Source organism: Salmo salar, chromosome 28 (genome assembly GCF_965601325.2).
Source record: "Salmo salar chromosome 28, fSalSal1, whole genome shotgun sequence".
Classification (NCBI taxonomy): Eukaryota; Metazoa; Chordata; class Actinopteri; order Salmoniformes; family Salmonidae; genus Salmo; species Salmo salar.
In genome coordinates this window covers 22,970,602-23,075,755 of record NC_138318.1, presented here as the reverse complement: position 1 = coordinate 23,075,755, position 105,154 = coordinate 22,970,602, and the positions used below count along the sequence as shown (strand labels likewise).

General features: G+C 41.8%; 5 protein-coding genes across 8 annotated transcripts in view; 4 read left to right on the top strand and 1 right to left on the bottom strand.

The window, feature by feature from the left end:
* Positions 1–21,924: 21,924 nt before the first annotated feature.
* On the top strand, positions 21,925–71,708 carry desi2 (desumoylating isopeptidase 2). 2 transcript variants are annotated; one of them, XM_014179947.3, is made up of 6 exons: positions 21,925–22,442; positions 47,887–48,038; positions 48,437–48,509; positions 50,509–50,602; positions 67,511–67,652; positions 70,696–71,708. In XM_014179947.3, the coding sequence occupies exons 2-6, from the start codon at positions 47,925–47,927 to the stop codon at positions 70,963–70,965; spliced, it is 693 nt and encodes a 230-aa protein (XP_014035422.1). In that variant the 5' UTR covers positions 21,925–22,442; positions 47,887–47,924; the 3' UTR covers positions 70,966–71,708. The 2 variants fall into 2 exon arrangements, with proteins under 2 accessions (XP_014035422.1, XP_082826647.1); XM_082970521.1 differs by lacking the exon at positions 47,887–48,038 and having other exon boundaries at positions 21,928–22,442.
* A 6,094-nt stretch (positions 71,709–77,802) lies between these two features.
* On the top strand, positions 77,803–80,387 carry LOC123731447 (G-protein coupled receptor 4). 2 transcript variants are annotated; one of them, XM_045710232.2, is made up of 3 exons: positions 77,803–78,051; positions 78,149–78,190; positions 78,656–80,387. In XM_045710232.2, exon 3 carries the CDS (start codon positions 78,745–78,747, stop codon positions 79,606–79,608), a length of 864 nt encoding a protein of 287 aa, XP_045566188.1. In that variant the 5' UTR covers positions 77,803–78,051; positions 78,149–78,190; positions 78,656–78,744; the 3' UTR covers positions 79,609–80,387. The 2 variants fall into 2 exon arrangements, with proteins under 2 accessions (XP_045566188.1, XP_045566187.1); XM_045710231.2 differs by having other exon boundaries at positions 77,900–78,051; positions 78,651–80,387.
* Positions 80,388–80,478: 91 nt separating this feature from the next.
* Positions 80,479–82,851, bottom strand: lhb (luteinizing hormone subunit beta). Its single transcript, NM_001173671.1, is given in 3 exon segments — positions 80,479–80,918; positions 81,123–81,318; positions 81,446–82,851. Coding segments are annotated over 2 exon segments (429 nt in total). The 5' UTR covers positions 81,306–81,318; positions 81,446–82,851; the 3' UTR covers positions 80,479–80,672.
* On the top strand, positions 82,172–89,494 carry LOC106589685 (cytochrome c oxidase assembly protein COX20, mitochondrial). The gene is made up of 4 exons (XM_014179946.3): positions 82,172–82,310; positions 82,668–82,782; positions 84,721–84,784; positions 85,389–89,494. The coding sequence occupies exons 1-4, from the start codon at positions 82,278–82,280 to the stop codon at positions 85,534–85,536; spliced, it is 360 nt and encodes a 119-aa protein (XP_014035421.1). The 5' UTR covers positions 82,172–82,277; the 3' UTR covers positions 85,537–89,494.
* Positions 89,495–103,973: 14,479 nt separating this feature from the next.
* Positions 103,974–105,154, top strand: part of LOC106589684 (G-protein coupled receptor 4) — a 2,498-nt gene continuing 1,317 nt past the window's right edge. Inside the window, exons 1-3 of one of the 2 annotated variants that reach the window (XM_014179945.3) lie at positions 103,974–104,117; positions 104,215–104,256; positions 104,722–105,154. The exon at positions 104,722–105,154 is cut by the window's right edge and continues 1,317 nt beyond it. In XM_014179945.3, coding sequence (XP_014035420.1) covers positions 104,811–105,154 — 344 coding nt within the window. In that variant the 5' untranslated portion in view covers positions 103,974–104,117; positions 104,215–104,256; positions 104,722–104,810. Of the gene's footprint in view, positions 104,118–104,214; positions 104,257–104,716 lie in introns of both variants that reach the window. The other variant, XM_014179944.3, reaches the window with a different exon arrangement.

The following is a 105,154-nucleotide window of genomic DNA, read 5'->3' as shown; positions in this document are numbered from 1 at the left end:
ATCAACATAGAGAATGCTGAATTCCTAAGACAACACAGAGGGAAAATCTTGCATATAGTTAAAAAGAGTCAATTCAGAGGCTGGACTGCCCTACAACAGCTTAAAATGGGGTGCCTGGACACTATATGGTACGAATATAACACTGAAAGAAATAGAGACCCACACACTGTCCAAAACTGAGGTTTGAATGCATATAAATGTGTATAAATAAATGTGTATAAATAAAAGGTGAAAACAAAACAAACGTTTCAGCCTCAGGCCATCATCAGTGTAAATGGGTGGATAGTTTTTAAATAAAACATCCACCTGCATTCTGTCTGGAGAAGACTTAATTCAAGATTACCACCCCTATGTGAATGTTTTATTTGCTGTATAGCACAGAAGGATATGGAAGAGACTGGGTGACCGGCCTTTGAGAAATTACCTGCGATAGGCGATTTAGGGTCATTTCTCCTTACAGCCCTCTTGTGTTCTATAATGCGTGTTCTTATCAGTCTACTGGTTTTGCCTACATATTGCTTATTGCATGGACAAGAAATAAGGTATTTGACGTTAGAAGAGTTGCATGTGAGGAACTGTTTGATAATGTATTGTTTGCAGTGGCGATTTTAGCATGTAAATCTTGGTGGGGCAAAAAAAGAAACTTTTTTTAGATGCGGCCAATGACCTTGAGCCTTCTTGGATGGGCACTTCTAATGTAAATTTATGGCAGCACCTAAGGGGCTTGAACTTTCTAGCTCTCCCTGTAGATTTTGCAGTGATGTAGTGTCCCCATGAATTACAGAACACTAAGCTAATCACGGCGCAACTAGAGAACATTACCAACCCCTACGCTCTGTATTTCCCGGCTAGCTGCCCCACCACCACAGAAAGCTCTGAGCTAGGCTGACACACCTGCATTTTGGAGCTGCCTTACTCAAGAAAGCAAAACAGAGACCATGTTAGTATGCGGCTTTATTAACTGAAAGATTTTTTTGAACATTGTTTGCAAAATTATATTTGACAGGAATTACTGCCAAAATAACATACAAAACAGGTGTTCGATACCCCCACCTAGTGGTGTCTCTAGCTCCCTACTCTTACAATCTTGTGTTATTTATTCTGAGAAAATGTTCACATGGTACATGTATAAGCAATAATTGATGATGTTCCTCTTGTCCGCTTTTGTATATTTTGCATATTTCATATATAATCTAGATCATGCATTCTATTGTACTAGGTACTGATTTATAGACTTTCTGATGTATTTTCTTGCCCAATCATGTGACATATGCAAGTATCATTGAAATAGATACCAGGTGTGTGCCAACAATTTACACTAATGATGGCCTGAGGCCGAAACATTTGTTATGTTTTCACCTTTTATTTATACACTTTCTTACACTATGATCTATTCTTTGGGCACGGTGATGTTTCAATAAACATCTTTATTTTGCATTCAAGCTTCAGTTTTGGATCCAATAATTTTTTTGACAGTGTGCGGGTCTCTTTCTTCCGTTATTCTTATTTTGACTCCTACGCACCTGGACAGACACTTTACAGTAGTTAGGGCCTTATAAGAATGCAGACGGTCTCTGATCATTTACAAATATAGCACTGTACAGGAAAAAATATGATTTTTGCCAATGTTCCACTCACAAGTTATTTCAGTAATTGCAGTTATTTAATTTAATCAGAATCCCAAAAGTTTTTTGTGCATTGCTCAGATTTTGTTTCTCAACAATTAATTTTACTTTTACTTTTGATTCTTATGTATATTTTAGCAAGTACATTTACTTTTGATACTTAAGTATATTAAAACCAAATACTTTTACCCTTTTACTTCAGCAGTACTTTACTGGGTGACATTCACTTTTACTTGAGTAATTTTCTACTAAGGTATCTTTACTTTTACTCAAGTATGACAATTGGGTACTTAGTTCTTAAACATTACACTTCTATATTGCATAATTGATCAATAGCACAAGTAAATAAACAAGAATCATACAATCAAAATAATGTTTGTTTTTTTATTCTATATTTTATACCAGTAGGTTATTATGTTCCTGACATTCATTTACTTAAACTCCAACCATTTCTGAATGTGCTCTACTTTATAATAATCTTCATTTTATATAAATACATAGTTTTTTTTACATTATGTTTTTATTACACACTATGCTAAACTGCAAAACATGTTGATTTCCTATTATACATATACAGTAGCGTTTTACCGCGGATGTTTATTTTGAAGGCAAAATCCGAAAACGATAGAACTACTATGCTATACGAGTCTAGTGTTGCTGCCGTGACGCTAATCTGAAAGACAGTGTATGACACATACATGCCCACTAGCGCCACAACAACTGTCAGAGTGAGGGGATTCGATGAATGCCTGGGCGAACCGGTTTAGCGTTGCATTCGTTTTGGAACGGGTGTGGTGAAACTGATGGTTTGTTGACAACTGTAGCGTTTTAACCATGCCTAACCCAGCTACGGACAGAAGTGACTTTACGTAGCAAGTTAGAATAATTAACATAGCAGGTCATGAGACTTAAGTAAAACCGATTAGGATAACTGATACATTTAGCAACTGTTGTCCCGACGCGACAACAAGATGGAACTGTGCTCCCATCTATTCTACAAGGTACAAACAACCGAGGTAAAACAGATTCAGGTTGGATATTCGCCTGAAGTTTTCCTTATGCCCACCAACAGCAGTTAGGGACCGTCAACATAGTGACAAATCTACATTTTCAAATTATAATATCTCTTTAACCATTACTCCTAAACTTTCAAAATTGGTTCTAGCTAACCCGTTGGCATAGACACACATTGCACACACTTTGTTTTTGTTGATTTACATCTTGCACTATTTTAAATTATTTATTTACATTTTAGAATTTCAATAGCTCCTTGGTCATGTGACCTACTGACTTCAAACAAAGTTCAGAATGTACACTCAGTGGGCCTACACATTGCACACCCTTTAGTTTGTCCATTTTCATCTCACACGATTTTACATGAATTTTCTATGTTTTTCAGTATTTCTAATTTCAATGGCTCTTTGGTCATGTGACCTACTGACCTCAAACAAGGTTCAGAATGTCCACTGACTACCCTTCTATATTGCACACCATTTAGTTTGTCCATTTTCATCTCACATGTTTTTACATGAATTTTTCAAACTTTCTAATTTCAGAATGTCCATGGACTGGCGGAGACGGTCGCCGCGAGGCATCCAGTGTGGTAACGCGACAGATCCCGGGGGAAGCTGGCGGGAGCCCCGGGGAGAGTTCTCTTTTCTTGTGAAGGGAAGGGTGCCCTGGAACGAGTTGGCCCCGAGAGAGGGGCCCAAGCCCTGGAAAGTGTTGCGGTTTCGGCAGCGTCCGGTGAGCTCTCCCTGGCCCTTGAAAATCCGGGGGAGAGGGTGTAAATCTCATGCCGGGCCGTACCCATATACGCATCAGGTCTCAAAGGGGAACAGCCTTGTTATAACAATGTACGTAAGGGGAGTTGGCATTCTGAACCTTGTTTGAGGTCAGTAGGTCACATGACCAAGGTGCAATTGAAATTAGAAACATTGAAAACATTGAAAATTCATGTAAAATTGTTTGAGATGAAAAGGGACAAACTAAAGGATGTGCATTATAGAAGGGTAGTCACTGGACATTCTGAACCTTGTTTAAGTCCAGTAGGTCACATGACGAAGGAGCTATTGAAATGTGAAAGTTTGAAAAATTAATGTAAAATCGTGTGAGATGAAAAGGGACAAACTAAAGGGTGTGCAATGTGTAGGCCCACTGAGTGTACATTCTGAACCTTGTTTGAGGTCAGTAGGTCACATGACCAAGGAGCTATTGAAATTCGATTGTACATTTTTTTTTTCTTTTTTACGCTCCATAACTAATTCAACTAGGAATACAAAATGCTGCTCACATTTCCACATGTTTATTAGCTTTGCAAAGCGAATGAACGTCCAAATCGTGAAAATAAGACCTGTGCAATGTTGTGCGCAATTTTTCCAACATCATGACACTTATTTGGAGTCTGTGGCTCAAGTGGTTTGAAAGCTATTGAGGTCTGAAAGCGCAAATATCTGTCAAATATCCAACCTGAAACTGTCTTTACCTCGGTGTACAAACAATCAGTCCCAACAAATCATCAGTATCATAACACAGGACAACAGTCTTGACGTTTTGGTTGGTCGTATGGGATGTGTGGGTGCTGTACTACAGATTGAGATACACTACATGACTAAAAGTATGTGGACACCTGCTCGTTGAAAACAGCTCATTCCAAGATATGGAGTTGGTCCCCCCTTTGCTGCAATAACAGCCTTCACTCTTCTGGGAAGGCTTTCCACTAGATGTTGGAACATTGCTGCAGGGACTTGCTTCCACAAGAGCATTAGTGAGGTCAGGCACTGATGTTTGGCGATTAGGCCTGGCTCTCAGTTGGTGTTCCAACTCATCCCAAAAGTGTTTGATGGGGCTGAGGTCAGGGCTCTGTGCAGGCCAGTAAAGTTCTTCCACACCGATCTCGACAAACAATTTCTGTATGGATCTCGCTTTGTGCACTGGGCATCGTCATGCTGAAACAGGAAAGGGCCTTCCCCAAACTGTTGCCACAAAGTTGGAATCACATAATTATCTAGAATGTCATTGTATACTGTAGTGTTAAGATTTCCCTTCACTGGAACTAAGGGGCCTAGCCCAAACCATGAACAACATCCCCAGACCATTATTCCTCCTTCACCAAACTTTACAGTTGGCACTATGTAGCGTTCTTCTGGCATCTGCCAAACCCAGATTTGTCCGTCGGACTGCCAGATGGTGAAGCTTGATTCCTCACTCCAGAGAGAGTGTTTCCACTGCTCCACAGAGTCCAATTGCGGTGAGATTTTATTTTTAATTTTTATTTCGCCTTTATTTAACCAGGTAGGCTAGTTGAGAACAAGTTGTCATTTGCAACTGCAACCTGGCCAAGATAAAGCAAAGCAGTTCGACACATACAACAACACGGAGTTACACATGGATTAAAAATACATACAATCAATAATACAGTAGAAAAATCTATATACAGCATGTGCAAATGAGGTAGGATAAGAGAGGTAAGGCAGGCCATGGTGGCGAAGTAATTACAATATAGCAATTAAACACTGGAATGGTAGGATGTGCAGAAGATGAATGTGCAAGTAGAGATACTGGGGTGCAAAGGAGCAAGATAAATAAATACAGTATGGGGATGAGGTAGATTGGATGGGCTATTTACAGATGAGCTATGTACAGGTGCAGTGATCTGTGAGCTGCTCTGACAGCTGGTGCTTAAAACTAGCGAGGGAGGTAAGAGTCTCCAGCTTCAGAGATTTTTGCAGTTCGTTCCAGTCATTGGCAGCAGAGAACTGGAAGGAGAGGCGGCCAAAGGAAGAATTGGCTTTGGGGGTGACCAGTGAGATATACCTGCTGGAGCACGTGCTATGGGTGGGTGCTGCTATGGTGACCAGGGAGCTGAGATAAGGTGGGGCTTTACCTAGCAGAGACTTGTAGATGACCTGGAGCCAGTGGGTTTGGTGACGAGTATGAAGTGAGGGCCAGCCAATGAGCTCATACAGGTCGCAGTGGTGGGTAGTATATGGGGCTTTGGTGACAAAACGGATGGCACTGTGATAGACTGCATCCAATTTGTTGAGTAGAGTGTTGGAGGCTATTTTGTAAATGACATCGCCGAAGTCGAGGATCGGTAGGATGGTCAGTTTTACCAGGGTATGTTTGGCAGCATGAGTGAAGGATGCTTTGTTGCAAAATAGGAAGCCGATTCTAGATTTATTTTTGGATTGGAGATGTTTAATGTGAGTCTGGAAGGAGAGTTTACGGTCTAACCAGACACCTAGGTATTTGTAGTTGTCCACATATTCTAAGTCAGAACCGTCCAGAGTAGTGATGCTGGACGGGCGGGCAGGTGCGGGCAGCGATCGGTTGAAGAGCATGCATTTAGTTTTAGTTAGTTTTGCATTTAAGAGCAGTTGGAGGCCACGGAAGGAGAGTTGTATGGCATTGAAGCTCATCTGGAGGTTAGTTAACACAGTGTCCAACAAAGGGCCAGAGGTATACAGAATGGTGTCGTCTGCGTAGAGGTGGATCAAAGAATCACCAGCAGTGAGAGCGACATCAATGATGTATACAGAGAAGAGAGTCGGCCCGAGAATTGAACCCTGTGGCACCCCCATAGAGACTGCCAGAGGTCCGGACCACAGGCCCTCCGATTTGACATACTGAACTCTATCGGAGAAGTAGTTGGTGAACCAAGCGAGGCAATCATTTCAGAAACCAAGGCTGTTGAGTCTGCCAATAAGAATGTTGTGATTGACAGAGTCGAAAGCCTTAGCCAGGTCGATAAGTAACGGCTGCACAGTAATGTCTCTTATCGATGGCGGTTATGATATTGTTTAAGACCTTGAGTGTGGCTGAGGTGTACCCATGACCAGCTCTGAAACCAGATTGCATAGCGGAGAAGGTACGGTGAGATTCGAAATGGTCGGTAATCTGTTTGTTAACTTGGCTTTCAAAGACCTTAGAAAGGCAGGGTAGAATAGATATAGGTCTGTAGCAGGTTGGGTCTATTGTGTCTCCCCCTTTGAAGAGGGGGATGACGCGGCAGCTTTCCAATCTATGGGAATCTCAGACGATACGAAAGAGAGGTTGAACAGGCTAGTAACAGGGGTTGCAACAATTTCGGCACATCATTTTAGAAAGAGAGGGTCCAGATTGTCTAGCCCGGCTGATTTGTAGGGGTCCAGATTTTTCAGCTCTTTCAGAACATCAGCTATCTGGATTTGGATGAAGGAGAAGTGGGGGAGTTTTGGGCGAGTTGCTGTGGGGAGCGCAGGGCTGTTGACCGGGGTAGGGGTAGCCAGGTGGAAAGCATGGCCAGCTGTAGAAAAATACTTATTGAAATTCTCAAATATAGTGGATATATCGGTAGTGACAGTGTTTCCTAGCCTCAGTGCAGTGGGCAGCTGGGAGTAGGTGCTCTTATTCTACATGGACTTTACAGTGTCCCAGAACTTTTTTGAGTTTGTACTACAGGATGCAAATTTCTGTTTGAAAAGCTAGCCTTAGCTTTCCTAACTGCCTGTGTATATTGGTTCCTAACTTCCCTGAAAAGTTGCATATCACGGGGGCTTTACACCACTCTAGCCAATGCGTGGCATTGCATATGGTGAGTTTAGGCTTGTGTACGGTTGCTCAGCCATGGAAACCCATTTCATGAATCTCCCAACGAACAGTTATTGTACTGACGTTGCTTCCAGAGGTAGTTTGGAACTTCAGCACTCGGCAGTCCAGTTCTGTGAGCTTGTGTGGCCTACCACTTTGCGGCTGAGCTATGGTTGCTCCTAGACATTTCCACTTCACAATAACAGCACTTACAGTTAACCGAGACAGCTCTAGCAGGGCAGAAATTTGATAAACTGTCTTGTTGAAATGGTGGCATCCTATGAAGGTACCACGTTGTAAGTCACTGAGCTCTTCAGTAAGGCCATTCTACTGTCAATATTTGTCTATGGAGATTGCATGGCTGTGTGCTCGGTTTTATACACCTGTCAGGAACTGGTGTGGCTGAAATAGCCAAATCCACAAATTTGAAGGGGTGTCCGCATACTTTTGAATATATAGTGTATGTGGGGTGTCAAAATTATTTTTACCGTCTCTGTGAGCGAGCCACAGCAGAGCTAGTTATCAAGTGGCTAAATATCAAGCTAGACACGATTAGGGGGGTAAAAAAAAAATCGGACTCTTCTTGTACTTCTGAAAACCTCATTAATTGTCCGGGTATGGAGGTAATTTAACTAACTCTCTTTTTAACTCTCACAGTTCTGGGTGACTTTAACCTCCCCACGTCTACCTTTGACTCATTCCTCTCTGCCTCCTTCTTTCCACTCCTCTCCTCTTTTGACCCCACCCTCTCACCTTCCCCCCCTACTCACAAGGCAGGCAATACGCTTGACCTCATCTTTACTAGATGCTGTTCTTCCACTAATCTCATTGCAACTCCCCTCCAAATCTCCGACCACTACCTTGTATCCTTTTCCCTCTTGCTCTCATCCAACACTTCTCACTCTGCCCCTACTCGGATGGTATTGCGCCGTCCCAACCTTCGCTCTCTCTCTCCCGCTACTCTCTCCTCTTCCATCCTATCATCTCTTCCCTCTGCTCAAACCTTCTCCAACCTATCTCCTGATTCTGCCTCCTCAACCCTCCTCTCCTCCCTTTCTGCATCCTTTGATTTTCTCTGTCCCCTATCCTCCAGGCCGACTCGGTCCTCCCCTCCTGCTCCGTGGCTCGACGACTCACTACGAGCTCACAGAACAGGGCTCCGGACAGCCGAGCGGAAATTGAGGAAAACTCGCCTCCCTGCGGACCTGGCATCCTTTCACTCCCTCCTCTCTACATTCTCCTCTTCTGTCTCTGCTGCTAAAGCCACTTTCTACCACTCTAAATTCCAAGCATCTGCCTCTAACCCTAGGAAGCTCTTTGCTACCTTCTCCTCCCTCCTGAATCCTTCTAAAAAAAAAGTTAAAAAAAAAGTAATCCTTCTAACCCCCCCCCCTTAAAAGATTTAGATGCACTATTGTAAAGTGGTTGTTCCACTGGATATCATAAGGTGAATGCACCAATTTGTAAGTCGCTCTGGATAAGAGCGTCTGCTAAATGACTTAAATGTAAATGTAAATGTAACTAGTTAGCTACCCATTCCACCCAAAATAAATTAGATATCTAGTTAGCTAACATGGGCTAACATTCTTAGCAAGCTTACTTAGCTACAGTAGGTAGCTAAGAGCGGAAGAGGCTAACGTTAGCTAGCTAAGCTTACAAAAAGGAGCAAGCTTTTAGGTAAGTAGGCAAATATTTCTTTTTTTAAATATCATCTTTGAATTTATTTTACAGATACAATAATATTTTGGAGGATGAAACTTATTTACACTACAAAATGTTGTATGTATGCTAACTTAGCTAGCTCCCTAGCTAACTATTAGCAAATACCCTAGCCAGGTAGCTAACCAAATATCTTTATAACTAACCCAAGATAGACGACAGCCGGTCGTTTCCAATGGGAACAAATTAGTCATAGTGGGCAGAACATGCAAGGAGTTGGCAGAGCCAGGTACTAGCTAGCGAGATCCTTTCGGCGTGTTCTAGTACGTACAGTATTTGCATATTTCCGTTGGGGAATGCCTACTCTGTGAGGTGCGCAGGTGCAATAGCTAAATCCACCCTTGCACTTCTAAACAATGCGATTTTTTTTCTTTGGCGAAGGGTAAAATCAAACAAAAAACTTAGTCCACTCTGTTCAAAACAGATTCAAGTTTTGGGAACAGAAAACTATTGAGAAAAATGTGCATAATGTTGGCCATAATCCATCTCGCTCCATCTTCTCCCACTGCCGGCCACTGGGCTTCTTCTCATCATCATATTTGGTAGTGACTGGAAACGCCAACCGAACGCTTCACACTTATACAGCCAGGGAAATATCTGGCTCATTGTCCTATCTGTGAGCAAACATGAGCTATATTAGCCAAAAAGATGCTACACTGAACAAAGATAATAAAACACAACATGTAAAATGATGGCCCCATGTGTCATGAGCTGAAATAAAAGATCCCAGGAATTTTCCATAAGCACAAAAAGCTTATTTCTCTCAAATGTTGGAACAAATTTGTTTACATCCCTGTTAGTGAGCATTTCTCCTTTGCCATGATAATCCATCCACCTGATTGGTGTGGCATATCAAGAAGCTGATTGAACAGCATGATCATCACACAGGTGCACCTTGTGCTGGGGACAATAAAAGGCCACTCTAAAATGTGCAGTTTTGTCACACAACACAATGCCACCGGTGTCTCACATTCTGAGGGAGTGTGCAATTGTCATGCTGACTGCAGGAATGTCCACCAGAGCTGTTGCCAAATAATTTAATGTTCATTTCTCTACCATAAGCTGCCTCCAATGTCGATTTAGAGAATTTGGCAGTATGTCCAACTGGCCTCACAACTGCAGACCACGTGTAACCACACCAGCCCACGACCTCCACGTCCGGCTTCTTCACCTGCAGGATCGTCTGTGGTAGTTTGGGTCCGGAGGTACAGAGCTCCACTTTACTCTTTATATAGTTATCTTGATCTGTTTACATTTCTAACTGCCAGAAATATATCCTGTCATTGTTCTAGACATTTATATTATTCTTATCCCATTTGTATTTTATTTGTATTTTCCAGTATAGCTAAGCCGTCTGAACAGTGACATGATTAGCCTGAAAGCCTGAGGGAATTTATTTGGAATTTGTGGAATTGTTGGTGATAACATTGAATTGGGAATTTAATTATTGGAATTTACCTAACATTGGAATTGAGAGGAATTTAACTACCTCTGAATTCAAAGACTTACCTGGAATTTGAATTGAATTAAATGGAATTTACAGAGCCAAGGAATTTATTTAAAATTGAATTTGTGGAATGAATCCCAACCCTACCACTGTCCTGTGGTTTTCTCTGGATCCCCCAGTGGTTGCAGAACAAATAACTTACTCCATCACATTTGAACCTGAAACACTATTGACCAGAGGGCAGTGGTGAAAAGTACTTAAGTAAAAATACTTTAAAGTACTACTTAAGTAGTTTTTGGGGTATCTGTACTTAACTATTTATATTTTTGACTACTTTGACTTCACTACATTCCAAAATAATTTTTACTCCATACATTTTACCTGACACCCAAAAGTACTTGTTACATTTTGAATGCTTAGCAGGTCCAATTCACGCACTTATCAAGAGAACATCCCTGGTCATCACTTTTACCTCTGATCTGGCGAACTCAATAAACACACATGCATCTTTTGTAAGTTATGTCTGGGTTGGAGTGTGCCCCTTGCTGTCCATACATTTTAAAAACAAGAAAATGGTGCCGCCTGCTTTGCTTAATAGAAGGAATTTGAAATTATTTATACTTTTACTTTTCATTTTGATACTTAAGTAAATTTAGAACCAAATACTTTTAGACTTTTACTCAAGTAGTATTTTACTGGGTTACTTTTACTTGATAAACTTTCCATGAAGGTATCTTTACTTTTACTCAAGTATGACAATTGGGTACTTTTTCCACCACTGCCAGAGCGGTATACTACAAAGCAAAAGCAATGAGTTAGTTAGCTAACTTTAATAAACAGCCAGAACTAACTATTGATTTTCTGATTCATTCAGAAAGCTAAACGTAGATATGTGTTTTTGGTTGTTGAGTCAATTAGATCAAGCTTATTTTTTTTTTTTTAATACAATGTTATTTCAGAATATTTTGACAAGTCATTGAACCTGCTTTGCAGTATACACCTCAGAAATGTTATTTAGGTGACATCGTTGAGTAGACTTGTTTGTGAGCCTTCCATAGGTTCATGCCTAACTGCCTAAAGTACAGTCATTGGTCCATGCTCATCCTTTCTTGTAGTAACAGGTGGAGGCCACAAGTCGGCAGCTGTCAACCACATTTGGAACTCATCAGTCATGTCCATCAGCCATGCCCATAGACTGTCACTGCTTTTTAGCAGGTCTTGGGAAAAACATTTCTCTATAACAGACTTTCTTGAACTGGGCCCTGGGCTTGTGAGAGGTTGGGCGCGAGTAATGAGAATACATCCATAATCACATTATTTCTTCTTAATTTGGCCGTTGGAGGACGATTTGGGTCCAGGGAGAACAAACCATTTCTCTTTTGGATCTCGAGGTGAAAACGTTTAAGATCCCCTGCTCTCTACCAAAGATTCAAATGAAATGGAATTCTGCCTTGAACCAGCTTTATCTCTTTTCTCTTCTCCGCTTCTGTGACCTTCATGTTGTGTGTGCAGTCCAGATCTACAGTTGAAGTCAGAAGTTATCATACACCTTAGCCAAATACATTTAAACTCAGTTTTTCACAATTCCTGACATTTAATCCTAGTAAAAAATTCCCTGTCTTAGGTCAGTTAGGATCACCACTTATTTTAAGAATGTGAAATGTCAGAATAATTGTAGAGAGAATGATTTATTTCAGCTTTTATTTCTTTCATTGCTTTCCCAGTGGGTCAGAAGTTGACATACACTAAATTAGTATTTGGTAGCAATGCCTTTAAATTGTTTAACTTGGGTCAAACGTTCCGGGTAGCCTTCCAAAAGCTACCCACAATAAGTTGGGTGAATTTTGGCCCATTCCTCCTGACAGAGCTGGTGTAACTGAGTTAGGTTTCTAGGCCTCCTTGCTCGCACACGCTTTTTCAGTTCTGCCCACAAATGTTCTATGGGATTGAGGTCAGGGCTTTGTGATGGCCACTCCAATACCTTGACTTTGTTGTCCTTAAGCCATTTTGCCACAACTTTGGAAGTATGCTTGTGGTTATTGTCCATTTGGAAGATCCATCCAAGCTCTAACTTCCTGACTGATGTCTTGAGATGTTGCTTCAATATATCCACATCATTTTCCGTCCTCATGATGCCATCTACTTTGTGAAATGCACCAGTCCCTCCTGCAGCAAAGCACCCCCACAACATGATGCTGCCACCCCCGTGCTTCACGTTTGGGATGGTGATCTTTGGCTTGCAAGCCTCCCCCTTTTTCCTCCAAACATAACGATGGTCATTATGGCCAAACAGTTCTATTTTTGTTTCATCAGACCAGAGGACATTTCTCCAATCTTTGTAGTACAAGTACAATCTTTGTCCCCATATGCAGTTGCAAATCATAGTCTGGCTTTTTTATGGCGGTTTTGGAGAAATGGCTTCTTCCTTGCTGAGCGGCTTTTCAGGTTGTCGATATACGACTCGTTTTACTGTGGATATAGATACTTTTGTACCTGTTTCCTCTAGCATCTTCACAAGGTCCTTTGCTGTTGTTCTGGGATTGATTTGCACTTTTCGCATCAAAGTACATTCAGCTCTAGGAGACAGAACGCGTCTCCTTCCTGAGCGGTATGAAGGCTGCGTGGTCCCATGGTGTTTATAGTTGCGTACTATTGTTTGTACAGATGAACGTGGTACCTTCAGGCGTTTGGAAATTGCTCCCAAGGATGAACCAGACTTGTGGAGCTCTACAATTGTTTTTCTGAGGTCTTGGCTGATTTCTTTTGATTTTCCCATGATGTCAAGCTAAGAGGCACTGAGTTTGAAGGTAGGCCTTAAAATACATCCACAAGTACACCTCTAGTTGACTCAAATGATGTCAATTAGTCTATCAGAAGCTTCTAAAGCCATTACATAATTTTCTGTAATTTTCCAAGCTGTTTAAAGGCATAGTCAACTTAGTGTATGTACACTTCTGACCCACTGGAATTGTCATACAGTGAATTATAAGTGAAGTAATCTGTCTGTAACATTTGTTTGAAAAATGTATTGTGTCATGCACAAAGTAAATGTCCTATAGTTTGTTAACAAGAAATTTGTGGTGTGGTCGAAAACGAGTTTTAATGACTCCAACCTAAGTACACTGCTCAAAAAAATAAAGGGAACACTTAAACAACACAATGTAACTCCCAAGTCAATCACACTTCTGTGAAATCAAACTGTCCACTTAGGAAGCAACACTGATTGACAATAAATTGCACATGCTGTTGTGCAAATGGAATAGACAACAGGTGGAAATTATAGGCAATTAGCAAGACACCCCCAATAAAGGAGTGGTTCTGCAGGTGGGGACCACAGACCACTTCTCAGTTCCTATGCTTCCTGCCTGATGTTTTGGTCACTTTTGAATGCTGGCGGTGCTTTCACTCTAGTGGTAGCATGAGACGGAGTCTACAACCCACACAAGTGGCTCAGGTAGTGCAGCTCATCCAGGATGGCACATCAATGCGAGCTGTGGCAAGAAGGTTTGCTGTGTCTGTCAGCGTAGTGTCCAGAGCATGGAGGCGCTACCAGGAGACAGGCCAGTACATCAGGAGACGTGGAGGAGGCCGTAGGAGGGCAACAACCCAGCAGCAGGACCGCTACCTCCGCCTTTGTGCAAGGAGGAGCAGGAGAAGCACTGCCAGAGCCCTGCAAAATGACCTCCAGCAGGCCACAAATGTGCATGTGTCTGCTCAAACTGTCAGAAACAGACTCCATGAGGGTGGTATGAGGGCCCGACGTCCACAGGTGGGGGTTGTGCTTACAGCCCAACACCGTGCAGGACGTTTGGCATTTGCCAGAGAACACCAAGATTGGCAAATTCGCCACTGGCGCCCTGTGCTCTTCACAGATGAAAGCAGGTTCACACTGAGCACGTGACAGAGTCTGGAGACGCCGTGGAGAACGTTCTGCTGCCTGCAACGTCCTCCAGCATGACCGGTTTGGCGGTGGGTCAGTCATGGTGTGGGGTGGCATTTCTTTGGGGGGCCGCACAGCCCTCCATGTGCTCGCCAGAGGTAGCCTGATTGCCGTTAGGTACCGAGATGAGATCCTCAGACCCCTTGTGAGACCATATGCTGGTGCGGTTGGCCCTGGGTTCCTCCTAATGCAAGACAATGCTAGACCTCATGTGGCTGGAGTGTGTCAGCAGTTCCTGCAAGAGGAAGGCATTGATGCTATGGACTGGCCCGCCCGTTCCCCAGACCTGAATCCAATTGAGCACATCTGGGACATCATGTCTCGCTCCATCCACCAACGCCACGTTGCACCACAGACTGTCCAGGAGCATGCCCAGGCGTTGTAGGGAGGTCATACAGGCACGTGGAGGCCACACACACTACTGAGACTCATTTTGACTTGTTTTAAGGACATTACATCAAAGTTGGATCAGCCTGTAATGTGGTTTTCCACTTTAATTTTGAGTGTGACTCCAAATCCAGACCTCCATGGGTTGATAGATTGGATTTCCTTGATTATTTGTGTGTGATTTTGTTGTCAGCACATTCAACTATGTAAAGAAAAAAGTATTTAATAAGATTATTTCTTTCATTCAGATCTAGGATGTGTTGTTTAAGTGTTCCCTTTATTTTTTTGAGCAGTATATATGTAAACTTCTAACTTCAACTGTATGTCATTACAATTTGGTAAGTTAATAAGGATCTAACCCTTTCTTGAAAATTTTGCCTAAAATGACATACCCAAATCTAACTGCCTGTAGCTCAGGACCTGATGCAAGGAAATGCATATTCTTGATACCATTTGAAAGGAAACACTTTGAAGTTTGTGGAAATGTTTTTTTATTTTTTATTTCACCTTTATTTAACCAGGTAGGCTAGTTGAGAACAAGTTCTCATTTGCAACTGCAACCTGGCCAAGATAAAGCAAAGCAGTTCGACACATACATCAACACAGAGTTACACATGGAATAAACAAACACACAGTCAATAATACAGTAGAAAAAAATCTATATACAGCATGTGCAAATGAGGTAGGATAAGAGGGGTAAGGCGAAGTAATTACAATATCGCAATTAAACACTGGAATGGTAGAATGTGCAGAAGATGAATGTGCAAGTAGAGATACTGGGGTGCAAAGGAGCAAGATAAATAAATAAATACAGTATGGGGATGAGGTAGATTGGATGGGCTATTTACAGATGAGCTATGTACAGGTGCAGTGATCTGTGAGCTGCTCTGACAGCTGGTGCTTAAAACTAGCGAGGGAGGTAAGAGTCTCCAGCTTCAGAGATTTTTGCAGTTCGTTCCAGTCATTGGCAGCAGAGAACTGGAAGGAGAGGCGGCCAAAGGAAGAATTGGCTTTGGGGGTGGCCAGTGAGATATACCTGCTGGAGCATGTGCTACGGGTGGGTGCTGCTATGGTGACCAGGGAGCTGAGATAAGGCGGGGCTTTAAGTCAGAACCGCTGGATGGGCGGGCAGGTGCGGGCAGCGATCGGTTTAAGAGCATGCATTTCGTTTTACGTGCATTTAAGAGCAGTTGGAGGCCACGGAAGGAGAGTTGTATGGCATGGAAGCTCATCTGGAGGTTAGTTAACACAGTGTCCAACGAAGGGCCAGAGGTATACGGAATGGTGTCGTCTGCGTAGAGGTGGATCAAAGAATCACCAGCAGCGAGAGCGACATCATTGATGTATACAGAGAAGAGAGTCGGCCCAAGAATTGAACCCTGTGGCACCCCCATAGAGACTGCCAGAGGTCCGGACCACAGGCCCTCCGATTTGACACACTGAACTCTATCAGAGAAGTAGTTGGTGAACCAAGCGAAGGAGTCATTTTAGAAACCTAGTCTGCCAATAAGAATGTTTGATTGACAGAGTCGAAAGCCTTAGCCAGGTCGATGATTAACGTCTCTTATCGATGGCGGTTATGATATCGTTTAGGACCTTGAGCGTGGCTGAGGTGCACCTATGACCAGCTCTGAAACCAGATTGCATAGCGGAGAAGGTACGGTGAGATTCGAAATGGTCGGTAATCTGTTTGTTAACTTGGCTTTCGAAGACCTTAGAAAGGTAGGGTAGAATAGATATAGGTCTGTAGCAGTTTGGGTCTAGATTGTCTCCCCCTTTGAAGAGGGGGATGACCGTGGCAGCTTTCCAATCTATGGGAATCTCAGACGATACGAAAGAGAGGTTGAACAGGCTAGTAATAGGGGTTGCAACAATTTCGGCAGATAATTTTAGAAAGAGAGGGTCCAGATTGTCTAGCCCGGCTGATTTGTAGGGGTCCAGATTTTTCAGCTCTTTCAGAACATCAGCTATCTGGATTTGGGTGAAGGAGAAGGGAGGGAGGTTTGGGCGAGTTGCTGTGGGGAGCACAGGGCTGTTGACCGGGGTAGGGGTAGCCAGGTGGAAAGCATGGCCAGCTGTAGAAAATTGCTTATTGAAATTCTCAATTATAGTGGATATATCGGTAGTGACAGTGTTTCCTAGCCTTAGTGCAGTGGGCAGCTGGGAGGAGGTGCTCTTATTCTCCATGGACTTTACAGTGTCCCAGAACCTTTTTGAGTTTGTGCTACAGGATGCACATTTCTGTTTGAAAATGCTAGCCTTAGCTTTCCTAACTGCCTGTGTATATTGGTTCCTAACTTCCCTGAAAAGTTGCATATCACGGGGACTGTTCGATGCTAATGCAGAATGCCACAGGATGTTTTTGTGCTGGTCAAGGGCAGTCAGGTCTGGAGAGAACCAAGGACTATATCTGTTCCTGGTTAAAAAACAATTGAATGGGGCATGCTTATTTAAGATGGTGAGGATGGCACTTTTAAAGAATAACCAGGCCTCCTCTCCAGCTCTGAGGTCAACATCCTTCCAGGATACCCGGGCCAGGTCGATTAGAAAGGCCTGCTCGCTGAAGTGTTTTAGGGAGCGTTTGACAGCGATGAGGGGTGGTCGTTTGACCGCTGACCCATTACGGATGCAGGCCGTGAGGCAGTGATCGCTGAGATCTTAGTTGAAAACAGCAGAGGTGTATTTTGAGGGCAAGTTGGTTAGGATGATATCTATGAGCGTGCCCGTGTTTACGGATTTGGGGTTTTACCTGGAGGGTTCATTCATCATTTGTATGAGATTGAGGGCATCAAGCTTAGATTGTAGGATGGCCGGGGTGTTAAGCATGTCACAGTTTAGGTCACCTAGCAGCACAAGCTCTGAAGATGGATGGGGGGCATTCAATTCACATATGGTGTCCAGGGCACAGCTGGGGGCAGAGGGTGTCTATAGCAAGCGGCAACAGTAAGAGACTTGTTTCTAGAAAGATGGATTTTTAAGAGTAGAAATTTGAAATGTTTGGGTACAGACCTGGATAGTAGACAGAACTCTGCAGGCTATCTCTGCAGTAGATTGCAACACCGCCCCCTTTGGCAGTTCTATCTTGTCGGAAAATGTTATAGTTAGGGATGGACATTTCAGGGTTTTTGGTGGACTTCCTAAGCCAGGATTCAGACACGGCTAGGACATCCGGGTTGGCATAGTGTGCTAAAGCAGTGAATAAAATACACTTAGGGAGGAGGCTTCTAATGTTAACATACATGAAATCAAGGCTTTTACGGTTACAGAAGTCAACAAATGAGAGCACCTGGGGAGTAGGAGTGGAGCTAGGCACTGCAGGGCCTGGATTAACCTCTACATCACCAGAGGATCAGAGGAGGAGTAGGATAAGGGTATGGCTAAAGGCTATCAGGCAAAACTGGTCGTTTAGTGCATTCAGAGCAGAGATTAAAAGGAGCAGGTTTCTGGGCGTGAGAGAATAGATTCAAGGCATAATGTACAGACAGAGGTATGGTAGGATGTTAGTACATTGGAGGTAAACCTAGGCATTGAGTAATGAGAGAGATATTGTCTCTAGAGACGTTTAAACCAGGTGATGTCACTGCTTATGTGGGAGGTGGAACTAAATGGTAGGTTAAGGCATATTGAGCAGGGCTAGAGGCTCCACAGTGAAATAAGACAAAAATCACTAACCAGGACAGTAATGGACAAGGCATATTGATATTAGGGAGAGGCATGAGTAGCCGGGTGATCAATAGGGGTGTGAAATTAATGTAGGAGAATATAACACATTAGATCTGGTAAAACATAATACAAACAAAAAACATGCTTTTACATTTTTTGTTGTTGTTCCATCATGTTTGAAATGCAAGATAAAGGCTATAATATAATATTGCAGGTTAGGTGCAATTTAGATTCTGGCCACTAGATGGCAGCAGTGTTTGTGCAAAGCTTCAGATTGATCCAGTGAAGCGTTGCAAATGTGCTGAATTGGTCAATTGATACATTTTCAAGTACATAGCTATAGAGAACATACAGTTTACACACTCCCAGGAATGTCACACAATGGATCGCTAGCTTATACACTAACTTTCACACATCTAGATGGCGGGGTGGGTGTGGCGCCATAGACAACAGGGGTTCAAACTGTAGAACCCAATTCCAACTGTAGAACCCAATTCCCGATTTTATCAAACAAAGCTATGCTACATTTCTATCTCTCGGACCCTCAGGATGACAAAGCAGAACAAGATTACTACATGTAAGTACATTATTTATCTTCAGAGGTTAATGTATCAAACCAGTTGCCGCGTTAAAAGTTTTTTATTGTTTTGCACTCTCTTCAAACAATAATAACATGGTATTTTTTTATTGTAATAGCTACTGTAAATTGGACAGTGCAGTATGATTAACAAGAATTTAAGCTTTCTGCCCATATAAGACATGTCTATGTCCTGGGAAATGTTCTTGTTACTTTCAACGTCATGCTAATCACATTAGCGCATGTTAGCTCAACCGTCCCGGTATACGGACACCGATCCCGTAGAGGTTTTAAGGGGCAGAGAAAATGACTATGATAAATAAAAACCTGACATTGCTTTTCAGCATTGTTTATACTTTGTAGGTCAATTGCTTTTATATGTTTTTGTCAAACCTGGTTCAAGCATATTTAACATATCTTTGCATCCTTTTTCATTTCTAGAAATATCAGCATCTAACTATAATGGACAAAAATATAAACGCAACATGTAAAGTGTTGGTCCCATGTTTCATGAGCTGAAGTAAAATATCCCAGAAATGTTCCATGAGCATAAAAGCTTATTTCTATCAAATTTTGTGCACAAATTTGTTTACTTCCCTGTTATTGAGTATTTCTCCTTTGCCAAGATAATCCATCCACCTGACAGGTGTGGCATATCAAGAAGCTGATTAAACAGCATGATCATTACACAGGAGCACCTTGTGCTGGGGACAATAAAAATACACTTCAAATGTGCAGTATTGTCACACAACACAATGCCACAGATGTCTCAAGTTTTGAGGGAGCGTGCAATTGCCATGCTGACTGCAGGAATGTCCACCAGAACTGTTGTCAGATAATTGAATGTTCATTTCTCTACCATAAGCCGCCTCCAACGTTGTATTAGATAATTTGGCAGTACTTCCAACCGGCTTCACAACCACAGACCATGTGTAACCACACCAGCCCATGACCTCCACATCCGGCTTCTTCACCTACAGGATCGTCTGAGACCAGCCACCCGGACAGCTGATGAAACTGAGGAATATTGGGCATCCCTAGTGGCGAAGCGGTCTAAGGCATTGCATCACAGTGCTAGAGGTGTCACTGCAGACCTGGGTTCGATCCCAGGCTGTATCACAACCGACTGTGGTCGGGAGTCCCATAGGGTGGCACACAATTGGCCCAGCTTCGTCTGGGTTAGGGGAGGGTTTGGCCGGGGGGGCTTTACTTGGCTCATGGCGCTCTGCGACTCCTTGTGGCGGGCCGGCGCCTGTAGGCTGACCTCGGTAGTCAGTTGAACGGTGTTTCCTCCGACACATTGGTGTGGCTGGCTTCTTGGTTAAGCGGGCGGGTGTTAAGAAGTGAGGTTTGGTGGGTCATGTTTCGGAGGACGCATGAATCGACCTTCGCCTCCCGACCCCGTTGGGGAGTTGCAGCGATGAGACAAGATCAAAATTGGGGAGGAAAAAAAATTAAAAAAGGGAACAGGAATATTTCTGTCTGTCATAAAGCCCTTTTGTGGGGAAAAACTCATTCTGATTGGCTGGGCCTGGCGCCCAAATGGGTGGGCCATGGCAGCGCCCCTGTCCAGTCATGTGAAATCCATAGATTAGGGCCTAATGAATTTATTTAATTGGACTGATTTCCTTATATGAACTGTAACTCAGTAAAATCGTTAATTGTTGGATGTTGCATTTATATTTTTGTTCAATATACATGCATGTATGACGTTTACCTTATTCTCACTCTGTATGCTATTCTATAGTTACTGTCTATGTGACTATTTTCAGGAATCAGCTGGCAACCAGAAGGCATTACTGTTTCTAATGATACAGTGCCTTTGGAAAGTATTCAAACACCTTTTTCCATATTTTGTTACGTTACAGCCCTTTTCTAAAATGGATTAAATAAATAAAAATCCTCATAAATCTACACATTACCCCATAACAACAAGAGAAAACAGGGTTTTAGAAATTTTTGCACATTTATAAAAAAAAAAAAAACAGTAATACCTTATTTACATAAGTATTCAGACCCCTTGCTATAAAGACTCGAAATTGAGCTCAGGTCCATCCTGTTTCCATTGATCATCCTGAGATGTTTCTACAACTTGATTGGAGTCCAGTAGTGGTAAAGTACATTTATTGGACATGATTTGGAAAGGCACACACTTGTCTATACAAGGTCCCACAGTTGACAGTGCATGTCAGAGCAAAAACCAAGCCATGTGGTTGAAGGAATTGTCCGTAGAGCTCAGAGACAGGATTATGTCGAGGCACAGATCTGGGGAAGGGTCCCAAAACATTTTGGCAGCATTGAAGGTCCCCAAGAAGGCCTTTTGGTAGGCCATCATTGTAAATAAGAATTTGTTCTTAACTGACTTGCAAAGTTAAATAAAGGTAAACAAAAATAAACAAACACAGTGGCCTCCATCATTCTTAAATGGAAGAAGTTTGGAAACACCAAGACTTTTCCTAGAGTTGGCTGCCCGGCCAAATTGAGCAATGGGGGAGAAGGGCCTTGGTCAGGGAGGTGACCAAGAACCTGATGGTTACTCTGACTGAGCTCTAGAGTTCCTCTGTAGAGATGGGAGAACCTTCCAGAAGGATAACCATCTCTGCAGCACTCCACCAATCAGGCCTTTATGGTAGAGTGGCCAGAAGGAAGCCACTCCTCAGTAAAAGGCACATGACAGCTTGCTTGGAGTTTGCCAAAAGACACCTAAAGACTGATGTTTAAGAACCAATCCTAGAAGTAATGTTGAACCTTTTGTATCTTTATTTCTTGGTATAGGAGTACTCTAAAATAATTGATAATAAACCAAGGAGAATATCAACCAAGGCTGGGTAGTTTTGGCTAACCTTCAATTTTCATGACGATTTTGCTAGATTGGCTGGATCATTTAAAGCAATAGCTATTTGATTAAATTTCTCTGAGGCTTCATTAAATGTTGTATTTATAAATGTTAGGTTGAGTAATGGATAGCCGATCCTGTCAATCTCATCAGCGATTTCCAGGTTGACTAAACGACTGTCGATGTATCGTTCGAAACAGCACAACAGTGGCCACCCGTTATCTGAGAATATAGTCGATATTTTTTCTGGGGGAAAAAGTATACTTGGAAAGTAGTATACATGATTTGGGTTTATTGGAAGAAATGTCATTTTGGTGTTTGAATGGCAATTTCACGCAGAAAATATTCACTTTCGCTAACGACTCCCTTTCATCGCGAACTGTCTCCAGTAGCTAGCCTGCCAGCTAGCCGACTGCCGTGCACAGCTGTTTGCTTATGGAGAAAATTGGACAAAGCTTTCGGATGCGGGACTCTGGTGAACTGAATGTTTAATTTGCCTGTTAGTACGATTAATTAAGTCAAGTAGTTAGCAAGCTAACTAGAGAAAAAAAGATAACTAGTTAACTAGAAGAGAGTGTGTGGATCGAAGCAAACTGGCGAAAGTGCACCAGGATCCGAAGAAATTCCCTATGCCAGTGATGGCAAACGAGCCGATAATTTTGAACGTCTATGATATGGTAAGTTGTGTGTAGGTAAATGTATAATTTTCATTAATCGCATACGGTACATTTAAGAACACACTTACCATAATACACTAACTCGCAGCTATTACTAACTCGGTAGCGTTATTTAATTGGCGAGCTAACGCGTTAGTTAGCTATAAAGCGAGCTAGGTGTCCAGCTAGCTAACAAGATTCGTGTCTGAAACTGAGGATGTATGGAGCATTGGAAGATCCCCGAACTATGGCTGCTGTATGGCTATGGAAATGTTAACCCCCAAACTAACGGTTTAGTTAGGCAGCCAGCCAGGATCAGGAAATGTTAACCCCCAAACTAACGGTTTAGTTAGGCAGCCAGCCAGGATCAGGAAATGTTAACCCCCAAACTAACGGTTTAGTTAGGCAGGCAGCCAGCCAGGATCAGGATGTTTGTCCCCGGGTCATCTGTTTTGTAAATTTGTCTAAATCAAAATCTGCCCGTCGGTGGGAAACCAGATTTTGGACTCACATCTTCCAAATTAGTTTACTAACGTTACTAAGAGTGACCAAAATGTAAAAAAAAATTATATTTGTGTACTTCACTACTTTATATAAATAATTACCTGTCTGATTGAAAACACATGTATACAAATGACAGACATTGAATAATGTATCATGAAGTTGGCTTGTTATCCTGTGAATGAACAATTTAAGTTGAATTTCCTTATTAGGAGCTGTGTGAGATGAGTGTTTTTCTCCAAATCTACTGCTGACTGACCCTGATTAGCCTGAGCCCTGTTAAGCAGACTATGGGTAAAACATTACCCACAGTGTAGCAACAAAAAAGTATTAGACTTTTCGGTCTACCCCAATGTGGTCCGGTGTTTAAATGTATTAAGCCACAACATTCTAATTGCTGTAGTTGTCTGTTTGATTTCATGACAGGAATATGTAAATACAGTTCAATACTGTGTCTAAAGGATACCAAATTATTATTATTATTATTATTATTATTATTATTAAAATATTTGCCCAGTAATTCTCTTAAACGGTCTTTCAGAAGGTTGATGTGAATGATCTTTACACCTCACAATGTTCATCCTAAAGCAATTGAATCAGGACTTGGTTATGATAGTGTCTCCTGTTTTAAGGAAGAGTGCAAAGGTCCTCAGATCAATAAAGTAATGAATAAATAAAAAATGCTCCTTGTCACAATCGGTCAATGACCGATTCTTTTGGAGTGTCACTTCCTCTTTCCTCCCACTCTAACTCAATAGCTCACCGTGTTCTAGGTTCCATAGCTTTGGTTTGTGGGAAAGGTTGTATTTCAGACTTCTCCAGTCCTGTTTAACCTTTCAGCTCACCCAAAGTACTGGACACTCAGTTTGCCTGTCAAGCTTATCCAAGCATGGTGCTTGTTAGATTGGTTAATTGCATTCTGGCTTGAGTATCATAGCTGTGGATGACAACCAAGTGGAAAAAATGTAGGCTATTAATGGGTGTTTTGGAACTTTAATAATTTATGTTTGCTGGTGTTTTTGTCTTGTTTCAATGGTGGAATTATGTTGCTGTGTGACATTTCTTGTTAACCTTGTCGCTCAGTCTTGATGTCTGCACATTGACTCGAGTGAATGGATTTACCATGCTTTTAAAATAGACTGACTGATTGCAGTGTTTTAGATGGCTGCTGCTTGACACCACTTGTCCTGTTGGTGATGAGATGTAAACTGACACTGAATGAGTTTGGTACAGGACTGTCTAAGCGGCCAAGTTAGTCTTGTATGCATAGGCTGGTTCAGCTTATCCTACAGTTTTATAGTTGTTCAGTATTTGCATTAAATGTCCTCTGATCTATTTAGAGGATCTGTTAGTGTTGATTCCCTTTTATATGATAGCCTTAATCACTCACTTGCACTAACAGTTATTGGCTTTATGGCTATAGTTTAAAGATTAGGTTCACCACATTGAAACATAGCCTAAAGGGCCCTATTCAATCTTTATCACTGAATTTAAATGTAATTTCCGATTTAGCTGACATCTGCAGCATTTACTGTGAATACAGTCTCCCCTAACATGGGAACTTTGCCTCTAAATTTTAATCATGCTGTAAAGCTGAATTTCTGTGTTACGGATTGATTAGAACCCCAAATAGTTTCTCTTCAAATTGGACATGTAAAAAAGACTGAGCCTTTTCATATTTGGCTTTGGTTGTGTTTGCCACAAGGTACAGGCTCCATAAGTTTTTATTATCTCTATTTTATTGGATCTTGCTCATAGAGGCTGCTGATGGAATGCCTGTCTTTGTGAGTGCACATTGTCAGCACAGCCAGGGGTGATGCCTACAAATCTGTCATGCTAGCCACAGAAGGCATGGTAAGAGGTCTTCTCTCTCCCGCATGGTTGGCCATTAGCCATCTCTGGACAGTGACAGCATCTCTTCTTTCACATGACTGGACATTGTCATACCTCCTCCTCGTGTGTGTGTGTGTGTGTGTGTGTGTGTGTGTGTGTGTGTGTGTGTATCCTGCTGTCCAGCCATGTATGACACACACACACACACACACACACACACACACACACACACACACACACACACACACACACACACACACACACACACAGAGTCGCCTATCCAGCTGAGGGGATGATCATTATGTTGGACCACAATTCTACTGTCCTTACTTCTGATTGGTTTTCAGTTTATTGGGCCTCCTTTTTCATTCACTATTTGCATACCCATTCTGCTGTATCCACATTCCACACCCTTTATTAGCTCATTGACATTGGCCTGACTGAACCTTGGACACAGTAAATGTGGTAACCTTAGTGGGGGTAGCTAGCCTGCAGACATCTAATGGTATTGATTTCACTTGCTCAGTAAAAGCATGTGTCCAGTTGAGCCAGCCTTGTTAGTACTCAGTAGTAGCCTACCTCATTATGAGATTCTTGGAACTCACCGGATTCAAAATGTTCCACCATCGTGAGGCTCCTTTCACTATGAGCCAGAAATAGAATAGGAGTAAGTTGAGAAAATCACAAAGTAATTTGGATGGATTTTTTTTTTTTTGTGGGTCGGGGAGGTGAGGTAGGTTGTGATTATCATGAGCTCATTTAGGCCTGATTTTATATAGGTTTATATAGGTTATATAGCCTGTTGGTTTATTTTGTGATCTGGAAGGAGAAGAGAAAAGGCAATGTTATTTAGGAGTTGTGACAGAAATGTTTAAGCTAACGAGCCAACATAAAGTTCAGGAGAATCCGAGACGTGATTCAGTGTTGAAACCAAGAGTTCTCTTAAAGTAGGCTGTAATAAAGCCACCTCCAGCAGATGATAGCCACCCTAATCTCAGAAGTAAAATCTTGCTTAATTTGTTCAGCTGCATGATTTACTTCTGGGTCTATACGTGTTAGAAATTGAAGGTTCCGGCGTTTGGGAAGTCTCCACCGTCGCAAAAGGGAACTCGGCCTTCGCCCAATACTGATACGTCCATATAAACAGTGACCCATTCAGTTCCGGCAGATTCTTCGCTCTACATGCAGAATCTGCCCACGGGAGATTTATAGCCACCTTAACCCAACATGCTATGGGAAATAAGTGCACTCTCAAAGCAACAAACCCCTCTGTCCTTCAATCAAATAACAATGGGGGTACATGTACATTTAGGAAATGAACAGGAGAGACCTCAACATACATTCTCACATCAAGCCAGTGTCTGGATGCCTGATGCCTCTCCTCCCTTGTGATTCATCTCACCCCACTCTATCCATATTGCCTTTCCCTTTCACAGAGAAACCAAGCCAGGGAGGTATATCTCAATCAGATCTGGGGAAAGCCCAGGGCTGGTTTGACTAGGAGCAGCATGTCAGCTGTTGCTATTTGCAGATTGGGGTTGTTGCGCTCTCTTTTCTCTGCTTTAGATCTATCTGACAGGAGTCTCATTGCTCCTGCAGGCTCCCATCAGGAGGAAAGCAGCAGCACAGGGGGAAAAAGGGCTTTTCATGTGTCCTGAGGGGGATGAGCTCCTACATCCTAGTCCTAATGGAATCAGACTGTTATTCCTTCAATGGCTGCTGCAGAAATGAGCCTTCATTGAGGGAAATCAGTCTTTCCTTTGTCTCATTCATGCTTTTTAATTCATGCATGCATTGTAAGCGTACTTTACATTAGCCATGGACTATGGATGACACATTTTCATAATCAAGAGAAATTGCATTGCTACTGAGCATTAAGTAGCTCTCTCGCAGCTTTAGTCTGGTGTTTTTCTTCCCTCCCCTCCTACAGTTTTCACACAGATCATTTCATGAACAACACAATACTGAGAGGTTCTTGTGACTCAGACTGATGGTTAAGACACTGATGCTTTTTTAAGATAGGCTCGCTCGATGATTCATTCATTGACTCTCCCAATTAGTGTACAGTGTTTGATCAAATAAAGAGTGATGAAACTCCAGTGCATATCATATCTCCTGCATAACTGGATTTCCCTTGGAGAGCTGAGTGTTTTTGCAACCTTGGTTAATTAGGAAATTATACTGTGCACCACCTGTTCGTGGTGATACCATTTGCCTTGTCAAGATGAGCTGGTATTAGGATTAGGACTAGCCGAGGAGAGAGCATTCACACTGCCCATTCTTTGCATTGCAGTGCCTCAAAGAATTCTGGAAACGTGTTCAAATCACATGTACTGCCGGATACTCACAGAGGTTGTCTGGCTACTATCCTACTATCCTATGGGTTGACTTGGGATTTTTTTTCCCATTAGCCAGCCATGATGCATTGAATACAAAAAGTCAAATAGGCTTGCGATTTGTTTTTGCTAGGAAATCTCCCTGCCTGCTTAATGATAGCGGCTTCTGCCAGACTAGTTTATTCAGCGTTGGGAGTCTGAGGACCTTTCCCCTGGATAGACAGAGCTCTCCAGCTCCACTTAGAATCACATTAGAACAGTGCCAGACAGGCCTGCTCATAATCACAGGGAGGCCCAGCTCTCTCTGCACTTTGAAGGATGCCTTTAATAAGCTTTAAAGTAATTGGGGTCAGAGGGATTCAAAGCTGAGGAGGAGAAGGTGTTAGTGTAGTGTGTACAGCTGTAGCAACTGCTTCTGTTCTGCGTTTTTCCCTTCTAGGTGTTGCTGCATATGAAAGCGTGTGTGCTATTTTAGTCTATTTGCAATGCTATGGTCTGAACTTGGAAGTCTGAGTGATGCAATTATAGCCATCTGTTCCCCCCCCCCAAAGTATTCCTGTAAAGAGGTGACTGTGCCCCCGCACATTGACTCTATACCGGTACCCCCTGTATATAGCCTCGCTACTGTTATTTTATTGCTGCTCTTTAATTATTATGATTTATTTTTTTGCTCTTAACTGCATTGTTGGTAAAGGGCTTGAAAGTAAAAAATAAAATATTTAACCTTTATTTAACCATGTATTCCAGTTGAGAACAAGTTCTCATTTACAACTGCCAAGATAAATCAAAGCAGTGTGACAAAAACAACAACAGAGTTACACATGGGATTAACAAACGTACAGTCAATAACACAATAGAAAAATCTATATACAGTGTGTGCAAATGTAGAAAGGCAATAAATAGGCCATAGTGGTGAAATAATTACAATTTAGCATTAACACTGGGGTGATAGATGTGCAGATGATGATGTGCAAGTAGAGATACTAGGGTGCAAAAGAGCAAAAAAATAACTATGGAGATGAGGTAGTTGGGGGGGCTATTTACAGATGGGCTGTGTACAAGTGCAGTGATCGGTAACCTGCTCTGACATCTGATGCTTATAGTTAGTGAGGGAGATAATAGTCTCCAGCTTCAGTGACTTTTGCAATTCGTTCCAGTCATTGGCAGCAGAGAACTGGAAGGAAAGGTGGCCAAAGGAGGTGTTGGCTTCGGGGATGACCAGAGAAATATACCTGCTGGAGTGTGAGCTACAGGTGGGTGTTGCTATGGTGACCAGTGAGCTGAGATAAGGCATATACCTTGCAATACCTATACCTAGCAGAAACCTTTAGCCAGTGGGTTTGGCGACGAATATGTAGCGAGGGCCAGCCAACGTGAGCATACAGGTCGCAGTGGTGGGTAGTATATGGGGCTTTAGTGACAAACCGGATGGCACTGTGATAGACTACATCCAATTTGCTGAGTAGAGTGTTGGAGGCTATTTTATTAATGACATCGCCGAAGTCAAGGATCGGTAGGATAGTCAGTTTTACGAGGGTATGTTTGGCAGCGTGACTGAAGGAGGTTTAGTTGCGAAATAGGTACCTTTGCATCAAATCATCGCTGCTAGCTAGCTGCTACCGAGTGGCTATAGCACCTAACGCCCCTGTCCCAAAGCTAGCACCAGTTAGCCAGGCGAATCTCCCGGCTAGCAAACGAAATTACTACAACTACAATACCTCTTTCGCCAACCGGCCTGGACTCTTTGTCGACGTGGCGCCCCGCCGTACCACCACGACTGGTCTGCCGACGTAACTCCAGCCGCTGTGCCCTCAACCGGCCTTTGCCGGACGTCGGAGCAGACGCTTTTACTAGTCCCGGCCTGCTAACTTTAAATGCCGTGTCTCCCGCATGCTAGCGTAGTAACGACTACCCCGACTTCCCTGTTTGATCTTTTGCTGTTCACTGGACCCTATGATCACTTGGCTACATAGCTGATGCCTGTTGGACTGTTAATTAATCACGTTACTCCATTTTGTTTTATTTACTTAATTTTTTTTGTTTCTGTCAGCCCCAGCCTCGAACTCAGGCCCTGTGTGTAGTTAACCGACCCTCTCTGCCCATTCATTGCCATTTTACCTGTTGTTGTCTTAGCTCATTAGCTGTTGTTGTCTTACCCGTTGTTGTCTTAGGTAGCTCTTCCAATCACCTGTGATTGCTTTGTCTCTCTCAAATGTCAATATGCCTTGTATACTTTTTTTAGGATAGTTATCATTGTTTTAGTTTACTGCGGAGCCCCTAGTCCCACTCAACATGCCTCAGAAACCTCCTTTGTCCCACCTCCCACACATGCGATGACCTCACCCAGCATAACTAGCGCGTCCAGAGATGCAACCTCTCTTATCATCACTCAATGCCTGGGTTTACCTCCACTGTACCCGCTCCCCACCATACCCCTGTCTGTACATTATGCCCTGAATTTATTCTACCACGCCCAGAAATCTGCTCCTTTTATTCTCTGTCCCCAACGCACTAGATGACTAGTTTTGATAGCCTTTAGCCGTACCCTTATCCTACTCCTCCTCTGTTCCTCTGGTGATGGCCCTGCATGTCCCCAGGCACTCTCATTTGTTGACTTCTGTAACCTAAAAAGCCTTGGTTTCATGCATGTTAACATCAGAAACCTCCTCCCTAAGTTTGTTTTACTCACTGCTTTAACACACTCCACCAACCCTGATGTCCTTGCCGTGTCTGAATCCTGGCTTAGGAAGGCCACCAAAAATTCAGAGATTTCCATCGCCAACTACAACATTTTCCATCAAGATAGAACTGCTAAAGGGGATGCATTTCTCTACGGCTGGCCATGCTTTCCTCCCGGCTACCCCGGCCAACAGCTCCGCACCCCCAGCAGCTACTTGCCCAAGCCTGCCCAGCTTCTCCTTCACCCAAATCCAGATAGCAGATGTTCTGAAAAAGCTGCAAAACCTGGACCCATACAAATCAGCTGGGCTAGACAACCTGGACCCTCTCTTTCTAAAATTATCCGCCGTCCCGCCGTCATTGTTGCAACCCCTATTACCAGTCTGTTCAACCTCTTTCGTATCTTCCGATATCCCTAAAGATTGGAAAGCTGCCGTGGTCATCAGCCTTTCCCACTGAATTACAGGGAAGGAGAGACTAATATTGCCCTTTGCATTTCTCAGAAGTCTCATAGCAGAAATGAGATGACTGAAAGATCAATTTAGTTCTCCACCTCTACCCACAACCCAAATGGACTCTAACAGCTATTGGCCTTCCCTGAAAGAACACAAATTGAGTCAAAATCAGGTTGCCCAGACTCAATTGAGTTACTGTACCTCTTTTTGTTTACGGATTTACTGTACCTCTTTTTGTTTCTGTCGGCCCCAGCCTCCAACTCAGGCCCTGTGTGTACCTAACTGACCCCCTCTGCCCATTCATCGCCATTTACCCGTTGTTGTCTTAGCTCTCCCGACCAATACCTGTGATTGCTTTTTGCCTCTCTCTGTCAATATGCCTTGTCTACTGCTGTTTTGGTTAGTTATTGTTTTATTTCACTGTAGAGCCCCCAGTCCCGTGCAACGTGCCTTAGATATCTCTTCTTGGGTATGGCGCTACAAGCTTGGCACACCTGTATTTGGGGAGTTTCTCCCATTCTTCTCTGCAGATCCTCTCAAGCTCTGTCAGGTTGGCTGGGGAGCGTCGCTGCACAGGTATTTTCAGGTCTCTCCAGAGATGTTCGATCGGGTTCAAGTCCGGGCACTGGCTAGGCCACTCAAGGACATTCAGAGACTTGTCCCGAAGACACTCCTGCATTGTCTTGTCTGTGTACTTAGGGTCATTGTCCTGTTGGAAGGTGAACCTTTGCCCCAGTATGAGTTCCTGAGCGCATTGGAGCAGATTTTCATCAAGGAGCTCTCTGTACTTTGCTCTGTTCATCTTTCCCTTAATCCTGACTACTCTCTCAGTCCCTGCCGCTGAAAAATATCCCCACGGCATGATGCTGCCGCCAAACATGCTTCACCATAGGGATGGTGCCAGGTTTCCTGCAGGCGTGACTCTTGGCATTCGGGCCAAATAATTCAATCTTGGTTTCATTAGACTAGAGAAGCTTGTTTCTCATGGACTGGGAGGCCCTTAGGTGCCTTTTGGCAAACGCCAAGCGGACTGTTATGTGCAGTTTACTGAGGAGTGTTTTCCGTCTGGCCCCTCTACCATGAAGGCCTGGTTCGTGGAGTGCTGCAGACATGGTTGTCCTTCTGGAAGATTCTCCCATCTCCACAGAGGAGCTCTGTCAATGACCATCGGGTTCTTGGGCACCTCCCTTCTCCCCAGATTGCTCAGTTTGGCCGGGCGGCCAGCTGTAGGACTCTTGGTGGTTCATTCTTAAATGGAAGAAATTTTGATGGAGGCCACTGTTTTCTTGTCGACCTTCAATGCTACAGAAATGTTCTGGTACCCTTCCCTAGATCTGTGCCTCGACACAATCCTGTCTAGGAGCTCTACGGACAATTCCTTCAACCTCATGGCTTGGTTTTTGCTCTGACATGCACTGTCAACTGTGGGACCTTATGCAGACAGGTGTGTGTGTGTGTGTGTGTGTGTGCCTTTCCAAATCATGTCCAATCAATTGAATTTACTACAGGTAGGGCTGTGTGGGTCACAAAATTAAGCCAGACGGTTTTAATTGACCGTTAATTAACAAACACATTTAGCATCTCTTAGCTTCCGCACACAGCCTACAAGCCACTGATGAAGACCTTTGGAAAAAGTCTAAATCCATGTAATATAGCCTACACCTTCACAATACATCCATTATTTATTTTAGACAGATCTAAGGAAACATGATATGAAGAAAATGTAGTCTATTTCAGAAGAACAGAGTAGGATATTCTGAGTTGTCTTTATATTAGGTCCTGATATGGCTTTATTTGTATTTATTTGATATCCCCATCAGCTGCCAAGGCAGCAGCTACTCTTCATGTTAAAGCACTTACATTACTTATAAAAGATAAAATAAAACAAAAGATAAAATGGTACAAAGTATAACGTTATTACACCACTACATATCTACAATACAAAAATATTTAATACCACCATACAACAATATCACAATGTATGCATGTGTCTGTACCTTTGTGTGTCTCTTCACAGTCCCTGTTGTTCCATAAGGTGTATTTTTACCTGTTTAAAAAATAATCTGATTCTACTGCTTGTATCAGTTACCTGATGTGGAATAGAGTTCCATGTTGTCATGGCTCTGTGTAGTACTGTGCGCCTCTCATAGTCTGTTCTGGACTTGGGGACTGTGAAGAGACCTCTGGTGGCATGTCTTGTCGGGTATGCATGGGTGTCCGACAGCTCGGTACTTTCAGCTTGTTAACATCTCTTACAAAAACAAGTAGTGATGCAGTCAATCTCTCTTCCACTTTGAGCCAAGAGAGATTGTCATACATGTCGTTAGCGCTCCCTGTACTTTTAAAGGCCAGATGTGCTGCCCTGTTCTGAGCCAATTGCAATTTTCCTTAGCCCCTCTGTGGCACCTGACCACACTACAAGACAGAACTGCTAAAGTGGGCAGAATTGCAATCTACTGTAGAGATTGACAGAACTCTGCAGGCTTACTATCCAGGTCTATGCCCAAACAGTTCAAGCTTCTACTTTTAAAGATCCATCTCTCCAGAAATAAGTCCCTCCCTGTTGCCGCTTGTTATAGACCCCCCTCAGCTCCCAGCTGTGCCCTGGACACCGTATGTGAATTGATTGCCCCCCCCCCCCCCCCCCATATCTATCGTCAGAGTTCGTACTGCTAGGTGACCTAAATTGGGATATGCTTAACACCCTGGCCGTCCTACAATCTAAGCTAGATGCCCTCAATCTCACACAAATGATCAAAGAACCTACCAGGTACAACCTCAAATCTGTAAACATGGGCACCCTCATAGATATCATCCTGATCAACTTGCCCTTTAAATATACCTCTGCTGTTTTCAACCAGGACCTCAGCGATCACTGCCTCATTGCCTGGGTCCGTTATGGGTCCGTGGTCAAGCGACCACCCCTCATCACTGTCAAATGCTCCCTAAAACACTTTTGCTAGCAGGCCTTTCTAATCAACCTGGCCCGGGTATCCTGGAAGGATATTGACCTCATCCCGTCAGTAGAGGATGCCTGGTTATGCTTTAAAAGGGCTTTTCTCACCATCTTAAATAAGCACGCCCCATTTTTTTTTTATATATTTTTTTTTTAACTAAGAACAGATATAGCCCTTGGTTCACTCCAGACTTGACTGCCCTTGACCAGCACAAAAACATCCTGCATATACTTCTCTGTTGATATCACATACATTATCAAGTATTTCACACGCATTATCCAGAAACTGACTGTTAGCACTTGGTCCATAGCAGCTTCCCACAAGAATGGGCTTAAGGTGGTGAGGCAGATGAACCTGTAGCCATATTACGTCAACAGTATTTAACATGAGATCGTCTCTAAGCTTTACAGGAATGTGGTTCTGAATATAGACGGCAACACTGCCCCCGTTGGCATTTCTTTCTTTTCCGTAGATGTTATAACCATGTATTGCTACCACTGTATCATCAAAGGTATTATCTAAGTGAGTTTTAGATGGTCAGAATATGAATGTCATCTGTTACAAGCAAGTTATTGACTTCATGGACCTTGTTTCTCAGGCTGCATATGTTAATACCAGCTATTTTTAGCACTTCTGGGTTGCTTGATTGTTTTTAAAAATTTACTGGGAAGCTTATCAGAAGTAGACTTGCTCATGTTATTTATATTGGAGCTGATAGTGCAGGGTGAGCTGCACACAGTGCTCTTCCTACTAGGGCACACCACCTCAATGCTAACAGTATAACTAATAGGCACATGATTACTGCATACAATAGCTGTAGGATCAACAGAGGTATTCAGGGCAGTTCGAGGGACAAATTAAGTTCCTTACCTGGTCTGCCAACGCCCTTATGATAATGTACATTTAATGCAGCATTTTGATGACTCATTGTCACAATGGTAGGGATTAACTGAGCTGGTCTTGGGTCATTGATAAGTCATTGTTTCAACGCAGCCTTGAAATGCGTGCACAGAGTGCAGGAGCCTCGACGATTTGGATGGACTCCGTCATTCCTGTAGAGTATTTTCTGTTTTCAGAAGTTGTCAAAGTTAGCTATAAAAGTGATTCCAGCAGAGCTACAGTAACCTTTTAGGCAGATGTGTAATCCCAGTAGCCTGTTGAATCTTTAATACCCGACGATGGTACTAGACCTGAAATGATTGGCTGTTTTTTGGAGTCTTTTAATGCTAAAATCAGTTCTTTAAAATCCGTTTTTGGATGTTTAGAGCTAGCCCTCCTGATGTCCTTTGACCCCATATGGACGCTGTCGTAGAACAGTCAAAATCAGCCTTGTGATGTCCTGTGCTCCTGGGTAGCATGGGGTTTTTGCATTGGGAACCGAGATGCTCCTCACCATAGAGCTGCCGACAATGATAGTTGGTGATGTTGAATGGGCCGGTCTCTCAGGCAGCCTCACGGTCTGATGAGGGTGGGAGCTCTGAGGATCTGAATCTGAGGTAGAAGCCATCGGAGAGGGAGACGGAACTGAAGACGAATCCGGAGGTACCCGCGTATCTGATCTCGAATGGGAAGCACCTAACAAAGGCGCCGGAACCTCTGTATCCAGGGCGGCAAACCCGTTTCTGGTCTGTGTCAGGTCCGGGCTTAACATCTCCAAGGCGACCCCAGTTGCCAGAGGACGCTTTCTTCGACTTCCACGGTGAGTGACGTATCTCCATGGCTGGTTGGTTGGGGTCGAGAACAGCTCCGTTCTCCAGGGAAGGGGGAGAACCCTTCGGGATGGATCCCTGCTGAGCACCGGCCAATTCGCTGTGGAGAGCTGACATGGCCGCGTCACTTCCACAAGAGCGGCGTCCGGCTACTGGGGTGAAATAAAAAGTAGGGGGTCATGGATTCCCCAGTAGCTTGTGTAGGTTTGCTAACTGCTTGCCTAGAGTAGCCACTTCACCCCTCTAGTCCTCCACAAGCAAGCAGTTGCTACATTGAAAGTCAGCGCGGTCCACATTGTCCCGGAACAAAGCAAAGTAAACACTGCTCCTGCAGCGCTGGAAATGTTCATATAGCGACCCCCAGCTAGGCTAGCTGGGCTTCTGTGTCTGTCCCCATATGAGCAATCTGTCAGGATCCCGGGGCAGACGGCAGCGCTCACACCAACTAAGCCAAACAAAGCCGCAGGATCCCAAATTAAAATGAAAGTATATATAAAAACAAGATATATATATATATACACACACACACACACACACACACACACACACACACACACACACACACACACACACACACAGGGCTCGCAGTGCCTTACACCACTGGGGCACCTGGATCTCAGTGCAAGACGCGTCACTGCAGAACCTTGTTCGAGTCCAGGTTGCATCACATTCGGCCGTGATTGGGAGTCCCATAGGCGGCGCACAATTGGCCTAGCGTCGTCCAGGTATGGCCGGGGTAGACCTTCATTGTAACTAAGAATTTGTTCTTAACCTCTTACATCTAGACGTTCCGCTAGCGGAACACCTGCTCCAATATCCAATGATGGGCGTGGGGCGAAATACAAACTCCTCTAAAATCCGAAAACTTCCATTTTTCAAACATATGACTATTTCACAGCATTTTAAAGACCAGACTCTCCTTTATCTAACCACACTGTCCGATTTCAAAAAGGCTTTACAGCGAAAGCAAAACATTAGATTATGTCAGCAGAGTACCCAGCCAGAAATAATCAGACACCCATTTTTCAAGCTAGCATACAATGTCACAAAAAACAAAACCACAGCTAAATGCAGCACTAACCTTTTGATGATCTTCATCAGATGACACACCTAGGACATTATGTTATACAATACATGCATGTTTTGTTCAATCAAGTTCATATTTATATCAAAAACCAGCTTTTTACATTAGCATGTGACGTTCATAACTAGCATACTTCCGGTGAATTTACTAAATTACTCACGATAAACGTTCACAAAAAACATAATTATTCCACAACTGCGCGCATCCCTTATCTAATTCCTCGGTGTATATTGAAGATATTGGAAGAACTGTCCACATTTACTTTGTCAGCCAACAAGATGAGTAGGCCTAACGAACAGCAAAAGCACTAGCCTATGTCAATCTACTATCCCCATAGTATAAAAGTTGACCTATTCTGTGCGAGAAATAAATATTCCAGTCTGGGACAGTTGTGGAATGTGATAGATCCTAAATTAATACAATCACTAGCATCAAAAAATGAGGCTGATGCCACAGATCAGAACGTTTAGCTTAAAATGCTGATAAACTATTAGGCTATTTCTTAACATTATAAACCCAGCGATGCGCACACGGCAGTAGGCTATAAGCGTGAATTTCCATTAGCGGATAAACACTTATCAAAAGATACCGCAAATGCGATTATGCATGTAATGCTTTTATTATAATGGTTCATTTTTATGGTAAATTCTTTCCCAAACTTAACTCACACACTGCTTATGTATTCCAGTTAGGCTCTACACCCCTTGTAAAGCAGGATAATGTGCTTAATTTTAAGACGTTTTTTGACCAATTTAGTTGTGATACAAACCTTATCAAAATATGGGCTAGGCTACATGTTGAGGCGACTATGATACATTTTTTTTGTTGATAAACAAGCCATTGTTTCTTGCCTTACATTGGGTATCATTCACAAGTTCTTAAAATAAAAATCACCTAGCAGGAACAGCACCATCTAGTGGTCAGAACCTGGTAATATCAGGATATAGGATAGAACATCAATGACACATTTTTCTGTAGGTGCGGGACACAATTAACTGAGAATACATTCCATACATAGGATGAAGAAACAATGCTCCATACTACTTGTATTCATCATGCCTTACTCATTGTTAGAAAAAAGTTTGGTCCAAATTGGATGTTGGGTACTAATATTTATTGGATATTATATGAATCCTATAAATAAAAATAGCCAGTTTGGGTGCAGTCAATTAGCATAATTTCTCAGATCAAATTATATTTCAGCAAGATAATGCAGGAATGCTAATCTAATCTGTTTCTAACTACAGAAATTGTTCTTAAACAATCTGAGCTGGTGGGTGTCATGGCTTGCAGAAATGACATGGAACGACTCTAAATTGATCACTAACATTTTAAAGCTGAGCAATTTGCGCGTTCTCTACGTAGTACAGTCATATCTGACTAAGATCATAAGAGTCAGAAGTGCGTTAATCTTGTTAAATATAAAACGAGAGATTATTTCACAGAAAAAAATAATCATCCTTAAATTTTGTAGGAGTTTACATTGACGAAAAGAATTGAACTTCTAACTGCACTCTCAAGTCTCCTCATTGAGCAGAGCGGCCCAAGCTGAGCCGTTGCTATGGATACTCGCAGACCCAGCGCCACCATGAGCAGAGCGCATGCAAAGCCTGCGGTGCACATGGAGCGAGTGACAGAGAGGAGCAGCAAATGGATTTACTGAGGAAATGATGTATGATTTCGGACAGGCCTAGACCTTAAATTTTGCGGTCTTATTCGGACCTGGGTACTAGGGTAGGGGCCTGAACATCGCAGTCATGGTTAGGACTTGGGCTTAAAGTTCATGCCTGTGCAGGGCTCTAGTATGACTCAGTGAGATGTCTGTAGTTATTCACTTTATTCAAACCAAATGCCTAGTGGCAGATTTTCTGAAAGAGCAGATTCAAGTTCTCCTTTTGATTCTAAAGAGAGCTTATCCCTAGCATTTCAAGCATACATTAGATGAGTGACTGAGTCAACCTGCATCTGCATCACTACTCATGTCTGTCTACTTTAGCAACGGTGGAAATTGGGAGACGCGATATAGTATGTTAACCTCAGTGCTAATGTGACAGGGAAAATACAGATATTTTTCAATGCAGATGGAAGTTCTGCAATAATACTAGCACTCCAAATGAGCCTGTACTCAATTTGCATGACTAAAGATGTCAAGCGGGATGGAAAAGATTATCTAACTGTTCTCAATTTGAAACAAATCTTGATTGGTTTTGCAATGCAAATGCACACTTATGCATGGAAAAACAGCTCTGCCAGTTAGTTTCAAGAGTGCTTCTGTTTATGCATCATTGCTTTTCAAGTGCTTATGAGGGAGTGGAGAGAAAACATGTGTAAGTAGGAAAGAACACCCTCTAAAATGGTAGCTTTTCTTTCAAGTAGCCTACTTTCCCCTCTTCAGAGCAGAAGCATCAGTCTGCAGCTGTCACTGCCGTGAGCATGGTAGATTAACAACAGGAGACCGTGGGTAGTCTAATAGATTTTAATATCCTGTGCTACAAACAGGAATGTGTCATTGGGAAACATAATGTATGGGCCCTGGTGACGATATTGTCGGCCTGTTTTCCCAAACAGATGTTTTGGAGGATTGGGGATGTAGATTGAGGATTCCCTATCTTCATTGACATAGATCAGGCAGCTGCATCTCTAATTGGAAGAGACACTGGTCCAATCTCAGAGATGGGCAACTCTCTAGTCCTAAGGAGCCTGATTGGTGTCAAACTTTTTCCCTAGCCCCCAGTTAACACACCTGACTCCAAAAATCAGCTAATCATGATCTTCAGTTTAGAATGCAATTATACTGAACAGAAATATAAACGCAACATGGAAAGTGTTGGTCGCATTTTTCATGAGCTGAAATTAAAGATCCCAGAAATGTTCCATATGCACAAAAAGCTTATTTCTCTAAAATATTGTGCTCAAATGAGTTTACATCCCTGTTAGTGAGCATTTCTCCTTTGCCAAGATAATCCATCCACCTGACAGGTGTGGAATATCAAGAAGCTGATTAACCAGCATGATCATTAAACAGGTGCACCTTGTGCTGGGGACAAAAGGCCTCTCTAAAATGTGCAGTTTTGTAACTCAACACAATGCCACGGATGTCTCAAATTCTGAGGGAGTGTGCATTTGGCATATTGACTGCAGGTATGTCCACCAGAGCTGTTGCCAGATAATTGAATGTTCATTTCTCGACCATAATCCGCCTCCAACGTTGTTTTAGAGAATTTGGAAGTACATTCAGTTTGGCCCTACAACCGCAAACCATGTGTAACCACTCCAGCCCAGGACCTCCACATCTGTCTTCTTCACCTGCGGGATTGTTTGAAACCAGCTACCTGGACAGCTAATGAAACTGAGGATCAGCTTCTTGATATGCCACATCTGTCTGCTGGATGGATGAACAAATTTGTGCAAAGAATTAGAGAAATAAGGTTATTGTGGATATCACATTTCTGGGATCTTTTATTTCAGCTCATAAAAATTGCAACCAACACTTCACATGTTGCATTTTATATTTTAACTATACAGTACCGTTCAAAGTTTGGGATCACTTAGAAATTTCCTTGAAAGAAAAGCACTTTTTTTTGTCCATTTTTAAAATAACATCAAATTAATCAGAAATACAGTATAGACATTGTTAATTTTGTAAATTACTATTGTAGCTGGAAATGGCAGATTTTTTATGGAATATCTACGTAGGCCCATTATCAGCAACCATCACTCCTGTGTTCCAATGGCACGTTGTGTTAGCAAATCCAAGTATATCATTTTAAAAGGCTAATTGATCATTAGAAAACCCTTTTGCAATTATGTTAGCACAGCTGAAAACTGTTGTTCTGATTAAAGCAGCAATAAAACTGGCCTCCTTTAGACTAGTTGAATATCTGGAGCATCAACATTTGTGGGTTCGATTACAGGCTCAAAATGGCCAGACACAAAGACCTTTCTTCTGAAACTCGTCAGTCTATTCTTGTTTTGAGAAATGAAGGCTATTCCATGCGAGAAATTGCCAAGACACTGAAGATCTCGTACAACACTGTGTACTACTCCCGTCACAGAACAGTGCAACCTGGCTCAAACCAGAATAGAAAGAGGAGTGGGAGGCCCCGGTGCACAACTGAGCAGGAGGACAAATGCACTGTATTTCTGATCAATTGGATGTTATTTTAATGGACAAATAAATGTGCTTTTCTTTCAAGAACAAGGACATTTCTAAGTGACCCCAAACTTTTGAACGGTATTGTATATATTTTTGTTTGGTTCCCATAATATGAAGTATGCATTAAGGTTTCTGTTATAGAATAAATGTGGCAAAAATTAAATTTAGGTGTAATTAAATGCATTTCTATAACTTCAAAAATATTTTTTCACACTGGTGGGGAGTGCAAAAATGGAGGCACGGTGGCTTCAACACAGCACCGCTTATCGGTCATCTTGTGTGTGTATAAATCATTGGCCCAATCTGGTGCTTTTGGAAATTGTCTTTTTTGGTACTATTTAGCTTCGCTAGGCCTGATAAGTTAACAGTGAGCTGGCTTCAGAAAAACAATTATGTAATTTTCCAGAAATATCTCAGATTTACTGGGATCTCTCTTTCTACACACCATGTGCTTGCTGCTCATAGCAGACAGAGGGAAATTAGGTCTGTGGAGGCCTCCAGCCGATCCGGGGCCTTTGGCGGGCTGCACGAGCAGCAGAGCATGTGACTGGATGTGGTGGGAGCAGAGTAGACTGTCAGAGGCCTTGAGTCACTCCGCACAGACACAGCACAGACAGCCACAGCCAATATAGAGAGCTAACATTTTAATAGACCACTGTTCACTGCTAGCCTCTGCATGCATTGTCCCTAAGTACTTGATGTTAACCTCTTACATCTAGACGTTCCGCTAGCGGAACACCACTCCAATATCCAATGATAGGGCGTGGCGCGAAATACAAACTCCTCGAAAATCCGAAAACTTCAATTTTTCAAACATATGACTATTTTACACCATTTTAAAGACAAGACTCTCCTTTATCTAACCACACTGTCCGATTTCAAAAAGGTTTTACAACGAAAGCAAAACATTAGATTATGTCAGCAGAGTACCCAGCCAGAAATAATCAGACACCCATTTTTCAAGCTAGCATATAATGTCACAAAAACCAAAACCACAGCTAAATGCAGCACTAACCTTTGATGATCTTCATCAGATGACACTCCTAGGACATTATGTTATACAATACATGCATGTTTTGTTCAATCAAGTACATATTTATATCAAAAAACAGCTTTTTACATTAGCATGTGACGTTCAGAACTAGCATTCCCACCGAACACTTCCGGTGAATTTACTAAATACTCACGATAAACATTCACAAAAAACATAACAATTATTTTAAGAATTATAGATACAGAACTCCTTTATGCAATCGCGGTGTCCGATTTTTTTTAAAATAGCTTTTCGGTGAAAGCACATTTTGCAATATTCTGAGTAGATAGCCCGCCATCATGGGCTAGCTAATTTGACACCCACCAAGTTTGGTACTCACCAAACTCAGATTTACTATAAGAAAAATTGGATTACCTTTGCTGTTCTTCGTCAGAATGCACTCCCAGGACTTCTACTTCAACAACAAATGTTGGTTTGGTTCCAAATAATCCATAGTTATATCCAAATAGCGGTGTTTTGTTCGTGCGTTCAAGACACTATCCGAAGGGTGACGCGCGGATGCGTATCGTGACAAAAAAATTCTAAATATTCCATTACCGTACTTCGAAGCATGTCAAACGCTGTTTAAAATCAATTTTTATGCATTTTTTCTCGTAAAATAGTGATAATATTCCGACCGGGAGTCGTTGTTTTTGTTCAAAGACTGAAAAAGTAAAATGGATTCTTCACGTGCACGCCCACACCCGTCTCATTGTTTTCAGATCGACCACTTACCAAATGCGCTACTGTTTTTCAGCCAGTAACTGCAGAGTCATCATTCAACGTTCTGGTGCCTTCTGAGAGCCTATGGGAGCCTTAGAAAGTGTCACGTTACAGCAGAGATCCTCTATTTTCCATAAAGAGGCTATAGAAGCACAAGAAATGGTCAGAGAGGGTACTTCCTGTACAGAATCTTCTCAGGTTTTGGCCTGCCATTTGAGTTCTGTTATACTCACAGACACCATTCAAACAGTTTTAGACAGTGTTTTCTATCCAAAGCTACTAATTATATGCATATTCTAGTTTCTGGGCAGGAGTAATAACCAGATTAAATCGGGTACGTTTTTTATCCGGCCATGAAAATACTGCCCCCTATCCATAACAAGTTAAGTATGTTTTAACTGTCCCTTTGCACATGTATGTTACAATGTGTCCAGTCCTAAAGAAATAGGCTTGCCACTACAGTCTGTTAGCTAGGCGATTTATAACCATTTGTTATATCGCTGGTTCCTTGCTATTTCAATCAAATAGTGATGCGTTTTCTCTTTTGCTTCACTAGCAGATGAGCTACAGTATGAGCTGTCTCTTCCCTATCAGTAGCAGGGAATCTCTTGTGTGTCGCTGATCTGTGCTGGATCAGCTCACTCAGCCTAGCTGTGTTTAAGAGATCGCCCTGAGTTAATCGGGCTCTTTGCTGCTGCCAAGGCTGTAATGGTGCTGATGGGTGATCGTTTTAATAGCCTGGCTAGCCTAGCTTAACACTGCCTTTTGGACAGACCTGGTCGAGCAGGTTTTTTAGTGGTTAAGGCTGACATTGTTTTGCATCTACAGTTGAAGTCAAAAGTTGACATACACTTAGGTTGGAGTCATTAAAACTAGTTTTTCAACCACTCCACACATCTCATGTTAACAAACTATAGTTTTGGCAAGTTGGTTAGGACATCTACTGTGTGCATATAATTCACTGTATCACCATTCCAGTGGGTCAGAAGTTTACATACACTAAGTTGACTGTGCCTTTAAACAGCTTGGAAAATTCCAGAAAATGATGTCATGGGTTTAGAATCTTCTGATAGGCAAATTGGCATCATTTGAGTAAATTAGAGGTGTACCTGTGGATGTATTTCAAGGCCTACCTTCAGACTCAGTGCCTCTTTACTTGACATCATGGGAAAATCAAAAGAAATCAGCCAAGACTTCAGAAAAAATTGTAGAACTCCACAAGTCTGGTTCATACTTGGGAGCATTTTCCAAACGCCTGAAGGTACCACGTTCATCTGTACAAACAATAGTACGCAAGTATAAACACCATGGGACCACGCAGCCGTCATACCGCTCAGGAAGGAGACGCGTTCTGTCTCCTCGAGATGAACGTACTTTTGTGCGAAAAGTGCAAATCAATCCCAGAACAACAGCAAAGGACCTTGTGAAGATGCTGGTGGAAACAGGTACAAAAGTATCTACATCCACAGTAAAACTTGTCCTATATCGACATAACCTGAAAGGCCGCTCAGCAAGGAAGAAGCCACTGCTCCAAAACCGGCATAAAAAAGCCAGACTACGGTTTGCAACTGCGCATGGGGACAAAGATTGTACTTTTTGGAGAAATGTCCTCTGGTCTGTTGAAACAAAAATAGAACTGTTTGGCCATAATGACCATCGTTATGTTTGGAGGAAAAAGGGGGAGGCTTGCAACCCGAAGAAGACCATCCCAACTGTGAAGCACAGGGGTGGCAGCATGTTGTTGTGGGGGTGCTTTGCTGCAGGAGGTACTGGTGCACTTCACAAAATAGATGGCTTCATGAGGATGGAAAATTATGTGGATATATTGAGGCAACATCTCAAGACATCAGTCAGGAAGTTAGAGCTTGGTCGCAAATGGGTCTTCCAAATGGACAAAGGCCCCAAGCATACTTCCAAAGCTGTGTCAAAATGGCTTAAGGACAACAAAGTCAAGGTATTGGAGTGGCCATCACAAAGCCCTGACCTCAATCCCATAGAACATTTGTGGGCAGAACTGAAAAAGCGTTTGCGAGCAAGGAGGCCTACAAACCTGACTCAGTTTCACCAGTTTTGTCAGGAGGAATGGGCCAAAATTCACCCAACTTATTGTGGGAAGCTTGTGGAAGGGAACCCAAAACGTTTGACCCAAGTTAAACAATGTAAAGGCAATGCTGTCAAATACCAATTGAGTGTATGTAAACTTCTGACCCTCTGGGAATTTGATGAATGAAATAAAAGCTGAAATAAATCATTCTCTCTACAATTTTTTTGACATTTCACATTCTTAAAATAAAGTGTTGATCCTAACTGACTTAAAACAGAGAATTTTTACTTGGATTAAATGTCAGGAATTGTGAATTTTTACTTGGATTAAATGTAAGGAATTGTGAAAAACGGAGTTTAAATGTATTTGGCTAAGGTGTATGTAATCTTCCGACTTCAACTGTACCTGTACATTTTGAGATTTGTTGGTATTTTGGTCCATTTTTAAATTGAGTATTTTTATAAGTAAACCATGTCAAACTTGATGTCAATGGATGTTTTCTTTAGTTTATCATACTACTTTTATCAACATTTTGTATGCATTTTAACCACTATAAAATGGACATGCATAAATAATTTCAAAGCTCACTACATTGAATTGCACATAATTTCAAAGCCCATTTCATAGAGAATGTTACAAACTTGACTACTTAACTTAGTTTGAAGAGATGGTCATTGGGTCTAAATAGACGTTTGGTAGTCTTAATTTCGTGTACTTGTCTTTAACTGCTATTTCCCGAAAGTCAGACTCTCCCAAAAAAAAAAAAATCCGTTTCAGAATAATCTGCATTCACCAAATTTTGTGTGGTTATCATTAGATATATTTTCCAGACTTGCCCAGAGGGAATTGTTGATATGTTGAATTTAAAAAAATTCTAGTTAACATTTTATTTGAAAAAATGCGGCAAAAATAATTTTACATACACGTCTTGAGTGTTTTACAGATAGAAAGATGAAAAAAGCATTTACCCATAATCTGCTCTGGACAATTCCGGTTCCGCGGTGTCTTAACAAGATGAAACAAAATATTTTGGCTGACTTCATCCAGTGTCCATCATTTTTTTAATTTGTGTGGTAAACCTTTATTTTAAGAATGTAAAGGCTGTTACTACAATTTCAATAAAGGAAAACGTCTGTACATTTCAGCTGTTTCAAAAACATTGCCTTGCTATAAAAATAAAAAAACATACTAGAAAAGTGTTGGCTCAATGAGACAATTTTGTTTACACTGACCTGCTTAGTTTGGCAACTGTCGGGCGAGTGTCGTGCGCTTCCTCGGAGGTTTTGGTCTAGCATAACAAGTTCGCAAGTTTACTTTGCATTAATTTATGTAGCCGAGGGTATTTTTGCGAAAAGTCTGAGTCGCCTGAAGACCCTCTTTGTTAGGAAAGAGGCTCCTGTTATTCTTTTGAGGTGTGATTATGCTACAAAAAACGTTTTCCTATCGGTATTCCTATTTTTTTCTGGGAGACTGCAGTGAAAGTGGGAGACAGGAGGCCACCATTTTAATTAGCAGCTGTCAAGCTCTCTCTTCTCTTTGAGTTGTGATGCATGCTGTCACACTGGAGAAGTCTGCCTAGCAACTGTTTAGCTAATTCCCAAAACACCACAGCAGAGACCCACACTTGACACAGTATGCAGATGCATAACAGAAGATAAACAAGCGCTAATAGTAGTTCTCAAGGACAAATACATGTGTGAGGAGTTATGGACATGACAATGTGTGTTAGCAGGGGTGTGTGCAAGAGAAAGAATGGGGGAAAATACAGGCTTATTACAGTAGTCAATGGATCAAATTACTGTCCACATCGCTCACAGGAGGTTTTAATCAGGGATCTTTTGTCACTTAATCTATGTCCCTCCGCATTAGCAGACATGAGCACTGAGCAGGCTTTTGGACTTCTGGGAAGGTGGTGTTATGCATTTATGCACGTCTGTGCTTGAGTCCAATTGGTTTCCATGGTTACTTGGGGATAAAGGCGTCCGCGTGCTTCCTAGCCGAAACAGTTCATGCATACACTGAGTATACAGAACATTAGGAACACCTTCCTGATATTGAGTTGCACCCCTTTGCCCTCAGAACAGTCTCAATTCGTCTGGACATGTCTTTTACAAGGTGTCAAGTGTTCCACAGGGATGCTGGCCCATGTTGACTCCAATGCTTCCCACAGTTGTGTAAGTTGGCTGGATGTCCTTTGGGTGGTGGACCATTCTTGAAACACACAGGAAACTGTTGACCTGGCACGTACTACCATACCCTGTTCAAAGGCACTTAAATATGTTGTCTTGCCTATGGCACACAATCCATGTCTCAAGGCTTAAAAATCCTTCTTTAGCCTGTATCCTCCCCTTCATCTTCACTGATTTGAAGTGTATGTAACAAGAATAAGGGATTATAGCTTTCACCTGGATTCATCTGGTCAATCCGTCATTGAAAGAGCAGGTTCTTCATGTCTTGTATATTATGATAACATTTAGTGACGTTTTGGTCTTCGGCAAGGTTTTCTTTCGCCTGTTCGTGCACACATTTTTCCCTGAGGCAAGCTGAAGTTCGGTAGCCGAAGTCTACGCCCCTTCGTCGGTAATTGGTCAACAGTAGGGATTCTTCAATGAAGTGTTTGTTGTCTTTCAATGAGAGACCTGTTTTCATACAAATGTTTTCACTTAAGAAATACTGCACCAAACATCTTAGTTAGATGTAAAATTGCGCGACTAAGACCTCGGCATAATCATATAACTCAAACTTTTTTATTAATTTATCTTGGTTAATTCAGACTATTTTCATACTGGTTACAGCGTCTCAAGAGGGACAAACGGTACTATTGCACATTTTTTCTCGTTTTTCTAGCGAAGGTCTTTTTAAGGGAGTATCCGTGGCACAGATGTTCACTTTGCCTAGTAGAGGTCTGCTAGGAGCAAACCAAACCTAGTATGCAGACGCTTTATTAGGTCACTGGCACTTTGGTTTTCCAATTTTGGCTCGGAGTCAGTCGTCTATGAAGCGCTCCTGTCTGTATGTCAGATCTGAGAGACTGCTTTGTGCAGTGGAAGGACTGATGGTCCAGATGTAACCTTTTCATATTTGACATTTCCCCAACACATCTCAGTTTGAGCTCTGAACAATGTCAGCTATGTAGACTGACTGCATGGGACTCTGGGGCATCGACCAGCGAAGGATTTTAGTTCATAGAAAACTATGCTCTCCGATTGTATACTGTTGGGCAGTAATTTATTGTTGTCTTTCATTTAGAATAAGTGGATTGAGAACATGAAGTTAGGGCTATAGCCTAACGCATACTGTATAACCTTACATTACACTAAAATAGCCCAGAAATGTCCTATTCAACACAAATTACGAGGGAGGTAACATATCTTCTGCTTCTCCTCCAGTTCTCTCTCTCGGCACACTGAGGGCACGTGGAACTCCGTTACAGTTAACAATCATTAACATGCTCCATCTTAGACTCCCCTGTTTGCTGGCACATCAGAGCCCCGTGAGGCCTAATAAAGTGGTGTTTCATTCAGTAGAACAGAGCCTTCAACCTCCTTAGATAATGACACTAGCTCTCTTACTGATGGCTCTCTCCATCAACTCAGAGCAGTAGTAGCACTGGGGACCTGGCTGATGAGAACACGGTGGCGCCAGATGCCAATTAAAAAATCAAAATAAAATCAGTTTATTGGTCACGTACACAATTTGCAGATGTTATCGCAGGTGCAGCGAAATGCTTGTTTCTAGCTCCAACTGTGCAGTAATACCTAGCAATAAAAATAAAAAAACGCCACACATACTTCTCAATTTCCTTATTTTTATGGATTATCTGAACAAGCAATGTCAGAGACCGGTATATAAAGCACAGTAGTATTTGAATATAGCTGTAATTTATGAGCGTGGCTAGACATAATTACCAACCCCATTGTCTGATTTGGCTTTAAAAGTGTTTTTCTCTGTCAAGCTCACCACACAACATAACCACTGCTGGCTCCAGCCAGGATGAGCGGTTTTAGGATGGCAAACATCATGGCAAACCTGCGCTGTCTTCTGGTGTCCCCTGAAGCTTGGGTACTGTCTTGTGTGGGTGGGGAGCTGCCGCAGCATCTCAGATTGGTATGATGAATATGTCATCCACATCATACAGGGTCTATCAACCTATCATTATCAAATGCATACATGTATCATTACTGAATAGAGCCAGAATGCACATCATCTTGCAACAGATTAGTCTTTTGCTCACTGTTCAGACTGTCAAGGCTGTGTTTTCCACACTTTGTCCTTTTATAGAAAAGTTACTTTTACATGTTTCATTCACACCACCTGTTAACCTGTAGGAAACATTTGAAAGAGTCCCTTGTGTATCTGTATATTACTCATTGCAAAGCTATTGTAAAAATGTTTATAGATCCCTCGTCCTTCATGCCGTGACCTCTCTGTTTCCCCTGTGTCTGTGATGTACTTTTTGTCTGGAGGCAGTTGTAATGATCACAGGTGTTTCGGTTTTCTTTCAGTACTGGATCAACGAGTTCACCACCAATCTGGGAATTGGCGTCTTTCACTCAGGGATCGAGATCTACGGCAGAGGTAAGGAAACCTCCGCTGCTATGATAACAGCCCTGGGTGGGGCTGACTGACCAAAGCTCAACCACACAACCAGGCACTCCAGTGAACTGCTGGGCTGTCAGGTGCTGCTGGGTAGAACTCCTCGTCAAGTAGAGAGGGCAGTGAGTCCGATACTATGGTACTATTAGTACCCGACATCAGGACTGCAATAGATGGTGGTAGAAATAAAATAACGATGGAAGTATAAACTTGTAAGAAAAGTTTCAAATTGTTGTAGCTGCTAACTTGTCTTTACTCATAATGCCTACACGTCTCAGATCCCCCCCCCCCCCAAATACAAGCCACATCAACCCAACCAGAGGAATCTTTGTTAGCTAATTACCATCTTCACTACAAACCAGACACACACTTGCCATTTTATTGTTTCTGGCTGTTTGTTTTTCAGGATCAGATGGGTTCTTCCTCTAATTTAAAAAATAGACCCAGCTAAATTACATTGCTATGAGCTGCACTGCAGATATTGAGATTAGCAAGATTCAAGACTGCTGTCACACACAAAATCTGCGCATTTGCCCACGTTCGTTTCACTGTGTTACAGCGTGGTAGCCAGGGCACCAAAATCGCAGAGAAGTTGAGCCTCACGCTTCACTCTTACTACTTGCGGAATTTGACCACCTGGTTTACTGTCTGCGTCTGTCATGTCTGAGTCTATCTTTTTAAAACCGCTTTATTCTAGAATCAGCCTCCCAGTTGCTCTGTCTATCCTGTGTGTCTTGGAGGATTGGCCTTCAGCCAGGATGTGTTCAGCAGCCACTGCTTTATTGATCAAGAAGGAGAACGGGAAGTGTTATTTTAGTTGAAAACACTGGTGGTTCAATCTGTTAAATCAGCATCTTGCCTGTGGTTTCAACCTCACAGCTCAGCCTATTAAAAGCTGCTTTCATCTACACATTTTAAAAGTCAGCTCTGAGTTTAAATATATCCTCATGGCAGCCCCTTCAGTTGCATGGTAGGATGGACCTGGGTATTTCTAATGCCTGGCTTGTTTACCCTTAATTGAGCTGATTCAGGGAGACTGACAATCCCAGCAACCGATGGTGTGGATTAGGCACATAATTATTGCCTTTTACATTACGAGCAGCGCAAGCTGGCAATTATTTACTGTGTGTCTTTCTTTATGAGAGTGAGTTTGCCAAAACTGACACCGTTTATACATTCTGTTAAATGGATGTGCTGTGTGTATCTGTCATTCATGGAGAAAGTGCATGAGTTATTGTAATTCAGCACAAGCGTTCAGATCAGGAGTTAGTAGCAGGCTGGATGAGTACATCAGAGGGGTGGGAACAGGGTTTTGGAGATCCGCATCCGCTGCATTCATCGTGGAGCTGGGAGCTGGACACGGACTGATAGAGCTAGACACGGACTGATAGAGCTAGACACGGACTGATAGAGCTAGACACAGACTGATAGAGCTAGACACGGACTGATAGAGCTAGACACGGACTGATAGAGCTAGACACGGACTGATATGAGAGCTATAAATACCTACCGCGTCTGCGACTTGGCTTCCTCAGACTGCCTCAGCCCATCACAACAGACTACAATACTACCCCACCTGCCCTACACTCACAGCAAACACAGCAATTCTTTTACTTTTAGATCTGTGTATGTTGTTGTGAATTGTTAGATATTACTGCACTGCTAGAGCTAGGAACACAAGCATTTCACTACACCGCAATAACATCTGCTAAATATTTTTATGCGACCAATGGTTAGATTTGATTTGCTCACTGGTCCACACTCACCTCAAACACAGCAACACCACCGCCACCCGCTCCAACTCATCTCAAACAGAGCAACACAGCCCCACACTTACCTCAACACAGTAACACCACCCCACAGCCCTGCTAATTTCTCACCAACCTCTACTAGTACTACTGTTATGTGCTATGAATCTTTGTATAGTGTGTTTGACTTCCTCTGTGTGATCTGATCAGTGGCCTGACCTCTGACCTTTCAGAGTTTGCCTATGGAGGACACCCATATCCATTTTCAGGGATATTCGAGATAACGCCAGGGGATGCCACAGAACTCGGGGAGACATTCAAATTCAAGTGAGTATCATGGCTTAAATCGAGGGCACTTAGGGTTTTCTCGCTGTATTTCGAAAAACAAGGTATGGTTAGTTAGTTGCTAAAACATGAGAACATCCTTAAACCCGTTTGAAGTGGAACCAGTACTGTTGCTGACGTATGTGTTCTTTCTTCACTGCTTGTGATGGATTCTGAAAACTGGTCATTTCTATTCATATTGGTAAAGTTTATTTTTTTCTGTTAAAAGCGGAACATAGGATCACGAGAATACCGTGAAGTCGCATAGGATTTCTGCTTCAAGCGACACTGAGAATCACATGAATAGCTAATGGGTACTGACACTTAAAAAAAAAAAAATTGTTGTAGAGACAACCTGCATAGACAATTTCTTGTCTTTATCTTGCAATCATTTTGTGACAATGCTCCCTAAAATAGTCATCATTATTTACTGCCTTCTTGTGACACGATGCCGTGTTGAAGTGTCGAGCCTTTACAGCTATGTTCAATGAAGCACACTGTTATAATGATAGTGCTGGAGGAGGAAGAAGAGGAAAATCCCAGTTGGACTGACATAGAATGTTATGAATACACTTGCCTGTATAAGAGCACAGACTATATACAGGGGGCACCGGTACTGAGTCAATGTGCGGGGGTACAGGTTAGTCGAGGTAATTTGTACATGTAGGTAGGGGTGAAGTGACTATGCATAGATAATAAACAGTGAGTAGCAGTAGTGTACAAAACCAATTGGGGGGATCAATGTAAATAGTCCGGTGACCATTTGATTAATTGTTCAGCAGTCTTATGGCTTGGGGGTAGAAGCTGTTAATGAGCCTTTTGGTCCTAGACTTGGCACCCTGGTACCACTTGCCATGCGGTAGCAGAGAAAACAGTCTATGACTTGGGTGACTGGAGTCTCTGACAATTTTTTGGGCTTTCCTCTGACGCCGCCTGTTATATTGGTCCTGGATGGCAGCAAGCTTGGTCCCAGTGATGTCCTGGGCCATACGCACTACCCTCTGTAGCGCCTTACGGTCAGATGCCAAGCAGTTGCCATATCAGGCAGTGATGCAACCAGTCAGGATGCTCTCGATGTTGCAGCTGTATAACTTGTTGAGGATCTGAGGAGCCATGCCAAATCTTTTCAGTCTCCTGAGGGGGAAAAGGTGTTGTCGTGCCCGCTTCACCACTGTCTTGGTGTGTTTGGACCATGATAGTTCGTTGGTGGACACCAAGGAACTTAACTCTCGACCCGCTCCACTACAGCCCGTCGATATTAATGGGGGCCTGTTCGGCCCGCCTTTTCCTGTAGTCAACAATCAACTAATTTTGTCTTGCTCACATTGAGGGAGAGGTTGTTGTCCTGGCACCACACTGCCAGGTCTCTGACCTCCCTATAGGCCTTGTCATCGTTGTCGGAGATCAGGCCTACCACTGTGTCATCAGCAAACTTAATGATGGTGTTGGAGTTGTGTTTGGCCATGCAGTCGTGAGTGAACAAGGAGTACAGGAGGGGACTAAGTACACACCCCTGAGGGGCCCCAGTGTTGAGGATCAGTGTGGCAGACGTGTTGTTGCCTACCCTTACCACCTGGGGGAGGCCTGTCAGGAAGTCCAGGATCCAGTTTCAGAAGGAGGTGTTTAGTCCCAGGTTCCTTAGCTTAGTGATGAGCTTTGAGGACACTATGGTGTTGAACGCTGAGCTGTAGTCAATGAACAGCCTTCTCACGTAGGTGTTCCTTTTGTCCAGGTGGGAAAGGAAAGTTTGGAGTGCAACAGAGATTTGTTGGGGTGGTATGCAAATTGGAGTGGGTCTAGGGTTTCTGGGATGATGGTGTTGATGTGTGCCATGACCAGCTTTTCAAAGCACTTCATGGCTACAGACGTGAGTGCTACGGGTCGGTAGTCATTTAGGCGGGTTACCTTGGTGTTCTTGGGCACAGGGACTATCAGCCTACCTTATTGTTATGCCAATCAGAAACGTGTTGAGGATCAGCGTGGCAGATGTTTTGTTGCCTACCCTTACCACCTGGGGGGGCGGACCATCAGGAAGTCCAGGATCCAGTTGCAGAGGGAGGTGTCTTGTCCCTGGGTCCTTAGCTTAGTGATGAGCTTTGTGGACATTATGGTGTTGAACGCTGAGCTGTAGTCAATGAACAGCATTCTCACATAGGTGTTCCCTTTGTCCAGGTGGGAAATGGCAGTGTGGAATGCGATTGAGATTGCGTCATCTGGATCTGTTGGGGCAGTATGCGAATTGGAGTGGGTCTATGGTATCCGGGAGGATGCTATTGATGTGAGCCATGACGAGCCTTTCAAAGCACTTCATGGCGACCGACGTGAGTGCTACGGGGTAGTAATCATTTAGGCAGGTTACCTTCGCTTCCTTGGGCACAGGGACAATGGTGGTCTGCTTAAAATGAAGGTATTACAGACTCGGTCAGGGAGAGGTTGAATATTGTTAATGAGTTCACGTCATGGTAATCCGTCTGGCCCCGTGACTTTGTGAATGTTGACCTGTATAAAGGTCTTGGTCATATCGACTGCCGTCCAGAACTACTGGTGCTCTCGTGCATGCTTCAGTGTTGCTTGCCTCGAAGCGAGCATAAAAGGCGTTTAGCTCATCTGGTAGGCTCCCGTCACTGGGCAGCTCGCGTCTGGGTTTCCCTTTGTAGTCCGTAATAGTTTTCAAGCCCTGCCACATCCGACGAGCATCAGAGCCGGTGTAGTAGGATTCAATCTTAATCCTGTATTGACACTTTGCTTTTATGATGGTTTGTCTGAGGGCATAGCGGGATTTCTTATAAGCGTCCGGATTAGTGTCCCACTCCTTGAAAGCGGCAGTTCTAGCCTTTAGCTCGATGCGGATGTTGCCTGTAATCCATGACTTCTGGTTGGGATATGTAAGTACAGTGGTTCCTCCTTTAAACATTGCGAGCTTACACCACGGGACTTAGAGGTACCCAGTGACACGGCTTCATTGCTCCAGACCACCACAAGGGGGAGTTTGAGCACTCATTATGCACTTGCATCCCAAGGTTTTTATATGACCAATCATATTGAGTGGTTTCAATGACGAATTTAACACGAGCCACCCGTCCCTGGTGACTTTCTTCAGCAAAGATGGCTGACAAAACATTACGGTGGAAGCAAATGTAAGTAATTAAAACGTCATAACGAGTCAAGCAAAACATTTACTATTGAGAGGAATATGTTAGTTAATCTAGAGACAAACGATTGTGCATATTTCTTTTGTCATGAAGTTAATTTACGAAAATTGCTATTTAGCAAGTTAGCTGACTAGGTAACATTAACCAACAAGCTAGCTGGTGTTATGACGTGAGTATGACATTGTTATTCGTGTTGTTTAACCTCTCTAGGGTATGTGGGACGAGATCGTCCCACATACTCAACAGCCAGTGGAATCCCGTGGCGCGATATTCAAATACCTTAGAAATGCTATTACTTCAATTTCTCAAACATATGACTATTTTACACCATTTTAAAGACAAGACTCTTGTTAATCTAACCACACTGTCCGATTTCAAAAAGGCTTTACAACAAAAGCAAAACATTAGATTATGTCAGCAGAGTACCCAGCCAGAAATAATCAGACACCCATTTTTCAAGCTAGCATATAATGTCACATAAACCCAAACCACAGCTAAATGCAGCACTAACCTTTGATGATCTTTATCAGATGACACTCCTAGGACATTATGTTATACAATACATGCATGTTTTGTTCAATCAAGTTAAATTTATATCAAAAACCAGCTTTTTACATTAGCATGTGACGTTCAGAACTAGCATACCCACCGCAAACTTCCGGTGAATTTACTAAATTACTCACGATAAACGTTCACAAAAAACATAACAATTATTTTAAGAATTATAGATACAGAACTCCTTTATGCAATCGCTATGTCCGATTTTAAAATAGCTTTTTGGCAAAAGCACATTTTGCAACATTCTGAGTAGATAGCTCAGCCATCACGGGCTAGCTATTTAGACACCCACCAAGTTTGGCACTCACCAAACTCAGATGTACTATAAGAAAAATTGGATTACCTTTGCTGTTCTTCGTCAGAATGCACTCCCAGGACTTCTACTTCAATAACAAATGTTGGTTTGGTTCAAAATAATCCATAGTTATGTTCAAATATCCTCTGTTTTGTTCGTGCGTTCAAGACACTATCCGAAGGGTGACGCGCCCGGCGGATATCGTGACAAAAAAAATCTAAATATTCCATTACCGTACTTCGAAGCATGTCAACCGCTGTTTAAAATCAATTTTTATGCCATTTTTCTCGTAAAAAAGCGATAATATTCCGACCGGGAAACCCTGTTTTCGTTCAAAGACTAAAAATCTAAAATGGACTCTTCACGTGCACACGCACCCCCGTCTCATTGTTCTCAGATCGACCACTTACCAAATGCGCTACTGTTTTTCAGCCATGGGCTGCAAAGTCATCATTCAACGTTCTGCCGCCTTCTGAGAGCCTATGGGAGCCGTAGGAAGTGTCACGTTACAGCAGAGATCCTCAGTTTTCAATAAAGAGAGTGTAGAAGGCCAAGAAATGGTCAGAGAGGGCACTTCCTGTACAGAATCTTCTCACGTTTTTGCCTGCCATATGAGTTCTGTTATACTCACAGACACCATTCAAACAGTTTTAGAAACTTTAGGGTGTTTTCTATCCAAATCTAACAATTATATGCATATTCTAGTTTCTGGGCAGTAGTAATAACCAGATTACATCGGGTACGTTTTTTATCCGGCCGTGCAAATACTGCCCCCTACCCTAGAGAGGTTAATGTTTTAGGGACTCCTGAGAGAACTAGCAAACCAGGCTGTCGTCTTGGGAAACAGTGGATGTAAAAAATCGATCTAGCTAAATCATTTACAGCAAATTTTATGTACAATTGTGTCAGTTTGCCTTGCCGTGCAATCTGGCTGAAGTAACATAGCTAGCTAGCTATTTACTTGCTTATTGTGTAGTGGAGGATAAAAATAACTGTATGCCTATGGATGTGTAGCTAGCTACAGTATGTAGCCGATCTGTGTATGGGCCCTAAAACATTAGATTAAGAATATTAGTTCAGAAACTATGAACCTCAGCTATCATAGTTGTTATATCAACTTCAAGTCTGAAATGCATTAATGAAGCCTATGGATAGAGTAGAATATAATAACTCTATTGTGCCAAGGATGCAAGTCCTATATACATGTACTGTAGTTATTACCACACATGAGATCCCCCACATTGTAGCTTGTACATTGAATATATTCACTGATCATGTACTTTTCCTTGGCAAATAAAGGTGCGGTTCAGGTATGAATCTCTGTGACATTCTGTTTCAGTCATATCCAATACCAGGTGTATCAAACTCCATTCTTTGAATGATGCTGTGTCTGCATGTGTGTATTACAATTATACACTTCAACAGTGTTTACCGCTCCTGGGACATCAATGATTACACATTGTAACTATGCAATAGACTAGAAACATGATTTAAGTAAAGGCTGATTTGTAATTCATATATACATTCGAAAAAAGACTGCATCAAATTCCCTTCATCTGCATTAATCTGGGGACACAGGATAGTATTTCAATGAGATACTTAATTTCAACCAGTGGAGAATGTGAAAAGCTTTCTTGAAAGTTCATTATCCAGGTGTTATAAATACATAAAACATGCATTATAATTGTAATATTATAAATACGAGTTCAATCTGTACTTCAATGCACTTATGGTGTGCATTATAAAATGAGGAAGAAAGACAAGGTGGGGAGAGAGGTGTAGAAGACAGAAAGGGAAAGAGGTAAGAACAGAGGCAGACAGCATATTATTAATTAATTACATTGCTACCCTAATTCTCTCAGTTCATCACAATTAATCAAATAAAATGTTATTGGTCACATACACATGGTTAGCAGATGTTAATGCGAGTGTAGCGAAATGCTTGTGATTCTAGTTCCGACCATGCAGTAATATCTAACAAGTAATCTAACAATTTCTCACCAACTACCTGATACACACAAGTGTAAAGGAATGAATAAGAATATGTACATATAAATATATGGATGAGCAATGGCCAAACGGCGTAGGCAAGATGCAGTAGATGGTATACAGTATAGAGTACAGTATATACATATGAGATGAGTAATGTAGGCTATGTAAACATTATATAAAGTGGCATTGTTTAAAGTGACTAGTGATATTTATTACATCCAATTTTTAATTATTAAAGTGGCTAGAGATTTGAGTCAGTATGTTGGCAGCAGCCACTCAATGTTAGTGATGGCTGTTTTATAGTCTGATGGCCTTGAGATAGAAGCTGTTTTTCAGTCTCTCGGTCCCAGCTTTGATGCACCTGTACTGACCTCGCCTTCTGGATGATTGCGGGGTGACCAGGCAGTGGCTCGGGTGGTTGTTGTCCTTGATCTTTTTGGCCTTCCTGTGACATCGGGTGGTTTAGGTGTCTTGGAGGGCAGGTAGTTTGCCCCCGGTGATGCGTTGTGCAGACCTCACTACCCTCTGGAGAGCCTTGCGGTTGTGGGCAGAGCAGTTGCCGTACCAGGCGGTGATACAGCCCGACAAGATGCTCTTGATTGTGCCAAATTTCTTCAGCCTCCTGAGTAGAGGTCGACCGATTTATGATTTTTCAATACCGACTATTGGATGACCAAAAAAAGCCTATATTGATTAATCGGTCGATTTATTTATTTATTTTGTATTTATTTATTTGTAATAATGACAATTACAACAATACTGAATGAAAACTTTTATTTTAACTTAATATAATACATCAAAATCAATTTAGCCTCAATTAAATAATGAAAATGTTCAATTTGGTTTAAATAATGCAAAAACAAAGTGTTGGAGAAGAAAGTAAAAGTGCAATATGTGCCATGTAAGAAAGCTAACGTATAAGTTCCTTGCTCAGAACATGAGAACATATGAAAGCTGGTGGTTCCTTTTAACATGAGTCTTCAATATTCCCAGGTAAGAAGTTTTAGATTGTAGTTATTATAGGACTATTTCTCTCTATACGATTTGTATTTCATATACCTTTGACTATTGGATGTTCTTATAGGCACTTTAGTATTGCCAGTGTAACAGTATCGCTTCCGTCCCTCTCCTCGCTCCTACCTGGGCTTGAACCAGGAACACATCGACAACAGCCACCCTCGAAGCAGTGTTACCCATGCAGAGCAAGGGGAACAACCACTCCAAGTCTCAGAGCGAGTGACGTTTGAAACGCTATTAGCGCGCACCCGGCTAACTAGCTAGCTATTTCACATCGGTTACACCAGCCTCATCTTGGGAGTTGATAGGCTTGAAGTCATAAACAGCGCAATGCATTGCAAAGGGCCGCTGGCAAAACGCACGAAAGTGCTGTTTTGAATGAATGCTTATGAGCCTGCTGCTGCCTACCACTGCTCAGTCAGACTGCTCTATCAAATCATAGACTTAATTATAACATAATAACACACAGAAATACGAGCCTTAGGTCATTAATATGGTCGAATCCGGAAACTATTATCTCGAAAACAAAACGTTTTTCCTGTCAGTGAAATACAGAACCGTTCCGTATTTTATCTAACGGGTGGCATCCCTAAGTCTAAATATTCCTGTTACATTGCCCAACCTTCAATGTTATGTCATAATAATTACGTAAAATTCTGGCAAATTAGTTCGCAACGAGCCAGGCGGCCCAAACTGTTACATATACCCTGACTCTGCGTGCAATGAACGCTAGAGATGTGACACAATTTCATGTTAGCTGGCAATATTAACTAAATATGCAGGTTTAAAAATATATATACTTGTTTATTGATTTTAAAGAAAGGCATTGATGTTTATGGTTAGGTACATTGGTGCAACGACAGTGCTTTTTTCGCAAATGCGCTTGTTAAATCAACATCCGTTTGGCGAAGTAGGCTATGATGCAATGATAAATTAACAGGCACCGCATCGATTATAAGCAACGCAGGACACGTTAGATAAACTAGTAATATCATCAACCATGTGTAGTTAACTAGTGATCATGTTAAGATTGATAGTTTTTTTTATAAGATAAGTTTAATGCTAGCTAGCAACTTACCTTGGCTTCTTGCTGCCCTCGCGTAACAGGTAGTCAGCCTGCCATGCAGGCTCTTCGTGGAGTGCAATGTAAGGCAGGTGGTTGGAGCGTTGGACTAGTAACCGGAAGGTTGCAAAAACGAATCCCCGAATCCCCCCTGAACAAGGCAGTTAACCCCCCGTTCCTAGGCCGTCATTGAAAATAAGAATGTGTTCTTAATCTGACTTGCCTAGTTAAATAAAGGTGTACATTTCTTTTTTTTTATTGGCAAATCTGTGGCCAAAAATACCGATTTTGTTATGAAAACTTGAAATCGGCCCTAATTAATCGGCCATTCCGATTTAATTGGTCGACCTCTACTCCTGAGGTTGAAGAGGCGCTGTTGCGCCTTCTTCACCACTCTGTCTGTGTGGGTGGACCATTTCAGTTTGTCCGTGATGTGTACGCCGAGGAACTTAAAACTTTCCACCTTCTCCACTACTGTCCCGTCGATGTGGATAGAGGGGTGCTCCCTCTGCTGTTTCCTGAAGTCCACGATCATCTCCTTTGTTTTGTTGACGTTGAGTGTGAGGTTGTTTGCCTGACACCACACTCCGAGGGCCCTCACCTCCTCCCTGTAGGTCGTCTTGTCGTTGTTGGTAATCAAGCCTACCACTGTAGTGTCGTCTGCAAACTTGATGATTTAAGTACAGGACCCAGTTGCACAGGGTGGGGTCGAGACCCAGTGTCTTGAGCTTAACCTGTTTAGGATAGGGGGCAGTATTGACACGGCTGGATAAAAAACATACCCGATTTAATCTGGTTACCACTCCTACCCAGTAACTAGAATATGCATATACTTATTACATATGGATAGAAAACACCCTACATTTTCTAAAACTGTTTGAATGGTGTCTGTGAGTATAACAGAACTCAAATGGCAGGTCAAAACCTGAGAGATTCCTTTACAGGAAGTGGCCTGTCTGACCATTTCTTGAACTTCTTTTCCATCTCTATCATTTACTAAGGATCTCTGCTCTAACGTGACACTTCCCACGTCGTCCATAGGCGCTCAGAGCCCGGGAAAAAACAGAATGTCGTCATTCCAGCCCCAGGCTGAAACACATTATCGCCTTTCTCAAGTGGCCGATCAAGGGACACTGGGCTTATGCTCGTGACCCCGACCGCCCCCGCCTTTGGGATTTTTTCCTCTGTTTGCCGAAAAGGAGATTCCCTGTCGGAATATTATCGCTTTTCTACGAGAAAAATGTCGTAAAAATTGATTTTAAACAGCGGTTGACATGCTTCGAAGTACGGTAATGGAATACTTAGAATTTTATTGTCACGAATTGCGCCATGCGCGCGACACTTCTTTACTATTTCGGATAGTGTCTGGAACGCACGAACAAAACGCCGCTATTCGGATATAACGATGGATTATTTTGGACCAAACCAACATTTGTTATTGAAGTAGCAGTCCTGGGTGTGCATTCTGACGAAGACAACAAAAGGTAATCAAACTTTTATAATAGTAAATATGATTATGGTGAGTGCTAAACTTGCCGGGTGTCTAAATAGCGAGCCCGTGATGCCTGGGCTATGTACTTAGAATATTGCAAAATGTGCTTTCACCAAAAAGCTATTTTAAAATCGGACATATCGAGTGCATAGAGGAGGTCTGTATCTATAATTCTTAAAATAATTGTTATGCTTTTTGTGAACGTTTATCGTGAGTAATTTAGTAAAATGTTAGCGAATTCCCCGGAAGTTTGCGGGGGGTATGCTAGTTCTGAACGTCACATGCTAATGTAAAAAGCTGGTTTTTGATATAAATATGAACTTGATTGAACAAAACATGCATGTATTGTATAACATAATGTCCTAGGGTTGTCATCTGATGAAGATCATCAAAGGTGAGTGCTGCATTTAGCTGTCTTCTGGGTTTTGGTGCCATTATATGCTGGCTTGAAAAATGGGTGTCTGATTATTTCTGGCTTGGTACTCTGCTGACATAATCTAATGTTTTGCTTTCGTTGTAAAGCCTTTTTGAAATCGGACAGTGTGGTTAGATTAACGAGAGTCTTGTCTTTAAATGGCTGTAAAATAGTCATATGTTTGAGAAATTGAAGTAATAGGATTTTTAAGGTTTTGAAAATCGCGCCACAGGCTGGCAGTGGCTGTTACGTAGGTGGGACGAATTCGTCCCGCCTAGCCTAGAGAGGTTAATGACGAGTTTGGAGGGTGCTATAGTGTTAAATGCTGAGCTGTAGTTGAATATGTCCATAAACACACCTGCCAGCTGGTCTGCGCATGCTCTGAGGACGCGGCTAGGGATGCCGTCTGGGCCGGCAGCCTTGCGAGGGTTAACACGTTTAAATATTTTACTCACATTGGCTGCGGTGAAGGAGAGCCCGCAGGTTTTGGTAGCGGGCCGTGTCGGTGGCACTGTATTGTCTTCAAAGCGAGCAAAGAAGTTGTTTAGTTTGTCTGGGAGCAAGACATCGGGGTCCGCGACGGGGCTGGTTTTCTTTTTGTAATCCATGATTGACTGTAGACCCTGCCACTTCCTCTTGTGTCTGAGCTGTTGAATTGCGACTATACTTTGTCTATACTGACGCTTAGCTTGTTTGATTGCCCTGCAGAGGGAATAGCTACACTGTTTGTATTCGGTCATGTTTCCGGTCGCCTTGCCCTGATTAAAAGCAGTGGTTCGCGCTTTCAGTTTTACGCGAATGCTGCACGGGCGTTTCCTGTTTTAGTTTCTGTCTATAGGCTGGGAGCAACAAAATGGAGTCGTGGTCAGATTTGCTGAAAGGATGGCTTTGTATGCGTCGCAGAAGTTAGAGTAACAATGATCCAGAATTTTCCCATCCCGGGTCGCGCATTCGATGTGCTGATAAAATTTAGGGAGCCTTGTTTTCAGATTAGTGTCTCTAGCGGTGTCTCTTAACCTTCGGGCCATCTGGGGGCCCAAGGCTGGTTCTCTTAAGTGTGGGTGAGGTGGCGATGACGGGACTGGCTTCCTCTCTCATATCAAAACATACCTGCAGACGAGAGACAGATGGATAGAGAGAGAGCATGATTAAGCCGTGTTTTTTATTATTCTAACACGGTCAGTCATCATCATCATCAAGAGGTGAAATGCAAAACTGACCTTGGATCATTAACTCTGGGACTACTACATCTCTGTATTTCAATGTAAAGCATCTCTTGAATAATATTTCCTGTTGACCTGACCAAGTGACCTCCCACCTATGATCATGCTGTGCCCTCTGTCAGCCAGTTCAGATGCGGAAGGGGTTTACCAACACAGCTGATATAACCTAAAGGATTTAGGGAGAAGGGGGTGAAGTGAAGGAGAGAGACTGTTATTGTGTGTGGTCTCACCTGGTGTCCACACTAAGTGGTTACAGAGTACTTTATGCTGAAAAACAGACACATGAGGACAAACAATAGATGTCATTATTAGACATAAATACCACTTGAAGCTTGATGATGACTTGATCATTTGAATCAGCTGTGTAGTGCTAAGGCAAAAACAAATGTGCACAGGTGTTTGGAGCATTCCGATATGCCACAGCTGTTGAGGTGTCAGGTTCACCTTAAAGGGTGATTATTCCAACTCTCTGAAAATGCTGCAGATCTGCCCGCAGACAAGGTAGGAACACATATCCCACACAGAAGAGGTGGATAGAATTCGACAGGTCAAGGTATCCTTCCTCCAAACTGCAGTAAGTTGTGGTACTGACATGTCACAGCACTCCAAACATCTCTCCATTAGTGTTCCACTCTTACAGAGAGAGAGGGTTTTGTGGGGGGAGGAACCTAATCTCTGTGGCCCTGTGGTCTTCCTCCATGAATAGTGAACACTGAGGTGGGTCCGTGGTTATAGAAATGCAAGTTGTGTGTGCCTCTGAGGTGTCTGCATCACATGCATTCCATAACCACTATCGGTGTAAACCTGAAACATTTAAATATAGAGGGCTATGTGTCTCACCACTTGGTTATTTCAAGGCTAACCCCCAGAGAAATCATGACTTGGCAGCAACAGGTAGTCCAATGAAAAATGGCTTAGTGTTTATGTGGTGTAAATCTGTAAATTAGCAGCTGATATCTTAAGTTTTGTTATTAATGCATGTGAGACAGGTTCCATGTACAACAAGACAGGAAGAGAGAAAGAACACAAAACAGTTTAATTACCTCTGGTTACGGACACTTTTGGCAGCAATAAAGCTTCCACGGCCTGTTCCTCGGACAGTGAACATCTGGCATTATCTACATTTTCGACCCCTTGATCAGCTCGCACTCTGAAAGTTAAGAAAATAGCTTATTTTTTTGTAGATATGAAAACAATAACTGAGATATGACCATTCAATCTAAAGCAGCAGATGTCATTTTCAGAATATGTCAATACAGCACAGAAAGCTTAACTTTTTGAGGCTAGTGGGACACTAGCGTCCCACCCACCGTGCAGCCAGTGAAAAATCAGAGCGCCAAATTCGAAAACAACAAAATCTCATAATTCAAATTTCTCAAACATACAACTATTTTACACCATTTTATAGATAAACATCTCCTTAATCCAACCACGTTGTCCGATTTCAAAAAGGCTTTACGGCGAAAGCATAAAGTTAGATTATGTTAGGACGGTACATAGACAAAAAATTACACACAGCCATTTTCAATGCAAGGACAAGCGTCACCAAAAGCAGAAAACCAGCTAAAATTATGCACTAACCTTTGACAATCTTCATCAGATGACACTCCTAGGACATTGTTAGACAATACATGCATTTTTTGTTCTATCAAGTTCATATTTATATCCAAAAACAGCATTTTACATTGGCGCATGACGTTCAGAAAATGTATTTCCCCCAAAACTGCCAGTGAATCAGCACAACAATTTACAAAAATACTCATTATAAATGTTGATAAAATAAAAACTGTTATTCAAAGAATTATAGATTAACATCTCCTGAATGCAACCGCATTGACAGATTTCAAAATAACTTTACTGGGAAAGCACACTTTGCAATAATCTGAGTACTGCGCTCAGAAAAATACATCATGCAATTACAGATACCCGCCATTTTGGAGTCATCTAAATGCATAAATAGCATTAGAAATATTCACTTACCTTTAATAATCTTCATCAGAAGGCACTTCCAGGAATCCCAAGTCCACAATAAATGTTGCTTTGTTCGATAAAGTTCCTAATTTATGTCCAAATAACTCCATGTTGTTTGCGCCTTCAGTAAGCTACTCAAAATGTAGGACGCGCGAGGAAAATGTCACGACGAAAAGTAAAAAAAAAAGTTCTGTTTACGTTCGTTCAAACATGTCAAACGTTGTAAAGCATCAATCTTTAGGGCCTTTAGAACATGAAAATTCAGTAATATTCCAACCGGACGATTCCATTGTCTTGAAAAACGTTTTGGAACAGAGCTACCTCCTCACGTGATTGCGCACCAATGAACTGATGTCCTTCCCTTGGTCACCAACTTCCCAGCCTTCTTGTTCGGTCTCTGTTCATCATAGACGCCTCAAACAACTTTCTAAAGACTGTTGACATCTAGTGGATGCCTTAGGAAGTGCAAAATGAACCCTAACTCACTGTGTTCGATTGGCAATGACTTGAAAAAACTACAGGCACCAGATTTTCATTTCCTGGCTGTATTTTTCTCAGGTTTTTGCCTGCCATATGAGTTCTGTTATACTCACAGACACCATTCAAACAGTTTTAGAAACTTCAGAGTGTTTTCTATCCAAATCTACCAATAATATGCAAATATTTGACTCTGGGCCCGAGTATTAGGCCGTTTACACGTTGCAAAGACTCCCTAACTCTTTGCCATTGTACACGATGGCCCATTGCTCTGAGACTTCCTTTGACCATTCTAAAGCCTGCATGGGGCATCCTTGCCTTAATGGCGCTGACTTTCTGGTCTAACTCTTCATCTGACATATCAGAATAGCATTCCCTGACAGACATATTGTGTTCTTTCATCCTTCTGTAAAAATTGCTTTCAGAAAAGTTGACAAGTTTTGCTCTCGACAAAAGACAGATGTACTTCCATAGCCTATAACAATTTGCCTGTGAATAACCAGACCTCCATACAAACTTGCTCTGCAGAATTCTTGACGCACAACCGAAGGTGCTGCCATATCCTTGCCAGCACGCCCACAAGCGAGCCACTCGGGCGCAGAATGATGCGAGGAACAAGATGGGAGTAACCACAATTTGTTGCAAGTTGGGGAGGGGGGCTAATAGCTGAACAATGGACTATTCAACCTTTACTAAAGTATAGTTTAATAGCCGAGCTAGGTGTGAACCCCACCACCTATCACAGACCAGGTTTGCCCTAATGACCAAGGGATAGCTTGCTACCCAATGTAATAAAGTCATGACTTTTCAAATAAGTTACCTTACACATTATGTTGGCTGACAATTTGTTATCTACGCTGTCCTTACGTACCACATAGCATAGCATATCATTACAGCAGTATGTACCTGCATGTTAGCTAGCTACCTAACGTTAGTAGTTATACATCAAACTTGCCAGTATATTAACTATAGGCTAACTACCCAATGTTTATTGACTTGATTATTCCAGTCATTCTTAGCTTAGTTAAATTACATAGTCGTTGTGCGTTGTCAATGGACATTCGGGTGCTTTCGTAAATTCGATCCTGATATCTACACCCATGTCAGAGCACTCTGAGTTTACCAGAGCGCAGAATAATGCATTTACAAGCGCTCAACACCCATTGAATATGGCCGGTGTCAGTAAACGTCGGCAAAAAATAGTAATTCAATTGTTTCCAGCAGCACAGTTAGTCACCATCGCTCTGGTTTACACAAACTGCCTAACCAGCTCTGCTAGGGCGAGTAAAATGGTCAGAGTGGTCTCATTTGTGTCTGGAAGTAGCTAGCAAGCTAGCCAACGTTAGCTTGGGTGCTTGACTGCCGTTGTAAGGCCAGAACGCTAAAATCAACCCTACTCCTCAGCCCGAACATCTAGTGTGCTCTCCAAGAGCGAAACGGTCTGAATTTACAAACATACAATTTGCCAACGCTCTGAATTTATGAGCGCAGGTACTCCAGATTGAATTGAAGAACACACCCAAGTCGAAAAATGTCTCTCTAGTTATTTGTTATGCTAACTAGCTAGCAAGAAGTTGCATACAGTAGCAACAGCATTGACTTCTGGTAGAGCAGGCAAAGGGCTAGTACGCTCAACTGAAAGTTCGGTTACACTACAATTAGGGTGTGGAAATGTTATGCTCCTTAGATATTCATTTAGAATCCTCCAATCACTTAGGCTACAGCCTACTCCCGACCGTCACGTTGTACAGCGCCATATTTGGACACATACTCATTCCAGGATTTTTCTTCATTTTTACTATTTTCTACATTCTAAAATAGTAAAGACATCAAAACTATGAAATAACACATATGGAATCAGTTAAGAACACATTCTTATTGGCAAGGACACCCTACTCCTTCCTCTCCGTCGGGGAATTGAACCCCAGTCTCCCGCGTGCCCTCCCCGTCTCTGGTAATGCCAATAACACTAATTTGCATTAACAGAAAAAAATGGCTAACAATTAAATGACGTTCCACAGAATGCGCCGCAGTATGACGCAACTTTTAAAGGAGTAACCACTGAACGGTCACTGTGAGGACGACGTTGTCGATGCACTTATTGATAAAGCCAATGACTGAGGTGGTATACTCCTCAATGCCATTGGATGAATCCCGGAACATATTCCAGTCTGTGCTAGCAAATCAGTCCTGTAGTGTAGCATCCAGGTCATCTGACCACTTCCGTATTGAGCGTGTTACTGGTACTTCCTGCGTTAGGTTTTGTTTGTACGCAGGAATCAGGAGGATAGAATTATGGTCAGATTTTCCTAATGGAGGGTGGGAGAGCTTTGTATGCATCACTGTGTGTGGAGTGAAGGTCTAGAGTGAATTTTTTTTTTTCTGGTTGCACATGTGACAGTTAAGCAGCCCCATGGCACTGGAGTGTCTCTGTGGAACATGTTCTAAATAAACTTTGCGTGTTTGTGTATCTGCTATAGGAGGATACTACTGGGAGTGACTATAAACACCACAGTAATGTTGGTTGGATGACGCAATTGTTTTGGCGTTCTACTTTTTAAAGAACTTGCAGTATCTACTATAGAATAATTTCCAGGGGTTGCCTTACTATTGTTATGCCCTCTCACATAATGCCTCCAGCATGCATTTCCAGGTCTCTTTTCCTTAACATACCTTTATCTACATAGCTCTATATGCACTCTACTTATTTGTATATAATAAACTCTGTTGTCCTTCACGAGCAGCACTATATCACCAAGTACAATTCAGAGTGTGTAAATGTCCTTGGTGAATGAAGGTGATTGTGATCTTCAGATGATGATGGTGGTTGTTGAGTGATGAGGCTGCTCCTGTCTTAGTACAGCAATGCTCCAAAGATACTATAGTGGCTAACACTGTGGTCCACTTCTTCCCCACGGCTCATTTTGGTTAGGCTGAGTCACTTCTGTGAAGATGAAGAGCTTCATCTATAATTGAAGTGAACTCTGCCTGTGTAGTCATTGCGCAGATGGGCCGGTCTGTTGTGTAGATTCCACGCATACAGTAGCATTTTTAATCTAAAAGATGACAAAGGGTAGATTATGAAGTCTTAGGAAACATTTTACATCCGCAAAACTGCCCTTGAGCTCGGCAAAAAATCTGGAATACTCACAATTATAATTTCGCGTGGTAAAATGTAAAACATTTTCTTGCATGATGAAAAAATGTCCTTAGAAGTGACCTTCTCTCTCTGTGTTGATCCTGTTCCTGGCATCAGAGAAGCCATTGTTCTGGGCAGCACAGACTTCACAGAGGAGGATGTGGAGCGCATCATGGAGGAGCTGGGGAAAGAGTACAAGGGAAACGCCTACCACCTCATGCACAAGAACTGTAACCACTTCTCCTCAGCCCTGTCGGAGGTAAGGGACGCTCTGAACATACCCTCTCTCTCTCGCTCCCTCTCTCTCACCCACTCACGTACATATATTATTTATGCCCAAGCTCTCCTTAAGGAAAGACAAAGGCCTATATCCCTGCGTTGTCCAGGGTACGTCACAGTGGTCCACATAAGACAAGCATCCCCCCCCCAGCACTCCTCTTGTCACCAGGGCTGTGCTAGAGCATTCTAGGTCAGGGTGCCTGGATGTAGTGCCACTTTGCTCTGACGTTGAACCTGCCAGGTGCCTGGTCCAGCCTAGAACAGTCTCACAAAGAGCAGAGAAGGAGAATCCCCCACCTCCCACGGGACAGACGACAAATATCTCAACCTGTGTTTGTTCAGTGCATTGAGTAGAAGCCAAGCATTATGAGTTTATAAGTACAGTGTTAGAGCAGATTGGTGGAGCGGGTGAGTAATGAGTATGATTACACCCAGCATCTGTGTGGCAGACAGGGATTAGAGAGCTCTGCTACAAGCCCAGACACACTGCCCCAGCTGCCAGGCCTGTCATACACCACTGACAGAAACTCCTCCTGACTCATACACCTACATTTGCAAATACAACACACACGCCTACTAGCAAACACCTACAGACACACTCATTCTCACACACATGCATGCTCACACAATGCATAGGTTCAGGTTACCCCTGGAGACGGGGGCTCTTCCCTTCTCTGGGCTTTGGTCTCATGCTTACTAAAGAAACATCCTCCTTGGAAGAGAAATGAAGCTTACCATAACATTTGCTCTGTGCTATTTTACAATGTGACTGTGTGAATAGAATTCCTTGCATAGTTAAATGTTTTATTTTTTTTCTACTGTATTATTGACTGTATGTTTGTTTATTCCATTGTGTAACTCTGTTGTATGTGTCGAATTGCTATACTTTATCTTGGCCAGGTCGCAGTTGCAAATGAGAACTTGTTCTCAACTAGCCTACCTGGTTAAATAAAGGTGAAATAAAATTAAATGATTTCCTCAGAGAACCCAATGTAATCAACCCAAATTGTTCTGAGAGAGGAAGTTAGGCTAATTGTCAATTCTTACCAAGCATTCTGCCTTCTCCCATCATTTACACCCCTTGGTCTTGTTGATTCCCATCTTTATAATGAAACACTGCACTAATGCAGTGGATATTCACTTCTGTGGTGGTTCCTGTCTGTTAGGGGCCATCTTGAGCTGTGAAGTATGTGTGAGTGTGTTTCCTGGGGACGGCGAAGATGGAGGTGACTAATACTCTAGATAGTCTTTGATGTCTCTGACACTGATAATGTCTCTGCATTTGGAAGGCAAATGAAGTGGGCCTGATGACACTCTGAATAAGAACATATTTACAGTGAAACCAGCTCCTCCTCCTCCTCCTGAAGTGTTGAAACACTCAGTTACCTCATTGTCTTGTTAACACTTCTACAACCACACACGTCTAGTATGACAATGTATGGCTATATTGTGTAGACTGAGTCAGAGCGTTGTTTCTAGTCATTTACGATCCCCCCCCCCAAAAAATCTGTGTTTAATGTAAGCAAATCATTATTGAAGATGTATCTATGCATAGCCTAGATATGTACTCTTGTTGTAGAGTCCTCTCCCTATTGGATGATATAATTGTTCAGGAATAGAATGGGAATGTCCTCCCCCGGTCTGCCTCAGGCATACAGCGCTTCTCTCCCTTCCTTGTTGTGTGGGAAGTATCTGTTTGACAGTTTCATTTTCTGCCAGCCTGATTTGGTCCTGGGATTATGCACGTTTGCTCCGCAGTGAAGGAATCTGTGAGAGAGAACTTGGAATGGGATTAGCTCTGCAAAGTCCACCACAGATCCCCATCTCTATGTGTGACAGTTATTTATTTCAGACCTGTAAGGTTTCTGTACTGAAATCCTACATCCAGAACGGTAGCCTGTAATTGTCTTTTTCTCTATGTGGTCTATTTTAGGTGATATTTTGTGAAAATTAAGATACTGTATGGGAGAACACAGCATTCCTACTGAAACGGATTACTCAACCGTGGAGAATCAGTCCACTGATTGGTGGCCTAGTTCTCATGGGAAGCCTATATAGACATATGTATGTCTGTCATTGGTAGCCTACATCAAGCCTCAAGAGCATTGTCTTGCCTTTTCATGTGAAATGTAGGCAAAGACTAACAACCTCACAATCACATTGTGCAGTTGAGAACATGAATGTCACTGCTCACAAGGATGTTAACCCATGCACAATTGAAGCCCATCATAGCAGGCTTGTTTGTGGCATTAAGGCTATTTTATAGCTCCAGGCCAGGGCCTCCAGAATGATTCTCCTCCTCTATGCCTCAGTGCTGCTGGTGTTATCACACTTGGCTTGTTTTTCACAGCCAGAGGCTTTTCCCATCCAAGACCGGGTTTTTCCCAAATGGAATAATTCAATTTGATGTCAGGAGGACTAAAGATAAACATCTACAGCTAATACCGCTTTGAAAGAAAGGGCAATTTGTGTTTCTCTGCATTTACTGGGTCAGTTGTTTGGTGTTCGCTTTGGACCACAAGGTTTGAAGATATAGTTTTTATGGTTGCACTATTTTCACAGGAAATATATTTTTATTGTGATGTGAGAAATTCTAAGAATGTCATAGGTGTTAGAGAAGTGATAGGGGACAGATAACAATTCAACACAGATGTCTTTGTCAGAGTCTCGAACAGAAGTAAACTCGTCCATTCACTGGGGTGATAAAATGAATGGTCCTGGCTAGTGTCCATTAATGAAGTCATTCCATTGTAATGATGTCCGTACTTAGCAAGACGATACAGACACACTATTTTCACATTGAAATAGCACCCAGTCCATCAGATGAATAAGGGTCCAATTGAATACAGACTAGTGCAGTTCATTCTAATACCTCAAGGACCATTAGCTCTATCCTGCGTAGCAGGGCCAAATGCCTTACCGCTACAGTGTCATCAGATCCATTTCCAGTAAGGCCTAGTACTCTAGTATCAGTACTGCATGTCTCACTGTTCTACTCTGCACTCTTCCTGTCTGTCCATCAGATCCTGTGTGGCAGGGAGATCCCGCGCTGGGTGAACCGGCTGGCCTACTTCAGCTCCTGTGTGCCCTTCCTGCAGAGCTGCCTTCCCAAGGAGTGGCTGACCCCGGCCGCCCTGCAGTCCAGTGTCAGCCAGGAACTCCAGGGGGAGCTGGAGGAGGCAGAGGACGCCTCCGCCTCTCTGGCCTCCATGAGCTCCATGCCTTCCCCCTCCCTCTCCTCTCCTTCTCCCTCCAGGCTGCCCAGAGTTCCCCGACATCAGCCACGCCGATAGGACTAGTCTCAGGGTTCACCATCGCCTTCAGTGACAGGCTCCGGCAGGGCCCCCCCACATGGACAGGCTTACTGTACTGTACACCACTCTGCCAATAGACACTACCCCAAACCCAACCCACCCCCTACCCACCGCCCCTGCCTACTGCGCTCCTGATGAGACTTGCCATCCACCAGCTGCATTGAAGTCCCGCCTACACTGACTTGACTGGCAGCCTTGAGGTAATGGCTACAGGCTCAGAGTACTGTTGTTTTACACATAGAAAAACAACATTCAGATCATGTTTTGTGTCATTTCTTCATTTTCTTGGCCTTTATTTTATATACTCAGGACTCTAAAAAAATATTTTATATGTTTTGCTTCTTTTGCTTTTCTGACACTTTTCTGATCACTCTATATAGCATTTTTAATCCTCTTTTGTTTACAACCTGTTTGTGTGTGTGTTTTACGATTACCGAGAAGCTACCACCTGGGCCAAACTCCTCCACACTTTTCTTAAAACACACACAGCTGATGTCTACCCCCGTGGCAGCTGTGCCTGAAGATTTTTACTGTACCTGCTCGTTGAGCTCTGCACTGTTTCTCTATAGTTGACCTGTTTCTCTCTTTGTGAAGCAGCGGACTCCTTCTTAACCTACAATAACTAACTTACTTTAGATGTTTTCCACTGTTTTTAGAGTCTTCTGTGTAACTGAAAAGATTTGTATCCCATTTTAAAGTTATTAAAGAAAATATATGACGTAGATTGTTGTTTTAATGAGTTATAAACTAAAGGTATTCTCCCTACTGAGCATGGTGCTGATGTCAGTATAGCTTAATTACATTTCTAATGGCCAGGAGGGAGTCAGCCTATTTGTATGTGGACTCCCTCCTCCTCCATCTGGGCTGCTGCTGTTGCACTTGACTGCAGTAACATCTCTGTGACGGAAATCTGATTGGCCTCCATTGTTTGGGATTGTACTTGGCACGTACCTATGGCTATTGAACAACACTCAACTTGTATTAACATGAGTTTTCCTGTTGAAGTAGCAGTTGTTACCCAAACAGGATATTTTCCCACAGTATATGAAGGCTCCAGACTGATTTAATGTTAGCAAAGAGACACTGTAGATTTCCCACCATTCATGACTCCAAAAAAACTAGATTCAAGCTTACTGTATTTTCTCTCAAGATGATAAATGTTCTGTGAAACTGACCAACCTGCTCAGGATGTGCTACCAGGGGCGAAAATCTGATATCAACTTTGGAGGGGACAATTACATTAAATTTTCTCAAGAGCAATTCCTGAGGGGGACACCAAAAGTAGTGCTGTAACACATAGCCTACGTTGTAATATGGTAAATGTATATTGAGGAACCAAAGAAATAAGGTGTTTGCCGTACTCCTAACTACCAGTACCCAAAACTACACAACTAATCACAACAGCAATACCATTGCCTTTAACAAATCTTAGTTCAGTCACCAGTTTAAGTTGAGAGTGGGGGTATCCATGGCATTTTCCAATTATGTTCCTATTTTACTAGTCAAAAAAATGGAGAACCTTTCATAATGTTGCCAAACAAAGACTCAACAAACTTACCTGAGACTCCCTGTCTCTGCCAGTCTGTCCCTGCATATCTGTCCCCAACTCTGCTGTCTGTGTGCCATCTGTTGCCTGCTCTGCCTAATGACATCATTGTGAAACATTTCCATTAGTATTTCACTTCTTTCTTATGAACATTTTATCAACTAGTCTTTGAGATATTAGGCTACTAGGGTTCTTACTTTGCGTTTTGGTATACTGAAAAATACTCTGATGTCCGTCTTTTTTCTGCCATTTTTCTACCTGGCTGGCCACACACACACACACACACACACACACACACACACACACACCCACACACAGTGTGCAGGTTATTTACAGTAGGAGATGGGCTTCTACCATCTTATCTTCTATCATTCTATATGGGCTTCGATCTAAAAGGTAGCTAGCAAATGTGAAACGGATTGCAGTGACAAGAGTTGACAGCTGTATGAGTTCACCATTTACACAACATATGCTGCAACCTTTTGTCATTTTAATCGTTTGTTTCATATTGGCTAGCTTCCAACAATAGCTGAATTTGCAAAGCTAGCGAGCACCAATTCCGTTTCAGTGGTGTTTGCTATAATCTTTGCTACCCGGGTTAAATAAAGGTGAAATAAAATAAATAAATAAAAGTTCCCTTGCGACAATTTAGCTTTTGGAACGAGACCATTAAATATATTTAAGACAATCGTAGAACAGAGTGTAGTTCTGTTCAGTTTGGACTTCAGTTTATCACTAACCTTATCACAGGGACTTTGAAGCACTAATTTACAGTAGATACGAACCCTCTGTTACCTTGCCAACTAAGGAACTGGCAGTGGATCAAACCATTGTGAGGCAAAGGGTGGGGGGGGCGCAATCTTTTGAAACTTAAAAACGAGCTATTAAGTGTCTATAATCAGCACAATTGCTTTCATTGCGTATTAGTAATATTATTTAAATTAGATAGTTATGTTTACAGTGATATATTGGGGGGGGAACAAATCATATTTTCCCAGGATGGGGGGGTCGTGTCCCCCCCGTCCCCCCTGGGATTTCCGCCCCTGTGTGCTACCACAATGGGGATTTTCATGGAACTTTGTCAAATGTAGAAGTTCTGGAAAAGTGAGCTGTCCTTCATAACTCAAAAGCCCTATGGCTTTTAGAGCTAACTACTAAATGTAATCCTTAATATTTACTCACTGTGCCTTTTTGACACTAGATGTGCAATCCTGTTTGCCAGAATTTTCCATTTGAAATGAGGTAGCTTAGATTGTCAGACCACCAGGTCCTTGATCGGTTGCTGGCAGTGTCAACTGTTCTCATTCAGATCTCTGTGTTGACATGTTTTCACCAGCCAAGGCACCAAAGGACCAAGTCCCCTAGATCTACTCTGTGGTGGTGACATGAGTGACAGACTGCAGATATATCTGTCATCTGCCTTTCCCCTGGAAGTCCTGTTTCTGTTACACCTCTGAGGTGTGATGACCCCTAGTGGCTAGTGAACACATTGCTCTGTGGAGTTTAAATGAAAAATATCTCCATGAACAGTGCTCTCTGTAGCATCCCTTTATTGAATGATGAGGATGAATCTATTGAAATTGATCTATCAAAGTCAAACAACCATTTAAAAATTATTCCTAAGCACCATTGTAACAGGAGAGGACGATTATTATTTGAATTGATTTATAGTCAAAGGCGGGTCTCAGTGACCGTCTCTGACAGAGTAACCACAGTCTGTATCTCTGGCTGCCTGGTCAGCTTATTTTTACAGCAAAGTAAGGACTCCACTACCTCTCTGGGGCCCTTAGTCATGAAGATGTAGAGGAACGGGTCCACTAGAGGACTCAGATACAGCAACAGATTGGCAATCAGCCCTAAGTAGCGTACTTCCTCCTTCAACGACTCGAGCAGAATGTTCAGAATGAAGGGAAGAAACAGCACGGTATAATTGGTCAGGATTGCAGCCTGTATACCCACAGACCTTTTTTTCTCCGCTGTAGAAGTTGACCTGAAACATAGCAACGCTCTCCACGAGTCGAGGAAGAAAAACAACAGAAAAGGGAAGGGAGTGAGAAGGGCCACTGCAAACCAGAACAAGTATTTAAACACTGCGAGGGCCAGAACAGCGGAGGGCGCTCCCCACATAGCCAGGGAGATGCTGGAGGACTGTTTAAGCTTGCTGCAGCAGCCGTAGCACTGGGGGTATGCCACCAGCAGGTGTCGCTCTTGTGCAATGCAAACCATAAAAGTAATGTTGGATATGATGCCAAAATAAAAGATCAGGGTAGCAGTGTCAGCCGATAGGATACTCCCAGTGGCAGCCTGTGGTCTTCCAATGAAACTGAAAATGTCTGAAACAAGAAGGCTGATGACATGGACAGGAACAGGATTGGGACCCTTGACCAGGTTCTTCATTGTGTAAAGGGCCAATCCAATGGCAGGTAGCCCAACGGCAAAGGTTATCCAGCCAATGACCTCAGCAACACGGTCAAAAGTAGTGTCAGTGTTGTTTGTGTTGTTGTTAACAGACCCTATATTCATATCTTTATCCATGGGGTTCTGGTCATTTCAGGTGGTTTATGATATATTTTTGTGGTGTTTAGTTGCATTTACCGGTATAGTCATTTTGTGACCGTGTCCTCATCTTTCACACACTAGAATGACAGCAACAGGAAGAATGTATTAAATACCTTTAGAAGGAGTATGCGTACAACATTTTAAATATCACATTTGTTTAGTCTGTCAGTGACAGCCTTTAGTACATTCTAGGCTACAAACAGCACAGGCATTCTCCCAATAACACTTCTATGTCTCTCTACTTGTCTTCTTTATTAAGACCATGGTCTAACTGTTGCTTAAAGGCTACACACATATTTCCGTCTCGTGTTCATGGATATTTTAGATTTAAAATGTTTCCTGAATTCCATTCACCCCCATAGCATTTAGATCCTTTGGTATTGCCTCCCCCTGCCAAAAATAGACAGAGATAATCTATGGCCTTACCTGAAGTAGCTTTGGAGAGAACCGCATGGAAAGAGCGTTGTGAGTTCCTCCTCAGTGTGTTTTACCTTGCTGTTGATGGGTGAACGTCAATTACAGTACCTGGATGATCCCCACAGTAGACGATGCGTCTGGTACCAGGTCCGTGCTATGGATTGGATTGATTTCCTTTTGGCTTTTTTATATAAATGTTTTATTGGTGCTGAATGGCATGGTCACTTATCTTCCTAGAACTGCTAGATAAGCGGTTTCACAGAAGCAATACAGACTCACATTTCCCTATGTTCCAGTTGAGCTATGCTGATGGTAATGAAAAGAGTCAATTTGCATTTTGTACTTTGCTCAGTCTATAAGCCAGGGCCTAGTTCCTCCTAACAGACACTGATGTCATTTAAACACATTCCTGGAACACATCAATTAATCTTAAAGAAGCTCAGTCATCCTAACCAACAACACTCAAGAGTGGTTTAACTCATGAACTTCCCTGTCAAAGAACTACAGTACCAATCAAAAGTTTGGACAAACCTACTCATTCAAGGGGTTTTATTTATTTATTTTTTTAAATGTTCTACATCGAGAGTAATAGTGCCGACATCAAAACTATGAAATAACACACATGGAATCATGTAGTAACCAGAAAAGATTTAAACATCAAAATATATTTTAGATTTTAGATTCTTCAAAAAATCCACCCTTTGCCTTGACAGCTTTGCACACTTGGCATTCTCTCAACCAGCTTCCCCTGGAATGCTTTTCCAACAGTCTTGAAGGAGTTCCCACATATGTTGAGCACTTGTTGGCTGTTTTTCCTTCACTCTTCGGTCCAACTCATCCCAAATTGGGTTGAGGTCAGGTGATTGTGGAGGCCAGGTCATCTGATGCAGCACTCCATCACTCTCTTTGGTCAAATAGCCTTTACACAGCCTGGGGATGTGTTGGGTCATTGTCCTGTTGAAAAACAAATGATAGTCCCACTAAGCACAAACCAGATGGGATGGCGTATCGCTGTAGAAGGTTATGGTAGCCATGCTATTTAAGAGGGCCATGAATTTCAAATAAATCAGTGTCACTAGCAAAGCACCATCACACCACCTCCATGCTTCACGGTGGGAACCACACATGCGGAGATCATCCGTTCACCTACTCTGCATCTCACAAAGACACAGCGTTTAGATCCAAAAATCTCAAATTTGGATTTCCACTGGTCTAATGTCCATTGGTCGTGTTTCTTGGCCCAAGCAGGACTCTTCTTATTATTGGTGTCCTTCAGTGGTGGTTTCTTTGCAGAAATTCGACCATGAAGGCCTGACACTGAAGCATTTATTTGGGCTGCAATTTCTGAGGCTGGTAACTCTAATGAACTTATCCTCTGCAACACAGGTAACTCTGGGTCTTCCTTTCCTGTGGCGGTCCTCATGAGAGCCAGTTTTGATGATTTTTGTGACTGCACTTGAAGAAACTTTCAAAGTTCTTGACATTTTCCGTATTGACTGACCTTCACGTCTTAAAGTAATGGTGACTGTCGTTTCTCTTTGCTTATATGAGCTGTTCTTGACATCTTGGTATTTAACCAAATAGGACTATCTTCTGTATACCACCCCTACCTTGTCACAACACAACTGATTGGTTCAAACGCATTAAGAAGGAAAGAAATTCCACAAATTAACTTTTAACAAGGCACACCTGTCAATTGAAATGCATTCCAGGTGACTACCTCATGAAGCTGGTTGAGAGAATGCCAAGAGTGTGCAAAGTTGTCATCAAGGCAAAGGGTGGCTACTTTGAAGAATCTCATAAAATATTTATTTAACACTTTTTTTTGGTTACTACATGATTCTATATGTGTTCTTTCATAGTTTTGATGTCATCCATATTATTCTACAATGTAGAAAATAGTAAAAATGAAGAAAAACCCTTCTCCAAACTTTTTACAGGTACTGTATGTGAGCCCACATTTTCAACATTAGTGACAAGGAAGTCATTTTTCTGAAGTATTTGCACAATATTTAGTTTGTTGCATTTGTGTGTGACGGCGGACTGCACGTTTCATCATTGTCTCAACATATTGGTTTTAAGTCTGATGGACCTAGACATTGTGACTGACCTATAAAAGTATGGTGGAATATCACTAGTAAGTTTTTTTGTTTTATTCTCAAGTAGCTGCCTGTACTACAACACATCAAGTCTGTGAATATAAAACTAACAGCTTCTTCACCCAAAATGGTGTATGCATATTATAAGATGTGTGCATGAAGTGTATTATGTTATACGTCAGATGTAATATTCCTGTTGTCATTCTGAAATACAGTGTAGTAGAAACTTAGTGTGGAATGGATTAGGTTCGGGGTCTTTTAACCACTGTTATTAATGTCATATGATCTCCCTGGGCAATCAGCTATCGAAGATTGACAAATGCTGTAGTAACACAAATTGTGCAATGACATTTGACATCCTGGAGTGGTGGACTTCCTGTCTCACAGTATATAAGGCTCAGACGTACATGCTGTATTGTCACTGGGTGTGCACCGTGAGAATCTGTGAGTATCTGTGTCGTAAAAAAAAAAGTTACTGGACTATTTTTTTGCATGTTTCTAACTTGCATTTACACTTCCTGATAATTTGTTGATTTGATAGGAGCTACAAGACAAATGGCAATTAATCGAAATTAACCTCCAGGTAAGACCATACCGTAGATTCCACATGGTTGCTAAAGGGCTACTTGAATTTTGCTTGTGCTACACATGTTAAACACTGAAATGCGCAGTGATAACTTAGTTTTTCTTATTTTTTTCTATTATATGATATTCATAAAAAACGTAATAATTGCTCAATTGATTAGTTAATTGCATAAAAAGAGACGTTTAAGGTATCCTAACATTTACACATCGTAAGAATGTTAATGTCTATAGACATTGCACTTTGACAGGTCATTTTGTATTACATGTTCAGTTTTACAAAAAATACGCAGAACGTAGAACTATATTGAGCATACTTCCTGTTTATTTTGAAGGGAATTGCTTTTAGATTTTGAGTAAAGATGCTTATTGCAGCTCAAAACTAGACCTATTTTAAAGAATCATGACCGGGATCTTAATGTTATAGAGTAAAACACCAGCTATTTCACTTTTTTTCTTAGTGTAGGCCCAGCAGGAAAATATTAAGGACCTTGAACTTGGAATCTGAAGAACCCTGCCATTCCCTAGTTCCTGCAACAACAAGCACCATCAAGGATGGACGCAAGCCTCTGCAATAATTCGGATGACATCGCATCAAATAGCAGCCTCGTTGAAACCATTGAAACCATTGTACAGTGGACAACATTCTCCATTGGTTTTCCTCTGATCTGTCTGTCCATTTATGCCATGTACTTCCTGATCAGAGCTGATCACATCGCTCCAGTCTATGTTATCAACCTTCTTATTGCAGATCTCATTCAGATTTGCATGAGGCCAATCATACTGTCTGGTTCCTGGAAATTGATAGCAAAAATGATTGAATTCTTTGGTATCAGTGCAAGCATTGGTTTCATGGTATGTGTTGCTCTCGAGAGATATCTTGTGATTGCATTTCCTCTCTGGTACCGTTTTCGCCGTAACATCAAATTCTCGCTCATAGTGTCCTCCATTATCTGGGTGGTTCCTTTCATCCAAATCTCCATGTTTTCCCTCACACCGACTTTTGAGATTTCACTTATTTTGTTTGCAGTTAGCCTCCTCATACCCTTTCCACTGCTTGTATTCTTCCTTGTGGGCACGTTGAAAGCTCTGTCCGTCTCCATCTCTGTGCCAGCTGTCGAACAGAGACGGATTATTGGTACCCTGGCCCTTGTGCTGGGCAATTACACAGTCCTGTTCCTACCCCTCATCATACAATATGTGATATCAGGGGTAACATGCCAAGAGGATGTGATGATTGGGACAATCTTTGAGAGTTTCAGCCCCCTTGTGGATCCTCTACTCTATGTGTTCATGAGAAAGGGAGCTAAGGACACTCTGGCCTTCCCCTGCTTCGACAAGCTCATGGGTGACGAGGAGCAGAGTCAGGTCACAAACACTATGACCATGACTGATAGTGGAGTAGAAGGCTCCAGGTAGGACAGGTCCAGGATAATGGACTGTAGCTGTATGATTCACTATGTATAACTCCTATAAACTCCTTGTTAAAATGATCAGATCGAAACGTTGTCAAAAAAGCGGTGAATTGGGAGCTTTAACCTTGTTCTTTTCTTTGTTAAAATTATACCTTACCGGCCTCCCGAGTGGCGCAGTGGTCTACAGCACTGCATCGCATTGCTTTAGGCGTCACTACAGACCCGGGTTTGATTCCAGGCTGTGTCATAACCGGCCGTGACTGGAAGTCCCATGGGGCGGCGCACAATTGTCCCAGCATTGTCCAGGTTAAGGGAGGGTTTGGCCAGGGGGATTTACTTGGCTCATCACGCTCTAGCGACTCCTTGTGGTGGCCCGGGCACGTGCACGCCGACTTCGGTCGCCAGTGAATGGTGTTTCCTCCGACACATTGGTGCAGCTGGCTTCCGGGTGTGTTAAGGAGTGCGGTTTGGCCGGTCATGTTTCGGAGGATGCATGACTCGACCTTTGCCTCTCCCGAGCCCGTTGGGGAGTTGCAGCAATGAGACAAGATCGCAATTGGATATCACGAAATTGGGGAGGAAAAAGGGGGTTCCATTTTTTTTAAATAAACCTACTTTACTTTTATTGTTGTAGTTAAAATGTGAAGAGTACGTGCCTTGCTTGTTAATATACAATGCATAACATACTGTATTGTACACAGCCCTATTCTGCATTGCACTATCTTTGTTGGGCTTGTATTGCAGCTTTTTAGAAAAATATGGACTTCTTTCCTTCAATAAATTGATAGATGCGGATCTCTGAGATCCGCATCTTTCTCCTCTTTTGTTCCCATTCTCTCCCGGAGGCCCTCTAAAAAGAGGACACTGAAAGTGGTCAGAGTTGGAGCCAGTTTATTCAGATCCCAATATGAGTACAAGTACATTCACATACAACCTACAAGCCCATGTCTGTAGTACCTATGAAATTTGAGTTCAGTTTGAGCTCCCCATACATTGGACCTACATGTCATTACATGGGCGGGTGTAATATAACATGTCATTACATTGGCAGGCATGTTGGCTGACATGTCACCACATGTTACCATCCATTAGTGCTCTATGGGTAATGCAGAAGTCTGGCTGCAGGCTCTCGATGGTACAGTCAGAAGTGTCCATGTTACAGAGGCTGCAGTCACAGCTCAGAGCCACAGGGTAGGTGACATGAGGGTCCACCCAAGGGGGACAGTCAGGTAGGCGGATCGTTTCATAGCGGACGTCCCGGTAGGTGCACACATGCTGGTACACGGTGGAAAATGGGCTCTTGAAAACCGGCTCCTGGTAAATAAATACACAGGAGGAAAGGTAAATGTAGGTCAATGTTTTCTTTTCTTTTTACGCATTAGGGTTGTTTCTAGTATTTGATACGCAATTATGAAGAACACAGTGACAATTTAAGGAAGTTATGGCCTAGCTAAATAAGATAATACTAACCACATCATAGTACATTCAGATGATACTAAACCACTATATACATTGTACCTTGGTGACGCAGTGGCCACTGCAGATAGGGGTTTGAATGACTAAGCACGTTGGGCAGCCTTCCTTCTCCAGAGACACAGTCTGGTTGATGGGCTGACAGGGCTGCATGAGAGACCCCTCAACGGGTTCCAGGAGAATACACAGGAACAGGGAGATCAAGGTGCCTACATGAAGACCTAACATCCTGAAAGAAAGCCTAAGTGAAAACAAATTATTTTCTCTGAATTTAGAAATGGTAGAAGCAGTTTAAATTGCTTATTATTCGCAAATTGTTGTAATAACTATATATAACAGTAAGAGAAGTCTGATCAATATAGGTTTACCTGAAGGACTCAAAGGGTTCAGCAGGCAGCAGAAAGTTGTGTCCTGATGGGCAGTGTGTTTGGGCATTTATACAGTGGAGGAGGTTAGTATCCAGGGTTGGATGCTCAGCTCATGATTTCTCCCCCTTCACAACAACCTTGAATAAAATCCCATGTTGGTAACAGAATGGATTACTTTGACACAATGACTTCCTCCTGCCCTCTACTTTGCACAGTTTAGACTTCTGCACGAGGACGATGACATTGCATCAAAATATTAATTCATTAGACACCCTAATCCCTCAAGAGTTGATGGCTTTATAGGGTCAGATTGACATAATTGTCATATATTTAGATCCCTGCTGTACACAGGAAGGACATGTTTTGACGTTAATGCTGCACATGTTATCAAGGTCCAAGCAAGTACATTTTGTTGAGATAGAATTTCATTGACAGGATTAACCCTATTAATCACACACTTGTTCATTGGGACAACTGGGATAGCCATTTTAGATATTCTGTGAATAGCCCACTGTTGGATACTGCTCAAGGTTTTGGTAAAACATGCTATATCCGTTTGAAAGAATTATGACATATAAAAAACAGTCAATATATCAAATACATTTTTGAAAGCATAGCTTATTTTTCTATAAATAATTCTGTGTCAGCAATACTTGGAGAAAATCTTCCCGGAACTCAAAAAGCTTTTGACCACTGTTTCCTTTTATGAACTCGTGGGTTAATTTCTAACGAACCTACTAGTGCGCATGCTCAGTGTCCAGTGTGATTACGAAAATAAATAGAGACGATGCTGAAGGTAAATTCCTCATAACAGGGTCAATCTAATGCCATAATGGACGGTGAAGAGGAGAGTGACAAAAAGAAGGTAAGTGTCCTAGACAATGTCATTCAGAAAACATTATCTGTGATAATGCTAAGTTAGCTAGCAGCAACTCAGTTGTTGAAGGTCAAGAATATTATTGGTGGTGATGTCGCTACAGTAGATGTCTAGTTTGCTTAAGTAGGTAGCTAGCTAACGGTAGTGTGCTATAGTTTCTTCATTACATTTTAAACTAGCTAGCTACCCCTCTTTCGTGTCTTCTAGCTAACAGTATGAATGTAATATCATGTGATGCTTGATACAATTAATCACGATTTATATCTTGTATCTCAATAATTCTCTGCTTATTCTCTGTGTAATTTCATCTCCCATAATGTGTTTCATATACCGTATGCCATTTAGGGTTTCAAGGTGCTGGGTATTCTGGACGTTCAAAACACACCTTGTGCCAGAGAGGCTCTTCTACATGGATCTGGGGGATCCCTGGCTGCTGGCCTTTTGCACTTTTTGGCCACAAGTAAATTTGTTTTTCCTGCAGATTCACTGGCATACATCAATGATTTGTTTGTTTGAGTGTAATCTCAGAACCCATAACCTAATCTCGTGCCAGATACATGTAACTCTGTCTTGAGCGTTTTGTTTGGGTGAAATCTAATCTACTGTCCATTAATATGAGCATAGTAAGACTATTATATTACTTCTGTCATAGGTTTCTCCATAGATGATATATTGTATTGACAAGATAGCCGAGTGACTGCTCTAACAATGGAAGTTGCCTCGTGCATCCACATACAGTACCAGTCAAAAGTTTGGACACACCTACTCATTCTATTTTTTGTTATTTTTTAAATATTTTTTTTACATTTTAGAATAATAGTAAAGACATCAACTATGAAAGAACAAATATGGAATCATGTAGTAACCAAAAAAGTGTTAAAAAATGATTTTATGTTTGCGTTTCTTCAAAGTAGCCACCCTTTGCCTTGATGACAGCTTTGCACACTCTTGGCATTCTATCAACCAGCTTCAAGAGGTAGTCACCTGGAATGCATTTCAATTAACAGCTGTGTCCGAAGTTAATTGGTGGAATTTCTTTCCTTTTTAATGTGTTTGAGCCAATCAGTTGTGTTGTGACAAAGTAGGGTTGGTATACAGAAGATAGCCCTATTTGGTAAAAGACCAAGTCCATATTATGGAAAGAACAACTCAAATCAGCAAAGAGAAACGACAGTCCATCATTACTTTAAGACATGAACGTCAGTCAAAAACCATCAAGCGCAATGATGAAACTGGCTCCCATGAGGACCGCCACAGGAATGGAAGACCCAGAGTTACTTCTGCTGCAGAGGATAAGTTCATTAGAGTTAACTGCACAGATTGCAGCCCAAATAAATGCTTTCGAGTTCAAGTAACAGACAGATCTCAACATCAACTGTTCAGAGGAGACTGTGTGACTCAGGCCTTCATGGTCAAATTGCTGCAAAGAAACCACTACTAAAGGACACCAATAAGAAGAAGACTTCCTTGCGCCAAAGAAACACGAGCAATGGACATTAGACCGGTGGAAATCTGTCCTTTGGTCTGATGAGTCCAAATTTGAGATTTTTGGTTCCAACCCCCCGTGTCTTTGTGAGATGCAGAGTAGGTGAACGGATGATCTCTGCATGTGTAGTTCCCACGATGAAGCATGTAGGTGTGATGGTGTAGGGGTGCTTTGCTGGTGACAGTGTCTGAAATGTATTTGGAATTCAAGGCACACTTAACCAGCATGGCTACCACAGCATTCTGCAGCGATACGCCATACTATCTGGTTTGCGCTTAGTCCCACTATCATTTGTATTTCAACAGGACATTGACCCAACACACCTCCAGGCTGTGTAAGGGCTATTTGACCAAGAAGGAGAGTGATGGAGTGCTGCATCAGATGACCTGGCCTCCACAATCACCCGACCTCAACCTAATTGAAATGGGATGAGTTGGACCGCAGATGAAGGAAAAGCAGCCAACCAAGTGCTCAGCATATGTGGGAACTCCTTCAAGACTGTTGGAAAAGCATTCCAGGTGAAGCCAGTTGAGTAAAATGCCAGGAGTGTGCTAAGCTGTCATCAAGCTATTTGAAGAATCTAAAATATATTTTGATTTGTAGAACACTTTTTTTGGTTACTACGTGATTCTATATGTTCTTTCATAGTTTTGATGTCTTCACTATTTTTCTACAATGTAGAAAATAGTAAAAATAAAGAAAAAACCTTGAATGAGTAGGTGTGTCCAAACTTTTGACTGGTATTATGAAACTTATTTTCAATCAAATAAGCCTCATGCAATTCAACACTCTCTCATTATCTCACAAGGACAGGTTTTGGGCAGAGTAAATCCTCTCCTTCACCTCTTCCTCTATGGCTTCTCACAGTATTTCTCAGTTTCTTACACATGCCTTTTAATTTGTCATTCACAGGTCGAGTGAAGCGGTCCTTTGACATAGGTTTTGCAGGATTCATGCTTACCACACTGGGATCATGGTAGGTTTTGAAGTCAGTGTTGATGATTTATAAGCTTAACCTACTTGTTGGCTAGCTGATGTCCATTAAAAGTGAGAATACTTATTTGCTTTTTCCATTCTTACAAATTAATGATATAGACCCACTGATTCTTGAAATATAAGATTGTTTACAAACATTGGACTAAAACAGTGTAAACACACTGTATAGCCTCAAAACATGGTTAAAACTATACTTTTGCGGTCCTTGCATCCATAGCTCTGTCTGTGAATTTGAGAGTGATTACTTTTCTCCAGGCCCATACTTCTGCTTTTTACCAAAACACAGGCGGGGTGACGGCTTTCTTATTGTCTCATGTTAGAATATTTATTCAGCATATTCATGAGATGTTCTCATCTATTTTTGTAGTACAACAACCCCTATGCAGCCTATACCCCAAGGCAGCCTATACCCCAAGGCAGCCTATACCCTATGCAGCCAAAACCCCTATGCAGCCAATACGGGCTATACCCCTATGCAGCCAATACAGCTTACACCCCTATGAAGCATATACCCCTATACAGCCTATACCCCTATGCAGGTCCCTATGTATTAACTGATGGTCTATTTCTGCTGGTGCTCTCAGGTTCTACTGTAGAATTACCAATGCCCAGCTCCGTATGCAGCAAAGGTTGATCCAGGATGGCATCAAGAACAAGGTCATGTATGAAGGCACGAGTTTGGACACCGTCAGTAAACCAAAAGAGCAGGAGCCTTGCCCTTCATGTCCTTGAAATGATTACGTGATCCTGTCGTCAAATCATTGATTCTTTCACACACCCTTGACTGCAGTTCACAATGTCCACAGCCTTTAAATGTTCTTCTATTTTTCTGTCTTATTGGATCATGTTGTCAGGCATGGTTTGTCTGACAGATGTTATTTTTATGTAAAATATTCTGTAACAAGTGTTGTTTTTGTGCTCAATGGTGGATCTATTCATAATTATTTAAGAGATGATTGGTTGTGCGCTGAATAAATATTGATTGACTTTCTGTACAGTGTTATGCCTTTTGGTAGGCCGTCATTGTAAATTAGAATGTCTTCTTAACCTGTTGTGGTATAGGGGGCAGTATTTTCACGGCCGGATAAAAAACGTACCCGATTTAATCTGGTTACCACTCCTGCCCAGAAACTAGAATATGCATATAATTAGTATATTTGGATAGAAAACACTCTAAAGTTTCTAAAACTGTTTGAATGGTGTCTGTGAGTATAACAGAACTCATATGGCAGGGCAAAACCTGAGAAGATTCCATACAGGAAGTGCCCTGTCTGACAATTTGTTGTCCTTCTGTTGCATCTCTATCGAAAATACAGCATCTGTGCTGTAACGTGACATTTTCTAAGGCTTCCATTGGCTCTCCAAAGCCGCCAGAAAGTGGAATGGGGTGTCTGCTGTCTCTGGGCAAAGTATAGGAGCAGAGTTTGTGAGTGGTCAGCCTGGGGACAGTGAGACTGAGATGCGCGTTCACGAGACTTCTCCATGTTTTTCTTTCTCTCTCTGAATGAATACAACGTTGCCCGTTTGGAATATTATCGCTATTTTACGAGAAAAGTTTTTAAACAGCGTTTGACATGCTTCGAAGTACGGTAATGGAATATTTTGACCTTTTTTGCCACGAAATGCGCTCGCGTGTTACCCTTCGGATAGTGACCTGAACGCACGAACAAAACGGCGGTATTTGGATATAACTATGGATTATTTGGAACCAAAACAACATTTGTTGTTGAAGTAGAAGTACTGGGAGTGCATTCTGACGAAGAACAGCAAAGGTAATCCAATTTTTCTTATAGTAATTCTGAGTTTAGTGAGCACCAAACTTGGTGGGTGTCAAATTAGCTAGCCGTGATGGCCGAGCTATCTACTCAGAATATTGCAAAATGTGCTTTCGCCGAAAAGCTATTTTAAAATCTGACCGCGATTGCATAAAGGAGTTCTGTATCTATAATTCTTAAAATAATTTGGTTTTTGTGAACGTTTATGATCAGTAATTTAGTAAATTCACCGGAAGTTTACTATATATTTATAAATATGAACTTGATTGAACAAAACATGCATGTATTGTATAACATAATGTCCTAGGAGTGTCATCTGATGAAGTCATCAAAGGTTAGTGCTGCATTTAGATGTGGCTTTGGTTTTTGTGACATATGCTTGCTTTGAAAATGGCTGTTATTTTTTTTTTTCTTTATTTTTTTTGGCAGGGTGCTCTCCTGACAATCTAATGTTTTGCTTTCGCTGTAAAGCCTTTTTGAAATCGGACAATGTGGTTAGATTAACGAGAGTCTTGTCTTTAAAATGGTGTAAAATAGTCATATGTTTGAGAAATTGAAGTAATAGGATTTTTGAAGTATTTGTATTTCACGCCACGCTCTACCATATTGGTGAGGCGTTCCGCTAGCGAAACGTCTGTCCCTAAAAGGTTTTAACCAGAGATTTTCATCTGGTATTCCTTCTATCTCCCCTTGGTTCCTTTCTTGAAGGAAATCCTTCATATCAGGTAGACTAGTGGAACCAAATGTTTTTCCACCTGAATTATCAATTCCTACTAACGGATTTACTACGGGGTATTTCACTGTAGTGTCTGTCAACTGAAATGATATGCAGGTATCCTTGCCATACTCATCAGCGCATGCCATATACTTCAATTGCATGTCATTACTAGTTACATTTTGTATAGTTACTACTATCCCCAACATACATGAGGGAATATCCTTATTCCGTTCAACACCCCACCGTGCACTCCATTTCCAGATATTAGTCTCATATTCCCTGCCCCATGTGTGTTTAACCTCTATGGGCTAGGTGGGACGCTTGCGTCCCACCTACTCAACAGCCAGCGGAATCCCGAGGCGCGATATTCAAATACCTTAGAAATGCTATTACTTAAATTTCTCAAACATATGACTATTTTACACCATTTTAAAGACTCTCGTTAATCTTACCACACTGTCCGATTTCAAAAAGGCTTTACAACGAAAGCAAAACATTAGATGATGTCAGGAGAGTGCCCAGCCAGAAATAATCAGACACCCATTTTTCAAGCTAGCATATAATGTCACCAAAACCCAAACCACAGCTAAATGCAGCACTAACCTTTTATGATCTTCATCAGATGACACACCTAGGACATTATGTTATACAATACATGCATGTCTGTTCAATCAAGTTCATATTTATATCAAAAAACAGCTTTTTACATTAGCATGTGACGTTCAGAAAAAGCATACCCCCCGCAAACTTCCGGGGAATTTACTAACAGTTTGCTAAATTACTCACGATAAACGTTCACAAAAAGCATAACAATTATTTTAAGAATTATAGATACATTACTCCTCTATGCACTCGATATGTCCGATTTTAAAATAGCTTTTCGGATGAAGCACATTTTGCAATATTCTAAGTACATAGCCCAGCCATCACGGCTAGCTATTTAGACACCCGGCAAGATTAGCCTTCACCATAATAACATTTCCTATAAGAAAAATGTTCTTACCTTTCCTGTTCTTCGTCAGAATGCACGCCCAGGACTTCTACTTCAATAACAAATGTAGGTTTGGTCCCAAATAATCCATAGTTATATCCAAATAGCGTCGTTTTGTTCGTGCGTTCTAGACACTATACGAATGGTAATCCACGGTCGTGCGCATGGCGCATGGCGTGACAAAAAATGTCTAAATATTCCATTACCGTACTTCGAAGCATGTCAACCGCTGTTTAAAACCAATTTTTATGCCATTTATCTCGTAGAAAAGCGATAATATTCCGACCGGGAATCTGCAATAAACTAAACAGCCGAATTAAAATACTCCACGGGGGCTAATCGCGCACGCGCCTCATTCCATTGTCACCTAATGGGACACTTGGATAAGGTGATAATCTGTTTCAGCCTGAGGCTGCCTCGTCAACCTTCATGATTTTCCCGGGTCCTGAGAGCCTATTGGAGCCCTGGGAATTGTCACGTTACAGCTAAGATCCTTACTCTTCAATAAACAGATGCAAGACGCACGACTCCTTGTCAAACAGGCCACTTCCTGCATGAAACCTTGTCAGGTTTTTGCCTGCCATAGGAGTTCTGTTATACTCACAGACACCATTCAAACAGTTTTAGAAACTTTAGAGTGTTTTCTATCCAAACCTGAACAATAATATGCATATTCTAGCTTCTGAGTTGGTGTAGGAGGCAGTTAAAAATGGGCACATATTTTTTCCAAAATTCTCAATACTGCCCCCTAGCCCAAACAGGTTAATAGACCGCTCCTAACTTTTGCAATTTTTAAATGTCCTTAACTGGTGCTCTAGACTGACTAACTTTTAGTAGGGTTTTGTCTATGTTCACTTGCTCTTTCAAATATTGCTGTGTGGGTGTGTCATGCCCTGACCTTAGAGTTCCTTTTTATGTCTCTATTTTGGTTTGGTCAGGGCGTGAGTTGTGGTGGGCATTCTATGTTCCCTATCTATATTTTGTATTTCTTTGGTTTTTGCCCTGGTATGGTTCTCAATCAGGGACAGCTGTCTATCGTTGTCTCTGATTGGGAGCCATACTTAGGTAGCCCTTTTTCCACCTGTCTTTTGTACAAAGTTGTTTTTGCATTGCTGTGAGTAGCGTGCGAAACTGTTCGTTCGTTGTGTTGCTTCTTGTTTTGGTTTTTTCTGGTTCACCGTTTATATTAAAGTATGATGAACCCAACCCACGCTGCGCCTTGGTCTCATTCCAACAACGGACGTTACAGGGTGTCTGTGGTTTAAAGCTTAGCTTTTTCTCTTCTTCATCTGCCTTTCTGTTGCCATTGCTAATTTTATCCTTCTCTTTAATAGGAACCTCACACTTACAAATAGCTAACTTCTCTGGTAAAAGTACATCATCTAATAAGTTCAAAATCAACTGAGCATGTGTAATAGGTTTACCAGAAGTGGTTACCATTCCTCTTATGGCAGAATTCCAAACTGGGGCTGCTCTCTTGGCCAAAACCTTGGAGAATTGCACTATGCATCACTTTCTCTAATTACACCCCCCTCCACCAAGTCTTCAAAGGTGGGAGTAATCTATTTTATGGCCTCGGCTTTCTGTGGGGGTGACAACCACATTCAACAAAATTATTCAACAGGTTATTCTATACATAACCTGGAGTTCAGGATTGGAATGCATGCCTACTCTACTGACATCCCCTGTTTCATAACCAATGGAGCAGACAATCTTTCCACTGTCTGATGTCCAGAAGTTGAACAATCAAAATCTTTTCCTCATTTGTTCTTACTCCTTCAGACTTAAATTATATCCTAAATACTTAAAATAAGTCTACCATTATTTAAACTTATTATTGCTAATTTTATAATAACCTAGTTCAATAACAAAATATAATTCTTATTATATCAATTTCACAGCCTTGTTGTCTTCAATATCTTGCACTGCCGTCTCATGTGCTTAAATTACAGATATGTCTAAGAACTTTAAACTCCATCCTAATGATCAGTTCTACAAATTTCCTTAAAGTTAGTATCACAAGTGACCCTTTTTCTTCCTTATCCAAATGGCCCTCCTATGCGGCTGATCAGACCCCACAGGAGAGCCATAATAGAGATCAAAAGTCATACCACTCCTTCACAGAAGGGTTTCTTCATAGATTTAGACAAATTAAAGAAAAATCGTCCAACTTTATCTACATATTGTATCTCAGGTTCCCGGAACTTCCCTTATAAAAATAATTCACGTGTTTAATTATAACTCAGAAAATAAAACTTCCAAAATACCATGTGTGTATACCCCTTTAACCTCTTGGGGCTATGTGGGACGCTAGCGTGCCACCCGTGGTGCACCCTATCAACAGCAGGTGCATTTCAAGAGCGGCAAATTTGAAACCAAATAATATCAAAATTCAAATTTTTCAAACATACAACTATCTTACACCCTTTGAAAGATAAACATCTCCTTAATCTAACCACGTCGTCCGATTTCAAAAAGGTTTTACGGCGAAAGCATAAAGTTAGATTATGTTAGGAGAGTACATTGACAATAGCTGTGTGTAATGTTTGTCAATTCAAAGACAGGCGTCACCAAAACCATAAAACCAGCTAAAATGATGCACTAACCTTTGACAATCTCCATCAGATGACACTCCTAGGACATTATGTTAGACAATGCATGCATTTTTAGTTCTATCAAGTTCATATTTATATCCAAAAACAGCGTTTTACTATGGCGTTGATGTTCATGAAATCGTTTCCCTTCAATAACCGGCAGTCAAGTCAGCACCACTAATTAAAATTAGAAAACATTGGTAAAATATTATATTGTCATTTAAGATATCCTGTCCCTAGGAATTTTTCCAACGAGAGACAACTAAGCGCTCCTTTTTCCATAAAATAACCACGAACATTTGGTCATCATTCCTTATACTACACCGCTTCAGAAACCCAAACGTTGATTACAAACAAAACCTAATAATAACTCCACTGTTCATCCTCAAATCATTAATCATTCGTTTTAAACTTCCTCGACGGTTATGTGTACTTAATTGAACATACACTACCCTTGGATACAATCCTGTACTTCAACTATATGAAACTCCCCTATTTAACGTACTATTTGATTAATTGGACCCAAGCTTGCTTAAAACCTTAAAACCCCTTCAGTTTGTCTGCAAACAGGCCCATTCTGTTTGCTAGGAATACCCTGCCATTATACACACAACTGTGTTTAATGTGCACCGTCCCTGTAAAATTAAAATTAACTCAACCTGCAATTCACTTTACTGGCTTGACATTTTTCCATGCAATGGAAACAGATTATAATGTTAGCTTACATTCACTTCCTGTTCAATTCACTGGTGTTACTAAACAATCAAACCACGAATCAATAACCAGAATTTATCACCGAACTTTTGCGATTCCATTATTCCCACCAGAATCGCTTCCAGCCACATATAGTCCAGCGCTCACAACCAACTCTCCTCTTTTAACCCGTAGGGGAAAATATGACCTCTTTTCAAACAACTTTCTGCCTTACCTCTATCGTAAGATTAAAACCAATGTTACAACTTTATCCTCTCTTTCGGCTTCACTCTTATGAAATGTCCAAGACTTAAAAAATACCATGTAAATCGCCATATCTATAAAATACTTCTTTCAACTCTTTTAGCATAAAAATAAACACCTTTCGGTGGTTACAATTCTATCGCAATTACCCATCCGCTCCTTATAATTCATTAGATTTAGGTAACTGCCTTTTCCTTGATTCCGTCATTCAAATACAACTTCCATTCTCTATATATCCTTTCAGCAGGCCATTTAGACCACAAACAACGTACTTTGTCGAATTCGCCTCGCTATTATTTTGAATGAATTAGTCTTTCAATTTAAACTAAACAAGCTATCAAAATGTTCGGTTTCTTTCTTAAACAAACACTAACAACCATATCGTTCCAGTCAAAACATAACAATAATTAAATTAAAATGTAGTCCCCTGGTGCATGGGCTAGGATACCAACCCAGGCCTCCCACATGGCAGGCGAGAATTCTACCACTGAACCACCAATGCTATTGCTTAGGGCCGCAATTTCGGTGGTTGTGTACTACTCGGTCACAATGTTTACAGGGAGCCTTACACTCCTTGCATAATGCCCATTCTGACAGTTGAAACATGTACTTGCCTTATTCCTATCCATTTTTTCTTTTCTTTTTTTCTTGAACACTGTTACCCCGACAGTTACTGTTAGATGCTCTACCTCAACCGGTTCACTCTTTTTACAGTTTCGGTGATTATGACCTACTTCATTGCAGTGTTTACACGGTGCCTCACAATCTCTAGCGAAATGACCCGTTTTGTTATAGTTAAAGCATCTTTCTCCCCCTTTCTTTTGACTGTCTCTATCCACTTTTCTCGACTTTCTCCACCTCTATCCACTTTCTCTATAAGTTTGCTAAATCCTGTTCTCCTTTCTGTGTCTCTGTGGGGGTCTTGGGAGTCCTCTCCGTCTGAGAGGATTTACTACTCATGTTCGTTCAATTACTATTGTTTTTATTATGCTTCTCCTCACAATCTATGTGTGCATTCTATTACCCTCTATGTATGTGCTTTCTACCGTTATTATCCTTTAAACTATGTTGATAAATAAATATTGTTAATCTTTCCTAGAATTTTTGAATAATTATTTGTATGAATCCTGATATATTATTTAAATCTCACACGTATACGACTATAAGTTATACTTTTTTATGTCGTTTCTTGCGACTTTCGACTGATCAATATATCTATCTCACACGCAAATAATTATCTTATTCTATGTGTGTGCTTTCAAAACTCTGATTCATTTCCTCTAGGATCTTAGAATAATTATTTGTATGCCTTTTGATAGATTATTAGGTCTCGTCTCACATGTATACAACAATAAGCTATTTCCCAGAGGTTGTAAGGCCCTGGTTAACAGCCCATTTTTCCGTTGTTTGTTATGACTTTTGACTGATCCATATATCTATCTCACACGTAATTATGTTCTTACCCCCGTGGAAATTTCCCAATGTGTCTATGTGTTGCTACTACTCTCTGTGTGTATCTCTTCCTCCTACTACGCCCGATTCCTATCTTCCAATTGCATAGAAGACTACCTATATCAGGGTTCTCTACACAACATTCTAAAGATAGGTCACCAGGTTAGAATGCGCAATCAGATCTAGAGATCAATGTCCAAACCACACAAGAATCATTCAAATATTTATCTGAATGTAGCCTAGACATCAATTCCCCAAATCCGTGAATAAAGATTTACTGACCTTCGTTTTGTAGGCTGGGAAAAGCAATGTAGGTTGGATTCCGTCACCGCCTCTGTCGACCTTAGATATTTACCGGCCTCTTATGGAACCCCAATTTCAGGGGACAGGTCTTTAATTAACGAGTCTATGACCCGCCCGTGCACGGTTTTTGGCTTGTTACCTTAGGAAGACAGGGACAGATTTTTGGATCCGGGTGCTTTGCTGGTGACGGTGTCTGAAATGTATTTAGAATTCAAGGCACACTTAACCAGCATGGCTACCACAGCATTCTGCAGCGATACGCCATTCCATCTGGTTTGTGCTTAGTCCCACTATCATTTGTATTTCAACAGGACAATGACCCAACACACCTCCAGGCTGTGTAAGGGCTATTTGACCAAGAAGGAGAGTGATGGAGTGCTGCATCAGATCACCTGGCCTCCACAATCACCCGACCTCAACCTAATGGAGATGGGATAAGATGGACCACAGATGAAGGAAAAGCAGCCAACCAAGTGCTCAGCATATGTGGGAACTCCTTCAAGACTGTTGGAAAAGCATTCCAGGTGAAGCCGGTTGAATAAAATGCCAGGAGTGTGCTAAGCTGTCATCAAGCTATTTGAAGAATCTAAAATATATTTTGATTTGTTGAACACTTTTTTTGGTTACTACGTGATTCTATATGTGTTCTTTCATAGTTTTGATGTCTTCACTATTTTTCTACAATGTAGAAAATAGTAAAATAAAGAAAAAACCTTGAATGAGTAGGTGTGTCCAAACTTTTGACTGGTATTATGAAACTTATTTTCAATCAAATAAGCCTCATGTAATAAAACACTCTCTCATAGACCTCCAAACAAAAAAGGGCTTATCTCACAAGCACAGATTTTGGGCAGAGTAAATCCTCTCCTTTATCTCTTCCTCTATGGCTTCTGACAGTATTTCTCCATTTCTTACACATGCCTTTAATTTGTCATTCACAGGTCGAGTGAAGCGGTCCTTTGACATAGGTTTTGCAGGACTCATGCTTACCACACTGGGATCATGGTAGGTTTTGAAGTCAGTGTTGATGATTTATAAGCTTAGCCTACTTGTTGGCTAGTTGATGTCCATTAAAAGTGAGAATCCTTATTTGCTTTTTCCATTCTTACAAATTAATGATATAGACCCACTGATTCTTGAAATATAAGATTGTTTACAAACATTGGACTAAAACAGTGTAAACACACTGTATAGCCTCAAAACATTGTTAAAACTATACTTTTGCGGTCCTTGCATCCATAGCTCTGTCTGTGAATTTGAGAGTGATTACTTTTCTCCAGGCCCATACTTCTGCTTTTTACCAAAACACAGGCGGGGTGACAACTTTATTATTGTCTCATGTTAGAATATTTATTCAGCATATTCATGAGATGTTCTCATCTATTTGTGTAGTACAACAACCCCTATGCAGCCTATACCCCATGGCAGCCTATACCCCATGGCAGCCTATACCCCTATGCAGCCAATACGGCTATACCCCTATGCAGCCAATACAGCCTACACCCCTTTGAAGCATATACCCCTATACAGCCTATACCCAGGGGCGAAAATCTGATATCAACTTTGGAGGGGACAATTACATGAAATTTTCTCAAGAGCAATTCCTGAGGGGGACACCAAAAGTAGTGCTGTAACACATAGACTACATTGTAATATGGTAAATGTATATTGAGGAACCAAAGAAATAAGGTGTTTGCCGTACTCCTAACTACCGGTACCCAAAACTACACAACTAATCACAACAGCAATACCATTGCCTTTAACAAATCTTAGTTCAGTCACCAGTTTAAGTTGAGAGTGGGGGTATCCATGGCATTTTCCAATGATGTTCCTATTTTACAAGTCAAAAAAATTGAGAACCTTTCATGTTGCCAAACAAAGACTCAACAAACTTACCCGAGACTCCCTGTCTCTGCCAGTCTGTCCCTGCATATCTGTCCCCAACTCTGCTGTCTGTGTGCCATCTGTTGCCTGCTCTGCCTAATGACATCATTGTGAAACATTTCCATTAGAATTTCATTTCTTTCTTATGAACATTTTATCAACTAGTCTTTGAGATATTAGGCTACTAGGGTTCTTACTTTGCGTTTTGGTGTACTGAAAAATACTCTGATGTCGTTCTTTTAATTTTCGGCCATTTTTCTACCTGGCTGGCTGGCTACACACACACACAGTGTGTAGGTTATTTACAGTAGGAGATGGGCTTCTATCATCTTATCTTTTATCATTCTATTTGGGCTTCGATCTAAAAGGTAGCTAGCAAATGTGATACGGATTAAAATGACAAGAGTTGACAGCTGTATGAGTTCACCATTTACACAACATATGCTGCAACCTTTTGTAATTTTAATAGTTTGTTTCATATTGGCTGGCTTCCAACAATAGCTGAATTTGCAAAGCTAGCGAGCACCAATTCCGTTTCAGTGGTGTTTGCTATAATCTTTGCTACCCGGGTTAAATAAAGGAGAAATAAAATAAATAAATAAAAGTTCCCTTGCGACAATTTAGCTTTTGCAATGAGACCATTAAATATATTTAAGACAATGGTAGAAGAGAGTGTAGTTCTGTTCAGTTTGGACTTCAGTTTATCGCTAACCTTATCACAGGGACTTTGAAGCACTAACTTACATCATCTGCATGCTGATCTTGGAATAAATACACGATAGCAAAGATTCCATCTTTGACGAGGCCACATAAATGGAATAGGTACTAGCTAGCTTAATAGTTAATATTTGCCCGCAAGCTCTGCATATTTAGCTAGTGTGTGTGCGCGATTGACTGGATTAACCTCACGTCAGTTACGTTCATTGAGTGCCTTTCAGACAGTGGATACCACCCCTCTGTTACCCTGCCAACTAAGGAACTGGCAGTGGATCAAACCATTGTGAGGCAAAGGGTGGGGGGGTCGCAATCTTTTGAAACTTAAAAACGCGCTATTAAGTGTCTATAATCAGCACAATTGCTTTCATTGCGTATTATTAATATTATTTAAATTACATAGTTATGTTTCAGTGATATATTGGGGGGGACAAATCATATTTTTCCCAGGATGGGGGGGTCGTGTGTCCCCCGTCCCCCCCGGGATTTCCGCCCCTGCCTATACCCCTATGCAGGTCCCTGTGTATTAACTGATGGTCTATTTCTGCTGGCGCTCTCAGGATCTACTGTAGAATTACCAATGCCCAGCTTCGTATGCAGCAAAGGTTGATCCAGGATGGCATCAAGAACAAGGTCATGTATGAAGGCACGAGTTTGGACACCGTCAGTAAACCAAAAGAGCAGGAGCCTTGCCCTTCATGTCCTTGAAATGATTACGTGATCCTGTCGTCAAATCATTGATTCTTTCACACACCCTTGACTGCAGTTCACAATGTCCACAGCCTTTAAATGTTCTTCTATTTTTCTGTCTTATTGGATCATGTTGTCAGGCATGGTTTGTCTGACAGATGTTATTTTTATGTAAAATATTCTGTAACAAGTGTTGTTTTTGTGCTCAATGGTGGATCTATTCATAATTATTTAAGAGATGATTGGTTGTGCGCTGAATAAATATTGATTGACTTTCTGTACAGTGTTATGCCTTTTGGTAGGCCGTCATTGTAAATTAGAATGTCTTCTTAACTGACTTACTGTTATGAGAATTATGTTCTCAATGTTAACTTCAATTAAAATACTCAGTCTGCCATCCAGAATGTGTAAGATTCTGGTTTAATAACACAGACAGAGGCCCAGCTTACAAGAATCGGAATTGTTTATTCAGGAGAGCGCTCTCCAGTTCATTGTACAGAGACATCATTATATACCAGGCTCCTTATTTACGCACACACATTACACACTACACTAAGGAGAGTTAATTGTTCGACCCCAGAACTCTCAAAACCATAAATTCTTACCCACCTGACAGTTTCATATCTCTGAGATCAGGGAAACCTCGAGGGGTACTCCCTCTCAGATCATAAACTCTCAGAGTGGTAGCTAGGTCAGGTCAACCACAGTATAACAGTTATTGATGTTTACTTAAACCCACAGACCCCCATTCCTCTCCTATCCTAGGCAATCTTATGAGACTTATGCTTAACCCTTTAGTTACTCATTCTATAGGCTATATAGACCATATCCCTAAAGTTAGGGTAGAATTATTTAATCATTACTCTCAAGCAGGAATTTTTTTAACACTTACCTTGTTAAATAAAAATCAATGTGTGGACTAAATAATGAGTACTACAATAGTCTACTACCGTATTACCAGATGGCCACTAGATGGCAATCTGCATCATATTGTCCCACGGCACTGTAGTAAATCTTCCACACCTCACTGTCTCTCATCCAGCCTTCCTCTCTCTCATTCACTCCAGTACAAATGTGTATGTGTGCGTTCTGGGTCTTTAGGTCTGACACAAAGCCACAGCGGAGAACTAGTTCTCTGTCTCCTGTCCTTCTCCCTCTTTCACTCCTGTTGCATCTTAAGAGGCATGCATTTCCTCTGACTGCAAACTGTCAGAGGAATGTGTGCATGTCTTAGCCCCTAGTCTCGGTGTGACAAAGGCCACAGTGGAGAAGCGGACCTCTCCACAAACTCCCAACACACAGGTGCTGCATCAGTGATGACAGTATGGGTGTCTCGATAGCTCACTGGCCCCTCCATCCTAGGGTTCAGCTGGGTGTCTCGATAGCTCACTGGCCCCTCCATCCTAGGGTTCAGCTGGGTGTTTCGATAGCTGACTGGCCCCTCCATCTAGGGTCCAACTCATAGCAAAGGTATAACAATGTAAGTTCATATTATCTGCCTCTACCCTGCATTGGCCCTGTGCTGCCACATAATGGGCCTCTCAGATGGCCTTGTTCTTCTCAAAGTGTGCAGCATTGTCGAGGGCCATCATCCAATATTACATCCAGCTTACTAAGCAACTTGTGAATAGTTTGTCCCAACGGTCGGTAAATGTCAGTCTGCAGCAGCCAGCCAGTGAACTGTTTAAACAAGAACAGTGTGGCAGGCTAAACAAAAGCAATTACTCCCTCTGCTGGTCAGGACTTGACATTTACAGAAGTATTTATTTGTGGAATAATAAATTAAGACGCAAAAACAATATTAGATGTCAAAATAGACTTTAATGTGTTTACAATTAATTGTACATGATACATATTTGGACTATCAAATATCACTTCTTCAGTTAATGAAAAATATTTAAAGAAATATCTACAATAGACCACTCATATTTACATTTGGTATTTCATTTTCCTTGATCATGATTATTATATATATTTTTTATAGCTATACAGCTTACTATGTGCAGTCCAGGAAGGGAGTAATTACATTAGAAATAAGAGTTTTATAATAATGATATATGAATAATATAACTATAAATAAGAATAACAAGATATGTTCTTTCCTTTTTAAAACATGACCAGATGACAGAAGAAATAGCTTTATAGACAGTTGTGCAACTATCAAAAGCTCCTCAGACAGGCGTTAAACAGTATGAAACGCTCAGTAACAGTACCATCTTGATCGGCTTATTCTGACGAATTCTGACCAGTGACCTCCATGCATTGCTTAACACTATATCATGAAAAACTGCACAATATGCTGTACGACACATAGCCTAGGAGAAACCCTGGTTTCGTACTGTATGTGCTGTTGCCAACTCTTCGGTCATGCCATACATGTTTAGTATGACAATGAAGGAATACAGAGAGGAGTTAGCAAGAGCACAAACAGACTGTTCCACCAGGCTACAAAGGTACATTTTACAATACAAAGAGAAGCTGCTCTATGGTTTCAGCTCCTGGCAGCAAGAAATGAAGGAATGAAGATCCAGAGAGGCATGCTCCTTCATCCTATCACAAACAAATATTGTTATTTTGATATTGGCCAGGATTCAATCCGGACCGCGGAAGATCTGCTTTGAATGCGATATCCGTGACCGTGTTAACATTTGCTTAAAATCGTGCATTACCAGAAAGGAGCTATCCGATTGAATCCTGCCCTTAGTCCGTTTAGCTTACTGTATTTTCTCTCAAGATGATAAATGTTCTGTGAAACTGATCAACATGCTCAGGATGTGCTACCTCAATGGTGATTTTCATGGAACTTTGTCAAATGTAGAAGTTCTGGAAAAGTGAGCTGTCCTTCATAACTCAAAAGCCATAGAGCTAACTACTAAATGTAATCCTTAATATTTACTCACTGTGCCTTGTTGACGCTAGATACGCAATCCTGTTTGCCAGAATTTTCCATTTGGAATGAGGTAGCTTAGATTGTCAGACCACCAGGTCCTTGATCGGTTGCTGGCAGTGTCAACTGTTCTCATTCATATCTCTGTGTTGACATGTTTTCACCAGCCAAGGCACCAAAGGACCAAGTCCCCTAGATCTACTCTGTGGTGGTGACGTGAGTGACAGACTGCAGATATATCTGTCATCTGCCTTTCCCCTGGAAGTCCTGTTTCTGTTACACCTCTGAGGTGTGATGACCCCTAGTGGCTAGTGAACACATTGCTCTGTGGAGTTTAAATGAAAAATATCTCCATGAACAGTGCTCTCTGTAGCATCACTTTATTGAATGATGAGGATGAATCTATTGAAATTGATCTATCAAAGTCAAACAACCATTTAAAAATTATTCCTAAGCACCATTGTAACAGGAGAGGACGATTATTATTTGAATTGATTTATAGTCAAAGGCGGGTCTCGGTGACCGTCTCTGACAGAGTAACCACAGTCTGTATCTCTGGCTGCCTGGTCAGCTTATTTTTACAGCAAAGTAAGGACTCCACTACCTCTCTGGGGCCCTTAGTCATGAAGATGTAGAGGAACGGGTCCACTAGAGGACTCAGATACAGCAACAGATTGGCAATCAGCCCTAAGTAGCGTACTTCCTCCTTCAACGACTCGAGCAGAATGTTCAGAATGAAGGGAAGAAACAGCACGGTATAATTGGTCAGGATTGCAGCCTGTATACCCACAGACCTTTTTTTCTCCGCTGTAGAAGTTGACCTGAAACATAGCAACGCTCTCCACGAGTCGAGGAAGAAAAACAACAGAAAAGGGAAGGGAGTGAGAAGGGCCACTGCAAACCAGAACAAGTATTTAAACACTGCGAGGGCCAGAACAGCGGAGGGCGCTCCCCACATAGCCAGGGAGATGATGGAGGACTGTTTAAGCTTGCTGCAGCAGCCGTAGCACTGGGGGTATGCCACCAGCAGGTGTCGCTCTTGTGCAATGCAAACCATAAAAGTAATGTTGGATATGATGCCAAAATAAAAGATCAGGGTAGCAGTGTCAGCCGATAGGATACTCCCAGTGGCAGCCTGTGGTCTTCCAATGAAACTGAAAATGTCTGAAACAAGAAGGCTGATGACATGGACAGGAACAGGATTGGGACCCTTGACCAGGTTCTTCATTGTGTAAAGGGCCAATCCAATTGCAGGTAGCCCAACGGCAAAGGTTATCCAGCCAATGACCTCAGCAACACGGTCAAAAGTAGTGTCAGTGTTGTTTGTGTTGTTGTTAACAGACCCTATATTCATATCTTTATCCATGGGGTTCTGGTCATTTCAGGTGGTTTATGATATATTTTTGTGGTGTTTAGTTGCATTTACCGGTATAGTCATTTTGTGACCGTGTCCTCATCTTTCACACACTAGAATGACAGCAACAGGAAGAATGTATTAAATACCTTTAGAAGGAGTATGCGTACAACATTTTAAATATCACATTTGTTTAGTCTGTCAGTGACAGCCTTTAGTACATTCTAGGCTACAAACAGCACAGGCATTCTCCCAATAACACTTCTATGTCTCTCTACTTGTCTTTATTAAGACCATGGTCTAACTGTTGCTTAAAGGCTACACACATATTTCCGTCTCGTGTTCATGGATATTTTAGATTTAAAATGTTTCCTGAATTCCATTCACCCCCATAGCATTTAGATCCTTTGGTATTGCCTCCCCCTGCCAAAAATAGACAGAGATAATCTATGGCCTTACCTGAAGTAGCTTTGGAGAGAACCGCATGGAAAGAGCGTTGTGAGTTCCTCCTCAGTGTGTTTTACCTTGCTGTTGATGGGTGAACGTCAATTACTGTACCTGGATGATCCCCCACAGTAGACGATGCGTCTGGTACCAGGTCCGTGCTATGGATTGGATTGATTTCCTTTTGGCTTTTTTATATAAATGTTTTATTGGTGCTGAATGGCATGGTCACTTATCTTCCTAGAACTGCTAGATAAGCGGTTTCACAGAAGCAATACAGACTCACATTTCCCTATGTTCCAGTTGAGCTATGCTGATGGTAATGAAAAGAGTCAATTTGCATTTTGTACTTTGCTCAGTCTATAATCCAGGGCCTAGTTCCTCCTAACAGACACTGATGTCATTTAAACACATTCCTTGAACACATCAATTAATCTTAAAGAAGCTCAGTCATCCTAATCAACAACACTCAAGAGTGGTTGAACTCATGAACTTCCCTGTCAAAGAACTACAGTACCAATCAAAAGTTTGGACAAACCTACTCATTCAAGGGGTTTTCTTTATTTATTTTTTTAAATGTTCTACATTGAGAGTAATAGTGCCGACATCAAAACTATGAAATAACACACATGGAATCATGTAGTAACCAGAAAAGATTTAAACATCAAAATATATTTTAGATTTTAGATTCTTCAAAAAATCCACCTTTTGCCTTGACAGCTTTGCACACTTGGCATTCTCTCAACCAGCTTCCCCTGGAATGCTTTTCCAACAGTCTTGAAGGAGTTCCCACATATGTTGAGCACTTGTTGGCTGTTTTTCCTTCACTCTTCGGTCCAACTCATCCCAAATTGGGTTGAGGTCAGGTGATTGTGGAGGCCAGGTCATCTGATGCAGCACTCCATCACTCTCTTTGGTCAAATAGCCTTTACACAGCCTGGGGATGTGTTGGGTCATTGTCCTGTTGAAAAACAAATGATAGTCCCACTAAGCACAAACCAGACGGGATGGCGTATCGCTGTAGAAGGTTATGGTAGCCATGCTATTTAAGAGGGCCATGAATTTCAAATAAATCAGTGTCACCAGCAAAGCACCATCACACCACCTCCATGCTTCACGGTGGGAACCACACATGCGGAGATCATCCGTTCACCTACTCTGCATCTCACAAAGACACAGCGTTTAGATCCAAAAATCTCAAATTTGGATTTCCACTGGTCTAATGTCCATTGCTCGTGTTTCTTGGCCCAAGCAGGACTCTTCTTATTATTGGTGTCCTTCAGTGGTGGTTTCTTTGCAGAAATTCGACCATGAAGGCCTGACACTGAAGCATTTATTTGGGCTGCAATTTCTGAGGCTGGTAACTCTAATGAACTTATCCTCTGCAACACAGGTAACTCTGGGTCTTCCTTTCCTGTGGCGGTCCTCATGAGAGCCAGTTTTGATGATTTTTGTGACTGCACTTGAAGAAACTTTCAAAGTTCTTGACATTTTCCGTATTGACTGACCTTCATGTCTTAAAGTAATGGTGACTGTCGTTTCTCTTTGCTTATATGAGCTGTTCTTGACATCTTGGTATTTAACCAAATAGGACTATCTTCTGTATACCACCCCTACCTTGTCACAACACAACTGATTGGTTCAAACGCATTAAGAAGGAAAGAAATTCCACAAATTAACTTTTAACAAGGCACACCTGTCAATTGAAATGCATTCCAGGTGACTACCTCATGAAGCTGGTTGAGAGAATGCCAAGAGTGTGCAAAGTTGTCATCAAGGCAAAGGGTGGCTACTTTGAAGAATCTCATAAAATATTTATTTAACACTTTTTTTTGGTTACTACATGATTCTATATGTGTTCTTTCATAGTTTTGATGTCATCCATATTATTCTACAATGTAGAAAATAGTAAAAATGAAGAAAAACCCTTCTCCAAACTTTTTACAGGTACTGTATGTGAGCCCACATTTTCAACATTAGTGACAAGGAAGTCATTTTTCTGAAGTATTTGCACAATATTTAGTTTGTTGCATTTGTGTGTGACGGCGGACTGCACGTTTCATCATTGTCTCAACATATTGGTTTTAAGTCTGATGGACCTAGACATTGTGACTGACCTATAAAAGTATGGTGGAATATCACTAGTAAGTTTTTTTGTTTTATTCTCAAGTAGCTGCCTGTACTACAACACATCAAGTCTGTGAATATAAAACTAACAGCTTCTTCACCCAAAATGGTGTATGCATATTATAAGATGTGTGCATGAAGTGTATTATGTTATACGTCAGATGTAATATTCCTGTTGTCATTCTGAAATACAGTGAAGTAGCAACTTAGTGTGGAATGGATTAGGTTCGGGGTCTTTTAACCACTGTTATTAATGTCATATGATCTCCCTGGGCAATCAGCTATCGAAGATTGACAAATGCTGTAGTAACACAAATTGTGCAATGACATTTGACATCCTGGAGTGGTGGACTTCCTGTCTCACAGTATATAAGGCTCAGACGTACATGCTGTATTGTCACTGGGTGTGCACCGTGAGAATCTGTGAGTATCTGTGTCGTAAAAAAAAAAAGTTACTGGACTATTTTTTGCATGTTTCTAACTTGCATTTACACTTCCTGATAATTTGTTGATTTGATAGGAGCTACAAGACAAATGGCAATTAATCGAAATTAACCTCCAGGTAAGACCATACCGTAGATTCCACATGGTTGCTAAAGGGCTACTTGAATTTTGCTTGTGCTACACATGTTAAACACTGAAATGTGCAGTGATAACTTAGTTTTTCTTATTTTTTTCTATTATATGATATTCATAAAAAACGTAATAAATGCTCAATTGATTAGTTAATTGCATAAAAAGAGACGTTTAAGGTATCCTAACATTTACACATCGTAAGAATGTTAATGTCTATAGACATTGCAATTTGACAGGTCATTTTGTATTACATGTTCAGTTTTACAAAAAATACGCAGAACGTAGAACTATATTGAGCATACTTCCTGTTTATTTTGAAGGGAATTGCTTTTAGATTTTGAGTAAAGATGCTTATTGCAGCTCAAAACTAGACCTATTTTAAAGAATCATGACCGGGATCTTAATGTTATAGAGTAAAACACCAGCTATTTCACTTTTTTTCTTAGTGTAGGCCCAGCAGGAAAATATTAAGGACCTTGAACTTGGAATCTGAAGAACCCTGCCATTCCCTAGTTCCTGCAACAACAAGCACCATCAAGGATGGACGCAAGCCTCTGCAATAATTCGGATGACATCGCATCAAATAGCAGCCTCGTTGAAACCATTGAAACCATTGTACAGTGGACAACATTCTCCATTGGTTTTCCTCTGATCTGTCTGTCCATTTATGCCATGTACTTCCTGATCAGAGCTGATCACATCGCTCCAGTCTATGTTATCAACCTTCTTATTGCAGATCTCATTCAGATTTGCATGAGGCCAATCATACTGTCTGGTTCCTGGAAATTGATAGCAAAAATGATTGAATTCTTTGGTATCAGTGCAAGCATTGGTTTCATGGTATGTGTTGCTCTCGAGAGATATCTTGTGATTGCATTTCCTCT

Bases quoted from the DNA above. Each gene is read 5' to 3' on its own strand.
- desi2 (XM_014179947.3), top strand. From the start codon at position 47,925: ATGAGCGGTTTTAGGATGGCAAACATCATGGCAAACCTGCGCTGTCTT. The intron at 48,039-48,436 runs GTATGATGAATA...GTTTTCTTTCAG, and splicing joins TGCCGCAGCATCTCAGATTG to TACTGGATCAACGAGTTCAC. The intron at 50,603-67,510 runs GTGAGTATCATG...TCCTGGCATCAG, and splicing joins GGGGAGACATTCAAATTCAA to AGAAGCCATTGTTCTGGGCA.
- LOC123731447 (XM_045710232.2), top strand. From the start codon at position 78,745: ATGGACGCAAGCCTCTGCAATAATTCGGATGACATCGCATCAAATAGC.
- LOC106589685 (XM_014179946.3), top strand. From the start codon at position 82,278: ATGGACGGTGAAGAGGAGAGTGACAAAAAGAAG. The intron at 82,783-84,720 runs GTAAATTTGTTT...TGTCATTCACAG, and splicing joins TTTGCACTTTTTGGCCACAA to GTCGAGTGAAGCGGTCCTTT. The intron at 84,785-85,388 runs GTAGGTTTTGAA...TGGTGCTCTCAG, and splicing joins CTTACCACACTGGGATCATG to GTTCTACTGTAGAATTACCA.